The sequence below is a fragment of the Plecotus auritus genome (genome assembly GCF_963455305.1).
Source record: "Plecotus auritus genome assembly, chromosome: 4".
In the NCBI taxonomy this organism is placed as follows: Eukaryota; Metazoa; Chordata; class Mammalia; order Chiroptera; family Vespertilionidae; genus Plecotus; species Plecotus auritus.
Genome location: NC_137775.1, coordinates 101,586,303 through 101,720,468, shown reverse-complemented (window position 1 = coordinate 101,720,468; position 134,166 = coordinate 101,586,303). Strand labels below are relative to the sequence as shown.

The window sequence follows — 134,166 nt, the reverse complement described above, 5'->3', positions numbered from 1 at the left end:
TATTTTTAATTTTTATCAATACATTGCAGTTTAATAGAAACATAGATTACACAGTTCATCCAAAAGTATGTCAATATAAGCATCACTGATGAACAAAACCAAATGATGTTGATATTTTAGTTCTAAAAAATTCATGATTTTTCTAAAACACTAAGATGCCACCTCAATAGTGATCACTTCACATTTTCCAGGCTCTTGATCTGTGCACGTCACATGTAAAGGTCCATCCTCCGCTGCCATTTTTAATCTGTAAAAAAATGTTTTTATTGATTTTAGAGAGAGAGGAAGGGAGAGGAAGAGAGAGAGAAACATCGATGTGTGAGAGACACATCAATTGTTGCCTCCCGCATGCACCCTGACCAGGGCCGGGAGCCTGCAATCAAGGTACATGCCCTTGACTAGAGTCAAACCTGGGACCCTTCAGCCCAAAGGCTGATGCTCTATCCACTGAGCAAAACCAGCTAGGGCAGGCATAACTCTTTTCTGAAGCTCTAAGGATGATTTATATAAACATTTCTCAAGGTCACACTTGGGCAATCAGTTCAAAGTAAGTAGGTCAGTGCATAATAGAATGGGGGATGTGTGGGTACCAAGTGCCTTAGCAGTGGCCTGTTAGGGGAAGTGGGTGGAGTCTGACCCAATGTAAATATTTTTATTAAAAAGGTAGTGGAAAGAATAGAAACCACAGCCACTCTTATTGATGATCTAAAGGCTGCTATTTACTTAAAGTGAGGATAGGACTGGGGAGGGAGTTGGCTTTGAGCTTACTAAAGGAGCTCATTGTTTCAACAAAAACTCCTGGGATCCTTCTTCTGGGGAGGTTGAGATAAGCACACAAATAACGCAGAGGCAGTAAGTCCTATGAGCAAGATCCTGTAGGAATATGGAAGATGGAGAGAGCTGCTTACAAGATGAGGGATTTGAGCCCTAGCTGGTTTGGCTCAGTGAATAGAGCGTCTGCCTGCAGACTGAAGGGTCCCAGGTTCGATTCCAGTAAAGGGCATATGCTCGGGGTTGCAGGCTCAATTCCCAGTAGGTGGCGTGCAGCAGGTAGCTAATCAACGATTCTCATCATTTATGTTTCTATCTCTTTCTCTCCTGTGAAGCCATGGCCTGCATGGCCTAGGGTTCAATGACTTGGAGAAAGAGCTGACACGCTAATTAACCACACAAGACAAGAAATATAAATCTGGAAATTATGGGGGAAGCCAGTTGTGATCTTGGTACAAGGGACCAAGTTCCACTGAGTCTCCGTTCTCATCTGCTTTTATTTACTAGAATACACAATTGCCTTTTAGGAGTGCAAACAGGCATATTAAAGGTGATGTTTGGCAAACAGTAAGATTATCAGGTTGGGGGAATTTGCTTTAAGTCATTGAGTCAGCAGTAGGTAATAAAATGCAGATATTCATCCCTGTGAATATAAAAAAGCCCCATTCAGCCTTCTGACCGGACTTCTCGCACTTATATTAATTACTGTTGATCTTGGTTCCCAGCACTCTCCCTCTCCCTTTCTCTCTGAAATCAATCAATCAATTAAATAAATAAATAAATAAATAAATAAATAAAATATATGAGGGATTTGAGAAGAATGGAGGATAAGGTGTTACAGGAGAGGGGGTGGAAAGAGGCAAGCACCTAGGGGAGAGAAGTCTTGGGAAGGCACAATGCAGAAGGGTGGGATGAAACTGTGACTTGAGGGAAGTTCAGGGAGCTCAGAAGAGCCACTTCAGAGATGGTAGGAAGAGGCACCAAAGCATCCAGGTTATGAGTATAGACCAGGGGTGGGCAAACTTTTTGACTCGAGGGCCACAATGGGTTCTTAAACTGGACCGGAGGGCCGGAACAAAAGCATGGATGGAGTGTTTGTGTGAACTAATATAAATTCAAAGTAAACATCATTACATAAAAGGGTACGGTCTTTTTTTTTTTTATTTCAATAGTTTTATTCATTTCAAACTGTGCTCTGATACTGTGCTCTCCAGGGGCGTGTCTCCCTACATCACCACGATAACGTGTCTACGCATTCCCAGGGTGATGTCGGGAGACACGTCCGCGGGCATTACAAGGAGCCTCTGGAAGATTGAGAGGTTGTTTCTTCTACTCAGAAATAAATAAATCCGCCCACTCAAAAGAAGGAGCTGCGGCCGTGTTTCCCGACGTTGCCATGTTAACACTGCTGCTGGTGAAGGAGCGGAGGGGAGAGCAAGAGAACACTCCGCTCTTTTGGCTCCGTGGGCCGGATAGAACAGCCGAACGGGCCGGATCCGGCCCGCGAGCCGTAGTTTGCCCACGGCTGGTATAGACTCAGGAGCCACGCTGCCGGGTTTGAATCCCAGCTCTGCCACTCGGTACCTGTATGAATCTGGGGCAGGTCATTTAACATTTCTGTGCCTCGGTTTCCTCATCTGTCAAGTGGGGATAATGATAAAAACCTGTGTCATCAGCTTGTCATAAAAATTAAGTGAGCACCTACATATAAAGGGTTTGGGATGGTGTTTGGCACATAGTCGTTCCTGTTAATGTGGGGTCTTCTTCCCCCAGAAGCAGCCCTGAGACAAGGATTCAAGTGCAAATAGTGCATCTGGGACGTGGTCCTGGGAAGGTGAGATAGGAAAGGTGCCATCAGGTGAAGTTGCTGTGATGGGTGAGTGGAGATTGTCCCAGTGAGGATCCCTGGAGTGGTGCAGGACACGCACATCAGAATGACCCCAGGAGGAGAGCTAGGAGCCGGGGTAGCTATACCCCCATTCCACGCAGCCACAGGGTGAGGGCTGACTTCAGGGGCCGTAGTTCTCTGGCATTTCCAGCTTTCTGGGCACAGGTGGAGGACGCAAGAGGAACCCTCAAGCAGACAGAGAGAGGGGCTCCTATTGGAAGTCAGTGACATAGATTGATGAGGCCCAACGGACGTCGGTGGGGAAAGGCAGATCCACTATGAACAGAAAGAGCCTCGCTCAGGGCCGCTAAAGCCTCAGCTCACATCACACTGTAGGCTGGGGACCAGGCCTGGTTTCCAAAACTGGGGGTTGACCTGGAAATGGAGTCAGCTCCACAGCTGCTTTGGGAGGTTGAGGGAGGCAGATCCTAGTTGAGTCCATGTCTAAGTGTCCAGACTGGAAAAGGAGACCATGGCCAAATGGAGACCACATCCCCATGGCCCTGCCTGTCTTCTCTGCCAGCCCCTTCTATGACATTTTCAGCAGCGAGGCGATGCGCTCCCTGTGGGAGTAGTAAGGCATCCCGAGAAGCCATCACACCATCCTTTCCTTCTTATTTTTTATTTTGTTTACTAGAGGCTTGATGCACGAAGATTTGTGCAAGAATGGACCTTCCTTCCCCTGGCTGCCGGCACTGCCTTCGCTCTGGCCGTAGCTGCCTTTTCGCTCTGCCCAGAGCCACCTTTCTGCTTGGGCCCAGAGCTGCCTTTCTGCCTTCCCACGTTGCCCAGAGGCCTGGAGCAGCTGGGGTGGTGTGGAACGCCTGTGTCATTGCCATGGCGACAGCGCAAGCATCCAGCCCTGCCCCTGGCCGCTCAGCCCCTGTGTATGCAAATTAACCCCCCATCTTTGTTGGGTTAATTTGCATATGCACTCCTGATTGGCTGGTGGGCATTGTGAAGGTACAGTCAATTAGCATGTTACTCTTTTATTATTGTGGATTTTTAAAAATATGTTTTTACTGATTTTTTAGAGAGAGAGGAAGGGAGAGGGATAGAGTGATAGAAACATCAATGAGAGAGAAACATTGATCTGCTGCCTCCTGCACGCACCCCCACTGGGGACTGAGGCCACAACCAACCCAGGCATGTGCCCTGACCAGGAATTGGACCAACGACCTCTTAGTTCCTGGGTCGACTCTCAACCGCTGAGCCACACTGGCCAGGCCATCTTTTCCTTTTCGAAGCCAGTGACTAGGGGGGATGAGTTGCAGATGGTGGGGTGTTGATTTCTTCTCTTTGGAATTAGTCCTTGAAAGTAAATATTAGAAACCTCGAACTGATGAGAAGAAATTTGGACAAGAGGGAAGAAGCTAGCAGGAGCGGAGGTCTGTCATTTTAGGCATCATTTACCTCTTCCTTTCTGTGGGAGGAAAACAAAAGTTGCATTTGCCAGGCTTTTTAGTGATGCAAAAACTGGACAAGCCAAGGTCACCTTCACCAAATGGGTCCACTGAACGTCTGCGTGGGACCATGGGCAGGGTAGTAAGGACCTGGTGACTGCAGGCCCAGGGTGCTCACTCGGTCCTTCCGCACTGGGCAGGTCCCCAGGGAGAGCTGGAACCCGGACCAACGCTGGCGACTGCTGGTTTTCTGTCCAGCTTGCTCTGCCACCATGCAATGCGGTGCTCCCCTGGGTAGCTTCCCAGCAGAGTGGCCCTCCGCTTGCACATTGCTCCTCGTCTCCCCGAATCCATTCTCTTCCTACGTGGTATTGGAGTTCTAGCTTTGCACATGGTAGGCAAACCAGAGACCACATTCCCCAGCCTCTCATATAGTCAAGTTTTTGCCAACGAGTATGAGTGAATTTCCACGTCATTACTTGTCCCCTGTTTCTTCTTTCATTCCATGTCCTGGGGACTGGGATGCAGCCCCGATGGGGACCTGATTCAACCAAGCAGGCAAGAAACAGGATCTGTTTCAGCCAAGGGTGTGGCGAGCCAGATGGGAAGACCCTGCCTCCCCACGGGTGCAATGAGCAGCTCCGCCCGCCAGCCACGGCCTTGCCCATCCGCTGCCTGCTTACGTCCAGGCCTTTGTTCGAGAGCAATGTCAAGGGCTCCCTTATTTCAGTGCCTGTGTTTGGGTTCTCTTGATCATGGCGTTTAGGTAAAACCTGGTGAACACGTGTCCCGGCCTTGGTTTCTGGTAAGCATCTTGGTTAGATGCAGGTTTGGCTACTAAGACCAGGCTAGAGTAACAGTTTCTGGAATGGTAGGGCAGTTGTGATCTCCTAAGGCTTGGGGAGCAGGGCTGCTGAAGTTAGCTGCTATGTCGGTGTGGACATGTGACTTCCCCCATGTGGTCTAGGTTGCATGCCAGCCAGGGGAAGGGGAGAAGAAAGGGTAGGAGCTCACCCCTTTCCGAGGAGCACAGGCTGTGGGCGCAGCGAACAATGGGGCTTTATTGCTTAAGGAAGAGGGTGGAATGGGTTCGGACACACTCTGCCAGTTTATTTAACTCAACAAATATTGGGAGAAACTCATGAAAGAAAGGTCCTTCCTTTTAAAGACTTTATTAGACATGAATTGGCAGGTGTATTAGTCGGCTTGAGTCCCAAAAACATAATAGCTCCGACAAGGCAGCCTAGACAGCAGACATTTATTTCTCCCGTTCTGGAGGCTGGAAGTCCGAGATCAGGGCATCGGCGCAGGCAGTTTCTGGTGAGAGGCCTGTCCTCGCGGGGCCTTCCTCTGTGACACAGGGTGGGAGGGAGGTGAGGGGAGAGGGTGGGGCGAGCAGGACCCACCCTTATGACCTTGTTTAACCTTAATTACCTCTTTTTTATTATTTTTAATTTAATAAAACTTTATTGTTCAGATTATTACAATTGTTCGTCTTTTTTCCCCCCATAGCTCCCCTCCACCCGGTTCCCACCCCACCTTCTGCCCTTACCTCCCCCTCACTGTCCTCATTCATAGGTGTACACTTTTTGTCCAGTCTCTTCCCGCACCTCCCACACCCCTTTCCCCCTGAGAATTGTCAGTCCACTCCCTTCTATGCCCCTGATTCTATTATATTCACCAGTTTATTCTGTTCATCAGATTTTTAATTCACTTGATTTTTAGATTCACTTGTTGATAGACATGTATTAGTTGTTCATAATTTTTATCTTTACCTTTTTCTTCTTCTTCCTCTTCTTAAAGAATACCTTTCAGCATTTCGTATAATACTGGTTTGGTGTTGATGAACTCCTTTAGCTTTTTCTTATCTGTGAAGCTCTTTATCTGCCCTTCAATTCTGAATGATAGCTTTGCTGGGTAGAGTAATCTTGGTTGTAGGTTCTTGCTATTCATCACTTTGAATATTTCTTGCCACTCCCTTCTGGCCTGCATAGTTTCTGTTGAGAAATCAACTGACAGTCGTATGGGTGCTCCCTTGTAGGTAATTAACTGTTTTTCTCTTGCTGCTTTTAATATTCTCTCTTTGTCTTTTGCTCTTGGCATTTTAATTATGATATGTCTTGGTGTGGTCCTCTTTGGATTCCTTTTGTTTGGGGTTCTGTGTGCTTCCTGGACTTGTAAGTCTATTTCTTTCACCAGGTGGGGGAAGTTTTTGGTCATTATTTCTTCAAATAGGTTTTCAGTATCTTGCTCTCTCTCTTCTTCTGGCACCCCCATTAATTCGAATGTTGGTACGCTTGAGGTTGTCCCAGAGGCTCCTTACACTATCTTCAGATTTTTGGATTCTTTTTTCTTTTTGCTTTTCCTGCTGAGTGTTTTTTGCTTCTTTGTATTTCAACTCTTTGACTTGATTCTTACGGTGCTCTAGTCTGCTGTTAGGTCTTTGTATGATATTTTTTTATTTCAGTCAGTGTATGTTTAATTTCTAGTTGGTCCTTTTTCATATCCTTGAGGGTCTCGCTAAATTTATCAGCCTTTTCTAGGAAATTCTTGAAAAACCTTATAACCGTGGTTTTGAACTCTATATCCAGTTGTTTGTTTTCCTCCATTTCTTTCATTTGTGATCTGTTTCTTTGTCTCCGCATTTTGGCTCCTTCCTTGAGTTGGTAGAGTAGCTTTGTGTGCTAGGTGTCCTATAGGGCACAGTGGCTCGGCCTCCCAGTTACCTGAGGTGGACACTCTTGGTGCACCCCTTTGTGGACTGTGTGTACAGCCTTGTTGTAGTTAAGTCTGGATTGTTGTTGGTATCACTGGGAGGAATTGACCTCTAGGCCAATTGGCTGTGAGGATCAGCTGTGTCTATGCTGGGAGAACTTCTGTGCTGGAGACACTCTTATGGGACAAGACTTGCAAAATTGCAAAAGCCTCTGTGCTCAGCTTGAATGGGGCAGAGTTTCAGGGAGGAGCAGACAGCCTTGGTTTCCCATCAGCCCTGCCCTATGAGGCCCCTGGGTCTCAGTGTTCCTCGGTAATCAGTAATCGCTGTAAGCACCTCTGAGAGAAAGCCGCCCTCGAGTTTTGCCCGCTGCCAGACAGTGCAGTTTCTCCCCAAATGAGTCGGGCTTCCCAGAAACTTGCCTGGAACTGGAGTTCAGCACAGTCAGGAGCTTCTGTCTCCCTCCCACTTTAGAAAGCCAGCTGTGCACTCAGTCTCCCGTGCATTCAGCAGTCAGTCCTCTCTGCACGTGCGTGCGCCTCCAGACCTCTGCCTTCCACAGCTCCCGAGTCTCAGTGTGCTTTCTCTTTTCCTGATAGTCCAGATTCACCCCGAATGAGTCTGGTTTCCCAGTGTCTCGCCCGGGACTGGAGTTCAGTGCAGTCGGGAGCTTCCTTCTCCCTCCTGCTTTAGAGAGCCAGCCACGCACTCAGCCGCTGTGCACACAGCTGCTGGTCCTCTCCACGTGAGAGTCTCTGTACCTCAGCTTTTTGCAGCCCCTCTGAGTCTCAATGTGCTTTCCTCTTTTCTTCTAGTTGTAGAATTTCCACTCAGCCAGCTTTCCTGTGGTTCTGGATGGTGTCTGTTTTGCCTTTTAGTTGTAGTTTTGATATTGTTGTGCGAAGCAGCAGTTTAGGTGTTTACCTATGCTGCCATCTTGGTTTCTCCTCCTTAATTACCTCTTTATAGGCTCAATGTTTTCCAAATATAGTCACATTGTGGGTTAGGGCTTCACGCATGAATTCTGGGGGATGCAATTGTCTGTAGCAGTCAGAGAGGCATCAAAAGCCAGTAGCTGAAGGACTCAGTGCGCTGAGGACTCGTGCCCGGAGCAGACAAGCTTCAGGTCTGGTTAAGGGAGAAGGAGAGAGAGATAGAAACATCAATGATGATGAAAGAGAATCATCGATTGGCTGCCTCCTGCAAGCCCCCTACTGAGGATGGAGCCTGCAACCTGGGCATGTGCCCTGACCGGGAATTGAACCCTGACATCCTGGTTCATAGGTCGATGCTCAACCACTGAGCCACGGTGGCCAGGCTAAACATCTCTTCATGCAGAAGAGGGGAACAGATGCTGGGTTTGGGGGAGGAACCAGCAGCTCTGCCACAAAAGCAGCTTTGGGACTCCCACAACCAGGGGTGTCCCACCTTCCCACCTCCAGTCAGTGGGTCCCTGGGGCCCCCCTTTGTACATGTGGGTTTCTGAGGAGTTATTTGTTTTGTTTGCTTTTTAAATTTCTTTATTGATTAAGATATTACATATGTGTCCTTATCCCTCCCACTCCCCCACTCATGCCCTCACCCTCCTGGTGTCTGTGTCCATTGGTTAGGCTTATATGCATGAATACAAGTCCTTTGGTTGATCTCTCCCACTTATCCCCACCCTCCCCTACCTTCCCTCTGAGGTTTGATGGTCTGATCGATGCTTCTCTGTCTCTGGATCTGTTTTTGTTGTTCATTATATTCCATAAACGAGTGAAATCATGTGATATTTATCTTTCTCTGATGGGCTTATTTCACTTAGCATAATGCTCTCCAGTTCCATCCATGCTGTTGCAAATGGTAAGAATTCCTTCTTTTTTACAGCAGCGTAGTATTCCATTGTGTAGATGTGCCACAGTTTTTTAATCCACTCATCTGCTGATGGGCACTTAGGCTGTTTCCAAATCTTAGCTATTGTAAATTGTGCTGCTATGAACATAGGGGTGCATATATCCTTTCTAATTGGTGTTTCTAGTTTCGTGGGATATATTCCTAGAAGTGGGATCACTGGGTCAAATGGAAGTTTCATTTTTAGTTTTTTGAGGAAACTCCATACTGTTCTCCACAGTGGCTGCACCAGTCTGCATTCCCACCAGCAGTGCACGAGGGTTCCTTTTTCTCCGCACCCTCACCAACACTTGTCCTTTGTTGATTTGTTGATGATAGCCATTCTGACAGGTGTGAGATGGTACCGCATTGTCATTTTGATTTGCATCTCTCAGATGATTAGTGACTTTGAGCATGTTTTCATATGTCTCTTGGTCTTCCTTCTGTCTTCTTTTGAAAAGTGTCTATTTAGGTCCATTACCCATTTTTTGATTGGGTGATTTATCTTCCTTGTTAAGTTGTATGAGTTCCCTGTAAATGTTGGAGATTAAACCCTTATCAGTGATAACATTGGCAAGTATGTTCTCCCATGCACTGGGCTTTCTTTTTGTTTTATTGATGGTCTCCTTTGCTGTGCAAAAGCTTTTTATTTTGATGTCCCATTTGTTTATTTCTCTTTAGTTTCCATTGCCCTAGGAGTGGTATCAGTGAAGAAATTGCTTTGGCATATGTCTGAGATTTTGCTGCCTGTGGCTTCCTCTAGTATTTTTATGGTTTCCCGTCTTATGTTTAAGTCCTTTATCCACTTTGAGTTTATTTTTGTGTATGGTGTAAGTTGGTGGTCTAGTTTCATTTTTTTGCATGTATCTGTCCAATTTTCCCAACACCATTTATTTATTTATTTATTTATTTATTTATTTTTATTGTTTAAAATATTACATATATTAGTACATATATCTCCTTTTTTCCCCCCATTGACCTTCCCCCAGCCTCCCCTATCCCCTGTCGCATGCCATCATCCCACCCTCCCCAACACCATTTATTGAAGAGACTGTCTTGATTCCATTGTATGCTCTTGCCTCCTTTGTCAAATATTAATTGAACATAGTGGTTTGGGTCGATTTCTGGGTTCTCTATTCTATTCCATTGATCTATATGTCTGTTCTTGTGCCAGTACCAGGCTATTTTGAGAACAGTGGCTTTGTAATACAACTTGATATCTGGTATTGAAATCCCACCTACTTTATTCTTCTTTCTCAGGATAGCTGCAGCTATTCGTGGTCTTTTTTTATTCCAGATGAATTTTTGTAAAGTTAATTTCTAGGTCTGTGAAATATGCCGTTGCTTTTTTTTTATTTTTTAAATATATTTTATTAATTTTTTACAGAGAGGAAGGGAGAAGGAAAGAGAGTTAGAAACATTGATGAGAGAGAAACATCAATCAGCTGCCTCCTGCACACCTCCCACTGGGGATGTGCCCGCAACCAAGGTACATGCCCCTGACCGGAATCGAACCTGGGACCTTTCAGTCCGCAGGCCGACGCTCTAGCCACTGAGCCAAACTGGTTAGGGCTGCCGTTGCTTTTTTAATGGGGAGTGCATTGAATCTATAGATTGCTTTGGGTAGTATGGACATTTTAATGATGTTGATTCTACCAATCCATGACATTGGTATGTTTTCCCATTTATTTATGTCTTCCTCTATCTCTTTTTTCAGTGTCCTGTAGTTTTCCGTGTATAGGTCTTTTACTTCCTTAGTTAAGTTTATTCCTAGGTATCTTAATTTTTTTGGTGAGATGGTAAATGCGATTGCTTTTTTAGTCTCTCTTTCTGTAAGTTCACTATTGGTGTATAGAAATGCCATAGATTTCTTGGCGTTAATTTTGTATCCTGCTACATTGCCGAATTCATTTATTAAGTCTAATAATTTTTTGATGGAGTCTTTAGAGTTTTCTATGTACAGTATCATGTCATCTGCAATAAGGACAGTTTTACTTCCTATTTTCCAATTTGGATGCCTTTTATTTCTTCTTCTTGTCTGATCAGCATGGCTAGAACTTCCAGTACTTTGTCGAACAGGAGTGGTGAAAGTGGACATCCCTGTCTTGTTCCTGTTCTTAGGGGAAATGGGTCTAGTTTTTACTCATTGAGTATGATGTTGGCTGTGGGTTTGTCATATATGGCTTTTATCATGTTGAGGTATGATCCTTCTATTCCCACCTTGCTGAGAGTTTTTATCAAGAAAGGGTGTTGGATTTTGTCAAATGCTTTTTCTGTGTCAATTGATATGACTATGTGATTTTTGTCTCTCAGTTTGTTTATGTGATGTATCACGTTTATTGATTTGCGGATATTGTACCATCCTTGCATCCCCGGGATAAATCCCACTTGGTCATGGTGTATGATCTTTCTGATGTTCTGCTGGATCCAATTTGCTAGAATTTTGTTGAGGATTTTGGCATTTATGTTCATGAGGGATATTGGCCTGTAATTCTCTTTCATTGTATTGTCTTTATCTGGTTTTGGGATTAGGGTAATGCTGGCTTCATAGAATGAGCTTGGAAGTGTTCCTCTTGGATTTTTTGGAATAGTCTGAGGAGGAGAGGTTTTATTTTTTTTTTTTAAAATATATTTTATTGATTTTTTTTACAGAGAGGAAGGGAGAGGGATAGAGAGTTAGAAACATCGATGAGAGAGAAACATCGATCAGCTGCCTCCTGCACACCTCCTACTGGGGATGTGCCCGCAACCAAGGTACATGCCCTTGACCGGAATCGAACCCGGGACCCTTCAGTCCGCAGGCCGACGCTCTATCCACCGAGCCAAACCGGTTTCGGCAAGGAGGAGGAGAGGTTTTAGTTCTTCCTTGAATGTTTGGTAACTGTGAAGCCATCTGGCCCCGGGCTTTTGTTTGCTGGAAGCTTTTTGATGACTGCTTCAATTTCTTCCATAGTTATTGGGCTATTGAGATTTTTAGATTCTTCCTGATTGAGTTTTGTAAGGTTGTATTTTTCTAGGAATATGTCCATTTCCTCCAGGTTCTCTAGTTTGTTGGAATAGAGTCGTTCATCTGAGGAGTTATTTGTAAATCAAAAGAGTTTTCACAAACTTAATTGACCTCTGAGAAATCTTTCCTCTTCCTTTGATTGATGCTCTCCATTTCTGCCTCACACAGCTTGACAGAGCAGAGAGGTTTCTGGGGGATGGAAGCCGCCGCACTGCTCAGGAGCTCCTCGCTTCCTGCATTTCCTACAACGCAGGTTCTGATCCAAACCCCCAGCCCCCAAATACGTTTAGTCCTTAGAGTAACCAACCCAAAATTTATTTTATAAGTTGGGAATTTTATCTACTGAACATTCCGTAAAAACGTTCTAAAAATTTTTCCAGTCTCTAAAACGAAATGTTGGTTTCATTTTTTTGTCCCCAGATTCTCTCTGGGAAAAAGATCGTGACTACCTGTATATATCAAGAAGTTCTGAGATCTCACTCATTTGTGGAATATAATGAACAACATAAACTGCTGAACAAAAATGGATCCAGCCGAAACCGGTTTGGCTCAGTGGATAGAGCGTCGGCCTGCGGACTGAAGGGTCCCGGGTTCGATTCCGGTCAAGAGCATGTACCTTGGTTGCAGGCACATCCCCAGTGGGAGGTGTGCCGGAGGCAGCTGATTGATGTTTCTCTCTCATCGATGTTTCTAGCTCTCTATCCCTCTCCCTTCCTCTCTGTAAAATATCAATAAAATATATTAAAAAAAAAAATGGATCCAGAGACAGAAGCATCGAACAGACCATCCAACCTCAGAGGGAAGGTGGGGGGGTGGGCTTGAGGGGGGTAAGAGAACAACCAAAGAACTTGTATGCATGCATATGAGCATAACCCATGATCACAGACAGTAGGCAGGTGAGGGCATGTGCTGGGGGGTGGGAGCGGCTGGGGAGAGGTCAATGGGGGAAAAAGGAGACATGTAATACTTTAAACAATAATAATTAAAAAAAAGAATAGTAGGGGGAAAAAGTTCTGAGGTCCTGGCTGGTTTGGCTCAGTGGATAGAGTGTTGGCCTGTGGACTGAAGGGTCCTGGGTGTGATTCCGGCCAAGGGCCTGCGTTGTGGGTTTGATCCCCAGTAGGGGGTGTGCAGGAGACAGCTGATCAATGATTCTCTCTCATCATTGATGTTTCTATGTCTCTTTCTCTCCCTTCCTCTCTGAAATCAATTAAAAATATATTTAGAAAAAAACAAAACAAAAGAAGAAGTTCTGAGAAAATGCGTCTCAATCTCTTGGAGGTTTATGTTCAAGAAGATGGCAGTAGCCCAGGCTCTCAAGAAGCCATGTGGCAGGCGAAGCCCAGAAAAAAACGGAAACTGAGTAAGTGGTTTTGCAACATCTTGGATGGTTGCTAGGTTTGTGCACTTCAGACAGTTCATGCCAGAGTGTGTGTGCGTGGCTGTGCCGCGCGGGGCGGTGGCGCGAAGCCAGGACCCTCCAGTCCGTAGGCCGAGGCGAGGCCGGTGGAGGTGCCAAGGCCCGGCTGGGAGGAGGACACAGGCTTCACCCTCAGCTCAGTGCCCAGCCCCTGCCTGTTCTCTCCCAGCAGGAGGCCACCCCCCTTGCCACTCCCTAGTTTTCTTCTCTGGCAGCAACCGAAGCAGCTGCTGAGCCAGCTCCGTTTTCGGGAAGTCAGATGACCTTTCCCCTCTCCCGGCTCACTGCCTCTGCTGCCCGAAGGTGGACACCATGGGCTCACTCAGGGCTCTGCTTTGCCTGCTGTCCCTGTACCCAGGTAGGAGTCAGGGAGCCAAGGAGCGGGGCGGGGCGGGAGGGGTCCTTGGGTGAGGCCACCGTGCCGCCCCCTCCCCACCCCCATGGGTGTCCATGCTGGAAACAGTCCCTTTTGCTTTCCTTTTCTGCCCAGCCTTTGGGATCGTGCCTTCCTCTTTCTCCATTTCTGTGTCTTGTCCCCTTCCTACAGGCTTGGCTGCAGCTGCACCCTCCTGTCCGCAGAACGTGAACATCTCTGGGGGCAATTTCACCCTCAGCCACGGCTGGGCCCCTGGGAGTGTCCTCGTCTACTCCTGCCCTCTGGGCCGGTACCCAGTCCCCACGTCCAGGCTGTGCCTGAGCAGCGGCCGCTGGCAGACACCGCAATCCACCCGGCTGACAAAGGCGGTCTGCAAACGTGAGGCTCCTGAGCTCGCCCAGGGCACCCTGCACTCGGGGAACCTCTACTGAGGATTTGCTCCGCGTGGGTCTTAGCCGGCCTGAGTGGCATGGGAGGGACAAAGCCTTTTCCGTAGGGCTTCACAAATAGCGGGATCACCACTCCCCTAGCAGGGTATTGGAGGCAAGCTTTAAAAAAGATTTTAAAAAAATATTTTTTTTATTGATTTCAGAGAGGAAGGGAGAGGGAGAGAGATAGAAACATCAATGATGAGAGAGAATCATTGATTGGCTGCCTCCTGCACGCCCCCACTGGGGATCGAGCTCACAACCTGGGCATGTGCCCTTGACCGGAATCGAACCCAAGTCCATAGGCCAACACTCTATCCACTGAGTCAAACCAGCTAAGGCGAGGCAGGCTTTGATGGAGATTGTGGGGTGCTACAGGCCAGGACGCTTTCCAAAATACTTAACAGTTGACCGCATTGTACTTCCCACTCCTGGGAGACAGGGACCCTGGGGGAGTGGGGGAGGCAGCTGAGAGAAGTGGCTTTTATCAGTGTTTCGGGTTGAATGGTGTGAGACCACCAGCAGCAGCAGCAATTGCACAGGCACCAACCTAATCTGCAGCCACGGGCTATCCCCATGCATCCGGGGAACGCCACCACTTGGTGCCAGCCCAGGTGCTCCCGGTTCCTCCCCACATCCCCATCCCCCCTCTCTCTGCAGCTGTTCGCTGTCCAGCTCCAGTTTCCTTTGAGAATGGCATGTACACCCCTCGGCTGGGGTCCCACCCCGTGGGCGGCAACCTGAGCTTTGAGTGTGAGGATGGCTTTGTGCTGCGGGGCTCACCTGTGAGGCAGTGTCGCCCCAATGGCATGTGGGATGGGGAGACGGCCATGTGTGACAATGGCGGTGAGTGCCTGGCTGATGGCCGCATGGGTCTGGGGCCTTCCAGGGAGCCTCTGTGGGACAGGGCCTGGTGTTCCGAGGGTCAAAGTAATATTCCTGGATTTTGGTCAATTGAGATCGGCAGGCCCCCCCACATCACCGGCCTGGAGGGAGCCTGGGCCAAGGCAGCTGGTTCCAAGCTTCAGCTCTGGCATACAGGCTCCACACTCTGTCCAGCTTTCCCAGACGCCTCAAAGCCTGCTTGGTGTTCAGACCCCATAGGGCTGAGGACGGACGATAGGCGGAGAGTGTCGTGCCGACGTGGCTTGCCTCTGGAACCGGGTTGGGTTCCAAGCTTGCCTTTGACCTTGACAGACTTGGGGCAGGTTATGTATCCTCTCTATGCCTCAGTTTTCCCATCTGTAAAATGGGTTTGTAAGGGTGCTGGCTGTCCTCGTTTCCCAGGTGAAAGCTGAGAGGAGACGGGGTGTCGTGTGGATGGGGTCAGCTGACGTTAGTGTGCGTCTAGAAAGCCTCAGGGTCTGGTAGTGCCTCGTACCCCACGTCACGGTTATTACTGTCCCAGGGCACGCAGAGGCCTCTGCTCGACAGAGTGGCGCTCCCGGGCGTCCTGGAGCCACATTTGCCTGTGGGATTTGGGAGCTTCCTGGGCCATAGTTCTGGGCGCAGAGTTCAGAAGACAATCCATGAGATGGCAGGGCCGTTCCCGCACCCGTGGCCCCGCTGTCAGCTAGGCGCATGCCCTGGACTCTGCCAAGTAGCCATTCATTCAAACACAAGTATAATCTATTTGAAAATCGAGGCAAAATCTACCTGCAGAAAAGTCTACAAATCTTAAGTTGCAGCCTGATGAATTTTTACACACCTGTCACCCATGTAACCACCACCGGAGAGAGGACACGCCTGCATCCCAGGAGGCCCGCCCTCCTGCGCCGGGACCGCTCCCGCTCGCTTTCAGGGTTAGGCGAGCCTGTCCTCAGCCTGGAGGAGGGTGTCACATAGGTGGCCAGGTCGTGACTGCATCCTGGTGCTGGGCCTCGGGTCACTTCCAGTTTGCGGCCATGAGTGGCGCTCCGTGAGCGTTCCTGTGCCTCAGTGCATGCACATGTTCTCTTGAGCGTGTGGTCTGGGAGCAGCATGACCGTCCAGGCGGCAGGGGCAGGAGTTTCACTGACATCCTGTGATGCCGCGGGGTGGGTGGGCCACACCCTGCCTGACACTTGGAATCGCCCACCCCTTTAGTGCTGGCTCAAGCAGCTGAGGCAGAGCGCGTCCCCCCTGAGAGGGGCTTCTCTGCTGGCACTGCCCCGGGTTCTGGGGTGGATGCAGCCCGAGTCCCGGGGGGCCTGGGAGGCTTCGCTGGCACCCAAGGCCACTGAGCTCAAACATCTGGCCCTCCTGAAGGCTCCCATCCACACCCACCGGGAGACCACGGCTGCTGAAGAGGCTCCGGGGAGCGGGGGTGCACGGGAGGGAGAGGGCAGTGAGCGGGGCCAGGCCGCGCAGGAGGGTCTCTGCTTACTCCCTCTCCCTCTGCTCCCTCGCAGCCGGCCACTGCCCCAGCCCAGGCATCCCCGTGGGCTCGGTGCGGACGGGATCCCGATTTGGCCTTGGGGACAAGGTCAGCTACCGCTGCTCCTCGAATCTGGTGCTGACAGGGTCGGCAGAGCGGGAATGCCAGGGCAGTGGGGTCTGGAGCGGGACCGAGCCCATCTGCCGCCGTGAGTAGCTGCCCTGCCCCTCCCGAGACTCTTGGGCACCGGCCCCCATGCTGACCCCAGTGGCTCTTCCCACAGAACCCTACTCTTATGACTTTCCTGAGGACGTGGCCCCTGCGCTGGGCACCTCTTTGTCCCACCTGCTTGGATCCACCAATCCCACCCAGAAGAAGAAGGGTGAGTGCTGGTGGCGGACAGCAGGCGGCTGGGCAGGCTGCTCGGGGCTCGGCCTCCACTGGGCGCAGCAGGGCTAAGCTGACAGCAGGGGAGGCCTGAGCCCCTTGGCAAGAGAGCAGGTCGTGGGTAGAAATGAGCGCCCCCCTCCATATTTCTCCCAGAAAGCGTGGGCCGGAAAATCCAAATCCAGCGATCTGGTCACCTGAACCTCTACCTGCTCCTGGACGCCTCTCAGAGCGTGAAGGAAGAAGACTTCCGCATCTTCAAGGACAGCGCCACCCTCATGGTGGACAGGGTCAGGGGCCAGACGTGTACAGAACTTCCCTGCTCAGACCCCCTCACAGCCCACCTCCTTCAAGGAGTCTTGCCCATGCCATGAGGAATCATGGGTTCAATTTATAGGGTCACATTTTTTGTTCCACAAACACCTACTATGTATCAGGCACCTTGGTGGGTGCTGGGTGCTGTGCTGGGGAACACCAAAGATGAACAACACGAGGTCCCCGTTTCCAGGAGTTCATCTTCTAGAACAGGGGTCTTCCCAGAGAGGTGCACCAGATAACCCACTGGGAGTGGCAGAAAAATACTGGTATACCTGTTGAATAATTTTAATTTAAATCAATAACTTAATATTTAATAATTTGAAAACATTTCAATATTTTGTGTGTTTACAGTGATACACGGTATGAACATGAGTATAGTTTACAAGCACATATACCTCTATTGGGGATGTGCTCCAAGTCCCTGCAATGAGATACACAAACAGAAGCATTTGGAAGCCATGGTTTAGAGTCATTGCCCACACTTTGCTTGGTATTTATGCTTCTCACAGTAGTTTATATAGATATATGTTTTTTCTCCCCGCTACACTTTAGAGAAAGAGTTTCTATGTTCCTTAGAGTCTCTCTTAGGACCTAAACTTAAGTCACTTACTAAGCCACAAGACTGCAAAATATGACCATTGGGTGCCTCAGGGTTGCACCAACAGGTTCCAATCCTCCCTCCACCTCTTACTAGTGGTGTGACCCCAGGAAGGCAACAAGCCTCAGTTTCCTCGTGTGTAAAGTAGGGACCTTCGTGCTCCCTCACCGAGTTTCTGTGAAAATTAAATGAGGCCAGTAGCTCAGCTGGTTGGCACATCATCCCAATACCCAAGGTTGCAGGCTGGGTCTCCAGGCAGGGCGCAGACAGGAGTCAGCCGATGAATGTAGAAATGGGTGGGACACAAGTCAACCTCTCCCCTCCCCTCTGTCTCTAAAATAAAAAAATAAAAAAGATGAAAGAGGAGCGAGCCCATCAAAGAGAGCAGATGGTCAGCAAACACCGGTTTCAGAGCTCTTCCTAGCAGCAGTGTCTTCCCCCGTATGATTTTGATTGATGTCAGAGAGGAAGGGAGAAGGAGAGAGACATCAATGATGAGAGAATCATTGATCAGCTGCCTCCTGCCTCTCACTTCCCTTCACAGATCTTCAGCTTTGAGATCAATGTGAGTGTTGCCATCATCACCTTTGCGTCAGAGCCCAAAATCATCCTGTCTGTCCTGCATGACAATTCCCGGGATGTGACCGAAGTGATCTACAGTCTGGACAACATCAACTATGAAGGTGTGGTGTCACCCAACGAAGGTGGAAGCGGGAGGGGTGGTCTGCAGCAGACCGATCAGGACAAGTTAGAGAGAGGGGTCTCTTGGTGGCAACCAAGTCTCAGGGCTCCAGGGCTCTGCTTCCTCAGACTCAGGTGGGGGTCCCAGCCCCGCCAGCCCCTGCCTTCCTCCAGTGTGCTGCACAGCCAGGGCGGCGCGCAGGCCTGGTCCCCTGATGCCAGAGCCACACGCCTGGTTTTCGCGGCTCAGTGCTCGTCTCCCAGGTCGTGGTAAACTCCCTCAGGGTAGGCCGCAGACGCTAATAACAGCCAAGTGTGCATCTGGAAACCCCATCTTTGCATCTGGGGACTTCAGCGTGGCCGTGGGTTGAGGTTATGCAATGAGCACTTCTAGGGGAATGGCTCTGAATGCCTGGGCAGGCAATGGTGCCAGAGCTCTGCCTGGGATCCAGGGTCTGAATTTATCAACAAGCGGATAATTTATCTTCAGCTGGTGGGGAAATAGGGTGATTTTCTTCTCCCCTTCGCTTTGCATATTGCAGACCATGAAAATGGAACCGGGACCAACATCTACAAGGCACTAGACAGTGTCTACATCATGATGAATAACCAAATGCAGCGCCTGGGCATGAGCACCGCGGCCTGGGAGGAAATCCGACACGCCATCATCCTTCTGACAGATGGTGGGTGCCATTGTCTCTGTGGGGGTCATCGTCTCTGTAGGGGTCACCGTCTCTGTGGGGGTCACTGTCTCTGTGGGGATCGTCGACTCTGTGGGGGTCATCGTCTCTGTGGGTGCCATTGTCTCTGTGGGGGTTACCATCTCCGTGGGGGTCACTGTCTCTGTGGGGGTCACCGTCTCTGTGGGGGTCACCGTCTCCGTGGGGGTCACCGTCTCTGTGGGTGCCATCATCACTGTGGGGGTCACCGTCTCTGTGGGGGTCACCGTCTCCGTGGGGGTCACCGTCTCTGTGGGGGTCACCGTCTCCGTGGGGGTCACCGTCTCTGTGGGGGTCACCGTCTCTGTGGGGGTCACCGTCTTTATGGGGGTCACCGTCTCTGTGGGGGTCACTGTCTCTGTGGGGGTCACCGTCTTTATGGGGGTCACCGTCTCCGTGGGGGTCACTGTCTCTGTGGGGGTCACCGTCTCCGTGGGGGTCACCGTCTCTGTGGGTGCCATCATCACTGTGGGGGTCACCGTCTCTGTGGGGGTCACCGTCTCTGTGGGGGTCACCGTCTCTGTGGGGGTCATCGTCTCTGGCACAGTAGCAGGAGCATCATGGAGGGTCATAGACCTGCATGCTGATTCTCCCTGGGCCACTTGGGCCTGTTTCTTACTTATCAAGTAGAAATAGTGACAACAGTGATGACGAGGACAACAGTGATGAAAACATTAGCTGCCTTCCATTCCTTGCACAATTTTTGTGGAGAGAAACTTAAGTCGTTTGCGTAAAGGTGCTCCGTGATTATAAATGCTAGTTATTATCACTACCTGGAGGTCACCTCGTGTGCGCTGGATGGGGCGGCTCTGGACCGTGAAGGCCAGGCGCCTCGGAAGGCGACTCTGCCGTGGATCTGGGCTCTGCCATCGAGCTCTTGATTTTGCCCACATTTTGCCACCCATCAGGACTGTGCTCTTGTCTATGAAATGAGGGTACCCACACCTCCTGGGGCTTCGTGAGAATTAAAGGAGATTAAAGTAAACGAAGCTCGTGGCCCAGTGCCTGCGACACAGCCTTTCAGTAAAACTCGGTAGAAGTGCAGGTGCTGCGGGTCCCAGGTGAATGCCTCCCCATGCCTCCTGGGCCACCGGGGTCCTGATAGATCCATCCGACGAGCAATTCTTTCCCTCCCTGTTCTAGGAAAGTCCAATATCGGGGGCTCTCCCAAGCCAGCTGTTGACAATATCAAAGAGATCTTGAACATCAACCAGAGGAGGAGCGACTACCTGGGTGAGCCCCCACCCCTGCCCCCAGCTGTACTGCCCCCCAGGGGCACGAGGCCCACAGCCTGGGTCCCAGCATCTTTCTGTGGAGCCCCCCGCCCCCCGTCATTCTGTGTGAAGGTGGCGAGTGTCCACCGTGGTGTCATCTTCCGTTAGCTGTGGCTGGCGGCAGTTTCTTCACTTGTTAGAGGGGGACCTCTAGGCCGACAGGGGCAAATGCTCAGGCACAGAGAAACTGTGTGTTGGGGTCGCCATCTTCCTTCTCCTCCTCCTCCTTTCCCACACTCTATGTTGCATGAGCTTCTCCAGGAGGAAGAGGGGGGGCTGCTGGGGACTGTCCCTGGCGCGTCCCTGGGTGTAGTGCAGATAAGCCAGGGAAGCGTTGGCAGCTGCAGGCGCTAACGGACAACTCCTCAGGTTCAGACGAAATACAAATTGCACTGACCTTTGACCACAAAAGAATTCAGAGAGAAGCGCTCCAGATAAGGGAAGGCCTTGAGCCTCCAACGCCTCCTTCCCCTGTCCCCGGCAGCGTGCCTCGCCTGACCTGGCCCTTAGTGGAGACAGATTCCTCTTTAAAACTCTGGCCAGGGAAGGCAGAGCCCAAACCCCACGCCTCACGCCTTAGCACCGCTGGGCCAGGGTGAAATGCTCAAAGCACTTCACTAAAAAGAAGCAGGAGCTGAAGGGAAAGAGAGAACTCGTGGGGCGTAGGCGGGGCTGAGAGCAGGTGCTGCCAGAGGGGGACCCTCTCCCGGTCTGAGCATCGCCTCCCCCCCCCCCCCCCCCACGCTGCATCGCCCTCTGGGAGCAGAGGGCCAGGAAGGCGCAAAGCGAGAAGCATGGGAGGAGTGGGGGGGGCGGTGGTTCCAGAGGCGGTTCTCGGGAAGGGAGGGCTCCAGGCCGGGCCTCTGTGTGCGGAGGGGAGGAGGCCCGGCCGGTGCTTCGCCTCCAGGCCGGCCCTGGCTCCTGTTTACCTAGTCGCGTGAAGGACTGCGAGGGCCGCCAGGACGAGGCGCTGTTCTAAGGGTGAACGGAACACGTGCCTCTGGCAGGCAGCACTCCGGAGGAGACAGTGCGTTGGTTTGCCAGGACAGGTGCAACCAAGTATACAGACCTGAGGGCTTAAAACAACAGGAACGCGTTTGGAGCCTGGGAGTCCAAACGCAAGGTGTCCGCAGGCCAGGCTCCTCCGGGGCACCAGGAGGGTCCTTCCTTGCCTCCCAGCTTCCAGGGGCCCAGGGCCCTGGGCTGGGGCAGGGTAACCGATCTCTGCTCTGTCTTCACATCCCCTTCGCTCTTCTTACAAGGACCCAGCATCAGATCAGGGCCCACTCTAATCCAGCGCAACCCCATCTTAACTAGATCACATCTCTAAAGACCTTATTTCCTGACGAGGTCACACTCAAGTCCTGGGAGTTAGGACTTAAGCATATCCTTTTGGGGGACACAGTTTTACCCACGGTGGGCATTAAACAAGAGAAATAAGGAAGCCACAGGGCACGGTAGCTGGTGACAGGTGCTAAGGTACAGTGGTGGCAGGGCACGGAGTGCCTGGGGCACTGCGCCTTCAGACAGTAGGCGGGAAGGACGGCTGAGTAGTGATGTTTGAGTCAAGGCTTAAAAAGGTAAGGAAATGAGCCAAGTGGGAAATCCGGGGCGAAGTGGGCCAGGGGGAGGCACGGCCTACGCAGAGGCTGCGGCGGGAGAGCCTGCAGCGTGAGGGCTTCACGGAGGCCCTGTGGCTGGATGGGCTGGCGGGCTAGCCGTGGAAAGAAATGCAGTCAGACAGGGCAGGGGCGGAGGGGGGTCATGTAGGGCTTTGCAGGACAGTGAGCTCTGAATGCAGCCTCCTGCCTCGCAGGTGGCTCCCAGCCACAGATCCTGGTGATTTCTTCCCCCCATCAGACATCTACGCCATCGGGGTGGGCAAGCTGGATGTGGACTGGCGAGAACTGAACGAGCTGGCCTCTAAGAAGGATGGCGAGAGGCACGCCTTCATCCTGCAGGACGCAAAGGCTCTGCGCCAGGTCTTTGAGCACATGCTGGGTGAGTGACTCCTTCACCACCCCGCCCCCCGCAGGAAGGGGGGGCGGGGAGGAGCGGGGGGGGGGGGGGCTGGGGGGAACGGCGTGGGAGGCGGCTGGGAACCTGCTCACAGTGCCCCTCCCCTGTCTCCTGCCCCATCCGCTCCTCACACCCACAGATGTCTCCCAGCTTGTGGACACCATATGTGGGGTGGGGAACATGTCAGCTAATGCCTCTGCCCAGGAGAGGACACCTTGGCATGTCACTATCAAGGTAGGGGAAGGAGGGCTGAGGCTGGGACCGCACAGGTGAAAGCGCCGTGGGCGAGGGTCCCTGAAGACCCCCTGCTCCCCTGTAGCCCAAGAGCCGGGAGACCTGCCGGGGGGCCCTCATCTCGGACCAGTGGGTCCTGACAGCCGCTCACTGCTTCCGCTACGCTGACCAGGACCGTTCCCTGTGGAGGGTCACCGTGGGTACGGAAGGGCCTGCCCCTGTCCCAAGCCCCTGCCCCTTCAGGAGCCCTGGCCCAGCCTAACCTGCCACACTGTTCCCAGGGGATCCCAACTCCCACTTGGGCAAAGAGTTCCAAATAGAGCAGGTGGTGATCTCCAGCGGCTTCAACATCTCTGCCAAGAGGCAGCAGGGCATCCTGGAGTTCTTCGGGGACGACATCGCCCTGCTGAAGCTGGCCCAGAGAGTGAAGGTGTCCACCCATGCCAGGTGCTGGCCTTGGGGCAGAGCTCCGGGAGCCCTGGGGGGGCACCAAGCACGGGCCTGTGTGACCCCTGCTTCTCCCCAGGCCCATCTGCCTTCCCTGCACGGTGGGGGCCAACCTGGCCCTGCGGAGACCCCCGGGCAGCACCTGCCGGGACCACGGTGAGTGCTGGGGCTTCAGGTGTGAGGAGCTGGGGCCAGGGCTTGGGGGTGATGACATGAGCTGTGCTCCAGTCCCCAAGTCAGGAGCCTGGGTCCGAGTGAAGGGGCCAGCACGAGCGCCTCTCTCCTTGCCTGTAGAGAATGAACTTCTGAACAAGCTGAGTGTTCCTGCTCATTTTGTGGCCTTGAATGGGGGCACACTGAACATTAACCTCAAGACAGGGACGGAGGTGAGCAGCTCAGGTGTGGGCTGGGGGGCGGGTCCCCCGGGGTCACCCAGAATGTCTGTCTGCCCCTGCAACTTTGGCTGCTTTCTCCATCTGAGAGAGGCGCCCTGGCTGCTCACCCAGCCTTCTCTCTCGCTCCACTCCTACTGCAGTGGACAAGCTGTATTGAGGTCGTTTCCCAAGACAAAACCGCGTTCCCCAACTTGACAAATGTCAGAGAGGTAGTGACAGACCAGTTCCTATGCAGTGGCACGGAGAATGATGACCATCCCTGCAGGGGTGAGCTCCCCCCCCCCGCCCCCGGCATTCTTGCAGGCAGGCCCCAGGGCCCTGTGGCCAGTATGCGGCCAGGACGGCGCACTGCCCTGCTGATGCGAGCAGAGCAGTGTGAGTCAGCGCCATCGCCTCTGTCCCTTCTTTCTGCAGGAGAATCTGGAGGCGCGGTTTTCCTTGAGCGGAGATTCAGGTTTTTTCAGGTGAGGAGAGAGGGGAGAAGCTCGTGGGACTGGGTTACAGGATCTGGGCCTCGTGGGGGGGACAGGGAGGCCTTTGCAGGAGCCAGGAGGATGGGCTTGGAGCTAGGCCCGTGGCTGCCTCCTGTCCATTCTCTCTTCCAGGTGGGCCTCGTGAGCTGGGGTCTCTACAACCCCTGTGGCAGTTCCAGTGGAAACTCCCGTAAGAAAGCCCCCAGAGGCAAGGTCCCCCCACCCCGCGACTTCCACATCAGCCTCTTCCGCCTGCAGCCCTGGCTGAGGCAGCACCTGGGGGGCGTGCTGCACTTCCTGCCCCTCTAGTCGTGCCCACTGGCCCTTTGTGTCCTCTTCCAAGCCTCCTTTGCGTCTCTGCCTTCAGACCCCGTGACCCTCCTCACTCCTCGCCTAGGCAGTGCCCACCCACCCTCGGCTTTACCCACTCACTCTCCTTTCACTTTCACGTGGAATTTCCCAGTTTTAGACATTAATAAAAATCTGATTTCCACATTGTCTGTGCCTCTGCCTGGGGGCGGGGAAGGCAGGAGTGATTCCAGGAACCGTAGGAGCAGGTCAGAGACCTTGCTGGACAAACAGGGACTCTGCTCCGCACCGGGTCAACAGGGGGGCGGTCTGGGCTCTTTGGGGAGGAACTGTGGCAAGGGGAGCTGTTGAAGGGAGAGTCCTGGATCCTGGGCAGCAAAGGGTGGGGCTTGGAGTTTCTATTTCCTGGACTGGCAGCTCAGTGGGGCTCTCCCTCTTGGACATTCCGGAAAGTGATGTGGGTAGGGTGGGCAGGGCGAGCGGCAGGTGCCAGCACTCCGATTGCATAAAAGGCTGGAGGTGTGGGGGGCAGGGGAAGGGAGTGCGCCCTGGCCCAGGTCTGCAGTCTCAGCCTGGACGCTGAGGCAAATGGCCATGCAGCCCAAGCCCGGGAAGGCCGCGCGGCCTCCAGCGCCAGCCCCGCTCCCGCCTTCCAGGGCCCTGCGGAGCAGCCCCAGCCCCTGGCTCTGCCTCGTAACCCTGGTCCTGGGTCTCTTGCCTGGAGGTAAGCCAGGGTCACTGCCCCGCTCCTGCTGCCCCAGCATCCCTCCTGGGCCTGGCAGGCCAGGCTTTACCAGCCTGTCTCTTTAGGTGTGGGCACCACGCCATTGCCCGTGGCTGAGCCCCAACGCCCCTGCTCTCTGGAGGGCGTAGAGATCAAAGGTGGCTCCTTCCGGCTTCTCAAGGAGGGCCAGGCCCTGGAGTACGTGTGTCCCTCTGGCTTCTACCCATACCCTGTGCAGGCTCGCACCTGCAGATCCACAGGGTCCTGGAGTGCCCTGCAGACCAAAGACCAAAAGATTGTCAAGAAGGCGGAATGCAGAGGTTGGAGGGCAGGGAGGGTGGGCATGGGCCAGCAGAGGGTTGGAGCCGGGCGGCCGAGGTCCCGATGGCCAGGTGGGCTGAAAGTTGGGCTGAGCAGGTGTAGGAGCTGTCTGGGGCTGGAGCGGGGAAGGCGGAAGGAGGGAGGAGGAGGGAACCAGCCTTTCCTCAGCACCTGCCCTGTCCCAGGTGGCCCTGCAGACAGAACGCTCAGGGTGGGAGGGAAGAGCAGTGGCGCTTTCTCTCAGCGACAGGGCCTTGAGACCGGGAGGGAGGCTCCAAAGGGCAGCCCTTCCCTCTCAGTGACTTCTACTTGTCCCTCCCCCAAGCAATTCGTTGTCCACGACCACAGGACTTTGAGAATGGGGAGTACTGGCCTCGGGCTCCCTACTACAATCTGAGCGACGAGATCTCTTTCCACTGCTATGATGGCTACACTCTCCAGGGCTCTGCCAATCGCACCTGCCAAGTGACTGGTCGGTGGGACGGGCAAACAGCCATCTGTGACAATGGAGGTGAGAAGATGGCTCCCCCACGGTGGCCTGTCCCCGCCCGTGCCGCAGCCCGAGGGACCCTCGTCACTCTTGGGCGCTGCTTTGCCCACGGGCCTCGGCCCTCACTCTGTCTCATGTCTCTTCAGCGGGGTACTGCCCCAACCCAGGCATCCCCATTGGCACAAGGAAGGTGGGCGGCCAGTACCGCCTTGAAGACAGTGTCACCTACTACTGCAGCCGGGGACTCACTCTGCGTGGCTCCCAGCGGCGAACCTGCCAGGAAGGTGGCTCTTGGAGTGGAACAGAGCCTTCTTGCCAAGGTGACCCTTGACTCATGCCTGCCCTTGGGTCAGGTCTTACTCTCTCGGCCTCAAGTCCCCGTGCCAGGGCACTGTCTCCTTCCCTGCTAAACATCCCTGTACAACTTACTGCTGAGCCCTTCCCACTCTGGAAACTCACCGCGTTCTGGTCCCTGTGCTGCTGACCCTCCTAGACATCTGACCTGCTTTCTGACCTCTCCCAGACTCCTTCATGTACGACACCCCTGCGGAGGTGGCCGAAGCCTTCCTGTCTTCCCTGACAGAGACTATAGAAAGCGTGGACGCTGAGGATGGGCACAGCCCAGGTGTGAAGGCGGATGGGAGGTGGAGTGGGAGTCGGGAGGGCAGGGCAGGGGAGCCTGAGTGTCTCTGGGGGAACGCAGGGGAACAACAGAAGAGGAAGATTGTCCTGGACCCCTCGGGTTCCATGAACATCTACCTGGTGCTGGATGGATCCGACAGCATCGGGGCGCGCAACTTCACAGGCGCCAAGAACTGCCTCCGAGACTTCATTGAGAAGGTGGAGCCCCTCCTTTAATGCGGGGACCCTGAGTGGGCCACACAGGACGAGCTCCCCAGTTTGCAGCCCCTCTGAGCCCCCGGGTTTCAGAAAATCCTCAGGTCCTATTCCATCCTCCCTTCCCTTCATTTGAAGCAGTTTCTTCACCTTTAACACAGACGCCCCTGAAAACCCAAGTGACCAGTTGGCCCTGGAGTCTCTTACCAGGACCTGCCCCATCTCAGCAAAGTATTCTACTTGCAATGCCATTACCCTTGATTCCCTCAGGTGGCAAGTTACGGGGTGAAGCCAAAATATGGTCTAGTGACATATGCCACAGACACCAACATTTTGATCAGAGTGTCCGATGCAGAGAGCAGCAATGCAGCCTGGGTCACAGAGAAGCTCAACGGAATCAGCTATGAAGGTCAGAAGTCAGGGAGTGGTAGGAGGGGATGGTGGGAAGTTCACTCACTTGGGCGTCAGCGAGGTCAAAGGTTCAGGGGTGTTGTGTGAGACCCCCTGGGGACAGGGAGGACCACTGTGCAGGGCATGGTTGACAGCAGGGTCCACGGGAGCAGGTGAGTGGGAACCTGCTGGGGGCTGAGAGAGTCACTTGCAAAGGGCAGTCAGTGGGATGACAATCAACTAAAAGGTTGGAAAATGTGGGATGTTGACAGGCCTCAGGGTTCAAGGATGGCTTGGAAGACAGGAGGTGACAATCCCTTTCCTGCCCACAGATCACAAACTGAAGACGGGGACCAACACCAAGAAGGCCCTCCTGGCAGTGTACAACATGATGAGCTGGGCGGGGGACACCCCTCCCGAGGGCTGGAACCGCACCCGCCACGTCATCATCCTCATGACTGATGGTCAGAAGGGCTCTCTCCTGCCCGACTCCCCACCCTCACTCGCGTGTGGCCCTTCAGTCCACATATAACATTAGACTCATGGTGGGGCCCTGAGCAGCAACAGGCCTGAACCATGATCTTTTCTGTGACATTTTACGAGGGACTCTGTGATCTGTCACTTCCAAACCTGCCTCCCAGCCACGTGCCACTATCTGTGGGCAATCTGTCTGGGCCCTCCCTTGCCCCCTCACGGTCTGTCTCTTCTGTAGGCTTGCACAACATGGGCGGGGACCCAGTCCCTGTCATCCACGACATCCGGGCTTTGCTGGACATCGGTAGAGATCGCAAAAACCCAAGGGAAGAGTACCTGGGTGAGTCCATTGCCCAGGACCAGCACTCTGCTTTCTCAGCTCCTGCCCCCCAACCCCGGCGTGGACCCTCACCCTCCCCTTTCTCCCTCAGATGTCTACGTGTTTGGGGTTGGGCCTCTGGTGAATCAAGAGAACATCAATGCTTTGGCTTCCAAGAAAGATAAAGAGCAACACGTGTTCAAAGTCAAGGACATGGAAAACCTGGAGGATGTTTTCTTCCAAATGCTTGGTAGGCAGATGTCAGGATGAAGGATGGTCAGGAAGCTCAGTTTTCCCAGGCCCCTCCTTCCCACTCCCCCCGAAGCCCTGGCAGCCGGGAAGGCCTCTCCTTGGCTCCACCGTAGTGTCACAATTGCTTCCTGGCACGTCCATTTAGAATCAGAGCTCCCAGTGACACGAGACCTTTCTCAAGTCCCTGGTTTCACAGAGGCCAAGGGACAGCAAACTAGTGCGCTGGGCCTAAAACCATTCAAGTCTCCGATCTTAGTCTCAAATTCTTTCCACTGTACCAGTGGTTTCAGGTCTTCAGTACAAGTAAACGAATGCCCTTGCCTCTCCCTTTTCCTCACGGGCCTCGGCACCCTCCCCAAAGGTGCTGCCATTGGGATGAAGCGCCCCAGCTCTCAGCGCCCTCTCCTTTCTTGCTAGATGAAACCCGGACTCTGGGTCTTTGCGGCATGGTCTGGGAGCACAAGGACAGTACCGATTACCACAAGCAACCATGGCAGGCCAAGATCTCAGTCATTGTAAGCATGGCGTCTTGGGAGGTGGGGGTGGGAGGAGGACTCTGGCAGGAGGGCAGTGTCCATGCTAGAGTTGGGTGTTTGTGAGCGAGCTCCCCCCCTGCCATTCTTGCTAGCGCCCTCCGAATGCACACGAGAACTGCATGGGGGCTGTGGTATCTGAGTACTTCGTGCTGACAGCGGCGCACTGCTTCACAGTGGACGACCAGCTACACTCAATCAAGGTCCAAGTGGGTAAGGATGATGCATCCCTTTACACCAGGGGTGGGGAACAGCTGGCCCGTGAAAAAATCATTTGGTCTGGCCCTGCCAAGGCATTAGGGATGAGGTAAACATTTGACCAAATATAGCAAACTTTTTTTTCTTGTTAATCCTCACCTGAGGACATCTTTTTAAGACAGAGTGGAAGGGGAGAGACAGAGAAACATTGATGTGAAAGACACATTGGTTTGCTGCCTCCCAGGGGCTGGGGATCAAGCCTGCAACCGAGGTACATGCCCTTGACTAGAATCCAACCTAGGACCCTTCATTTCGCAGGCCGATATTTAATTTGATAATTTTGTATGGTCCATGAACGATGTTATAAGTATCCAAATGGCCCTTGGCAGAAAAAGACCCCGCCCGCTTTATACGCTGGATCAGTAAGGGATGGCATGGGGCCAGAGGCAGGAGGCTGCCACAGAGAAGTGGGTGGCCCAGAGGTCCTCTCCCCTCCGACCTTAGGAGGAAAGAAGCAGGACTTGGACATAGAAGAAGTTCTATTTCACCCCAAGTACAACATCAATGGGAAAAAAGCAGAAGGAATTCCGGAATTTTATGACTATGACGTGGCCCTGATCAAGCTCAAGAAGAAGCTGCAGTATAGCAAGACTCTCAGGTCAGGCGTCTGGCTCCCCGAGGAGAGTGTGAGGTGGGGCTGGAGGCCTGGGGGTGCCGTTTGCCATCTGTTCCCTCTCACTCCTGAACAGGCCCATCTGTCTCCCTTGCACTGAGGGCACAAATCAAGCTTTGAGGCTTCCACTGTCAACCACTTGCCAGCAACAGAGTAAGACATGTTCAGGGAGAAGAGCACTAGGGTGAGAGTCGGAGACAAGTGGGACATGAGGGAAGCTGGAGGTGCCTGCCTGAGCCCCAGCCCTACGGAGGGCGGCAGGAGCTGCAGAGATGGTGGGGAGAGGAGTGCTGAAATGACCCAGTCTGTCCATCTGTCCAGTGGAAGAGCTGCTCCCTGCAAAGGATGTCAAAGCTCTGTTTGTGTCTGAGTTGTCCAAGGACAGGAAGAATATGCTGACTCGGAAGGAGGTCTACATCAAGAATGGGGATAAGGTGAGAAATGTGGGACCCTAAGGAGGTCCTCAGCTCAGATTCTCCCTGAGCGAGCTTGTTCATCCTTCTCCCCACGCTTCCCTCCCCACCTACAGAAAGCCGCATGTGAGAGAGATGCTCAGAAGGCCCCAGGCTATGAAAAAGTCAAGGCCATCTCCGAGGTGGTCACCCCCAGGTTCCTTTGCACTGGAGGGGTGGATCCCTACGCTGACCCCAACACTTGCAGAGGTGAGAAAAGGCTCTCTGGTGGAGCTGCTAGTTCCTGAGGCCCAGGAGTTTCGCTGCAGCTTCTCCTCCCCTGTAGGTGATTCTGGTGGCCCCCTGATTATTCATAAGAGGAGTCGCTTCATTCAAGTAAGTCTCCCCTTTCCCAGCCGGGAGGAGACACCAAGTGGTCAGCACAGGCCCAAAGCAGGAAAGGTCAACAGATGTTGCTAGAAAAGGGAGGGCAGAGCTGCCTCGCCTTAGGAATCCCCCTAAACCGGCTGGTCGGGACCACGGGGTGGCCTGGCTGCTGCAGAGGACAGGACTGAGTGGGTCCCTAGTCTATTTCTCCCAGGTTGTGCAGGTGCCATGGGGGGCAGCTGTGCTTCCTGGGGTGCAGAGGAATTCTACCAAATGGTCCATGGCAACCTCATGCCCGCTGCAGGTTGGTGTGATCAGCTGGGGAGTAGTGGACGTCTGCAAAGACAACAAGCTGCAGGTACCTGCTCACGCCCGAGACTTTCACATCAACCTCTTTCAAGTGCTGCCCTGGCTCAAGGAGAAACTCCATGATGAGGACCTGGGTTTTCTATAGGGGTTTCCTGCTGGAAAGGGGCATGGGATCAAATTAAAACAGCTGTGACAACACCTGTGTTCAACATCCTTGGGGGTAAGGGAGTGGGGAAGGTGCACTGGCCATCTTGCTACAAACGAGGTAAAATCTAACAGCCGTTGTAAAAGGCTCAACCCAATCCCAAGCGCTGAGAAACCAGAGGCTGAGGGAGATGTGTGAGCTTCCACCTCAGTGCTTTACTGAGACCAGTGTCGAGGCAGGCGGGGCACAAGCAGTTCAGCTCCGCCACCTAGAAGCCATCCACCAGGTTTTCCTTGTAGACATCGTCATTGTAGACAATCTGGGTCCTTTTGTCCCGATGGCAACCCTTAGGACTGTTCTGGACAGCTAGGGAGGGAGGAAAAGATTAGTTAAAGCCTGAAGGAGAGCACTGGTGAGACCTCAGACCCAGAGTCTGACCACCTCCCTCCTGGCCTCTGGTTCCTGGAAGCTGTTTCTATGCTGCCCTCTGGTGGCCGGGACGACCTGTTTCCCTTTAGCCCCTTAGGCCAGTGGCTGCCAAACCATCACATCACCCCAGCAAGCAGTGAGTGGTGTCCTGTTATCTTGGCACATGGGGATACCAAGCACCATTCAGATGTGTCAATAATAACATTTGCTGTTTTTCTAAGAAAAACACATCTGAATGGTGCTTACTACTGCTTTGAGTCAATACATCAAAAACTAAAAATTATCCTGGCCCATTGTGCTCAGTGGTTGAGCGTCGACCTATGAACCAGAAGGTCACAGTTCGATTCCTAGTCAGGGCACATGCCTGGGTTGTGGGCTCCACCTCCAGTGCAGGGCGTGTGGGAGGCAGCCAATCAGTGATTCTCTCGCATCATTGATGTTTTTATCTCTCCCTCTCCCTTTCTCTATGAAATTAATATTTTTTAAAAAGTTAAAAATTAGAAAATCTCCATAGTCCTTTGTTGACATGCTGGTCTTTTCTGAATCCTTCCTTTTCTCTGGAAGGCCACTCTTGCTCTGAACCTCCTGTTCTGCCCACTCCTTTGCCAGGAAAATCTACATTGAGTGGCCAGATTATTATGATTTCTGAATGCATAATAACCTGGCCACTCAGTATATATAAACCCAGTGCATGAATTCGTGCATGGGTGGGGTCCAGCCAGCCTGGCCAGGGGGAGGGGACATGGGCGTTTGGGCGGCCTGCCTGCTGGTCCAACTCCTGGTCAAGGGGACAATTTGCATATTAGCCTTTTATTATATAGGAGGATATACATTGAGTGGCCAGATTATTATGTGTTCAGAGATCATAATAATGTGGCCACTCAGTGTATTTCCGCTAAAATGAGAAGTGCTACACTCCCCAACAGAACTCACTCTGGGGGTAGCTGTGGCCGGAGCATTCTCCCTTGAGCCTCGAGCTTTCCTTCCCTTCCCTTCCTCATTCCTCCCTGTTCCCAGTGTGTCCCTCTCCTCCACATCTCCAAGGATTTCATTTCATCCCCGCCACTCTGGGGCTACAGTGAACCCCCAGCAGCAGCTCCCAATCTCTGGGGTCTCTGTACTCTAGCAATGCTGACCACGCTCTTTCTCAAAGCGGGTGGCTCTGGCTTCAAGAGCCCTGACCCCTCCTGCTGTCTCCTTTGCTGCATTCACCCTGGCCTAACATGTCAGGAGAGCTGGGACGAGTGGGGCACGGAGAACAGAGCCCTGCTTCCACCATATTCCCTGAATATTATCCAAGCCCAGTCCTGGGTCTTTTTTCTCTCCAGAAGTCAGCCTCCCCAATGATACCATCATTTTGTAGCCACCCTGAGATACAGGTGACAATCTGTCTGCATTTCTCACCTCATGCCTGAGTTCCAGTTCCTATTCCAAATACTTATTTTATAAAACCAACTACACTTCACCTCAAAATGAATAAGGCCACGAGATGCTCATGTTCCTCACGAACCTGACTCTGCTCCAGTTAGTTATTTTCAACCATTTTCTCTTCTTTCTCCTACTTCCAATTGACAGAGGGCCTGATCACTCTCCTTCCCATTCCCAGAGCCTCCCACAGACCCAGACCTCTAGGGAACCCAGGACATGCAGGGGAACAAGAAGGGGTGAGCGGTGGGGGACAGGATGAGGAAGAATCTCGTTCTTACCGAGGGAGCCCCAGACAGACTTGCCGGTGGCGGCATCCAGCATGGGCTGTTTGCGGGCAATGCTGACTTTGAGCTGCACGGACTCCACCTGGGTCCCGTTGAGCTGGGGCAGAGGAGGGGAGGGGCAGAGGATGGGGGAAACGTTACAAACCAAAGGAGACTTTCCATGAGCTGCCATCCTAGGAGGGGACTGAACAGAGAGCTGAGAACAAGGTTTGCTGGGAGTGGGGAGGGACTCTCAGGAGGAAACGACTGCCTCCGGCTCCCAGGACTTTAGAGAAAACACGAGGACGGCAGGAGGGTCGGAGGAATGGATCTGGGAGGCCCACCTCAGCAACGGCCTGATCTGCTGACTCCATCTTTTCATAGGTGACGAAGGCACAGCTGGGATGAGAGGAGACAGGGTCAGTAGAGGGACGTGGGCTCTTCTCAGCAGAGCCCGATGCTACAGGCTGCTGGGGACGGGCTGGCCGAGGCTGCACACCCGTTCCTCCCGGGACTGACCATTTTGCCCGACGTCCTCCTTACTTTCTGGGTGGGTCCATGGAGAGGTCAATGATGTTTCCAAAGGGGGAGAAGGCCCCTCGGAGAAGGGTGGGCGTCATGTCTTCCCCATACACGTAGAGAGTGTTCCCCTTCCGAGGGGCCCGGCGTTCAGGGAACGAGTCCGACCCTGTGGGGCCGCAGATGTACCATGTGTCACCCTCTACTTTTAAGAGTCCACATTAGCTGGAGCCACCTCAATCCTCGCTGAGGCCACTTTCCCCACTAGCCACGCCCACTCACTGCGGAAAGGGCCCTCTCGGTCTCGGTCCCGATCTCTGTCCCGTTCCCGGTCTCTGTCCCGTTCTCGTTCTCTGTCCCGGTCCCGTTCTCTGTCCCGGTTCCGTTCACGACTGCGGTCCCGGCTGTGGCTTCGGGGAGGGGAGACTGAGGAGCGGGCGTTACCACGTTCTTCGTAGCCCCATTCAAAGCTTCGAGGAGGGCCATCACCAGACCCTGGGCCCTCTGTCTCCTCCCCATCTGGCCCCAGGTCCCGAAGCCGGTCACTGGAAGACACAAAGCTATGGGAGGCAGACAGTGAGGATCAAAGGGGGCCTTTACCTTGTCTTCCGAGACCCTGTAGAGACTCAACAGTTGCTCTGGAGCCCAGCTCCTTCCCCTCCAGCCTCATACCTCCCAAGGACCAGGCAGCCCCCCTCCACCCACCGGGACCCAGTCCAATTTCTAGGTTAACTTGCTAACCTCTCATACAGAGATTTCCTTTGGGGACGTCTGGACGACTGAAAGAGACCAAGTTTCAGTTAGGAGAATCCCTAGTTTTGGGCATGTGGGTCCCTCAGGGACAAAGGAGTGGGAGCTGTTACCTCCTGCAGATCGTCATCAGCAGAGATGCTCCTCTGGAATGGCTGGAAAGTGGGGACCGGTCCCTTCTCAGGGTCCTGGAAGGTGGTAGAGAACTACCTCAGAGTGGGAGCAGGAGGCGGCCAACCATGGACAGAGGGAGGGGATTCCTCTTCCCTCACCCTTTCTCGCCTCCCGCTGGCCTATCTTTTTTTCCTTTTAATTCCTTTGTACTTTTCTTTCTTTAAAAAAAAAAAAAAAATATATATATATCTTATTGATTTTTTACAGAGAGGAAGGAAGAGGGATAGAGTTAGAAACATAGATGAGAGAGAAACATCGATTAGCTGCCTCCTGCACGACCCCTACTGGGAATGTGCCTGCAACCAAGGTACATGCCCTTGACTGGAATCGAACCTGGAATCCTTCAGTCTGCAGGCCAACGCTCTATCCACTGAGCCAAACCGGTCAGGGCTGTACTTTTCTTATTTGATTATGTGGTATTTTAAAATAAGTGACCCTAATATACCCATAAAATACTTAGTGTATCTCAACATTTCTTGAACCTGCTAACAATTCAGCCTGTTCAACTCCTGAGAACAACACAATCCAAGAGCTCTCATACATGGACTGGAGCAAGACTGTGCAAAGTGCAGAACTTAGAAGTCACCCATTGTCTTCACTTTCTGGGTAACAACCCGAAGCTCGGAGTGGCAGACAATTTGCCCAGGATTGAGCAGGCATTCCTTTTCCCCTCAACCTGCCTCCATTCCAACGCGGAGGGATGCCCTTTGAAGTCAAGGGTCCCTGGACTAGCTTTCTGCTTGTGCTTACTTTTAACTTTCCCTCTAGGGTTCGAGAACGCTTGAAGCCCGAGTTCTTGGTCTCAGCCTTGATGGCACTGATGGCTCCTGACTTCACCAGCTGCTTCGCCTGCTCCGTTGCGGTGGCTGTGTCCACCACAGGCTGCTCTGACAGCGCTGGAGTGGGGAGGGAAAGAGGTGTTAGGTTGGCCAGGTGGGAGAAAGGCCAGCCCTGTGTTCCCGTTTCCCGTCACTCACAGCGTTTCACACCGCCTTGGCTGGCTATGCTGCTGCTACTTTGCTTCTTCAGAGCCAGCAATGCCTTTTTCTGGAAACAAGAATAAGAGAGGGGTTGGTGAGGGCCACCCTGACCAGATCGTTTCCCAAGGCCCTTGGCCACCTCACTCCAGGGGCTCCCTTTCTCAAAGAAAACAACACAAATGGTGCTCCTGGAGGGGCTCGCTGAGGCAGCCCTAGACCATCTGCAGTGCCAGTGACACCTAAGCTACCCAAACCACGGTATCCAGTGACTTCCCAAAGTATCAAGTTTCTGAAGGTGAAGATGAGGAATTCAATCATGGGCCAGAGTTCCCGGTTATAAGCTGCAAGCAAGCATAGGCCTACATCCCTTTCTTGGGGGCTTCACCCACCCATCTCCTGCGCACTTAACAAGAACACGCATTCACTACTTCATAGCAGGGACATGCAAAAGCACGAGACACAGTTCCTCCTGTGCAAGAAGCTCACAATCTGAAGAATAGAATGTCTAAACTAAATTGTCAAGAACGTTTATAAGAGATACAAACTGCTTGAGAGCAAGTAAAATTTCCTGATGTCAAATGGCTATTAAACTGAACCCTGGGTAAAATCTGTACAACAGAGACTGAGAAAAAGAGCATTTTCCACAAAGAAAACAGTGTGAAAAAAATGCAGATATAAGAATGCTTTGGGAATGCATGTTTTGGGACTAGTGAATAGTTCTATTTTACTGAAAAGCGATACCAACTTAAGATTTTGTTCCACAATGTGAAACTACTTAAGGATTCTGAGAAAAAGGACAGTTGTGTTTCCAATGGATCATTTTAATAAGAGTGAAGAAATCTGTTAAAAAGACACACTAAGAAACATGTTTAGAGACCATTACAACAGTCTAAGTGAACATCAGCAAAGACCTGATTTATGGAATACGCAAGAAAAAAGAAATGGGAGAAATTATTTTCAACAAAGAATCAAAGAGCCTGGCTGGTGTGGCTCATTGGTTGAGCATTGACCTATGAACCTGGAGGTCATGATTCCATTCCCCGTCAGGGCACATGCCCAGGTTGCTGGCTCAATCCCCAATAGGGGGTTATGCAGGAGGTAATAGATCAATGATTCCCTCTCATCATTGATGTCCCCACTTCTCTCATTCTCTCTTCCTCTCTGAAATTAAAAATACATAATATGTACTAGAGGCCCAGCGCATGAATTCATGCACCAGAGGGGTCCCTCAGCCAGGCCTGTGGGATCGGGCTGAAACTGGCTCTCCGACATCCCCCAAAGGGTCTCAGATTGGGATAGGGTGCAGGCCAGGCCAAGGAACCCCACCGGTGCATGACTGGGGCCGGGGAGGGACATGGGAGGTTGGCCAGGTGGGGAGGGACCGTGGGAGGGCTCCAGGGCGTGTCCGGCCCATCTCGCTCTGTCCAGATCAGCTGGACCCCAGCAGCAAACTAACCTACCAGTCGGAGCATCTGCCCCATGGTGGTCAGTGCATATCATAGTGACTGGTCGACTGTCTGCCTCCTGGTGGTCAGTGCATGTCATAGTGAGTGGTTGAGTGGACTTAGCACATCCTAATAAAAGAGTAATATGCAAATTGACCACCACTCCAACACACAAGATTGCTGCCCCCATGTGGACAAAAGATGGCCGCCACAAGATGGCCAGCAGGGGAGGGCAGTTGGGAGGGACCAGGCCTGCAAGGGAGGGCAGTTGTGGGTGATCAGGCCAACAGGGGAGGGCAGTTAGGGGTGACCAGGCCTGCAGGGGAGGGCAGTTAGGGGTGACCAGGCCTGCAGGGGGAGGGCAGTTTGGGGCAATCAGGCTGGCAGGGGAGTGGTTAGGGGGTGATCAGGTTGGCAGGCAGAAGCGGTTAGGGGCAATCAGGAAGGCAGGCAGGTGAGCAGTTGGGAGCCAGCAGTCCTAGATTGTGAGAGGGATGTCTGACTGCCCGTTTAGGCCCGATCCTACCGGAATCGGACCTAAACGGGCAGTGGGACATCCCTTGAGGGGTCCCAGATTGGAAAGGGTGCAGACAGGGCTGAGGGACACCCCACCCCGTGCACGAATTTCGTGCACTGGGCCTCTAGTCATTAGCATATTACACTTTGATTGGCTGAATGGCTGACAGCACACTTAGCATATTAGGCTTTTATTATATAGGGTATTTTTTAAAAGAAGACAGCATCTGTTTGTCTATGCAAATGGCGAAGTCAGAGATGAGATTTGAAAAAACTGATTTGAGAGAAAGAGAAACACTGATGTATTGCTCCACTTACTGATTTGATTCTTGTCTGTGCCCTGAGTGGGGATTGAACCTGCAACCTTCGTGTATCAGGACGATGTTCTAACCGGCCAGGGGCAGAGCTGAAATTTTTGATTACAAACACATGGAAGAACTGAATGTGGTCGGTCCATATTTGGAAGATGAAGAAAAGGAACAAGATTAGAATAGGAGGAAGATTTTACTTTGGATAGGTGAAGGGTATCAGTAAGACACCAGACGGAACTGGAAAAACTACACTTGGGGATCACCAGCTTCAGGAGGTGATCAAAGCCTTGGGGAAGGGAGACAACTCCATGGCAAGCTGATAGGAAAGAGACATGCCCGCCTCTGAGCTACACCTCAGGCTGAGCCAGAGCCCTCCATCCCGCACACTACGCAGGCGGCCTGGGTGAGCCTGTGAAAGTCGGGCCCTGCCCACACACACTCCCTCACCTTTTTCTTCAGTTTGTTGAATTTCTTCTGCAGAGCCTCCTCCTCCTCGCTCAGTCCGGGGGGTATCACCAACATGGTGGCTCCTGGTTCAGGGGCGGGGCCCAAGACATCTTTCTCCACCGTCACCGCCCAGGCCTGCTTACTCCTGGGGGTCGCCTCTCCCTAGCCCTGGCTTAGGCTCGGCTGCCGTCCAAGCCCCGCTCGTCGGGGTCCCCCAGCATCCCTCCTCGCTAGGAATCACGGACACCAGCGCCTAGCGGCACCACGTGGACCAGGGAGAAACACCCCTCCGTCGCCAAGACGATGGCACCAGAGCCCTCCTCCCCCCCTCCAACGGGTTAGTATGGCAACCGCGGGGTCCCAACTGCAGAGGAGGCGGTGGAACCTGCGCAGCACTCTCAGAACATCGGAAAAGGGAAGAAGGAAGAAGGAAGAAGGAGCTCGGAAAAAAAGGGGCGAAGGGTGAGGAGAGCTCCTTACCTGAGAGGGCGTCAGCCCGGCCGCGGTCTCGGGCGACGGCCCGGGGGCACGGGCGACGGCTCGGAACGATGACGTAGCGAGGGGCGGAAGCGCGGTACCCAAGGCAGCCGCCGCGCAGGCACTTCCGCCCGGCCTTCCCCGGCGCCGAAGCGGGCGGCCCCTCGCAGGCACTCGTCTCCGCCCCCGGCGGGTGGGTGGTGGAAGTCGCCTTCACTTCCGCCCTTTCGGGGGCGGGGCTTACATCGCTGCTCCTGCTGCACTTCCGGCTGCGGGGCGGCTGCTGAGGCTCCCAGATGATGGAGAAGGAGAGACTGGGTGAGGGGGAGGGGGTGGAACGAAGGAGTAGACAGGAATCTACCCTTGACCCCTGACCTCTGATCTTTCTCCCGTAGTGCTACCTCCCCTAGACCCCCTGGACCTGCCTCTTCGGGCTGTGGAGGTGGGATGCACTGGGCGCTGGGAGCTGCGGAATGTGCCTGGGGCTCCAGAGAGCACAGTGAGTGACTTTTGACCCTAACCTTTGACCCGCAGTGAGCGTAAAACCTTTTCCTTACTGTAGGAATAGCATGACCCGCTTTTCTGTCGACACCTGTCATCCGGGCGTGGCCTGGTGCAGGACAGACTCCAGCCTAACACTGCTCTGGGTTGGAGCCCCTTGAGGACCAGCAGGGAGCTCAGGGGATGTCTTAGCTCCCGGAACTGCTCTTTTCAATGTGTCTTTTCTCACTGCAGTCCCTTCTGTCTCTAAGCACTGTTGGTGGCTGAGATGCCAGCCCACTCTTCAACTTTTGAAATTCTCAAACTTCAGTGTGCCTCATAATCAGTGGGGGAGCTTTTAAAAAATACAGATTCCTAGGTCCAGCCCCAGCTTCTGAAATCCGTACTATTAACCAGCAGATCCTTTGTCCTGTAAAGTATTACAGCCTTTGGAAAACATCGCTTCACTTTGATTGTCCTAGTCTGTCTGGGTCATCTGCCATTTCTAACACCAGTCCCATCACGTTCTCTCATCTCGCCCTTATTCCAGCTTCCCCACGGCCTTCCTCCCTGTGCCCCAAATCTGCAGCAAGAAGCAGAGCAGTGGTTCCTGTCGTCTCCAGCCTGGCTGCCTCTGCATGGCCTGGAGCACTCAGCTCGGTGAGGGGTCGGAGGGGCCTGGACTAGGGAGATGGGCCCATGAAGGAAGCTGAGACAGAGGAGAAAGAAGACTTGAAAATTACTTTCTTCTCTCTAGAAAATGGCAGAGGAAGATGGATCCTTGGTCTCTCCTCACTGTACTGGGGGCCCCACTCCCCTCCGACCTGCAAGCCCAAAGACAACCAACCACGGGGCAGATATTGGGCTTCAAGGAGGTAAGCACTCAGGGGCCACGAGCAGCAGAGTTGGGGAAGGAGGGTCGGAGGCAAGCTCAGCCTTGGGCTCTCATCTCTCACCTCAGGTCCTGCTGGAGAATACAGACCTGTTGGCCACGACCTCCTTATCTCTTTGCCGGCCACCAGGGCCCATCGCCCAGTCCTTGTGGGGGAATCCAACACAGTACCCTTTCTGGCCAGGTAATAGTTGTGGAAATGAGATTGTAGGGGAGGGAGCCCTCAGTCTCCAGGGAAGGGTTCCCGTATCCCCCCTCATGAATCCTCGTGTCCAACCTCTCCCCAGGTGGAATGGATGAGCCCACCATAACAGAGCTGAGCACTCGGGAGGAAGCTGAGGAGGAGATAGACTTTGAGAAAGGTGAGGTGGTGCCAGGATGGACCCTTGGGAGGCAGGGCTCCAAGTCTGGGCCCTGAGGACGAGGGGCCAGGTCTGGCACTGAGCTGCTGCTAGCCCTTCTGTGCCTTTGATCAAGTTAGGAAAAGGTCCCCCTTCCATAACCAATGTTACTGTCACGTGTTGGAAAACTATTACAACTGTCCCTAGCTACAACGCCTGTGCTGTGCATGGCATTCTTCAGTCTGTGTGACAGATGACTTGTTCAGTAGTGTGCAGTGGTCCTGACTCTCTCTGTCCCTGTCCTCCAGATCTCCTTACTATTCCACCGGGCTTCGAGAAAGGCATGGACTTCGCAGCAAAGGGTGAGTTCTGAATGGGAGTGTAGGAGAAGTGGTGCCCTTCTCCTGTAGAACAGAGATGGATGGACTGGGTCTCCCTTTTTGCCTTGCTCCTCAGCTCACCCAGCTCCAGCTCCTGGGTTGCTCAGCCTCAGCCGTCTGCTAGAGCCCCTGGATTTGAGTGGGGGCGACGAAGACGAGAAGGAGGCATTGGGACAGCCGGGAGGTACCAGAGAAGACACTGTTTCAGCCTCTCCCTGCAGTGCTACCTTGGCCCGAGCAAGCAGCTTAGAGGACCTAGTGTTGAAGGTGGGTGCTTCTGGGCAGTTGAAACAGGAAAGAACGGGGCCTTGGCCCCAGCCGGGTGGGTGGGCTGGCTGGCTTGGATCTAAGGGAGAGACTGGACATCTTTTGGGAGGAGTGGGAATGGGGAGCTTTCTGGTTGTATCTTTATCACTCCTACCCCTTGCTTTTCCAGGAAGCGTCCACAGTTGTGTCCCCTTCAGAGACCCCCAAACCCCTTCCTCAGGAGCAGTGGGCCATTCCTGTGGATGTCACCTCCCCTGTTGGTGACTTCTACCGCCTCATTCCCCAGCCAGCCTTCCAGGTAGTGTGGCGCAGTCCTCACATCTCCCCACCTCCTCCCAGCCCGCTGCCTTGTCTGCTCTCTTCCCCAGAGGCCAGATGCCTTCCAGGCCGGACTTGGACCTCAGTCCCAGCCTAGCTCACACTGGCCTTCTCCTGCCCTGCATGCCTCAGGAGCCAGAGGTAGGAAGGCCCCTCTCCCTTCCTTAGCCCTCATCTAGTTCTCTCTCCCACAGTGGCCATTTGAGCCTGATGTGTTCCAGAAACAGGCCATCCTGCACTTGGAACGGCACGACTCGGTCTTCGTGGCGGCTCACACGTCTGCAGGGAAGACAGTTGTGGCTGAATACGCCATTGCCCTTGCCCAGAAGCACATGACACGGTACAACCTTCCCTTCCTCAGCCATCCCTGCTTTCTCCTGCGTCCTTTCTAAGTCTCCTCTCTTCCCATGTCTGTACTTCATCTTTTACTTGTTATTTAAAAATACATTTTTATTGATTTCAGAGAGGAAGGGAGAGGGAGAGAGAGAGATAGGAACATCAGTGATGAGAGAGAATCATTGATCGGCTGCCTTCTGCATGCTCCACCCTGGGGTTGAGCCCGCAACCCGGGCATGTGCCCTGACTGGGAATCAAACCATGACCTCCTGGTTCATAGGTCAGTGCTCAACCTTTGAACCGCACCAGCCTGGCTTTACTTCATCTTTTCGATGGGAGATTTGGGGGAGGAATTGAGACGGGCCCGGGAGGAAATGAGAAGGTGTGGGGAGAGAGTTTAGAAGTGTGACCTGCATGCATTTAGTTCAGGAAGGGGTCGTGGGACAGAATTTTTCTGAGATCACATCATGAAGGAGAATGAGGGCAGTTTGGGTGAAGAAAGGGGGCCACCTGAGCTCTGCGGTATGCTGCTGGGAGGGCTCAGGGTAGGAGAGGAGGTGCCGACCGCAGTCTGTGTGGAGTGACTGGCTAACCTCACACCCTCTTCCAGCACCATCTACACTTCCCCTATCAAGGCTCTGAGTAACCAGAAGTTCCGAGACTTCCGAAACACATTCGGGGACGTGGGGCTGCTCACGGGGGACGTGCAGCTGCACCCAGAGGCCTCCTGCCTCATCATGACGACAGAGATCCTTCGGTGAGAGATGGGCACTCAACACCGGTGGGTTCTGGGTCAGGAAGGTGAGGCTGCTCTGGAGCTGTTGGCTGGGTTGGTGGACACAGGAGCCACTGGGGAGTCAGCCTGCGGTCTCCCCCCAGCTCCATGCTGTACAGCGGCTCGGACATCATCCGGGACCTGGAGTGGGTCATCTTTGATGAGGTTCACTACATCAACGATGCTGAGGTAAGGAGCAGGAGGCCCGTGGGGCCCCAGACCAGCAGTTCTTTCCTGTGGGGCTAGCTCAGCAGCTCCCTCCACACACCCTGAACCTCCCTGCCTTTGCCCTCCAGTGGAAGCCTAGGAGCAGGGCAGCCCTCTGAGCTGCCCATGACTTGTCTTCCCTCTCTGCCCAGCGTGGGGTCGTGTGGGAGGAGGTGCTCATCATGCTCCCTGACCATGTCTCCATCATCCTTCTGAGCGCCACTGTCCCCAATGCCCTTGAATTTGCTGACTGGATTGGGTGAGATGTGTGTCCCGGGGTGCTGGGGCGAAGGGGCTGTGGTCCTCCCTTGGTTGGGGTTGGGGGCAAGGACTGCCACAGCAGGGAGAGTGGCCAGACCGTGGGGGGAGAGGGGTCGGAGTGGGGCTGGGGAACATGGCCCACTTGGGCCCAGACCACTTTGAATGTTGAGAGATATGACAGGAACAGCCTTCCAGTCCGGCTCCCAGCAAAGACTGGGGGAGGCCAGAAGGCAGAGGTGGGTGGGGATGTGGGCTTCTCCTTCCCATACCCCACCCCTGACCTGTTTCCTTCCTGCTCAGACGACTGAAGCGCCGCCAGATCTACGTGGTCAGCACTGCTGCCCGCCCCGTGCCCCTGGAGCATTTTCTCTTCACGGGGAACAGCCCCAAGACCCAGGGGGAGCTCTTCCTGTTGCTGGACTCCCGAGGCGCCTTCCACACAAAGGGGTAAGCTGTGAGGGGGGCGGGTGTCAGCGCTGGGCCCAGCAGGCGGGACTGATGGCCACCCTCTGTACACTCAGGTACTATGCAGCTGTGGAGGCCAAGAAGGAGAGGATGAGCAAACACGCCCAGACCTTTGGGGCCAAGCAGCCCACGCATCAGGGGGGGCCTGCACAGGTGAGGACCAGCAGGCTCCAGACCTTTCACCACCTGCTTCTTCCCTCATCCCCCGGGATCGGACTTGCGCTGTGAGGACTGCCCCAGTGACACTTCCTTCTTCCCCCACCGGTGACTCCCCAGGACCGTGGTGTGTACCTGTCCCTCCTGGCCTCCCTCCGCACCCGTGCGCAGCTGCCCGTGGTGGTGTTCACATTCTCCCGGGGCCGCTGTGACGAGCAGGCTTCGGGCCTCACCTCCCTGGATCTCACCACGAGTTCAGAAAAGAGCGAGATTCACCTCTTCCTGCAGCGCTGCCTTGCTCGCCTCCGCGGCTCTGACCGGCAGCTGCCCCAGGTGTGGAGGGCCCTGGGCTCGGATGCTGGTGGGGTGGGTGCTCGACGCACCCCCCTGACCACGGCCTCGGTCCCCGCAGGTGCTGCACATGTCGGAGCTCCTGCACCGAGGCCTGGGTGTGCACCACAGCGGCATCCTGCCCATCCTCAAGGAAATTGTGGAGATGCTCTTCAGCCGCGGCCTGGTCAAGGTGCATGCCGCCGCCTCCTCCCTGCGGCCCTTCTGTAGCTTCTTAATCTCCCAAACTTTAGGTTCCTCATCTTAAACGGGGATGCATTCAGAGGAGAAACCCAAAAGGCTAGCAAGCATAGAAGTCATCAGAAAAATGCAAATTGAAGACTTCAGTGCTTAAGATGGTGAAACTTAGGAAACTGGCTGATCCAAAAGTTGTCATAGCCGCAGGCAGACCTCGGGCACATGGTGGCTGGGTCCCGGACCACCGCAGTGAGTGTCTCATTATGGCGAGGCATACGGAGTTTTTGGCTTCTCAGTGCATGTAAAAGTTATGCTTATACCATACTGTACTCTGTTAAGTCTACAAGAGGGTTATGTCTGAAAACAATGCACGGACTTTAAAGAATATGAATGCTCACCATCTTCCGAGCCTTCAGTGAATTGTAATCTTTTCGCTGGTGGAGGGTCTTGCCCCCATGTTGATGGACGTGCAGTATCTGCAATTGCAGTCAAGCGAGGTCTGCCTGCATAGGACTATAGGAACCTTCGTACAGGGTGGCCAGTCTGGCGTGTACCCTGGCAATCTTTAGGCCAGAGTAGGTATAACATACTTGACCCTCAATTCCATTCCTCAATATAAACCACAAAGAAGTCCTCACTCCAGTCCAGGGGGAAACAAGTCTGCTCTCTCTTTGTTGGCCAGTCTGGCAGGGATTGGTCCCTGCCCCTCAGGGGAGAGCAGGTGGGTAGCTGTAGGGATGCTCCCCAGTGTCCTGCCGCAGTTGGAAGCGAGAGGTTAGGTGTAACCACAGGAACATGGGTGGGTGCTGAAAACACCATGTGGAGGAAAAGAAGTAAGGAAACAGGATACACACAACTGCTTTCCATGTGAATTGCAAATTATACGCACACAAGACAACATGCAAGAACATATTCACACAAAATGATACCCATTAAAGACATCGGACAACTGACAGTGGGGGATGGGGATGGGACATGGGGGCACAAAGAAATGAATAGGTAGCTAAGTAAGTAAATGCGGGAAGTGGTCGTCCCCATTAGATCCATTTGCCCGGAGTGGAATGGGCTCCTGTGAGGTAACCACCTGGACCACGCAGCTGCCTACGTGCCTCGCTGGAGTGAGGCGTGGGGTGGCTGCGGGGCCTGTGCTGATCCTCTTCCCGTGTCCCAGGTCTTATTTGCCACAGAGACCTTTGCCATGGGTGTCAACATGCCGGCCCGGACGGTGGTGTTTGACTCCATGCGAAAGCACGATGGCAACGCCTTCCGGGACCTGCTCCCTGGGGAGTACGTGCAGATGGCAGGCCGGGCGGGCCGCAGGGGCCTGGACCCCACGGGCACCGTCATCCTGCTCTGCAAGGGCCGCGTGCCCGAGATGGTGGACCTGCACCGCATGATGACGGTGAGACAGCCTGGCCCGGCTCCGCCCACCGGGCTCCCTCTCCCGGCCCTTCCCCTCTCCTTCCTTTCTGTTATTTCCTTTTGCCTGGGAGAAGCCCAGGTGGGAGTGAGCAGATCCAAGGGCTAGACCAGTCTCATTTCTAGTCCCACACTGAGTGCGGAGCTAGCAGGACCTTTGTGAATCTGTCAGTTTTGCTCCCTTATTTGGCAGAAGAGGTGAGCGGGCAGTGTGTCTAGGGTCCCACATGGCAGGGTGGTCTGCAGAGGGCTGGCTGGGGAGCAGCGGGCCCAGCCTGGTCTCCCCGCTCTCCACAGGGTAAGCCATCGCAGCTGCAGTCTCAGTTCCGCCTCACGTACACCATGATCCTCAACCTGCTGCGGGTGGACGCCCTTAGGGTGGAGGACATGATGAAGAGGAGCTTCTCCGAGTTTCCATCCCGCAAGGACAGCAAGGTGAGGGGTCGGTGACCAGTACCCTGGCCTGGACGGACGAGGGAAGCCAGGCTGGGAAGAGGTGGCATGCGGAGGCCAGTGGGTGTAGGTGGGGATGTAGCGACTTGAGCCTGGAGACTCATTTCACACCTGCCCTTGCTCCTACCCAGGCCCACGAACAGGCTCTGGCTGAATTAACCAAGAAGCTGGGGGCCTTGGAGGAGCCTGACCTGACTGGCCAACTGGTGGACCTGCCTGCGTATTACAGCTGGGGAGAGGAACTGACAGAAACCCGCAGCCTGATCCAGGTCAGCAAGGGTGTGCTGGGGGAGATGGAGGAGGGGAGGAAGACAAATGGCACTCTGGGTGCTCCTGAACTGGTCCCTGCATCCCTGACACTTCCTCCTTCATCCCGTGTGCACATCCCCGCTCTTCAGCGACGTGTCATGGAGTCTGTCAACGGGCTGAAGTCTCTCTCGGCTGGAAGGGTGGTGGTTGTGAAGAGTCAGGAGCATCACAACGCACTGGGTGTGGTCCTGCAGGTGATGCAGGGGGCCTGGGCCCCAGAGGGAGGAGCAGGTTACACTTAGCAGTGCCCTCATCTTCCCTCTTGCCTTCCTTTCCCTCCCATCACCACCACTTGGTGCCCTCTGCCCTCCCCTGCACCCCCAACCCGCCTGCTGCTTGCTTGACTTGGTCTGTATTGGTGGGCTCTGCGTGGCTACTCCATGATCCCTGCCTGAAGGTGGGACCTGCTCTCGACCTTGTTGTCCACTCCTCACATTGCCTTGTCCTGGCCTCCCCTCCCCTAGGTCTCCTCGAACTCCACCAGCAGAGTATTCACCACTCTGGTCTTGTGTGATAAACCCGTGTCTGAGGACCCACAGGAGAGGCGCTCGGCCTCCCCAGGTGTGCCCTACCCAGAGGACCTGGTGGGATTCAAACTGTTCCTGCCTGAAGGTGAGAGGGGCAGATGCCCAGGTCCCTAGGGCAGTGAAGGCAGGGTTCAGGGCGAGGTCTGACCCTGCTTGTCCCTTTTCACAGGGCCCTGTGAGCACACTGTGGCCAAACTCCAGCCCGGAGACGTGGCTGCCATCACCACCAAAGTGCTCCGGGTGAATGGGGAGAAGATCTTGGAGGACTTCATCAAGAGGCAGCAGCTGAAATTCAAGTCCGATGCTGGGGAGGCCCTTTCCCGGGGAGGGACCACGTGGTGGGGAATGGGAGGTGTGGTGGGGAGGCCTGCAGCCTGAGGGGCGCTCTTACAGAAGAGACGTCTCAGAACCTGCTCCTTCCTCAGGAAGGACCCTCCCCTCGCTGCTGTGACCGCTGCTGCCCAGGAATTGCTGCGTCTGGCTCAGGCCCACCCGGCAGGACCCCCTACCCTTGACCCTGTCAATGACTTGCAGCTTAAGGATGTGTCAGTGGTTGAGGGGGGACTCCGGGCCCGGAAGCTAGAGGAGCTGATCCGGGGGGCTCAGTGCGTGCACAGCCCCCGTTTCCCTGCTCAGGTAGGGCCCTGGATGCCAGCTTCTAAGCTTTTTCTCTCTGGTCCCCTGTAGACTACCTACCCCCATGTCAGCCCTAGTCCTCAAGCCCTGTGGAAGGTGAGGGAGACGCTGACCCGCCCCTGCCTGTGGCTCTCCACAGTACCTGAAGCTGCAGGAGCGAAGGCAGGTACAGAAGGAGATAGAGCGGCTGCGCTTCCTGCTGTCAGACCAGTCGCTACTGCTGCTCCCTGAGTACCACCAGCGAGTAGAGGTGAGAGCAGTGTGTGGAGGGGGCTAGTGAGGGAGAACAGCAGGCTTCCAACACCTGCCATCTTCTGTCCAGGTGCTCCGAACTCTGGGCTATGTAGACGAGGTGGGCACGGTGAAGCTGGCGGGGCGCGTAGCTTGTGCCATGAGCAGCCACGAGCTGCTCCTCACCGAGCTCATGTTCGACAACGCTCTGAGTGCCCTGCGGCCGGAGGAAATAGCAGCCCTGCTCTCCGGCCTGGTCTGCCAGAGCCCCGGGGACACTGGGGAGCAGCTCCCAAGTACCCTCAAACAGGTATTGGTCCCCCCTCCCCCCGGCTGCAGCATTCCCAGGCCCCACCCCCAGGATCCCCCAGTGACCTCTCCAACCCTGTAAATGCCCCTAAGAGCTGGAATGGCTTCTTCCTTGACCTGAGCCTCCCTAGTCCTGGAGCAGGAAGGGGGGTCTTAACCTGTCCCTCCCACCTGCAGGGAGTGGAACGTGTCCGCACTGTGGCCAAGCGGATTGGTGAGGTCCAGGTGGCCTGCGGCCTGAACCAGACAGTGGAAGAATTTGTAGGGGAGCTGAATTTTGGACTGGTTGGGGTTGTGTACGAGTGGGCCCGGGGCATGGTGAGTAACTGGATTTGGGGTTTTGCAGGCGGTTGGGAAGAGCCTGCCCAGGTCTATCAAATTTAGTCCCCACCCTGCTTCCCCCACAGCCTTTCTCTGAGTTGGCAGGGCTCTCGGGGACACCCGAGGGCCTGGTGGTCCGCTGCATCCAGCGCCTGGCCGAGATGTGTCGTTCACTGCGAGGGGCGGCCCGCCTGGTAGGCGAGCCTGTGCTGGGTGCTAAGATGGAGACGGCAGCTACCCTGCTGCGGAGGGACATCGTCTTTGCAGCTAGTCTCTATACTCAGTGAATGAGCCGCAGGGAAAAATAATAAAACAGCAAACCACCTGTGTGTACTTGAGGTGCTGGGCAGGGTGACAGCTCAAAGACACAGCAGGGAGAACCACCTGGAAGTCTGCCTTTAACTGCACAGAGACAGGACCAGCCCCCCGAGGTATAAGTCCTTAGGGGACGGTGTCTTGGGGCGATGGGAGCTCCTGAGTCATGGCTTCCACGTACCATGTGGGCAGGAAGACATGGGGTGCATCCCGATGTACAGACACGGTGACTGGGCCTCCAGGCTCCCAGGAGAAGAGGTGGACAAGCCTAAGGAGAGACGGAGTCACCAGCTGAGGGCTGGAGGCCTGGCTCCCAGGGCCCAGAGGGGAGGGCAGAGCCGAATGCCTCACCTGGGGTCATCCTGGACGACTGTGTTCTGGGCAAAGCTGAGGAAGGCGGCACAGAAGTTCATGCACACGGAAGGGTTCCAGCCATCACGGTCATTCTGGAGAGGGCCGAGGAGGAGGCAGAGACAAGTGAGGGCAGGAGTGGGAGAGGGGACACACTACAGGCCTGGACATGGGACCTGGGGTCTTAGCGTGGGGGTCCAGGTACCACTGCCTTACCCTGACGTGTTCAAACATCTGCATGGTGGGAAAGGTCTTGAGGGAACAGACAAACCCCTCCGGGTTGCGGAAGCCAGCAACAACATTTGGGACGCCCAGGAGGAATGACTGAGCCCACCATTTCAGGAGCTTGTGTCTGTAAGGAAAGACAGGCGTCAGGGGGGCGCCTCCTCCTCTTCCCCCAAATCCCTTTCCCAGCTGTCAGTTCTCAGCCCTGGCCCGCCCAGCCCACCCGCTCCTGAACCTGTAGAAGCTCCTCCATTGGCCCGGGCTGTGCATCTCCTTGGAGGTCTTGAGCTCCACATAGCAGGTGGGGGGCTGCAGAGATGGGGCCTGGGGGTCTGTGCAGTCCACCTCCCCCGAGAAGAGCAGAGGGTGGCTTCCCAGGCGGCTGCGTAGCACAGAGCAGAAGGCCACGTTGGTGTTAACCTCCCCAGAGGGGTCGGGGGAGGCTCCAGGTTTGTCTGTACAGAGAGAAGCAGCAATAGGGTGGGGGCTCTCAGACTCTGGGGGAGCGGGGGGCGGGGACTGCAGAACAGGGTTAACTCTCACCTGCACACATGTACTGCTCGAACTTGTACCCCATGTACATCAGCTCCCGGAGGAGGGGCGGCCGGGCGAGCCTCTGCGCCCGGGCAGCCTGGGTCTCCACCTCACTCAGGTACAGTGTCCCCTGGAACCTGGAGGCCGCCAGTTGCCAGCCCTCCTGCCGCTCGTAGGGCGTCGTCAGCAGTTTTGTCAGGTGCCCCCGCCACGTCACGATGGCTCCTGCCAGCCAGCCGGGACCCCTGGGAGGAGGGAGAGGCTGAAGGCCACCCAGCACTGGCTCAGAACTCCCCCAGAGTTCCCGCCAAGGACCGGTGCCCTCCCGCGCTGGCTTCCTAATCGTAGGGGCAGGCAGGCCCCTCCATCTCTTCGCGCGCTCACCCCTCCAGCCCGCCTCTGTGCTCCAGGAGCCAGCGCAGCAGATGGTCCAGGCCCTCTCGCACTTCCTCGTCCCGCGGCTGGTATCGGTCGGGGTACCCCTCTCTGAGGTCAAAGTTGGGGCCCTGACCATTGGTGGGTGGGCTGTAGTAGCGCAAGGCTTGGGCATCTCCGTGGTACTGGCGCTGGGCGTCCAGGGAAAAGCAGCCCATTTGGGAAGGGCGTCGGTAGAACGGGAAGGGCCCGGAGTAGAGGGCGGGGTCTGTGGGCAGCGAGGGCGCGGGGCGCGGGAGTTTGCTCCGCGGTTCAGCTACTTCTATCTTCCCAGCTCCCCGCTTGGTCCCTCGGGGCTCCATTAGGCGCTGGGGGGTGGGGGCGTCCCTTCTACAGAGGAGGCGGAGAAGGCGCGGGCCTCCCGACGGCCGGCTCCGGCCTGGAACCACGGGAGTGGGGGAGGCGCCCGTCAGCAGATCCCGCCCGGTGCACCCGCGGTCCGCCCGCGGAGAGGGCAGGAGGTGTGACGGCTGAGTCCAGGCCGGTCACCGCCGAGCCGGACGCCGCGCAGGACCGCGGAGACCGAGCGGGTTTCCGGCTCGATGACGCGATCATTTTGCGCCAGCGGAGGGCCCAGCCTGTGCTCCCCGGGTGGCCGCTCGTCCGCGGCGTCGCCCACGCGCGCGCGGGTCGCTGGCGTCACCGCGGCGCCGGAGCCTCCGTTCGCGGCCACGGCTCCAGGTCCGCGACATGAGCCGGAAGAGGCCGCGCCTGGGCGCGGAGCCGCTGGGTCTGAGGCGGCGGCGCGGAGGCGGGCCCGCCGAGGCCGACCCCCCGAGGGGCGCGGCCGGTGCCCGGGTGTTGGGGGGCGGCGCCCCGCCGGGCAGCCCTCCCCGCCCGGGGTCGACGCGCGCGGCAGTCGTGGAGCTGGGGCGGCTGTTCCCGCGAGGCCTGTTCGAAGACGCGCTGCCGCCCATCGCGCTGCGGAGCCAGGTGTACAGCCTTGTGCGGGACCGGACGGTAGCGGACCGGCAGCTGGTGAGGGCGCGGCGGCGGCTCGCGGGCTTCCGATCCGCCGGCCTCCGATCGGCACGCTGAGGGACCGGGGGTGCTCCTGCCCTGGAAAGCACCCGCAGCGGGGAGCGAGCGAGGTCCCCGAAGGGGGAGCGCGAAGCTCTGGGAACCCACTGGCATGACGTTTGTGGAATCTGGAACATGGCCTTTTCTTACACTTTATTGGCTGTCTGCTTTTCTAGGTTTCTCCTCTCCTTTCCTTGGTCAGTCTCACCAGTGGCTTATCAATGTTAATGTCTTTCAAAGAACTCACATTTAGCTTTCTGCTTCATTAATCTGTTTCCCCTCTACTGTTGGGCTTATTTTACTTCCCCCCCCACCACTAACTTTTATCCTCTCTTTTCTAATAAATGCATGGCAGGCTGTAGTTTTCCGCTAAGTATGGAGATTCATCTATCCTCCCAAGTTTTGGTATATGTTTTTATTATCATTTATTTCCAAATGCCTTCTAATTTGCCCTGTGTTTCTCCCTTTTGATTTATTGGGTTGATTAGTAATGTATGCCTTAATTTCTAAGCGTTTTCTTATTACCTTACTAGAGGCCTGGTGCATGATCTGGCGGGGAGAGACTCCGGAGGTTGGCCGGCCAGGGAGGGATGAGGAGGGCTCCAGGGCCTGTGGGGCCCATCTCGCTCCATCCCTCTCCCCCGACCCCAGCAGCAAGCTAACCTACAAATAGTAGAATCTGCCCCCTGGTGGTCAGTGCATGGCATAGGGAGTGGTTGAGTGACCTTAGCATATCATTAGCATATTAAGCTTTGATTGGTTGAACAGCTGACGGTTTACTGGACACTTAGCATATTAGGCTTTTATTATATAGGATAGGATTGTTACTTATTTCTGGCATAAGTGATATAGTGGCCAGAGAGCGTACAATATGATTTTTGTCATTTGAAACTTGTACAGACTTGCTTCATGCTATGTGGTCAGTTTTGCTAAATATTGTATGTGTAGTTGAAAAGAATATGCATTATTCAGTTATTAATTTCTCAGTAACTAGAGTTACTATTGAAGTCTTCTAGTTCCTCACTGGTTATTTTGTCTCTTTGTGCTATGAGTTAAAGTTGGATTAATATACTTTTGTGATTGTGGATATGTTATTGTCTTTTCAAATATTTCCCCTACCTTATCTCTTTTCATTTCTCCTCAGACTTCAATTACACATACATTGGACCTTCTCTTTGTATCCTTTACATCTTTTAGCTTCTTGTCCGCATTTTCAATCTTTTTGACTGTATTATATCCTGGTTAGTTTTTTAAAATCTGTTTTACAGGCTAGTAGCTTATTATTTAGCTGTGCCTTAATACATTAAACCCATCCACTGAGTCCTTAATTGCACTTGCCAGATCTAGAATTTCTGTTTGGTTATTTTTCAACATATTATGTCAGTTTATATATCTTGCTAAAAAATTCTATCTTGACTTATTATTTAAGCATTATAAACATAGGGGTTTTTTAGTAGTCTGTTTTTGATAATTTCCTGATAACATGTCTTTTGGGGTCTGTTTCTATTGTCTGTTTCTTTTGAGTTTTGTTTCCTTGTGTGTCCATTTATTTATTTATTTATGCCCAGTTATTATTATTTTTAAAAATATATTGTTATTGATTTCAGAGAGGAAGGGAGAGGGAGAGATAGAAACATTAACAATGAGAATCATTGATCGGCTGCCTCCTGCATGCCCCCTGCTGGTGATTGAGCCGCAACCCGAACATGTGCCCTTGACCATAATCGAACCTGGGACCCTTCAGTCCGCAGGCCGCTGCTCTATCCACTGAGCCAAACCGGCTAGGGTGTGCCCAGTTATTTTTGACTGTGCTGGACAGATTTGCCTAAATCATCAAAAGCCCTCCATCTTCCAAGTACATCTTTGTTGTTGTTAATCCTCACCCAGGGATATTTTTTTTTCCATTGATTTTTAAAGAGAGTGGAAGGGAGGGAGGGAGAAACATCGATGTGAGAGACACATCGATTAGTTGCCTCCGCCGGGGATCGATCCTGCAACCCAGGTATGTACTCTTGACCAGGAATGGAACCTGCGACCCTTCAATGCTCAGGCCAATGCTCTAACCACCTAGCCACGCCGGCCACAGAGCCCAATTATTTCGATGAATTCTTTTGTTGACCTATTACCTTGTGAGCTCTTTGATGCTTAACAATTTAAAAAATAATATTTTATTCAGCATTTTAATTAATTTTTAGCAGGTGAGTTGGTTCTTGCTGTATTCTTAGAAACACTAGTCTTGGTGGATTTTTATTTATTTTAAAAATTTTATCCCATATTCTTCACTACTTTCCTCTGCCCACAGTCTACTGTTAATTGCTTGAGGGCAGGGTCTGTGTCTTTTTTTTTTTTTTTTTTTTTAAGATTTTGTTCACTTTTTTTTTTAAATATATTTTATTGATACTCCACAGAGAGGAAGGGAGAGGGATAGAGAGCTAGAAACATCGATGAGAGAGAAACATCGATCAGCTGCCTCCTGCACACCTCCTGCTGGGGATGTGCCCGCAACCAATGTACGTGCCCTTGACCGGAATCGAACCCGGGACCCTTCAGTCCCCAGGCCGACGCTCTATCCACTGAGCCAAACCGGCTTCGGCGGGTCTGTGTCTTTTTAAAGACATATATTTTTATTGATTTGGGAGAAGCAGAGAGAGATAGAAGCATCAATGATTGGCTGCCTCCTGCATGCCCCCCGCCTACTGGGGATTGAGCCCGCAACCTGAGCATGTGCCCTGACTGGGAATCAACCCGTGACTTCCTGGTTCATAGTTTGATGCTCAACCACTGAGCCATACCAGCCGGGCAGGGTTTGTGTCTTAATCACTATTTTATCTTACTTAGTATCTGGCGTATGATTAGTCTTAGGAAATGTGTACTGGTAGTTTCACGTAAGAGATGAGGTAGGTGGATGGGAGGGTGGGTAACCAATTGGGAAATACCATTTGGTGATTCACCTGATTCTCTCCCCACAGTTTTTCCTTTACTTGGAGAAAAACTTCCCGGCATGGGCAGCATACCCAGGGTATGGTAGAGCATCTTACCCTGACACCCTTCTTTTCACCCCCATCTTTCTGGAAACAGAAAGAACTTCAGGAACAGGGGGAGATCAGAGTCATCCAGCTGGGCTTCGACCTGGATGCCCATGGGATTATTCTCACCGAGGACTACAGGACCAGAGTGCGTGTGACTCGGGGCGCGGCGGGGCAGGCGGCTCTCCCACTCCACACCTCCACCTCTCCCAGGGCACAGGGCTCTGGTTGGTAGTGATAGGAGGGACGGGAAGGAGGGAGAGGAAGGGTGTGAGAGGTGGAAAGAACTGAGCAGAAGAGGATCTGCCTCCCACGTGCCGAGAAAGGTCCCCCAGCCTCTCCTCCCTGGTTCCAGGTCCTCAAGGCCTGCGACGGCCGGTCCTACGCTGGGGCCGTGCAGAAGTTTCTGGCTTTGGTGCTTCCAGCCTGCGGGGACCTTAGCTTCCAGCAGGACCAAATGACGCAGACCTTTGGCTTCAGGGACACAGAGATCACGTGAGACTTGGGGGGGCCAATCACATCTGGCATCTGGCACTTCCCTGCCTCCCTCCTTCCAGCCTGGCCCTTTCCCTTTTGCTGAACCTGCCCAAAAGGTTGACTTTTTTTTTTTAGTAAAATCCAAATTTGTATCCTTCCCCCAAGAGAGAGGCCATCTCACTGGAGCCTTGGACTTAAATTCAGGCTGTCTGGGTGGCTAGTGAGATGCCTGTAGAGGCCTGGCAGGGACCACATGCCTGATGTGACTCACGCTGAGACAGAACCCGAGTGGCAGGCACTAAGGCACTCATATTCCAAAGCAGCAACCAGGCGCAGCGAGAGGAAAATGTCCGGCCGGGCTGTGCCTGACTCCGGTCCCTGCTGTGCACCATGATATATGTGAAGGCATTTTATGAGCTTCTCAGTAGATGTGGGAGGAGCTGTGGTGAGGCAGGCCTAGGCAGTGGCAGGGACACAGGAAAAAGACCCTTATTTCTCCCCTGCGGGTAGGACTGAGCGTGTGTCAGGGCTTGTGGTCAGGGAGGTATCAAGACTGGTTTTAGGAAACAAGTAGCAGGAAGAGTGAGTGCGGGAGGGCAGCTGGGTAGGCGAATGGGACCAGAGACCTGCAGGGCGGGGCGGGGAGGAGGATATCTGTTATCCGGTCCCTTTGCCTGGTTGCCCATGTTTCCAACATTAGCAGCAAGGAGAGAGGGTTCTCAGAGCCAAGGCCTCATCTCTCCTGGCTTCCCATCCGCTTAGGCAGCTGGTCAACGCTGGAGTCCTCACTGTCCGAGATGCCGGGAGTTGGTGGCTGGCTGTGCCTGGAGCTGGGAGATTCGTTAAGTATTTTGTTAAAGGTATTCTGTCTGCAGCTTAGCCCTCAGGCCTCCAGAACGCCTTTCCGTGGCTCCTTGGCCGCAGGCCTTACTCCCCGCTCCTGTCCACCTCTCCAGGGCGCCAGGCTGTCCTTGGCATGGTCCGGAAGGCCAAGTACCAGGAGCTACTCCTGTCTGAGCTCCTGGGCCGGCGGGCGCCTGCCTCGGTGAGACTCGGCCTTGCCTACCATGTCCACGACCTTATCGGGGCCCAGCTGGTGGACTGGTGAGTCTTGCCCCCACCCCAGCCTCTGGCAGTTAGAGCAACGACCCAAAGCAGAGGTGGGTTTCCTCCCCACTCTGGCTTCCTTCACCAGGGAAGCCCAGCTCCCCTCTCCTCCAGCACCTGGGAATGTTCCTGGCCAAGTTCTGAGCTGTCCCCAGACCTTGGGCCCACGCGCCTGGATCCAACCCTGTCTCTCCCTTGCAGTGTCTCTACCACTTCTGGAACCCTTCTGCGCCTGCCAGAGACGTGAGGGTCTGCTCACTGCGGCAAGCCTGCCCGGAGCCGGGCCTGGGGGCCAGGCGTGCTGCCCAGTGGTGGCTGAGCCAGGGTCACCTTGGGAAAGCTTGGCCAGGAGGATGCGCGATGGACCCGAGGGCATGCAGTGCCAGGCGTCACTGCTGCTGTTGACCTGGGCTCCGGGCCGGGGCGGGGTTTGGGCAGTGCTTCGGGGGCCTGTGGACGTGGAGCCAGACCCCATGCCAGGGCCATGGCCGCTGCTTTTTGGGCAGCATGGTGCTGCTGTTACTGTCTTGGGGTAGGAAGGCGGGGTGTTCGAGGGGCAGGTTGGGGGGCGGGGTTCTCTGCCCTACATGTTGGATTGAAACGGCCAAATAAAGGACTTCTGCTGGTGCTCCTTCCTGGTGTCTTATTTAATGTGGTGGGTGGCTCCTCGCTCGGGGGTAGAGGTAAAGCCACAATTGGGCCTAAACTTGGCCTCATTGTTCAGAGAGGAAAAGGGTGTTAAGGTCAGTTTTCCTTGTGGGTGGTGAGGGTGCCTGTCTAAACCACAGGGTTTCTGTCAGGGCCTGTGAAAAGCAAAGGCCTAACGAAGTCCCACTTTTGTGGGAGGCCAGCATCTTACCGCCTTGTTTTGTCAGGGCCTTGGTGAAGGAGCCTTGTTTCTCTGCTCGGTGCTCCACCCAGGTTGCCGAGCGGGTACACAGATACCACATGCCCAGTAGGGGAGGTGCCCAGGCACTGGCATGAGGGGTTAATGGGGGGGGGGGGGCGGGGCGGGGGTGGAGGGAGGGAAGGGGGAGAACAGGACCTCTGGGCCATGATTTCCTCAGTGACCCAGGTGTCTGGGGAGCCCCCCTGCCCCCAACACTGGGCCTGGGGCCAGTTGCATTTCTTGGTTGTCACGTGGTTTCCCGGCTTTAGCTGGCTCAGGGGAGGAGCAAGGTCCAGAGTCTACTCTGCTCCAAGCCCGAGGCCGACCAGAGAGGAGCAGACAGACAGACGGGTCTGATCGCTCCTGGTCTTGCAGCCATGCGGCTCCTCTGGGGGCTGATCTGGGCGTCCAGCTTCGCCTTGTCTCTGCAGGAGCCCAGGTCCTGGCGCGGCGGTGGCTGCAGAGCGGGCGGAGTGGGGGTCAGTGGGGCCGCTGCTGACCTGCCTGTTCTCCCCAGGTTGCTCCTGTTTTCTCCTTCCGTGGTTCACCTGGGGGCCCCCCTGTCGGTGGGGCTCCAGCTCCAGGATGCTCCTCGGGGACTGGAAGTGAGAGGGTCCGTGTTCCTGAGAAACCCGTCCCATCACAATGCCCCCTGCTCCCCGAAGGTGGACTTCCTCCTCACCTCGGAGGAGGACTTCGTTCTCCGCAGCCTCCAGGTAGCTGGCTGCACCCGTCCTGCTGTGCTTAGCGCCCCGCTCCGTCCCCTCCACCTCTGGGGTCGGTCTGCTGGCGGCCTCCTTCCCTGGCTGTCTCAGCCTCTGGCTTTCTCCTTCTGCTCTGTCTCTGACCCCGCTCCCTTTCCCTCCCCCTTGCCTGACAGATACTCCCCAACGGTGCCAACAGCTGTGGCCTCAAAAGCCTCCTCGGAGGCCCCAAGATCCAGCTGGTGGCCCAGTCACCATGGCTGAAGAGCTCTCTGTCCAAAGAGGTGGACACTCAGGGCATCAACCTGCTCTTTTCCTCTCGCCGGGGGCACCTTTTCGTGCAAACAGACCAGCCCATTTATAACCCTGGCCAGCGGGGTGAGTCTCAGCCCCAGGGCCTCTCCCTCGACCTCCCCCCCATCCCCTTATGTGCAATAGCCTGAAAGTGCCGCATGGAAGGCTGCCTGGCAAATGTTTGTTCTCCCCTCACTCCCTGCCCACGTCACTGCTGCTCACCTCACCCTCTGCTCCAGTTCGGTACCGGGTCTTCGCTCTGGATCAAAAGATGCGCCCGTCCACAGACAGCCTCACGGTCACCGTGGAGGTGAGTCCCTGACCTTTGACCTTCCTGATCATTTAGGGCTACTGATCTGACCTCCCACCCACGACTACTTTTCCTCCCGTCGCAGAACTCTCATGGCCTCCGCGTGAGGAAGCGGCAGGTGTACGCTCCCTCATCCATCTTCCAGGATGACTTTGTGATCCCGGACATCTCAGAGTGAGCTCTTGTCCCCAGTTCCCGGTTCCCCTGCTCCCCATGCCAACACAGTGTCAGACCCGAGCTCCCTGAGCCTGTGGGTTACCCCACATCCTTCCCCAGGGAGTGTGGCTGGCTTTCCCAGGCCCTCTGGCACACGCGGGCTGAGCCCCTCCCTGTCTGTCCTCAGGCCAGGGACCTGGAAGATCTCGGCCAGATTCTCAGACAGCCCGGACTCCAACTGCAGCACCCAGTTCGAGGTGAAGAAGTACGGTGAGAGCCCGGCCGATGTGGTTCAGTGGATACAGTGTTGGCCTGCAGACCAAAGGGTCCTGGGTTCGATTCTGGTCAAGGGCAGGTACCTCAGTTGCAGGCTCCTCCCCCGCCCGGGCCCTGGTCAGGGTGGTGCAGGAGGCAACCAATCGATGTGTTTTTCTCACATTGATGTTTCTCGCTGTCTTTCCCTCTGCTACTCTCTCTAAAAATCAATGGAAAAATGTCCTCGGGTGAGGATAAACAACACAACACAAAACAAAACAACACAAAACAAAACAAAACAAAACAAAAAGAAGTACAGTGAGAGCTGGAGACACTGGAGGCAGAGGGCCAGGCAGCTCCTTTCCTAGAGGGAGAAGGGCAGGAGAGGAGGTGGGAGCAGGCAGGGGTGGGGCGACCTGGGTGCGGCCACCCTGCGGGGAGGGAGTCCTCAAAGGCCCTTCCCCTGGAGTCTGACCAGCCTACCCCTTTGCTTGGGTCAGTCCTTCCCAACTTTGAGGTGAAGATCATCCCTGGGGAGCCCTACATCCTGACAGCACCTGGCGTTCTTGGTGACATCCAGTTAGACATCCAGGCCAGGTAACTGCTGCCAGGGCTCCCCCTTCAGTGTAAACATCACTTCCCTCCCTCCCTCCCCTCTGCCCAGGCCACGCCCTCATCCCCTTCCCTGTTGCTCTGTGGCCCCAGGTACATCTACGGGAAGCCAGTGCAGGGGGTGGCATACGTGCGCTTTGGGCTCCTGGATGAGCATGGTGACAAGACTTTCCTTCGGGGACTGGAGAGTCAGACCAAGGTAGGAAGGAGGGTGAGGTGGCGGAGGTGACCATGACGGAGGAGGGGTGAGTGGGAGACAGGTGTCACCTGGCCGTTTTCTTCTCTGCCCAGCTGGCGGAGGGCCAGTGCCACATCTCCCTCGCGAAGTCTGAGGTCCAGGGCGCCCTGGAGAAGCTTGGCGTTCAGCCGGCTGACCTCCCAGGGCTGCGCCTCTACGTGGCGGCGGCCGTCATTGAGTCTCCAGGTGAGTGCTTTGCCTGGTTGTGACTCCAGACCTAGCCTCTGACCTCTGAGCTGACCCTCTGTCCTCCAGCACCGGCACCGCCCCCTTCTAACCCTCACGTGGGACCCAAAGCCTGGAAAGAGCTGGAAGCCTCTCTCCAACTGGGCTGCCGGGAAGCCCCTGTTTATTGTTTTCGCTCATCCGTCCATCCGTATGTCCTCCCACCCATCCCCCTCGCAGGCATGTTATGCAGCATCTGTGTGCTGGCCTTTGGTCGCTCAGCAAACTAATGAGGGAGCTCGCCGCCTGGTGGGCGGGAAACACTTGCTCTCCTGCCCCTCTTCTGGTCTGCCTCCTCCCCCTGTCTGCCATGTCTTGCAGGGGGAGAGCTGGAGGAGGCCGAGCTCACATCCTGGCGTTTTGTGTCATCTCCCTTCTCCTTGGATCTTAGCCACACCAAGCGACACCTCGTGCCTGGGGCCCCCTTTCTGCTGCAGGTTTCCTCTGCAGGGCAGGGGCGTGGCGGGGGGGGCCTGGAGGGTGCTCACAGCCCCTCTTCTCTCTGTGACCTGCCCCTCCACCCACCTAGGCACTGGTCCGAGACATGTCAGGCTCCCCCGCCTCTGACATTCCTGTCAAAGTTGCTGCCACGTTCTCTCCGGGATCTGCTTCTGAAATACGTGATCAGCGAAACACAGATGAGCGCGGCCAAGTCCTTGTCTCCATCAACGTCCCTCCGACCACCTCGGAAGTGCAGCTCTCGGTAGGACTCCGACCACCAGGAAGGGCAGGAAGGGCAGGGGGAGGAGTTGGGTGCCTGGGTCCTGGCCACTGACCCTGCTGCTCCTGCCCCACACCTTTCTCCAGGTATCTGCAGGCTCCCCCCATCCAGCCACAGCCAAGCTCACAGTGAGAGCCCCACCCTCCAGAAGCTCCGGGTTCCTGTCCCTTGAACGGCTGGATTCTCAACCCCCTCGAGTTGGGGACACTTTCCGCCTGAACCTGCGAGCCGTGGGCGTCCGTGGGGCCAGCTTCTCCCACTATTACTACATGGTGTGCAGGAGGGCGGGTGCAGGGAGGGCTCGGCGGGAGGGAGCCCTGGGGGGCTGTGGTTTCAGGCTGGGCACATGCAGTAAAGAGGGAACCACTCTTGCCCCAGGTCCTGTCCCGGGGACAGATCCTGTCTGTGGGCCGAGAGCCCAGGGGGGCCCTGACCTCGGTCTCCGTGTTTGTGGACCACCGCCTGGCACCCTCCTTCTACTTTGTGGCCTTCTACTATCACGGAGGCCTCCCAGTGGCCAACTCCCTGCGGGTAGACGTCCAGGCTGGGGCCTGTGAGGGCAAGGTAACACATGGGGGGTGGGGGAAGGGCAGGAAAGGACGAGAAGAAGCTCTCCCATCTGACCTCTCCCTCCCACCTGCCCGCCGTGCAGCTGGAGCTGAGTGTGGACAGTCGCAAGGACTATCACCCTGGGGAGGTGCTGAAGCTCCAGCTGCACACGGACTCTGCGGCCCTGGTGGCCCTGGGGGCTGTGGACATGGCTCTGTACGCCGCGGGCGGCAGGGCCCACAAGCCCCTGGACATGGGCAAGGTTTGTGAAGACCTCCCAGCCTCCCTCATCCCAGCTGCCCGCCAACTCCGCCCAGCCTCCCTCAAGCTGTGGGGCTTGGGCCTTATTTCCCCACTGTCTGTGTCTCACATCTGTCCATCCCGCCCTCGCCCACAGCCAGCCTGCCCCTCAGCCATCTTGTCTCTGCAATAGCCCTGCCTTTTCTTGCCAGGTCTTCGAAGTCATGAACAGCTACGACCTTGGGTGTGGTCCTGGGGGTGGGGACAGCGCCCTGCAGGTGTTCGAGGCGGCTGGTCTGGCCTTTTCTGATGGACACCGATTGACTTCGACCAGAAATAGTGAGACCAGAGGAGGAAGTGGGATGGGTGGTGGGAGGCAAAGTGAGGAGGAGGGCCCTGAGGGGTAAGATGGGAGAAGGGGAGCAGGCAAGGGAGGCCACCCACCAGGGCTTGGCTGCAGCCCTGCTCTCTCCCAGGCCTGAGCTGTCCCAAGGAGGAGAAAACCCGGAAAAAGAGAAACGTGAACTTCCAGAAAGCAATTAGCGAGAAGTGTGAGTTGTGGGTGCCGATGAAGCTGCTTGCGCCCTGGGGTCAGGGGGAGGGGTCTCTCGGCTCCTCTGCTCCCCTGTGGGATTCGGGGCCAGAGGGCCAAGTCCTGGGTTGGCGGTGGGTGGGCAGGAGGGTCTGCGGGGACTACTGAGCTCCTTGTTCCCAGTGGGCCCTCAGTACCTGGAGGTCCGAGTGGGGCGGAGGTGCGTCCCGTGCTCACCCTCGGCCCTGCAGTGGGCCAGTACACTTCCCCAGTGGCCAGGCGCTGCTGCCAGGATGGGCTGACACGTCTGCCAATGACCCGCTCCTGCGAGCAGCGGGCGGCCCGGGTGCCACAGCTGGCCTGCCGAGAGCCCTTCCTGTCCTGCTGCCACTTTGCCGAGGGCCTGCGCAAGAAGACCCGGGCCAGGGGCCGAGTGGGCCTTGCCCGAGGTGAGCCAGGGGGCGGGGCTCGGCACGGGCAGGGAGCCTGGGCGGGCGGAGCCCTCCTCACCGCTCTGTGTGGCCCCCAGCCTTGGAGGTCCTGCAGGAGGAGGACCTGATGGAGGAAGACGACGTTCTTGTGCGCAGCTTCTTCCCGGAGAACTGGCTCTGGAGGGTGGAGTCTGTGGACCGCTTCCTCCAGTGAGGGCGCCTGGGGGGCCGGCCTTGGGTCTGGGCAGGGTTGAGCCAGCCCAGCCTGTGACGGCTGCTCACCTTTCCCACCACAGGTCACTGCTGCCACTCCCTGACTCTCTGACCACCTGGGAGATCCACGGTGTGAGCCTGTCCAAAACAACAGGTGGGGCTGCCCGCCGGCTCCGCCCTCCCTGCTGCCACCCCTCAACCCAGCTCCCTCTTCCTTTACTGCAAGGAAGGGGGTGCAGACAGCGGGGCAGAGATGGTCACCCTCCCCGCCCCCCCCCCCCCCACAGTGCCTGAGATGCTCCCAGGCCTCTGATGTCTCCTCCTTCCCTACACCTCACTCCACAGGCCTGTGTGTGGCCACACCAGTCCAGCTCCGAGTGTTCCGCGAGTTTCACCTGCACCTCCGCCTGCCCATCTCCGTTCGCCGCTTTGAGCAGCTTGAGCTGCGGCCTGTTCTGTACAACTACCTGGACAAAGATCTGACTGTGAGGCCTGCGGGGGCCTGGGTGCACAGCGGGGTGGGAGCTGGGGCGGGGGAGGGATGCAGAGCCTAATGAACTGACTCTGGCCCTCCCCTCTTCCTCCCCAGGTGAGCGTCCACATGGCCCCGGTGGACGGGCTGTGCCTGGCTGGGGGCGGAGGGCTGGCCCAGCAGGTGCTGGTGCCTGCACACTCTGCCCGGCCCGTTGGCTTCTCTGTGGTGCCCACGGCGGCCGCCGCTGTGTCCCTGAAGGTGGTGGCTCGAGGGTCCTTGGAGTTCCCTGTAGGGGACGCAGTGTCTAAGATTCTAAAAATCGAGGTGAATGGAGCACCCCTGAAGCCAGATCCCCAGGCTCCCAGATTTACCCCCTAACCCCCAGCACCCTCTCTGCTGGCCAGGCCAGAGGCCCACCACCCAAACCCAACTCCTTGGTCAGTTTGCCTTCTACAAGTCTGAACCCACTCTGCCTCCCAAGTTCTAATCCAAGTCCGGGGAGACTGCACTGGATGGTGGTGGTGGGGGCAGCTGCAGCCAGGCGGTGGGTGACCTCTCAGAGCTGTTTCCCCCGAGACAGAAGGAAGGCGCCGTCCACATGGAGGAGCTGGTCTATGAGCTCAACCCCCTGGGTGAGTGGCCCTGGCCGCCGCAGTGTCCTACGAGGGTTGTAGGTGGAGGAGATGGACACCAGCAGACTGACAACTTCCTCATCTCCCCAGACCACCGAGGCCGGACCCTGGAAATTCCTGGCAGCTCTGATCCCAATATTATCCCCGATGGAGACCACAGCAGCTTTGTCAGGGTCACAGGTGGGCGTGTCCTCCAGTCCCTTCCCAGCGGCCACCCTCAGATGCATGTGAAACCTGTTTGGTGCCATGACCCTCTGACCCTGGGTCCCAGAGCTGCTCTCTGTCCTTAACCCCCTCTTTCCCCTGCAGCCTCAAGTCCACTGGATACCCTGGGCTCCGGGGGGGCCTTGTCAGCAGGAGGCCTGACCTCCCTCCTGAGGCTGCCATGGGGCTGCGGGGAGCAAACCATGATCCTCTTGGCTCCGACCCTGGCTGCTTCCCGCTACCTGGACAAGACGGAGCAGTGGAGCAGGCTGCCCCCAGAGACCAAGGACCATGCGGTGGACCTGATCCAGAAAGGTTTTGGCGCAGGGCGAGCAGGAGTGGGCAGGCCATTAAGGGCGATGGGCACCCCAGGCGGCTGGTGGGGGGAAGGGGGTACCCAATGGGAATGGGGAGCATTGCCTTGGGCACAAATATAGCAGCTGCCGCTCCTCTCCAAGGGTACATGCGGATCCAGCAGTTCCGGAAAGCGGACGGCTCCTATGGGGCGTGGCTAAGTCGGGACAGCAGCACCTGGTGAGCCTGGGAGAGTGCTTCTGGGTCTGAGAGCTGGCGGGGTGGCTGGGGGCAGACCAGGTACAGCGGGAGGGTGACTAACCAGGTGTCGGGGGAGTGGCCCGTGTTTCCTCTAGGGACCAGCCCCATCCCCAGTTGTCACTCCCTCCTCTAGGCTCACAGCCTTTGTGTTGAAGGTACTGAGTTTGGCCCAGGAACAGGTGGGCGACTCACCTGAAAAGCTGCAGGAGACTGCCAAGTGGCTGCTGTCCCAGCAGCAGGCCGACGGTTCATTCCGGGACCCCTGTCCCGTTATCCACAGGGCCATGCAGGTGCGGCCAGGGGCGGGGCCCAGGGCTGCTGGTGGGCGCTCTCCTGGCCCCTCCCCTCCTGGCTGACGCTTCTCTCCCTGCACTGACCAGGGAGGCTTGGTAGGAAATGATGAGACGGTGGCCCTGACAGCCTTCGTGGTCATCGCCCTTCATCACGGGCTGGCCGTCTTCCAGGACAGGAGTGCAGAGCCACTGAAGCAGAGAGTGGTAAGGGCGCCGCGCCTGCCCTGCGCCGGGCTGGCTCTCCCTGCTGCTCCTCAGGACCCGGGTGTCTGCCCACAGACCTTCCTCCATGTTCTTCTAGGAAACGTCCATCTCAAATGCAAACTCATTTTTGGGGGCGAAAGCGAGTGCTGGGCTCCTGGGTGCCCACGCAGCCGCCATCACAGCCTACGCACTAACGCTGAGCAAGGCCCCTGAGGACTTGCAGGACGTGGCCCACAACAACCTCATGGCCATGGCCCAGGAGACAGGCGGTGAGTCCAGGGGGCCTCGGACCTCTGAGTGTGCCCCAGCCGAGAAGGGATGAAAGCACCTGCAGGGGCGCGGGGCAGGCAGGAGAGCTGGCGGGAGCAGGGCCAGGCGGCAGGCCTCCTGCTCACAGCTGGCGCCCTCCCTTCCAGATAAGCTGTACTGGGGCTCCGTCATCAGTTCTCAGAGCAATGTGGTGTCGCCCACGCCGGCTCCTCGCAGCCCAGCAGACCCTGTGCCCCAGGCCCCGGCCCTGTGGATTGAAACCACAGCCTACGGCCTGCTGCACCTGCTGCTCCGGGAGGGCCGGGCAGAGATGGCAGACCAGGTTGCAGCCTGGCTCACCCACCAGGGCAGCTTCCAAGGGGGATTCCGCAGCACCCAGGTAGGGGCTGCCTTGGGGCTCCGGGGTGGGCGGCCCTGGAACCAAGCGCCTGAGCCCAGTCCAACCTCCCCAGGACACAGTGATCGCCCTGGATGCGCTGTCTGCATACTGGATCGCTTCCCACACCCCCGAGGACAGGGCGCTCAATGTGACCCTCAGCTCCCAGGGCCGCAATGGGTTCAAATCCCACGTGCTGCAGCTGAACAACCACCAAGCTCAGGGGCTGGAGGAGGAGCTGCAGGTGAACCACACCCTCACCTGGGCTGCAGGACACCTGGGCCTAGTGTGTGGGGCCAGGGCTTCCTGGCCCCTGCCCATCCCTCGCTCCTCTGGTGCCCTGTGGGAAGGCTTCTGGCTGAGTGGCTGGAGAGCCACCTAACCTCAGCTGCAGATTCCTCCCGGCAGTAATGTGCGAGGGCCTCCGGCAGTAATGTGGGGGGCCCTCCGGCAGTAATGCGTGGGGAGGGTGGGGGAAGGGGAGCCTCCCGGTAATGCTTGCGGTGGGCCTCCTGGCAGCGGGGGAGGCTGAGTGGAGTAGTGTGCATGAAGGTGTCAGCTCGGGAAGTGAGGGGAGAGGAGGAGGAGCAGGGCTGTTTTTAGGGAGGAGGGAAGTTGGAAAAAACAGCGTGCCCTCCTGTGCCCTTCTGACATCACGTTCCCTTTTCTGTCCCCGGAAGTTTTCCTTGGGCAGCAAGATTAACGTGAAGGTGGGAGGGAACAGCAAAGGAACCCTGAAGGTGAGAGCCCACAGCACAGCCAGGCCAGCAGGGGGCGCTGGGGTCTGGAGGGGGAGCAGGAAGACACGCAGGGCCGTGTGTGTGCTCCCCTGGGTGCACTTCGCTCACTTTGGTCTGCACCTCCCTGGGCCCCTGCGGCCCCTCCCCCATCAAGCCACAGGCCCTGCTTCCTCCGTCTCCCCCTTGTCTGCGTGATACAACCCCTTCGCCAGCTGTCCAGCTGCCACTCCCCCCTGAGCCCCTCTGTCCCCTAATGCCCAGGCCCTTGTCACTTGGTCACTGACTCGGGGCTAAGACAGCCCTGGAGCTCCTCCCGTGCCCAAGCCCCACGCTTTGAGCCGTCAGACGAGCCTTCGGACTTTTCCCTGCCACACACGGTTGGGTCCCTGTACCTCCCTGGCCAGGCAGGGGTACCCGCCATACAGGTCTCCTGGCCTTGAATGTCCTCCCCCTGCTTCTCTTCCCATGAGGCAAACTCCTCCTCCTCACGCCTCGGCCCGAAGCCTTTCCCCAGCTTCCCTGCGGCCTCTGCAGGTGCAGAGCACTGGTCCCGGGGGCGGGCCCTGCCTCCCGCCTCACGGTCCACCAACCCGGCCCGGCCGTTCATGTTCTCCACTGGTCGGGGGGAGATGGGAAGGAGCCCAGGCCTCAAAGCCCTCCGCCAGGGCGGTGCCCTGAGCTGTGCTCTGGAGAGAGGCCTGGGGCCCAGGTGCCATGTTCCCTCCACGCCCCTTGCTGAGCCAGGTCCTTCGTACCTACAACGTCCTGGACATGCAGAACACCACCTGCCAGGATCTTCAGATCGAGGTGACGGTCCTGGGCCACGTGGAGTACACAAGTGAGTGCTGGGGACAGGGCCACGGGGCTTCCAGGGGCTGGTGCAGGGGCGGAGTCTCAGCCCCCCCTCCCCGCCCCCCCGCAGTGGAAGCCGAGGAGGACTACGAGGACTATGAGAACTATGGGAACCAGGACTCCGAGAGTCTGGGCTTCGCAGGAGACGACCCAGGGGTCCTTTCCCGGCCTGTGACGCCCCTGCAGCTGTTTGAGGGGCGGAGGAGCCGCCGCAGAAGGGAGGCACCCAAGGTGGCCGAGGAGCAGGAGGCCCGAGTGCAGTACACCGTGTGCATCTGGTGAGCCTGCGGGCGGGTGGGCTGGGCGGTTCTGCCCACCGGGCAGGGCACTCAGATCACAGGCCCCTCTCTGCAGGCGGAATGGCAAGGTGGGGCTGTTGGGCATGGCTATCGCGGATATCACCCTCCTGAGCGGATTCCACGCGCTGCGGGCTGACCTGGAGAAGGTGGGTCGTGCCCTCAGGAGCCCGGCTCCGTCCCTGCAGCCCCTGCAGGTGACTCTCTGTGGCCACCTCCCTGTGACCCTCTCCTTCTTTGCAGCTGACTTCCCTCTCTGACCGCTACGTGAGTCACTTTGAGACCGAGGGGCCCCACGTCCTGCTGTACTTTGACTCGGTGAGCAGGGGGCGACAGGTGTGGGGCACTGCTTACCGAGTACATCTCTGCGGCTGGGGGTGCGGGGGGGGGGGTGCGGGCGCGCACTGCGGGTGGCCAGTGCTCCCAGGGAGGCAGGACAAGAGGGAGGCCATGCCAGCCGGGGCAGGGGCAGGGGCAGGGGCCGAGCCCCTAATGTGGTTTGGGGCCATCAGCAGGGGGAGCGGAAAGTGAGTCTGTCATAAAGCCGAATGTATTCAGCCTGAGGTGGTCCTTTTTATTGACTGTCCTAGAAAAGTGTACTTTCTTTTAGGAAGTGATGTTGGTCATAGATGAGTTGTCTCTGTGGCCTCGTTGGCTAAAACAAAGTTTTCAACCCTCTGATGTCCCTCAACATTTTTTTGGATGTTTACTGAGGGAGCTGTGGGAGGGGGAGGCGGGCAGGCGGGCAGGTGCTAGCTTCGCCGCTCACTCGCGTGGGCCTGCGGGTCCGAGGGGTGGGCATAGTGGCGGCAGCTGCCCTAGTGGCAGAGGAAGGAGGCCCTGGTTGTATCAGTGGTGAAGTGAGGGTGCCAGGAGGGGGTGGTTTGGGGGGCAGACAGAGTGGCTTTGGAGAATTTCTACATCCTGCCAAAGTCCTGATGGAGGAGCAAGGCTGACCATTTTGTTTGGCAATCAGCCGGGAAGGGGTTGGTGAAAGTGGGCGTGGGGGAGGCCGTCGTAGGGGAGCGCGAGGCAGGCAGGCGAGGGGAGGTCAGAAACAACCAGTCAGCAGCAGAGATGGCTAGAAGCTAACCCTGAGCTTAAGGGGAGCTTTGCGTGGTGTGTTCGCGAGGCAACACCGCACAGGCTCTTGAGGGCCGGGCGGGGCAGGGAGGTCACCATCTGGGCAGTGAGGTCAGCAGGGACCTTGGGAGCAGTTTTGAGTGTCTGGCGGCTGGAAGGTAATAGAATGTGAAGGACACTGAAGATGAGACAGATGAGACAGCGGACACCAGAGACAGGCCAAGAAAGTGGCACACAGGCCTGTGGGGCCCAGGGAGTGGGTCTCTGACCTCCCCCCCGCCCCCGCAGGTCCCCACCTCCCGGGAGTGCGTGGGCTTTGGAGCTGTGCAGGAGGTGGCCGTGGGGCTGGTGCAGCCGGCCAGCGCCACCCTGTACGACTACTACAACCCTGGCGAGTACCCAGGGCACTGGGAGGTTGGGACGCCAGGACTGGGGCCGAGGGGGCCAGGGAGGTCCCGGGGCTCCAGAGGACTGGCTGGCAGGAGGGCAGGTGCCCTAACACCCTCTCTGCTCTCCTCCAGAGCACAAGTGTGCTGTGTTTTACGGGGCACCAACTAAGAGCAAACTCGTGTCCACGCTGTGCTCCGCTGACGTCTGCCAGTGTGCAGAGGGTGAGGCCTGGGCCAGGGGTTGGGGAAGGGGCCAGGAGCCAGGGGTGGGGAAGGGGCCGGGGGCTGGCCTTGCCTCACCTGGGCTCTGGCTTCAGGGAAGTGCCCTCGACAGCGGCGTGCCCTGGAGCGGGGGCTGGTGGAGGAGGACGGCTATAGGATGAAGTTCGCCTGCTACTACCCCCGCGTGGACTATGGTCAGTTCCCCGCCCTCAGGGCCTGGGGGGGCACCCCAGGCGGCCCGGAGCTCACCTTCCTCCCCTCCCTGAACTCCCTCACAGGCTTCCAGGTTAAGGTTCTCCGAGAAGATGCCAGAGCTGCCTTCCGCCTCTTCGAGACGAGTGTCATCCAAGTGCTGCACTTCTGTACGAGGGGCGGCGGCTGGGGTGGAGGGAGCCTGGCGCCTGGAACAGTAAACATTCAGAGGCGGCTGAGCTTACCCCCCTCGGCCTCTTAGGAGCTTGGGCTTGTCACTGGAAGGCAGCGCCCGCGGGGAGTGGCGGGTTCAGTGGGGGGTATACAAGGCCTGGCCATGCCCCGTCCCCTCTGACAGCTCTTGTCCCGTCCCCCTCAGCCAAGGATGCCCAGGCCGCTGCTGGTCAGACCCGGAACTTTCTGGTTCGAGCCTCTTGCCGCCTTCACTTGGAACCCGGGAAAGAATATCTGATCATGGGTCTGGACGGGACCACCCATGACCTCAAGGGACAGTGAGTTTGCTGGGCCCTGGGTCTCTTGCTGCCCTCACCCCTCCTGAGGGCGAGGATCCCCAGTACCAGGCCCTGCCCCTCAGGTGCCAGGCGCCAGGTGCCGCGGGCTCGCTCCCGTCTGCCCGTCCTGACCCCGGCTGATGGCCCTTTGCCCCCGCAGACCCCAGTACCTGCTGGACGCGAACAGCTGGATCGAGGAGATGCCCTCTGAGCGCTTGTGCCGGAGCACCCGCCAGCGCGCCGCCTGCGCCCAGCTCCGTGGCTTCCTGCAGGAGTACGGCACGCAGGGCTGCCAGGTGTAGGGCTGCCCTCCCCGGGAGGAGCCCCAGGGCTGGGCCCGAGGCTCAATAAAGACTTTACACAGCCAAGCGTCAGTGTGTGTCTCAGCCCGTGCCTCTGGGTCCTGGCCAGGCCAGGGTTTGCACAATCTCCGGCTCTCAGAGCCTGGACGGCCCTAGGGTGCCTGACCCTCCCAGCTGACTCACCAGGAGCTCAGTCCCTCATCGGACCACCGAGCTGACTTGTGACCGGCAGCCTTCACCCCGAGGCCCCGGCCTTTATACCAAGGCCTGCCTTCGCAGTGCCTGCAGGCCCTCCACTGCCGTGTGTCGCCAGTCTTCCCTTCTGTCTTGGCACAGTTGGCAGGTTGGGCTGTTGTTTTCACTGAGACCTGGTCTGTGGAAAGCCTTGTGGTCGTGGCATTGGGAGCATCCGAGGGTTGCACAGTCCCCAGGTCTGGGTCTCTTCCAGGGACTGACCTCAGCCAAGCCAAAAGGCTGCCTTTGGTGTTTGCTAATACTCCAAGAGACTCTTCTACTGGGGTCAACCCTCCCCACCTGCCCGCCTCGCTCCCCTGCAGTTGGGGACGTCCTTGGGTCTGAAGGGCTGACCTAGAAATCCATCGAGAGATTTGCTGACATTCCGCAGCCTGCCATTCAGCCAACGGTTGGGCCTCTGTCCAGGTCCTGCATGCCAGTCCTCATCCTCTGAGGAGTGCTACTGGGGCATGTGGTCCTGTGGGGACTGGGTGGGGCACCTGACCTCACCTGGGAGAGAGGGTGGGAGGGCTGCCGGAGGCTCTGAAGGCTGAGGACCCTGGAAGAGAGCGAGGCTCAATGAGGGGTTGAGGCAGGAGAGGGTATGAAAGGCCAGGCAGGACAGCAGGCAGGGCCCGGCGTGTGACGCATCAGGCCAGAGTTTGGATTTGGTGGGCGGTGGAAGAGATGGGGCTGGAGTCGACTTATGAAGGCTGTTTACAAGCATGCCCGCTCTCTGGGTCACCCCCCCCCCCCGCCCCGATTCCGTGCGACTTAAAGTCCTGGCCTTCCCAGCACTCCAGAGGCCACCTAGGCTGTGGTGTGTGCCCCGGGCTTGCCCATCAGGCCTCGCTTCCCACAGCCGTCACCATGCTGATGGCATAAGCCCATGGGTGAGAGCCCGGGGTTCAGCTACAGCTGTGGTCCCGTTTGCTGCCCATCCCAGCAGCCCCGGCCCATGTCTCCCACCAGCTCTGCCACCGGGACCCGCAGTTAATTCTCCAGGCCAGTGGGTGGGACAGCTGGGACCTCAACCCAGGCTCTCCAGCCGCACAGCCTGTGCTTGGCACAGCTCTGAGGGGAGGACCCTCCACCCCGGGTGTGGGGGTCAGTTTGGAGCCAGGGCTGAGGAGTTAGGGGATGACGTGGGCCTCGGGTCACCTCTAACCTTTAACCCCAGGAGGCCTAACCTCTCCCTGAGCCATGCCCTCCTCTTTGGCAGGGCCTCTCCTCTGAGCCCCCCAACCGACACCTCATCCCTAAAATTGGTCCCTGATAGTCCTACTTGGTCCAGTGGGACCCTCTTATGGCCCCTGCTCCCAGGATGGGGCTGGCCCCTGACCCCAGCTGTGGCTATTGAGCTCCTTCCTGGGGACTTTGCGGGCACGGGGGGGGGGGGGGGGGGGGGAGGGGGCGCGTTGAGTTGTGCTGGGAAGCCCAGGCCCTTGGCTGGACCTTAACCTGTGGACTCTGACCCCAAAGGCAGTCCTGTTCGGCCGGCCTGGGAGCAGGTGCCGCGGGCCGCAGAGCAGGAGGACGAGGGGGGCCGTCCCCAGGGCCTCCCTCTCCCTGCCCCTGGCTCCTGCCCTCAGGGCCTGAGATACCCCTGGTATTTATAAAGCAGTTCCTATTTTTGGCTTAAGTTCCTCAAGTTGGTCTCTTTCTTGCAACCAAAAAGCATCAGGCACATGGTAAGAGCTCCAAATTGGGGACCATACAGTTCTTCATCTTCAACTTTTGGAGTGAAATGGGGCAATGATAATAATCACATGGGACTGCAGGTCTAACTCGAGAAACCCGGCAAACTGGTCTCCCGCCTGTGCACTGGGAGAACAGCACTCAGACTGCTCAGCTCATCTTGTTTCCAGAGGGTCCTGGGGCACATGAGGCCGGGACGCCATTTTCCCGAGAGACGATAGACTTTGCAGCTTCCGCAGAGGGAGAGGGCGGGGCCAGAGCAGGCCGGTGTGGGCCGGAGGCTGATGCTGCCTGTGCAAGATCAGGGTCGCGCTCTCCTTCCGTTCTTCTTGATGGATCACAGGAGAAAGGCCGGTTCTTTGAAATATGGACTCCCCAAGGCCAACGGGCCTGCTGCCCTCCCAAGAATGTGCCATCCTGTGGGCGGGCCAGTGGCCGGGGCAAGGCAAGGAGTCAAGGGCCCCCAGAGCAGCCCCGGCAGCAAGATGTATGGGGGGCCCCAGAGCTATAAGTGCCGGCCGGGCTCGGCCGGGCCTCCAGCCATGCTGCTCCTCGGGTTGCTGCTGCTGACCGTGCTGGCCGGCGCCCGCCTGCTCTGGGGCCAGTGGCAGCGCAGGAGCCTCCACCTCCCACCTCTTGCCCCTGGCTTCCTGCACCTGCTGCAGCCCAACCTTCCCACCCACCTGCTGGGCCTGGCTCAGACCCTGGGGCCGGTGTACAGGCTCCGCCTCGGGCTGCAAGGTGGCGTCCCCCTCCCCACTCCGGCCTGCCTGCCCACTGCAGAGGGGCAGGGGACTCCCTGCTGACATCGCGTTGCGCTCCCCAGATGTGGTGGTGCTAAACTCTAAGAAGACCATTGAGGAGGCCATGGTCAAGAAGTGGGTGGACTTTGCTGGCAGACCCCAGATACCATCCTGTAAGGAGTGGGCAGAAGTGGGCTGGGGCCGGCGGGGAAGGCAGGCCGTGCTTCCTGGCCCCCCTGACCCCACCCCTACTCACAGACGAACTGGTGTCCCGGCACAACCAGGACCTCTCCCTGGGGGACTACTCCCCGCTCTGGAAGGCACACAAGAAGCTCACGCGCTCCGCCCTGCTGCTGGGCATGCGCGGCTCCGTGGAGCCCCTGGTGGAGCAGCTGACCCAGGGGTTCTGTGAGGTAGGCCGCCCCCCCCTCCGCCGTCCCGCCCCCGCTCCCCCCACCCTCCCCCTGCCCCCCCCCGCCCCCCGCAGCCACCCTGCAGCCCGGGCTTCCTCCACAGCGCCTGCAGGCCCGGGCCGGCGCCCCAGTGGCCATCCAGGAGGAGTTCTCTCTCCTCACCTGCAGCATCATCTGTCACCTCACCTTTGGAGACCAGGTAAAGACCCTCAGGCTCACGCGTGCTCCACGCCAGCCTCCCACCCTCCGCGCCCTCACCTGGCTACACGGACCACCCCCCCTGCCCCCGCCCCCGCAGGAGGACTCCGTGGTGCATGCCTTTCACGACTGTGTCCAGGACTTGATGAAGACCTGGGACCACTGGTCCATCCATATTTTGGACATCGTTCCCTTTCTCAGGGTGAGGCGGGGGGCCAAGCACCCGGCCCGGGCGGGTGGGCCAGGCACCCTTCCCGCAGCCACTCTCTCTTGCTCCTTGCCCAGTTCTTCCCCAACCCCGGCCTCCGGAGGCTGAAGCAGGCTGTGGAGAACAGGGACCACATTGTGGAGGGGCAGCTGAGGCGGCACAAGGTGGGCACCGTGCGCAGGCCTGCCCTGAGCCCCGCAGCCCTGGGGCTGCCCAGAGCGAGGCAGCTCTCGGCAGCCAGGCACTCAGGGGCCTCCCTCCCCAGGAGAGCATGGTGGCGGGCCGCTGGCGGGACGCCATGGACTACATGCTGCAGGGGGTGGGGAAGCCGCCGGCCGAGCAGGGCTCCGGGCAGCTCCTCGAAGGGCACGTGCATATGTCCGTGGTGGACCTTTTCATCGGCGGCACTGAGACCACCTCGACCACCCTCTCCTGGGCTGTGGCATTTTTGCTTCACCACCCTGAGGTGCGCCCCTCCACCTGGTGCAGGCTGTGCTGGCCGGGCTGGGCTGCCTCCTAATTGGCACAAAGGCGCCTGCGGGTGCTCCAGGGCAGGCTGGCCCGCACTAGGCTTGCCCCATTTCCCAGGTCCAGAGGCGACTGCAGGAGGAGTTGGACCGTGAGCTGGGCCCCGGGGCCCGGCGCTCCCAAGTCCCCTACAAGGACCGCGCGCGGCTGCCCCTGCTCAACGCCACCATCGCGGAGGTGCTGCGCCTGCGGCCCGTGGTGCCCCTGGCCCTGCCACACCGCACCACGCGGCCCAGCAGGTGACTCCCGAGAGGTGGGGTGAGTGGATGGCAGGCGGGTCCTGGCGGGCCTCTGACTCCACCCTGCCCTCAGCATCTCTGGCTATGACATCCCCGAGGGCACGGTTGTCATCCCCAACCTCCAAGGTGCCCACCTGGACGAGACGGTCTGGGAGCGACCACATGAGTTCTGGCCTGGTGCGTGTGGTGTGGGGCCGGGTGCCCGTGGGTGGGAGTGTGCGGGCCGGTGCCCGCTGCTGACCGGGTCTGTCCTCCCTCTCCCCCCACCTCCCCGCGCCACAGACCGCTTTCTGGCTCCGGGCGGGAGCCCCAGCGCGCTGGCCTTTGGCTGTGGGGCACGGGTGTGCCTGGGTGAGCCGCTGGCGCGCCTGGAGCTGTTCGTGGTGCTGAGGCGCCTGCTGCAGGCCTTCACGCTGCTGCCGCCCGCGGGCGCCCTGCCCTCCCTGCAGCCCCAGCCCCACGGCGGCGTCAACCTCACGGTGCAGCCTTTCCAGGTGTGGCTGCAGCCCCGGGGAGCGGACGCCCAGGGCCCGGGCCTGGGCCAGTGACAGGCAGGATGCATGCCAAGCTCGTGCCTCAGTTTCTCCTTTTATTGCTTCTGTACACTCCCCACCCCCCTGTAAACAAAGTGCTGTGAGATCGCGGTGGAGGAAGCCTCCTCTGGGATGGGCGGTGGCGGGCCCCGGCTCTCCTCGCGGCCCCTCAGTGCTCGGCGGGCACGCCTGGCTGTGGAGAGGTGAGCTGCTCAGCCTCCCCCAGTGGGCGCCCGGTAGCCTCTGGGTCTCAGCTTCATCTCCGTGAAGGGCACAGAGAACTCGAAGCCCTTCCAGTGGTACCAGCTCACTCCCTGGAAAGGAGGTGGAGTCAGAGCAGACCCCCATCCGCTGCTCCCCTCTCCTCCCTGCCCCCTGGTGCCCAGAAACCGATCAACCGCCTGCCCTCCCCGCTGCCTTCCCAACCCCAACAGCAGAGGATGGAGGCTCTATCCTGAGCTGGCCCTTCCCACCCAATAAACCACATCCTCCCCAAAGCGCGGCGAGGGTGCTGTTCCATCCACGGATGAGGCGGGGACGGAGGGGGGGGGAGCGGAGGAGGGTGCTCAGTAACTCGCCCTCACCTGGTGGTCCACTGTGCTCCCGTAGAGCCCATTGAGGTTGGCATAGTGGCAGTTCCTGTACCACCAGGCCCCTCTGTAGGAGACGGCGCAGGAGATGAGCAAGTTGTTGGGGTCGCGGTCTCGGGCAGAGAAGACACTGCCACTGTGGTAGCTCATAGAGTCCCCTGCGGGTGAGCAAGGTGCCCAGTGAGGGACGCCCCCGCGCCGCCACGCGCCCAGGCCCAGCCCTCACCTGCCCCGCGCCCAGGCCCAGCCCTCACCTGCCGTGCCGTGGTAGCCCTCCAGGTGGAGGCGGTAGTAGTCAGCAGCCGAGTCTACCCGGAAGGAGTCGTACTGGGCGAACGCCACCTCGCCCCCGGCCCGCAGGTCCACACGCATGGAGTAGTCCCCAGCGCTCGTCAGGCTGTGCAGGGCCTCATTGCCTGGGGGCGGGACCCTGCTATCACCGGGGCTCTGCTGTGCACGGGGCGCCGTCCCTTCCCTGTCCCCACAATCCCTGTGTGGCACTGACCCAGCCAGAACTCCCCGGAGATGTTCCCAAAACCATGGGCATAGTCCTCCCAGTCCCTCCAGAAGTCCGTGCGTCCATCCATGCGGCGCTGGAACACCTGAGAAGCAGGTGGGCACTGTCAGCCTGTGACTCCTCGCACGGCAGCCCGCCCGCCCCGTGCCGGCCCCAGCTCCCGGCTGCACCCACCAGCCAGCCGCCCCCGTCAGTCTCCATGTCACAAAACACGTCCAGTGGCCGCGTGCGGTCCCCGTTGAGGAAGATGGTGGTGGTTCTGGAGGTGCCCGCCCCATTCTGCATCTCCTCCCCACAGTCCCGGGGGAAGGGAACCGGCAGTCCACCTAGGGGGGCGCAAGGAGAGTCAGTCCTTCTTCCAAACCCTAGACCACTGCTGCCCACGCAGCCCTGGCCCCAGGCCCCGCCCCAGGCACCAGTGGTGAAGGAGGTGGACATGGGCGGCGTGAGGCCCTCGCCCCACAAGGCCCGGAGCCAGGCTCTGTAGGTGGTGGAGGGAAAGAGGCCCAGGAGCTGGTGAGAGGTGGCACTTCCTGGGAGCAGGATCTCCTGTGGGACAGAGAAGGACAGGTCGGGGACATGCAGGCGGAGCCCCACTGGGGGAGGCAGAGGCAGAGGCAGCCCCTGGAATGGAACCAGGGAGGGGCATGGCCAGTGGGAGGGGTGGGGCACCTGGGTCTGTCCATCAGGGGTGTCGTAGGTGAGCAGGTAGCCAGTGGGCAGGACTTGGGGCTCAGTCCAAGTGAGCAGGGCCGTGCGGGGGGTCACTTCTTTGGCCTCCAAGTCCCGGGGGCCCTCCAGACCTGGCAGGGGAATGGGGAAGAGAAGATGGAGAGGAGGCCCTTTTTTGCGCCTGCCCTCCCCGCCCCGCCCCTCCCCTCACAAGAGGTACCTGTGGTGAAGGTGATGCTGGCTGGAGAGGTGAGGTTGGGGCCCCGAAGGCCATGCACGGTGGCTGTGTAGTTGGTGTGGAGTTCCAGGCCCTGCAGGGGGTAGTCCACAGCGCTGCCCGGGGCCGAGGCCTGTAGAGGGGGGGCTGGGCATGGCAGGGGGGCATCAGAGGCTGCCCGTGGCCCTGCCGCAGCCCAGGCTGCCTCCGCTCTTCCTCCCTGCCCTCATCCCCTCGGAAGCCCGTGCCCCGCTCACCACCGGGGGCTGTGACCCTGACGGCGTAGGTGTCCACCGGAGCCTGGGGCGGCTTCCAGTGCAGCTGGGCGGTTCCCTCCGTCAAGTTCAGCGCACGCAGCTGGGTGGGGCCGTCTGGAACTGGGGGAAGGGAGGCTCAGAGCGGACCTCCTTCCCAAACCCTGCCAGGCCTCTGGTCCACGACTGGACCCTCCGATACCCCTCCCCGCTCTGGCCACTCAACCAGCTCCTGCCATGGCCTCCCGCACCACCCCGCCGCCCCGCCGCCCCGCCTCTCACCTGTGGTGAGGAAGCCTGTAAGCGGCTCGCTCTCCTCGAAGCCTCGGACGGACACCACGGTCACCTCATAGTGAGCACCTGGGACCAGCCCCCCGAGCTGCTGGGTCCGGGCTCCGCCGCCCACTTTCACACTCCGGGGCTCCCCTGAAAACACAGTGGGCTCGGGAGCTGCGGGGAAGCCAGGAGGGCTGCGGGTGGGCAGAGTGGAGGGCGCAGGGGACACGAGACCAACGAGGACATGGGCAAAGGGGGTCACCTCCGTCCACCAGCTGGTAGGACACTTTGAAGCTGTCGGCTCTGGACGGTGGGGGCGTCCAGCTGACCTTGACTGAGGTTTCCCCAACTTCGCTGAACTGTAGGTCCCGGGGACTCTCCAGAACTGAGGGAGAGGTGTGCCGAGTAATGGGGGTGAGGGCATGGGGCGGGGGCTCCTGTTCGGGATGCCCCCTCCCGCCCTGGGCCCGCTGACGCCAAGCATGGCCACGGCGCGACTCGGTACTCCGCAGCCCTGCACACCAGCTCCCGGCCCCGGGCTCACCTGGGCTGAGGGTTCGGGCAGTGCCCTGCACGCTGTCGGCCTGGTGGGGCCCGCGCAGCCCATACAGCGTCAGGCTGTACAGGGTCCCGGGGCGCAGGTCCCGGAGCACGGCTGAGAGCCGAGTCCCCGGCACGGTCACCTCCCGCTGCAGCAGGGGACGCGGATGCGGCTCCAGAGTGCTGGCTGATGGGACTCCATAGCGGAGCAGGAAGGAGTCGAAGGCCCCAGGGGGGGCCTCCCAGCTGAGCCGCATGGAACTGGTGGTCACGTCAGTCACGGACAGCTGGGACAGCCGGGGCCCTGGCTCCCCAGGTGTCCGCCCGGCAGGAGCTGACCCTGCACAGAGCAGGTGGGAGGAGGGTTGAGGCAGAAGCGTGCCCACTGGGTGACTTGGGGCAGGTCCCTCTGCCACCCCCTGGCCCCAGTCCCTCCTCTGTAGATGGCGCTGAGGAGGGGCTGGGTCCCCAACACATGCAGAGCCAGGGCTGCTTGCCCAGCACTTCCTCCCCACAGCCCCCTCATGTTCTTTCCCTGCTTGCCACTCTGGGCACCGCCCCCCCCCCCCGCCCCCGGGCCCGCCTGGCGCTACCTGTGGTGCCCTCCGTGGAGATGGGCCCCAGGCGCTTCCCTTGGTGGAGGCCGTAGAGGAAGAACTTGTAGGGGGTGCTGGGCTCCAGGCCTGACACACGCACCTCGTCCTGGTCCCCACCCACGAGCAAGGCCTGGGGCTGCCTGTCCACGTCCCAATACTGCACCACGAAGGAGTTGAAGGGGCCTCGGGCCACTGTCCATGCAAGGTGCAAGGAGTCCGGGGTGCTGTCGGTCACGGCCAGCTCCCCCAGGCGGGGCACTCCAGGGGTCTCGGGGGCCTCTGTGGCAGCTTGCCAGGGGGCAGGTGTGTCCTCTTCCGGGGCTGCGGGAGAAGCCCGGGGGAGAAGCTATGTGTGTGAGCATGTCTGTGTGCATGTGAGTGCATTCGAGTGTGTGCATGTCTTGTGCGTGTGTGCATGTGTGTGTGCGCACAGCAGGCCCTCCCAACTCCATTGCATCGGCTCCTGAGTGGCCCAGGGCTGAGGTGGGCACCTGGCCATGGAAGCCAGGTGGGGAGAAGGGAGGGACTGAAGCCCTGCTAGCATCTTTCTTCTCTTGAATCTGCCACATCCCTGCTCTGGCCGAGAGGCCTGCCACCCTGGGTCTCCCTGGGCATCAACACTGTGGCCAACGACTGCTCTGTGGGCTCCTTTGCCAGGTCTGAATTGGAGCTGCCAACCGTCTCCACCCCAGTGTTTCCCCAACCCCCACTCTGTGCTGAGGGCCTGGGGATGGAGGTGGCTGGTGAAGAAGGGGCAAGCCTAGGGGGCTGCTGCTGCTCCAGGGGGGCTATGGGGAGAGGGGCGATTCTTAGAGCTGCCTACACCTCAGCCCGGGCAATTTCCGGGGGCGTGAGGGTCTGGGAAAAGGACTCCAAGGACAGCGGCCGAGGGGACAGACCACGCTACAGGAGGCAGGCCCAGACTCCTGTCCCGCCGCTCGCCGCTGTGAGCAGGTGCAGGAAGTGATGAATGACCACCTTATGAGAGAGGGGTGGTGGGGCTGCGGAGAAGGGCCTTGGTTTCCCCTGCCACGCAGGCCCCCCGGCAGAGTGATGGCCAGAGCTGAGACGAGTCCCAAGCTCACGGCTGCCACCGCCCTGCCTGACCACCCCCTTGCTCTCTATCAGCCTGGGCCTCCTCCCACCCACTTCCCCATCCCTGTAAGAACTCCTGGCCTCACAGCTGGTGAGGAGGGGCGGGAGGAGCCGGGGCAGAGCCGGGAGAGACCTGCCGTGTTGGGTGCGGACGGGGCTCGTGGAGAAATCTGTCTCCAGCCCCTTGTGATGGTCCAGCGAAGAGAATTATGGAGTCCGAGGACCCCTGGCCCCAACTGACCATGCGCCCTACCCTTGTCTGTGGCTTGTGGTCCTGGGAGTGGGTGAGGGTCAGAGACCCCTTCCGCCCCTCCCTGTGACATCAGACACTCCGTACGCCCACCTCTTGCTCCTGGGCTGGGCAGAGGGAGGGGATGCGGGCGTTTACTGAGCTCCAGGAGCGTTGTTCATAACCACTGTGCAGGTGCGGAGACAGGGGCAAGGGAGGATGGCTTGAGGTCTGCCGGCCCCGAAGGCTGGCCTCTTACTGCATCGCCAGCAGGGACTGGAACGATGCGCGCATGTGAAGTGCTCAGAGCAGGTCGGGCAGGGCAGGGGCCCGAGTGTTTGCTTTTGGTGCTGTGACTGCCACGCCTTGGACCAGCTCTGGGGAAGGTGGGAGCAGGGCTGGGCTCACCTGTGGTGCCCTCAGCAGAGATGGGGCCCAGCTGCTTCCCGCCTGCCAGCCCATAGAGCAGGAACCTGTACTTCCTGTGGGGCTCCAGGCTGCCGACAATGGCCTCATGCTGGTCTGCGGCCACAGGCACCACCCGGGGCTGCCCGTGTCTGTCCTTGTACTGGACCTTGAAGGAGTCGAATTTGCCCTGGGGGACCGTCCACGAGAGGCCCACAGAGTCTGGCGTCACACCTGTCACTGTCAGCTCCCCCAGGCGCGGTGGTTTTGTGTCTGGGACTGGAAAGGAGAGAGAGGTGCATGGAGAATGACAGAAAAGGTGACAGAAGTGGAGAGAGCTTCCTCGGGGCCACGTGTCAGGAAGGGGAAGCAGAGGAGGGACAAGAGAGCAGCCGGGAAGCCCAGCTGGCATGCACCAAAAGGTCACCGGTTCGATTCCAGTCAGGGCACATGCCCGGGCTGTGGGCTTGATCCCCAGTGGGGGAAGTGCAGGAGGCAGCCGGTTGATGTTTCTCTCTCATCATTGATGTTTCTATCTCTCTCTCCCTCGCCCTTCCTCTCTTTCTAAAATCAATAAAAACACTGGGGATGGAGCTTGCAACCCAGGCATGTGCCCTGACCAGAATCAAACCCAGGACCATTCAGTCCTCAGACTGACGCTCTAGCCACTGAGCCAAACCAGCTGGGGCAATAAAAATATATTTAAAAAAAGAGGAGCCAGGGAAGAAGCGGGTGTCCCTCAGGATAAGAGGACAGGGAAAAGGACGGGGTGAGGGATAGGGAGAGGGCAGGACTGGATTTCACAGGACCCCGTAAAGACATGGGTCTGGAGGCCCCAAGGTCTGCAGTGTGGAGCACAGAACATGACCTTCCCACTGTTGCCACAAGGGGGCGAAGGATGGCCAAAGGCTCCAGGGCGAAGGTGGCCTTTGGCCCACACTCACGAGTCTTAGCATCCACAGAGAGTGGGCCGTGCCTTTTCCCATCCTGCACTCCGAAGAGTAGGAATTTGTACTTGCGGGCTGGGGCCAGGCCCGAGACGGTGACCTCCCGGCGGTCTCCGCCCACGGGCACTGCCTGGGGCTGCCCCTGCACGTCCCTGTACTGGACCAGGAAGGAGTCGAAAGGGCCCTGGGCCGCCGTCCAGGACAGGTGCACCGAGTCCGAGGTCACGGCGGCCACAGCCAGCTCCTCCAGGCGGGGTGCCACCGGGGGCTCCGTGGGCAGGGCGGCTGGAACAGAGCAGAGGAGGCTCAGGGTTCAGTGGCCTGAGACAGGGGTCCTTTCTGGCTACGAAATAAACATTGGAGCAAACTGCTCTCAGGTGATCACGGGGCCCAGGCCAGGGCAGGTGCCGCTGCCGGGCAGACCCACTGTGGGGACGGCTGCGGAGGGAGCACCTCTGTTCATAAAGGGCCAGTGCATTCAGAGCAGGAGCCAGGCCCAGACGCAGACACAGATGGCCTGGCTCCACCCACCGGAAGCCACCACTCGGCCCAGCCAGGGGCCGGGGAGGCCACACAGCCACACAGCAGCAACCAGAGGCTCCCACCCAGGGGAAGGAACAAAGCTACTGGATGAGGCCGGGGTCCAGGACGCTGACCGACTGACAACAGTCTCCACCATCCTCGCACATTTGAGGACCAGGGGCCGGGGCACCGTGGGGAAAGGAGAGGGCCCGGCCCTGTGTGAGGAGGGGGGCCACCGAGAGGAGCAGAGTGACCGCCGCCCCACCCACTCACCGGTCAGGCCCAGGGTGGACGCAGGGCCCACGCGCCGCCCCCCGTGCAGGCCGTACAGGTGCATCTTGTACTTGCGCCCCGGCTCCAGGCCCCGCACGGTGACGTCGCTCTCCTCACCCCCGACTCGCACCACCTGGGGCCGCCCGTCCCTGTCCTTGTACTGGACGGTGAAGGCGTCGAAGTGGCCCTGGGGGACGGTCCAGGACAGGCTCAGCGAGTCCGGGGAGGATCCCGTCACCGTCAGCTCCCCCAGCAGGGGCTCCTGGGGGGGCTCTGGGGCCTCCGTGCTGGGTTCTGTGGGGCTGGGGGTCTCCTCCACTTCAGTGGGGATGGGGGCCTCGTCCACAGCCACCTGGGGAGCTGAGAAAAGAGACGGGGCGAGGCTTAGCTGGGACTTGCTTTCCTGGTGGTTTCTGCAGGGACAGAGAAGGCCACCCACTGAAATCCTGGCCGGTTGACCAGGGGCACGCCCTGTGGAGAGGTTTCTGTCCCGTGCTTGTTGGCATCACCCTGCAGAAGGGCAATTTGGACAGGTGTCCGGAGCCAAGAGAATGCTCACATCCTTTGACTCAATAATCTCATTACGGGGCCGCCATCCTAAGAAAAGGCATTAAAAAGCAGGAAAGAGCTGTATCATGGGAGTCCTTATGGGGTTGTTCGTGATGGCAAAGTGTGTCGGGGAGCAGCGGCCCCGGGACATTAGGGCCTTTTCCCCAGGAAGCAGCGAGTCCCATTCCAGGCCGACCTATGCGGTATGGATGCGGGACCCGTGCCCACGCGGAACCTGGGAAGGAGCGCAAGTGAGAGCGGGAGGCCGCAGCTCCCGCACAGCCCAGAGCACAGAACGACAGGCCCTGCCCTCCCAGCCAGCAAAGAAGCGCGCCACTATGAATGGTGGTGGGCGGGCCAGAGAGCTCTCCTCGCTTTCAAACTTCCCCTCAGGTGGTATATTCTCCTCAGGGGAACAGTGCAGCCTGGAAGAGAAAGCCTGATTGCCCAAACTAAAGACCCGGCGGGAGGCAGGAGGGACCCGGTCCGGTGACCGCGATGTCTGGGATTGGCTGCGATAGAGGGCAGAGAAGCTGAGCAGCGAATGAGAACTAACAGCGTACCTCCAGGCGTGAATCGGTCCAATGCACATTCTGTAACGAACCCCCAATTCTCTCCCCCCAACAGAGCTGGGACGCCCTCAGACGAGGCCCATGCGCAGGGGTCAGGCGCAGCTCCTCTTTGGGGGCCACACGCTGCTTCCGTGGCGTCCTGAGGCAGTGACCCCCTCACCTCCGGAGGCCCCTCCTGTCCTCCTCCCCACCCCCATGAGAACCTGGCTGAGCACAGCTGGGAGAGCCAGCTGCCTGCACGGCTGGAACTGAACTCACCTTGTGATCTCCCTTATTTCTTAGGGACCAGAAGTCATCTTTCTCATAATTAGGAATGAAATAAGTTGCAAGAGTGACTGGGGTAAAAGACAAGGTGTACAGGAGGGAAGACATTATCTTAAAAATTTCTTAATGTCATTTAAGAAAAATTTGGACTGCATAGAACAGAACAAAAAAGTGCTGGAACATTCTATCCTGTCCCACACATCCCATGGGAAGTGTTTCCTTCCCCCTTTCTCCCATGTGTGTTATTTCCAAGCCGTTGTGGTCAGCACTTCCACAAAAATTGTGAGCTCTCTTTTCCATGTGATACTTTAAAGTAATTGTCTTACGTTAAACATCTCAGTGATGGCGTAACAGCTCACGTGCAGATGTGGTCTCACTATTTAACTGTCCTGACATGGCCACATGTTGGTTTGCACTCCCTTTCCTTTTTTTGTAGTTATAACAAAGAGTGCTGTGACTAAGCTGGGGAAAAGAAACCTCTGGTAGTCAGGCTTGGCCTGTGCCTGACACATTCCCCTTCGGAGGAGGCTGCAGGCTGGCAAAGGCCAAACACCAGGCATGGGCCACAGCCCAGGGCCACAGAGTGGGGGCGTGGGAGGAGAGTCGGGTGTAGACCCTCAGACTCTGTCGAAATAGCAGAACAGTCAACCAGTACCCGTGAGGAAAAGCAGTTCTCTGAGAAGGCCCTAGAACCCCTCCACTCACCGGTCAGGCCCAGGGTGGACGCAGGGCCCACGCGCTGCCCCCCGTGCAGGCCATACAGGTGCATCTTGTACTTGCGCCCTGGCTCCAGGTCCCGCACGGTGACCTCGCTCTCCTCACCCCCGACACGCACCACCTGGGGCCGCCCGTCCCTGTCCTTGTACTGGACGGTGAAGGCGTCGAAGTGGCCCTGGGGGACGGTCCAGGACAGGCTCAGCGAGTCCGGGGAGGATCCCGTCACCGTCAGCTCCCCCAGCAGGGGCTCCTGGGGGGGCTCTGGGGCCTCCGTGCTGGGTTCTGTGGGGCTGGGGGTCTCCTCCTCTGCAGCTGAGAAGGACAGACACAGGGAGGGTGAGGCAGGCTCCATGGAGATGTCCCGGTCTTCTCCCAAGCCCTGGTCATGACCGGGCGCCAGTCACTGCAGGGAGCCCGTCCTGGGCAGCCTCGCTGACATGCCCAGAGCCTCGGGGTCCACTGTGGTCCGGCAGCCCCCACACAGCCCAGGGGCCCTTCTCTGCCCAGGGGCCCCACTGGTCCTCAGGGAGCCCAGGGGAGGCACCAAGCGCACCACGGCTCAGCCTCGAGCAGAGGGGCCCCTGCACCCACTCAGCCATCATGAGTGTGACCTCCTACAGGCTCCCCCCGGGGGCTCCCACCATCCACTCACCTGTCACCCCGGTGGCAGAGGCGGGGCCCTGGCGCTGGCCTTCGTGGAAGCCATACAGGTGCATCTTGTACTTGTGGTCCGGCTCCAGGCCCGAGATGGTGACCCCGGCCTGGTGTCCCGGCACCCGGACCGCCTTGGGCTGCCCGTCCCCGTTCTTGTACTGGACCAGGAAGTGGTCAAACTGGCCCTCGGGGACGGTCCAGGAGAGGCTCAGCGAGTCCGGGGAGGATCCCGTCACCGTCAGCGCCCCCAGACGAGGCTTCATGGGAGGGCCGGCAGGGGGCTCCGCTTCAGGGGCTAGAAGAGAGGCAAACAAGGTCTCCTGCTGCTGGAAGAGCTGCTGAGACCCCCACCCTCCTGGTTCAGACCAGAAGGGGGTGGCTCTGGACTGACAAGACCCCTTTCTGGTTATGATCACCCAAGTCTTTCTTTATGGTCCGTCCGACGGACCAGCCCTGCCTCGCGGCCTGCCTGTTCCCTCTGCGCACATGCTCCTTCCCCAATGCCTTCACGGCTCATGTCAATGCTCCTCTAAGTCCTGTTCAAATGTCACTTTCTCTTCAGGACCTCCCTTGTGTCCCCCACCTATTTAAAGTTTCAATCCTCCCAACTGGAACCACCTTCTTTTTTAAAAAAATTATTATTTTTAAAAATAATTTTTTATTATTGAAAGTATTATGTATGTCCCCTTTCCCCCTCACTGACCCCCTCCAGCCTGCCCTCGCTCCCCACCCCAGGCCCTCACCACCCTACTGTCTGTGCCCATGGGTTATGCATATAATGCATACAAGGTCCTGGTTGATTACCTCCCACCCACCCACCCTCCCCCGCCTTCCCTCTGAGATTCCACACTCTGTTCCATGCTTCCATGACTCTGGATCCACTCTGTTCATCAGTTTATTTTGTTCCTTAGATTCCACATATGAGTGAGGTCATGTGATACTTGTCTTTCTCTGACTGGCTTATTTCACTTAGCATGATACTCTCCAGGTCCCTCCATGCTGTCTCAAAGGGTAAGAGATCCTTCTTTTTTACTGCTGCATAGTATTCCATGGTATAAATGTACCACAGCTTTTTATCCACTCATCTACTGATGGGCACTTGGGCTGTTTCCAGATCTTAACTATTGTAAGTTGTGCTGCTATGAACATAGGGGTACATACATTCTTTCTGATTGGTGTTTCTAGTTTCTTAGGACATATTCCTAGAAGTGGGATCACTGGGTCAAATGGCAGTTCCATATTTAATTTTTTGAGGCAACTCCATAATATTTTCCTCAGTGGCTGCACCAGTCTGCATTCCCACCAGCAGTGCACGAGGGTTCCCTTTTCTCCACATCCTCACCAGCACTTGTCATTTGTGGATTTGTTGATGGTAGTTATTCTGACAGGTGTGAGGTGGTAACTCAGTGTTGTTTTAATTTGCATCTCTCTGATGATCAGTGATTTTGAGCATTTTTTCATATGTTTCTTGACCATCTGTAGATCCACTTTTGAGAAGTGTCTGTTCAATTTGCCAATTTTTTAATTGGATTTTTTGTCTTCCTTTTGTTAAGTTGTATGAGTTACTTATATATTTTGGATATTAACCCTTTATCAGATGTATCATTGCCAAATATATTCTCCCATACAGTGGGCTCCCTTTTCATTTTGTTGATGGTTTTTTTGCTGTGCAGAAGCTTTTTATTTTGATGTAGTCCCATTTGTTTATTTTCTCTTTAGTTTCCTTTGCCCTAGGAGATGTATCTATAAACATATTGCTACAAGCGATGTCTGAGATTTTGCTGCCTAAGGTTTATTCTAGTATTTTTATGGTTTCCTGTCTTATGTTTAAGTCCTTTATCCATTTTGAGTTTATTCTTGTGTATGGTGTAAGTTGGTGATCTAGTTTCATTTTTTGCATGTATCTGTCCAATTTTCCCAGCAGCATTTATTGAAGAGACTGTCTTGACTCCATTGTATGCTCTTGCCTCCTTTGCCAAATATTAATTGAGCATAATGGCTTGCGTTAATTTCTGGGGTCTCTGTTCTGTTCCATTGACCTACATGCCTGTTCTTGTGCCAGTAGCAGGCTGTTTTGATTACGGGGCTTTGTAGTATAACTTGAGATCTGGATAGCGATTCCTCCAATTTTGTTCTTCTTTCTCAAGATTGCTTCAGTGCCCTAACCCCTTTCGCTCAGTGGATAGAGCGTCGGCCTGTGGACTGAAGGGTCCCAGGTTCGATTCCAGTCAAGGGCATGTACCTTGGTTGTGGGCACATCCCCAGTAGGAGGTGTGCAGGAGGCAGCTGATCGATGTTTCTCTCTCATCAATGTTTCTAACTCTCTATCTCTCTCCCTTCCTCTCTGTAAAAAATCAATAAAATATATATTTTTTAAAATTGCTGCGGCTATTTGGGGTCTTTTTAGGTTCCATATAAATTTTTGGAGTATTTTTTCTAGATCTGTGTAATATGCTATTGGTCTTTCAATATGGATTGCATTGAATCTGTAGATTGCCTTGGGTAGCATGGACATTTTAATGATGTTACTTCTACCAATCCATGAACACGGTATATTCTTTCACTTGTTTATATATTCTTCTATCTTTTTTTTCAAATCCCTATCATTTTCTGAGTATAAGTCTTTTACCTCCTTGGTTCAGTTTATTCCTAAGTATCTTAATTTTTTTGTTGCAATGGTAAATGGGATAGTTTGTTTAGTTTCTCTTTCTGGGAATTCATTATTGGTGTATAAAACAGCCATTGATTTTTGGGTGTTGATTTTGTATCCTGCTACATTGCCAAATTCACATATTAAATCTAGTAGTTTTTTGGTGGAGGCTTTAGAGTTTTCTATGTACAATATCATGCCATCTGCAAATAATGAGAGTTTTACTTCCTCTTTTCCATTTGGATGCCTTTTATTTCTTCTTCTTGTCTGATCACTGTGGCTAGGACTTCCAGTACTATGTTGAATAAGAGTGGTTAAAACAGACATCCCTGTCTTGTCCCTGTTCTTAGGGGAAGTGGTTTTAGTTTTTGTCCATTGAGTATGATGTTCGCTGCAGGTTTGTCATATATGGCCTTTATCATTCCCACTTTGTTGAGAGTTTTATCAAAATGGGTGTTGGATTTTGTCCAATGCTCTTTCTGCGTCTATTGATATGATCATGTGATTTTTGCCTTTCAATTTTTTATGTAATATATCATGTTTATTGATTTGCAAATATTGTACCAGCCTTGCATCCCTGGAAGAATTCCCACTTGGTCATGGTGTATAATCTTTTTAATATATTGGTGGACCCAATTTGCTAATATTTTGTTGAGGATTTTAGCATCTGTGTTCATCAGGGATATTGGCCCGTAATTCTCTTTCTTTGTAGTGTCTTTATCTGGTTTTGGAATTAGGATAATGCTGGCCTCATAAAAAGATTTTGGAAGTATTCCTTCCTCTTGGATTTTTTTGAATAGTTTGAGGAATATAGTGTTAGTTGTTCTTTGAAGGTTTGGTAAAACTCCCCTGTGAAGCCATCCAGACCTGGGCTTTTGTTTGCTGGGAGTTTTTAAATTACTGCTTCTATTTCCTTAGTTGTTATTTGCCTATTCAGGTTTTCTGATTCTTTCTGATTCAATGTTGGAAGACTGTATTTTTCTAGGAATCTGTCCATTTCATCCATATTGTCCAGCTTGTTGGCATATAGTTGTTCATAGTATTTTCTTACAATCCTTTGTATTTATGTGGTGTCAGTGGTCATTTCGCCACTTTCATTTCTGATTTTATTTGGGTCCTCTCTCTTTGTTTCTTTTTTTTTAAATATTTTTTATTGATTTCAGAGAGGAAGAGAGAGGTAGAAACATCAATGATGAAAAAGAGTCATTGATCGGCTGCCTCCTGCACACTCCTCCCCCCCACCCCCCCCCAGTGGGGGATCAAGCCCAGGCATGTGCCCTTGACTGGAATCGAACCTGGGACCCTTCAGTCCACAGGCCAATGCTCTATCCACTGAGCAAAACCACCTAGGGCTCTCTTTGTTTCTTGATGAGTCTGGCTAATGATTCATCAAAGTTGTTTATCCTTTCAAAGAACCAGCTCTTGGTGTCATTGATTTTTTTTTGGTATTTTTTTTATTTTTTATTTTTTTGGTCTCGATGTCATTTATTTCTGCTCTAATCTTTATTATTTCCTTCCTTCTACTTACTCTGGGCTTTTCTTGTTCTCTTTCTAGTTCTTTAAGTTGTAGGGTTAAATAGTTTATTGTTAAAATTTTTTGAGGCAATCCTGTAGTGCTATGAATTTCCCTCTCAGAACCGCTTTTGGTGTGTCCCAGAGATCTCAAGTTGTTGTGTGTTCATTTTCATTTATTTCCAGGAATTTTTTGATTTTTCTTGAACTTGTTGGTAGCCCATTCATTGCTTAATAACATGCTATTTAGCCTCCATGTGTTTGAGTGTTTTTGATTTTTACTGTAGTTAATGTCTAATTTCATTCCACTGTGATCTGAGAAGATGCTTGATATGCTTTCAGTCATCTTGAACTTGTAGAGACTTGCTTTGTATCATAACATGTGATCTATCTTTGTGAATGACCCATGTGCACTTGTATATGAAAAATGTACAGAAAAATGTATATTCTGCAGCTTTGGGGCGAATCCTATATAATAAAGAGGTAATATGCAAATTGACCCTCATGCCCTCACAAGATGGCTGTCTACAACCAGGCCGGCAGCAGGGTTAGTGAGGGATGACCAAATGACTGAACAGCAGGCTGTGTGGGGCAACCAGGCCAGCAGGGGGTTAGTGAGGAACGACCAAATGACTGAACAGCAGGCTGCATGGGGTGACCAGGCTGGCAGGGGGCTGTGAGGGGCAACCAGGCTGGCAGGGGTGGGGGGCAGTTGGAGGCGACCAGGCCTGCGGGGGCAGTGCAGTTGGGGGCAACCAGGCCAGCAGGGGGGGCAGTTGGGGGCAATTAGGCTGGCAGGGGGGGGCAGTGAGGGGTACTAGGCTGGTGGGGGGACAGTTGTGGGTGACCTGGCCAGCAGCAGGGGGCAGTTAGGGGCAACCAGGCTGGCAGGGGGGGCAGTTAGGGGTGATCAGGCAGGCAGGCAGGCGAGTTATTAGGAGCCAGTGGTCCAGGATTGTGAGAAGGATGTCCAACTGCCGGTTTAGGCCCAATCCCGATCGGGCCTAAACTGGCAGTCGGACATCCCCCAAGGGGTCCTGGATTGGAGAGGGTGAAGGCTGGGCTGAGAGGAACCCCCTCCCCCCCGGTGCATGAATTTTGTGCACCGGGCCTCTGGTTGATCTATAAATGTCTATTAAATCCATCAGATCCATTGTGTCCTTTAGAGTCACTGTTTCCTTCTTGATTTTTTGTCTGAAAGATCTATCCAGTGAAGTCAGTGGGGTGTTAAAGTTCCCCTACTATTTTTGAATTGTTATCCATCTCTCCCTTAAAGTCCTCTAGAAGTTCTTTTTTTGTATATTTCAGTGCTCCTATATTTGGTGCATATATGTTTACCAGGATTATATCCTTTTGTTGTATCAATCCCTTTAGTATTATGTAGTGACCTTTGTTGTCCCTTGTGATGGTCTTCATTTTGAAGTCTATTTTTGTCAGATATGAGTATTGCTACCCCAACTTTTTTCATTTCCATTTGCATGGAAAAATTTTTCCATCCCTTCATTCTCATCCTGTGTGTGTCTTTTGTTCTGAGGTGAGTCTCTTGTAGACAGCATATAGTTGGGTCATGTTTTGATGGGCACATTTAAACCATTTACATTTAAGATTATTATTGATAGGTGCTTATTTATGCCATTCTACTTTTGTATGCCTAGCATTCTCTATTTCTTCTTCTCATTACAGTAGTCCTTTTAGCATTTCTTGTAATGCTGGCTTGGTGGTGATGAACACCTTTAGCCATTTTTTGTCTGAGAAGCTCTGTATTTGTCTGTCTATTTTGAATGATAGCCTTGCTGGATAGAGTAATCTTGGTCTCAGATCCTTGCTTTCTATTACCTTGAGTACTCCATGCCATTCCCTTCTGGCCTGTAGAGTTTCTGATGAGAAATCAGGTATCAGCCTTATGGAAACTCCTTTGTAGGTAACAGTTTACTTTTCTCTTGCTGCCTTTAAGATTCTCTCTTTGTCTTTAATTTTTGGCATTTTAATTATGATGTGTCTGGGCGTGGACCTTTTTGAGTTCTTCTTACTTGGGACTCTCTGTGCCTCCTGAACTTGTGTGACTTTTTCCTTTACCAGGTTAGGAAAGTTTTCTGTCATTATTTCTTCAGACATGTTCTCCCTTTCTGCCTCTTCTGGCATACCCACTCTTCAAATATTGTTATGTTTCATGTTGCCCCACAGTTCCCTTAAGCTGTCCTCCTGTTTTTTGATTGTTTCTTCTTTTTGGTTCTCTGATTTAGTGATTTTTTAACAACCCTATCTTCTAATTCTCTGATTCGATTCTCAGCTTCCCCTAACCTGCTGTGTATTCCTTCCAATGTGTTCTTTATTTGTGCTATGTCATTCTTTGTGTTTTCATAGTTACTATATCTTTCCTCATGCTTTTGAGCATCTTTACCATCATTATTCTGAACTTTATATCAGATACATTTCTTATCTCCATTGCATGTCTCTCTTCTCTGGAGACTTCTCTTGTTCTTTCATTTGGGGGTTCTTTGTCTCTTCATTTTGGCTACATGTTTGGATTTGTGACTATGTATTAGGTAGATGTGTACATCTCTCAATCTCTAGTGCAGGATGGTGTCAAGATGTTTCTGACTAATTATCTTAGGCAAAGACTCAAAGCCTCCAGAGACGGCCTCTGTCTACAGACTGATAGGATTTGGTCTTGAATTGCCCTCAGGCAATTGTCCACAGGTGTGGCAAGAGTTTTTTTCAAGAGGATGGCGCAATTGCTTCTGCCTGGAGGCTAATTGTTATTCTCAGTCTCTTAATGGGTTTTCCAATAGGGTGGGTCAACTGTCTTCCCCACAGATAAGGCTGCCTGTATAGCAAATGTCTGCATGAGAAAGATTACCTCCGCATAGTGAGGGAATGATTCAGCACAGGAAACCAGGGTGTCTGCCTTCTGAACTCTAAGCCCTGAGCCCCAACCCTGGCTTCTGCTCACACAGTTCCAGTTCACTCTGCCCTCCCTCTGCCGGAGCACAAGGTGAGTGGCTCCACAGGGAATTTTGTGCATTGGCCCTTTAAGAGGGTGCTTGAATTTCCAGCCATCTCTCCCTGGCAGACAGCAGCCCTGGTGGTTTTCCCAGCCAGATATTATATGGGTACCCTTCTCAGTTCTGGTGCTCTTTGCTGGGGGGCCCAGCTTGGGGATTTGACCCCAGAGTTCTCAGTGGCAGCCCCACAGCTGAGATATCTCTCCAGGACTTCAGTTGCTGTCGGTGGGAGCCCAGCCAGCCCTTTCGTGCCTATGCCCCTCCTACCAGTCTCCATGCGGTCTCCACTTTCTGTCCTCTATTATCAGGGTTCTCTCCAGGGAATCTTCCATGAATTATTCTGGAGGTTTTTCTGTATTTCAGTTGTAATTCCAGTTTGGTCCTGGGAGCATGTCTATGCAACATCCACTTACTCCACCGCCATTTAAAAACCGCCTACCTACCTTCTTTATTTAGAACAAATTTCAGCAACAAATTTGGAAAACAACAAATATGATACAACCAGGCAACTGTAGCAGTGACTGATACTTGAGGACACTAAGGAATGACTGTTCATTTTTAAGGTACAATCCTTATCATATGGTCATTATTAAACAGCCTTCTTAAAGAGAGGACTGTAAATATGGAGAGGAAGTGCAGTGTCTGGGATGAGTGTAAAAATACAGCAGTGGTCTATCCTATAAGGAATACTACTTGGCTGTACAAAGGAATAAAGTACTGCTTGATGCTACAACATGGGTGGACCTCAAACATGTGCTCAGTGAAGAAGCCAGCATGGAACATGTACTGCATGCTTCCACTGGTGTGGTGTTCAGCCAGTTCAGACACAGAACACAGACTAGGCGGCCTGGCCTGGCATCGAAGCGGTGGAGAGGAGGCTTTTTCTTGGGGTGGTGGAAAGTTATACAATAAGACAGCAGTGAAGCATGCACACAGGAAACACACTACAGATCCACAAGTTGTGTACTGAAACATATGACTTTTCTGGTACGTGAATTATGTCAATAAAGTGGTTAATAAAGAGGCATTCTATGACGAGCCTTCTGGCAGGAGCTGATATATGGTGGAAGCAGGTGATGACCCTGGGCCTTCATTATCCGACTCTTCCTGCTTGTTTGAAATTGTATATATAAATGCTTGTTGATTGCATTCATATTTCAAGACCTATATCCCAGCCGCCCCCAAAGAGCTGTTTCCAGAGCTCCAGGCCCAGCGGAGAGCCACACAGCCATGGCGGTGTTCACTTGAAGCCTCAGTACTCAAGGGCCTCTCAGGTGGCTGGGCCCTGCCCTGAGACCTGCTTCCTGCCCCTGGACCACACCTGTCCTGAGCTGCCCAGTGGACGGGGTGTAGGTCAGAGGTCGAGAGGTTATGGTCGGAACTGGAAGAGACTCTGACCCCACTACTGAGACCTTTTTTAAGCCCAACCCTGGGGCCCTTCAGTCGCCACTCACCGGTCAGGCCCAGGGTGGACGCAGGGCCCACGCGCTGCCCCCCGTGCAGGCCATACAGGTGCATCTTGTACTTGCGCCCCGGTTCCAGGCCCTGCACGGTGACCTCGCTCTCCTCACCCCCGACACGCACCACCTGGGGCCGCCCGTCCCTGTCCTTGTACTGGACGGTGAAGGCGTCGAAGTGGCCCTGGGGGACGGTCCAGGACAGGCTCAGCGAGTCCGGGGAGGATCCCGTCACCGTCAGCTCCCCCAGCAGGGGCTCCTGGGGGGGCTCTGGGGCCTCCGTGCTGGGTTCTGTGGGGCTGGGGGTCTCCTCCTCTGCAGCTGAGAAGGACAGACACAGGGAGGGTGAGGCAGGCTCCATGGAGATGTCCCGGTCTTCTCCCAAGCCCTGGTCATGACCAGGCGCCAGTCACTGCAGGGAGCCCGTCCTGGGCAGCCTCGCTGACATGCCCAGAGCCTCGGGGTCCGCTGTGGTCCGGCAGCCCCCACACAGCCCAGGGGCCCTTCTCTGCCCAGGGGCCCCGCTGGTCCTCAGGGAGCCCAGGGGAGGCACCAAGCGCACCACGGCTCAGCCTCGAGCAGAGGGGCCCCTGCACCCACTCAGCCATCATGAGTGTGACCTCCTACAGGCTCCCCCCGGGGGCTCCCACCATCCACTCACCTGTCACCCCGGTGGCAGAGGCGGGGCCCTGGCGCTGGCCTTCGTGGAAGCCATACAGGTGCATCTTGTACTTGTGGTCCGGCTCCAGGCCCGAGATGGTGACCCCGTCCTCGTGTCCCGGCACCCGGACCGCCTTGGGCTGCCCGTCCCCGTTCTTGTACTGGACCAGGAAGTGGTCAAACTGGCCCTCGGGGACGGTCCAGGAGAGGCTCAGTGAGTCCGGGGAGGACCCTGTCACCGTCAGCGCCCCCAGGCGAGGCTTGACGGGAGGCTCAGGGGTCGTGGTGGTCGGGACTTCGGTGGTCACAGCTTCGTAGACGGGAGCTAGACGAGCTGGACGGAGACATGGGGGACAGGTGAGGTCTCCTCAGCCCTCAGCGGAGGGCCCATTGCAAAAATAAGATAGTAAGGAACAGAATCTGCTGTCCTCAGTGGCTCTAATTCCAATTCTTTCTGGTCCCTTTAATGTCTCCTTCAACCCCTCACAGTCAGCCTTCCTCTCTCAACTCCCCGACCCCACCAGCACCCCTGTGACCCCCTCCTCCAGCACCCGCCTCCCCCACCCCACCAGCACCCCTGTGGCCCCTCCTCCAGCACCCGCCTCCCCCCCGCCATCACCCCTGTGATCCCCTCCTCCAGCACCCGACTCCCCTACCACCCACCATCATCCCTGCGATCTCCCCCTCCAGCACCCGCTTCTCCCACCCCACCAGCACACCTGGGAGCCCCCCACCTCCAGCACCAGCCTCCCCCACCCCAGCAGCACCCCTGGGACCCTCCTCCAGCACCCGCCTCCCCCACCCGATCAGCACCCCTGGAGCCCCCCCTCCAGCACCTGCCTCCCCCACACCCAGCAGCACCCCTAAGACTCCCCTCAGCACAGGCTCTGCTCTCCTCTGAACACAGGCCCTGTGGTCCCTGTGCCCTGGGCTCCCTCCACTGGGTCTGGGTGGCATCTCACTCCCTTTGGCTCAGGACTTTGCTCTCAAACAGCTCAGACCCGACCAGAAACCTGTAGTCTCCCTGGCCCTGCTCCCTCCTCAGACCTCAGCTGCCCCTGGACCTCACTCTCTCTGAACTTCTCTCCCATCTCCCCACCCCACACACCTGCAGCCCCAACTTCCTGGCCTGGGCCACCCCCACCTCTCACCTGTGCTCCCCCTTCCCTCCCTCTGTCCCCGCCTCCCTCCCATCCCTCTGCGCAGGGTCCAGAATGGGACCGGAAACACAGTGATGGAGTTGGTCTTACTTAAAGCTGCACAACCCTCTGTGTGCCTGGAGGAGCCTGGCTGCCTGAGCTGCCTACCTCTGCACCCCTTCTCAGGACTGTCCCCCACTCAGAGCATTTCACCCAAACCCTCTCGGTGCCCCCGTGCTCCCAGTTCCCAGCCTTTGCACCAGCTGTGCCACCGTGGATGTGACACACTCTTTGTCCTATCGTACTGTCACCGTGCAAACGCCCGCCAGACCGCAGCCTCAGCTGTCCTAGGGGTGCGTGGACAGGCTGCCTAGGCCTCGCAGCCCGGGCCTGGCCTGCCCCAGGGCTTCCTGTCATCCTCCCCCCGCCCCCCCCCCCGGCCTTTGCCTGTTCTGTCGGTTCACAGCCTGTCTTCCCACGACCGGGAGCCCCATTAGGATAAGACCTTGTCTCTCTGCCAACTTCAAGGTCAACCCGTGAACTACCGTGGCTAGGCTCAGGGCTCCCCATGTTGGCTGACCCACTGCAGTGCTAAGTCTGGTGATGTCTGAACCATGAGGTTGGGGCACTGTGGCAAGAGGCTGCTCTCTGAGCACCTCCAAGCCTGTCAGGGCCTCCAGTCGCCAGCGAGGCTGAGCGGGCAGGAAGGACCAGGGATATGGGTAGGACTTCCTCCCACAAGTTCTCAGAAAGTGTCCGATCCCTTGGCTGTGAGGTGCGGCCAGAGCGGGTGGAGACCAGCAGCATCAGCAGCCAGGCCCCTGTTGGGGAAGCTACTCTCCAGCCCCAGCCCACCTGCCGCAAGCACCGCCCTCCACCAAGACCCCAGGCCAGCGGTGGAGCCTTGGTGGGGGGGCCTGCGGGCACTGGTATTTCCACAAAGATGGTAACAAAGGGAGGGCCCTCCTCCCCGCCCTGCCCCCATCTCACTCACCGGTCAGGCCCATGGTGGATGCGGGGCCCACGCGCTGCCCCCCATGCAGGCCGTACAGGTGCATCTTGTACTTGCGCCCCGGTTCCAGGCCCTGCACGGTGACCTCGCTCTCCTCACCCCCGACACGCACCACCTGGGGCCGCCCGTCCCTGTCCCTGTACTGGACGGTGAAGGCGTCGAAGTGGCCCTGGGGGACGGTCCAGGACAGGCTCAGCGAGTCCGGGGAGGATCCCGTCACCGTCAGCTCCCCCAGCAGGGGCTCCTGGGGGGGCTCTGGGGCCTCCGTGCTGGGTTCTGTGGGGCTGGGGGTCTCCTCCTCTGCAGCTGAGAAGGACAGACACAGGGAGGGTGAGGCAGGCTCCATGGAGATGTCCCGGTCTTCTCCCAAGCCCTGGTCATGACCGGGCGCCAGTCACTGCAGGGAGCCCGTCCTGGGCAGCCTCGCTGACATGCCCAGAGCCTTGGGGTCCGCTGTGGTCCGGCAGCCCCCACACAGCCCAGGGGCCCTTCTCTACCCAGGGGCCCCGCTGGTCCTCAGGGAGCCCAGGGGAGGCACCAAGCGCACCACGGCTCAGCCTCGAGCAGAGGGGCCCCTGCACCCACTCAGCCATCATGAGTGTGACCTCCTACAGGCTCCCCCCGGGGGCTCCCACCATCCACTCACCTGTCACCCCGGTGGCAGAGGCGGGGCCCTGGCGCTGGCCTTCGTGGAAGCCATACAGGTGCATCTTGTACTTGTGGTCCGGCTCCAGGCCCGAGATGGTGACCCCGTCCTCGTGTCCCGGCACCCGGACCGCCTTGGGCTGCCCGTCCCCGTTCTTGTACTGGACCAGGAAGTGGTCAAACTGGCCCTGGGGGACGGTCCAGGAGAGGCTCAGCGAGTCCGGGGAGGACCCCGTCACCGTCAGCGCCCCCAGACGAGGCTTCATGGGAGGCTCGGGGGTTGTGGTGGGCGGTTCTGAAGGTTCCTCCTCCTCTTCCCTTGGGGCTGAACAGAGACCAGGAGGTAGAAGCCCCTGAGAGAGGCGTCCCGGGCCCCTGCTCTCCTCGGGGCTCTGTTGTGTGCAGGACGCAGGGTGGCAGCTCCTCTCGCTTACCTGTCAGGGCCTCGACCTGGATGGGCCCCAGGCGCTGTGGGCCACGGAAAGCGTACACATTCACCCGGTATCTGTGGTTGGCTTCCAGGCCCGAGAGGGTGATGTCCTTCTGGTCACCCCCTAAACTGACAACTTGGAGTTGCTCATCCTGGTCCGTGTACTGGACCTCGAAAGAGTCCAGTTGCCCCTCTGTGACCGTCCAGGACAGGTGCAGGGTGTGCGGGGTGGCCTCTGCCACGGTCAGCTCTCCAAGCTGGGGCTCTGCCTCTGGAGGGCTTGGGGCTGTGGCCTCAGCTCCGATGTCCTCCCTGGGGGCTGGTTCAGAGAGACAGGTAGAGGCGGGTGATGGGTCTGTCGCCACCCCAGGTCTCCAAGGGGAGGGCAGGGGGGAAGGTAAGCGGTGTCCAGGAGGGCCAACTATTGCTACGCGGCGAGGCACTTCCAACGCATGATGCTAAATGCAAGACGCGACACACAAAAGCCTGTGTGGGGGTTCTGCAGATTAAATCTCCAAAAGGCATCTGCAGCAGCAGCCGTGGCCTGCGGCTGGGCTGGCGGCGCTGCCTGCCAGGGGCGCAGCAGACTTTGGGTTCAGAGACATGTTACAGCTCAGTTGTGGTAATGCTTTCATGACTCATACATTTGCCCAAACATATTGATTCATTCCCTTTAAGTGGGAGAACTTTACTGTATGTAAATTTATCTCCATATAGCAGATCTCTTTCCCCAAAAAAGGGATCTAGAAAGTTCACAAATGGCGAGGCGGGGAGAGGCGGGAGAAACTGGAGGAAGGCGGGATGGTCTGTGCCTCAGCCACCGCACTCACCTGTCACTGCGAGGGCCGAGAGGGGCCCCACGCGCCTGCCCTGGTGCAGCCCGTAGAGCAGCAGCTTGTACCTGCGGGCGGCGTCCAGGCCCCAGACCCTGGCCTCCCTAAGGCCACCCTCCACAGGCAGCACCTGGGGCCGCCCCTCCCTGTCCTTGTACTGGACCACGAAGGAATCAAACTGGCCCTCGGGGACGGTCCATGCGAGGCCCACGGAGTCCGGTGTCACGCTGGTCACCTGCAGCTCCGCCCCCAGACGGGGTTTGGGGGGACGCTTTGTTCCGGCACCGTTCTCAGTGCTCTGTGCCTCTGAGAGGGAGATACAGAGGGAAGACTGGGCGACCTCCAAGGGCAGGATCTAGAGGCAGGGAGACCAGCTCTGCCAGGGCTGAGTCGCAAAGGGCGGGTGCCATGGGCTGAGGCCAGGAGAAGGCGGGACTGGATCCAGCCCCAGCGGCTGAGACCAGGTCACAGGGGGATGGCAGCGGCCTGCAGGGAGCCAGACACCTTCCCACCGCCAGGGCAGACGCAGTGGTCTCACCTGTGGTGCCATCAGCGCTGAGGGGGCCATGGCGTCTCTTGCCCAGGAGGCCATAGAGGAGAAACCTGTATGTGCTGCCGCTGTCCAGGGGGGTGATGGTGACCGAGCGCTCGCGGCCCCCCACAGGCACCATCCGGGGCCCGTCCCTGTCCTTGAACTGGACCACGAAGGAGTCAAAGTGGCCCTCGGGGACCGTCCAGGAGAGGCGCAGTGAGTCCGGGCTGGGCTCTGTCACCCACAGCTCCCCGAGGCGGGGCGGGGCCTGCGGGCTGGCGTCCCCGTGGGCAGCTGGCAGAGAGGAACGGTTCTGTGTTTATTTTCCAGAGTGACTCCTTCACGGCCTCTCACTGGAGTTGGAAAACCCAGAACCGCCCAGATGAGCAGTGCTCCCCTCATCTTCCCACCGCCCTCCCCACACCACCCCGCTGCCGGCGCCTCTGTGCACTTGTGCCAGGAGGGGCCTCTGTCCTGAGGCAGCTCGGGGCGAGGTCCCGGGCTGCTGCCCATCTCACTCCTGTGCTGCCGGCTCTTCCTGCCAAATCAGACTGGCTCCCGCCTGCAGGGGGCAGCCGGCAGGCGTGCGTTTCTCTCATGTTACCAAGGGGCCTGCTCTTGCTGATTTGACTGGCCTCTGGGGACACCAAAGGGGCCCAGCATCCCTGACAGCGGGGCAGGGGGCGTGAGGGTGGAGGTGATCCGCCAGGCCCTGGTGGAGGGGCTGCCTTGAGTGAGGGTCGGGAGGAAGAGGGGGAGCTCAGACAGGGGAACGATCTGGTGTGGGAGCAGGAAGCCACCCTGAGGCCTGGGAGGAGCTGGCGTGCTGCCTGCCAGACAGCCAGGACGTGGGCGCATTGCTGCTGCTGGAGTTTTCTGGCAACAGAGAGCCCCTGGGGCAAAGAGGCAGCCAGGCCGCCAGCCCTGGGCTCGGGGGTTCCGTCTCCAAGGCTCCGAGCGGATGGGAAGAAAGAGGTCCCTGGGGGCAGATAGGGGACCCGATGGGCCTGAGCCAGCAGGGTGAGAACTCGGGTGAGAGTCGGAGGGGAGATGGCAAGACCACAGGACTGAGGACCCCGGGCCAGGGAGGCGGGGGGCTCTGCTCCTTTCTCCCCCTCCCAGCACCTGCCCCAGGCCCCACATCCTGGAGGGGGTTAGGGGCCTCCCCCTTCACAGGAGTAGGGTTGTGAGAAGACGGGAAGTCCGGCCTGGCTCTCAGGGGCCTGGGCAGGTGGGGGGCTTGTTCAGTGAAACAGGAGCACAAAGGGGGGCCTGGTGGCAGGACAGGAGACCAGGCGGCATGGAGAGGGGCCTCCGGCTAGTTTCAGGGGGTCCCTCTCACCCGTCTTTGCCTCCACAGAAACGGGGCTGCGTCGTTTCCCTTCCTGGATCCCAAAGAGCAGGAACCTGTACTTCCTGTGGGGCTCCAGGCCGGGGACAGTGACCTCGCGCTGGTCTGCAGCCACAGGCACCACCCGGGGCTGCCCGTTCCTGTCCTTGTACTGGACCACGAAGGAGTCGAATTCACCCTCAGGAACCGTCCATGAGAGGCCCACGGAGTTCGGGGTCACGTCTATCACTGTCAGCTCCCCCAGGCGCGGCTCTTGGGGGGACTCTGTGGCTGGAGCTGGCGGGAGGGGAGCTGGGTGGGGGAGGACAGAGAACAGGGCTGAGCGCTCTGAGGGACAACTGCCCCCCAGGGCTCTGGGCTCCCAGGGCCAGGGGCCTGGCCTGAGGCGGGAAGCAGCCCCGCTGCATTGTGACCGGTCTCTATCTGAACCGGGCGTTTCCTTCCCATGGACACAGGAAGCAGCCATCTGGGGACAAATGGGGCCGCGTGCTGACCTGCGAGCGCATGGTGGGCAGGCACGTCCTAGGTCAGCGTCTCCCCTGACAAGACCATCTGCCCCTTAACTGAGCCGCCTATTGTCCGTTCGCATCTGGAATAACACAGCTGACAAGCACGCCTTTGCGGTCACAAAGCAACTTCCCTGCTTCCCTTGGACCCCTCAGAGCACAGCCCCACACCAGGCGGACGCCGCACTGCCGTGGTCCCGTGTTCGTTGCTGACTGCTGCCTGCCCTGCACCACCTAAGTAAAGGCAGTGTGCCCATCACTTCACACCTTATCCAGCCCAGCCCCCCATTCGCTCTCCCCCGCCTCCTGTCCCTAGCTCCAGTGGGTTTCGTGTAGCCCACTTATCGCTTCTCCTTTGATCCTAATGTATAAAGCAGGGTGCAGAGGTGCCATTTTCCAGGGCATTTTCTCAATTTGTTGAGATTCTGCTTCCCAGCAATTGTCATCTGTTTGGTTCAAATAAACTCACAAAAATTCTCAACAGGTTTGAACATCTCTTACGTGGACAACGGTGTTCTAGCAGCACCTGAGACTGCAGCTGTCTTCCCATCACCTTGGAATTGCTGCAGAAGCCCAGCCACCTCTAAAGGTGCCACTAAGCCTTCTTACTAATGGGCGGGTAAAGAAGTCCCTGTGTTCCTAACCTTACATTTGCATTTAAGAACATTGGCATTATTGTTTTCCTTTGTAATCCCATGCATTTTATGTTAGTTTTTACTTTTATTTATTTCTTAATCCTCACCCGAGGATATGTTTTCCATTTATTCAAGAGAGAGAGGAAGGGAGAGGGAGAGAGAAACATTGATGTGAGAGAGAAACATCAATTGGCTGCCTCCTGCTTGCACCCGACGAGGGCTCGAACCCACAGCCTGGGCATGTGCCCTGACTAGGAATCGAACCCACGACCCTGCAGTGCACAGGACGCTGCCAACCAGCGGAGCCACACAGGCCAGGGCTTATTTTACAATGTTTTAAAAATAAATTCTTATTGCTTTCAGAGAGGAAGGGAGAGGGAGAGAGAGTTAGAAAGATCAATGATGAGAGAGAATCATTGATCGGCTGCCTCCTGCACACCCCCTACTGGGGATTGAGCTGGCAACCCAGGCATGTGCCCTGACCTGAATTGAACCCAGGACCCTTCAGTCTGCAGGCCGACGCTCTATCCACTGAGCCAAACTGGCCAGGGCTATTTTATGGTTTTTAAAACACTGCATACACATTGCAGACACCCTGGCACACACATGGTAGAAACCAGTCTAGGAAGCCACGAGGGCAGGAGGGCCTGGGAGCCAAGCACGAGGGCCACTTCCAGAGGGGCTGAGCGCCTGCGACAGGATTCAAGGGGTGACTGCCACTTAACGCCAACAAAGTGGGTAGCAGGGGAGGTGGCAGCCATGTCCAAACCACAGTGGGTGTGTGAAGAGAGTGGAGGAAACAGCTAGACAGTGAGAGGGAGCGAGGGAGAGAGCATCTGCACTGGAAGTGGGGCAGGTGGGAGGGAGACAGTGGGGTGGGAGGGGCGTGCCAAGGTCCAGCCTGTGGAGGGAGGCAGGGGCAGGACTTGAGAGAGATGGTGTGGGGGCTCTGGAAAGCCATGGCTGGGGCCTGCCTGGCCCTCACTCACCTGTCACAGCTCCCACGGAGAGCGGGCCCAGGCGCTGCCCGCCGTGGAGCCCATAGACGAGCATCCTGTATCCACGAGCAGGCTCCAGGCCGGAGACGGTGACCTCATGCTGGTCTGCGGCCACAGGCACCACCTGGAGCTGCCCGTCCCTGTCCTCGTACTGGACCACGAAGGAGTCAAACTGGCCCTCGGGGACTGTCCAGGCAAGGCCCACAGAGCGGGGGGTCACGCCGGTCACAGTCAGCTCCCCCAGGCGCAGCCCCAGGGGCAGCTCGGTGGCTGCAGGAGCGGCTCCCGGTGGTGGAGCTGAGGGAGGGGAGGCGGCTGTTAGGAAAGCCCTCCTCCCCTGGGTGGTGAGCACGTCCATTGTCCTCGTGGTGCCCGCGAGGGGGTCGGACAACAAACTCTGATGGTCCCCGAGCCCTTCCCTCATTCTTCCAGGCCCTGGGGCTTTGGGGGGACTGCCAGCCATCACTGAGACCTGGGGGAGCGGCCTCAGTGGCTCCCGCTGCCCTGGACTGTTTGCTCAGCACATTCGGCTGTCCACACCGAGCCCAGCCCCCCAGCTGCTGCCCCTCGGCCTGCCCACCTCCACACCTCCAACCCTGCCAGGCCCAGGAGCAAGTCCTGCGGACACTACCTGGGGAGGCTGCCACTGCTCACCCACTCCGCCGCCTTCGCCAGGCAGCGCCAGCTCTCATGGACCACCGGACCATCCCCCAAATCGCCTGCCTGACCCTCACCCTCCACTGCTCCCCACTGTTAGCAGGTGGTCAGAGGCGTCCATCTCATCCAGAGCAAAGCCACGCCCTGACGGTGACCCCGAGGCCTGGACGTCCATCTTGCACACCCCCAATTCCGGAACATTCCTCACCAGTCCACAGATGTTGGGGCACCTTCCCTCTGCCCCAAGTGCTGTCTCCAAGGGCCTGGGTGGCATGTGTTCATCCTCCTTCCTCAGCGGGCCCTTCCCACCACCTTCCCATCACTTGCCTACCGGGCTTGATTGTGTCCCCGTGCCATGTCACATGGCACCGCTGACAGGCCTGTGCCCGGGTGCGGTCTCCCCCGCTAGCATGGGAGCTCAGCAGCAGGAGCCCTGGCTGTGCCCCCACACCAGTGGGTCACCACACGTTGGCTAAGGTAATACGTGGTTGAGTGTCAACCAATGAACCAGGAGGTCAGGGTTCGATCCCCAGTAGAGACGTGTAGGGGACAGCCAATCAATGATTCTCTCTCATCATTGATGTTCTATCTCTCCCTCCCTCTCTGAAATCAATAAAATATATTAAAAGTAAAATAAAAACAGGCTGCTGACGAGGCCTCAGGAAGAGAGGTGAGTCTGAGTGGGGAGGGCAGGGACACGCTTCATTTCACGGGCCTTGGCTCTGCTCGCTGCACTCTGTACTTCCTTCCACGAGAAAGGGACTGGCCCTCGCCTCAAGCCTCATTGTTGGTGGTTTGGCTTAACTGGGAAGGTGGGATTATACCCACCGCTAGGTATGGCAGGCCCTAGGCTGCACTTGGCATAACATGTTTCCAGTTTAGAAATGTTTCTAACTCGCTACACGCCTTTCTCCTGGCTGGCACGGCCTCCACCTTGCTATGTGCAGGACAGTAACTCAGGCTGGCTTTCCCCTCCCTACTCTCAGTGCCGAGTAAAGAAAAGAAACCGGAGTGGAAGGTTCTGGAAACTAAGCCAACCACGTCATGGTGAGGGTGGGCTCTGTGGACATCAGCCTCGCTCAAACCTCTCAGTTCCTCTGCTGTCAACTCTGTGCTCGTTCCGATAGTAAAAGTGGTTTTTCAAAACTGTGTATCGTTCCTTCAGCGAACGAGAGGCCAGAGGACACTCCTCGCTGGGCCCACGCTAGGCAGGTCAGCAGGAGGGTCCCAGAGGCCACCTGGGGCCCGGCCTCTGTGCTGCGGCTCGGAGAGCAGGTGCCCAGGCTGGTCCTGCGCGGTGGCCGGGCAGCCAGGCAGGAGGCTTCTCCTGGCTGCAAAGGCACTCACAGGGGTGAGAGCCTCCGCCCCACCGGTTGGGCCCAGGCCTCACGCACCCTGACCAACGACGCAGCCAGGGGCAGAGGATGTTGCAGAAGCCCAGAGGCAGCCGCGGACAGCATGCCCTCCATGTGCCAGGCCTCCTGCAGGCTTTCTGCTGCCAGTGCCCTGGACCCTGTGAGGTGGGCACGGTCCTCATTTTACAGGCGAGGAAACAGGCACCGATGTTTAAAACTGGTCCAAGGCTGTGCAGCTGGTGCAGTCAGTCCCTATGAACTGCTCCTCCTTGTCTACCCCAAGATGGTGGGGCCACGGGGCACACAGCAAGGACAGCCACCACCACAGAAAGGCTGGGCACCGGTGGGAGGAAATCGAACCCCGCCCCACTCACCGGTCAGGCCCAGGGTGGACACGGGGCCCACGCGCCGCCCCCCGTGCAGGCCGTACAGGTGCATCTTGTACTTGCGTCCCGGCTCCAGGCCCCGCACGGTGACCTCGCTCTCCTCACCCCCGACACGCACGACCTGGGGCCGCCCGTCCCTGTCCTTGTACTGGACGGTGAAGGCGTCGAAGTGGCCCTGGGGGACGGTCCAGGACAGGCTCAGCGAGTCCGGGGAGGATCCCGTCACCGTCAGCTCCCCCAGCAGGGGCTCCTGGGGGGGCTCTGGGGCCTCCGTGCTGGGTTCTGTGGGGCTGGGAGTCTCCTCCTCTGGAGCTGAGAAGGACAGACACAGGGAGGGTGAGGCAGGCTCCATGGAGATGTCCCGGTCTTCTCCCAAGCCCTGGTCATGACCGGGCCCCAGTCACTGCAGGGAGCCCAGGGGAGGCACCAAGGCTCAGCCTCGAGCAGAGGGGTCCCTGAACCCACTCAGCCATCACGAGTGTGACCTCCTACAGGCTCCCCCCGGGGGCTCCCACCATCCACTCACCTGTCACCCCGGTGGCAGAGGCGGGGCCCTGGCGCTGGCCTTCGTGGAAGCCATACAGGTGCATCTTGTACTTGTGGTCCGGCTCCAGGCCCGAGATGGTGACCCCGGCCTCGTGTCCCGGCACCCGGACCGCCTTGGGCTGCCCGTCCCCGTTCTTGTACTGGACCAGAAAGTGGTCAAACTGGCCCTCGGGGACGGTCCAGGAGAGGCTCAGCGAGTCCGGGGAGGATCCCGTCACCGTCAGCTCCCCCAGCAGGGGCTCCTCCGGTGGCTGTGGGGCCTCTGTGTTGGGTTCTGTGGGGCTCAGGGTCTCCTCCACTACCTCCCGGGCGGCTGAGAAAACAGATGGGGTACAGGTTTAAAGGCAACTTGCTTTGCTGGTGACATTAAACGTGGTGATCAGGCACATCTGGCAAACACCCTCTGGAGCTGTAGGCTAGTGGTTTGTGTAGCCTTGTGTGAGCCACCCAGTGGCTGAGTCTGAGACAGGCTGAGGTCCCCCAGCTCCCACCGCAGTGCGGACAACTGGGCTGGTGGGGCAGTGTGCTGGGTCCCTCGTGTCTGAGAAAGGAGCTGGTGGGAAGATGCCCTCGGAGGTCTGTCCCCGAGGTCACCGCCAGTGGTGCCCTCATGCACTAAGGGGCAGTGAGCCTCTCCCACCTGCCATCTCCTGTTCACCCCCTGCGGCCCCAGCGCTGCCCAGGCCCACCCAGGAGCAGGGCAAGAGATGGAACGTGCCCTGGCTGAGGGCTCCCAGGGGCCCTGCCCTCCCTCCCCTTTGACCCTCAGGAATGAGCTGCTAGGCAGGACTTCAGGCAAAAGTGGGAGAGAGATTTGGGGCTGGGGGTGGGGTTGGGGAACCCCCTGCTCTTCCCTGGTTGTCTAGAATCTCAGCCCCAGGGCACCTACCCATGTCAGCTGCCCTTCGGTCTTTGCTGGGGCTCCATGGACTGGGGAGACTGGACAAGGGCAGCCAGCCCTCCGTGACCCCCTCCCAGTCCAGGGGAGCCACTTAGGGGAAGCAGATGGAGGAGGGAGGAGGCAAGAATGGTAACCCAGGTGAGGACGGGGAAGGTAGGGACGGGGAGTGGAAAGGGATACTGGCAAGCCAGAGTGTCAGGGAGACAGAGCAGCTGCCCTGAGACTCCGTCTCAGTTGCCCAGCACTGTTCTGACCACTGTGTGAGCAGTTACCGTTAGTATCCCCATTTGACAGATGAAAAAGCTGAGGCACAGACAGGCTCAGTAACCTGCACATGGTCCCATAGGTCATATGGGAGACCTGGGATCAAAAGCCATGCCCCAACCATGGGGCTCCCAACCACAGAAATGCGCTGGCTGGGGAGGCTGGGCACACGGGACCTGCTGGGGGCTGGCGTGACCCTCCCCCGCTCCACGCTGGCCAGGGTCAGGGAGTGGGGCAGGGCGGGAGGCGTCCTCCCCTTGCTGGCAGGCAGGGCAGGCAGGGCGGTGCTCTCATCCCTTGGATCTGCCCGCTCTGAACAGAGCATCAGGAGCATCAGGGGCATCAGGGTGTGGGCAGAAGTGAAAGCTCAGAGACAGGGCCCAAGCAGGTTCCGGAAAGGGAAGACCCAGCACAAACCCTGAGGCAAGAACATAGTGGCTGAGGACCACATGGGGGCTGTTCTTGCAGGTGGAGAAGCAGGGCCATGCCAGGGGGCAGGGCTGGTGGCGGGGGGGGGGGGGGGGGGGGCGGCGGGGGGGAGGGGGAGCCCTAGGACATGGGAGAGAAGAGGCAGAGGCGTTGGCAGAACTGGAGCGGAGAAAAAGAAGGTGGAGGGAGGTGTGGAGGGGCCCTGGGACAGATCCCTGGTTCCGCTCAGAGGACAGGGGCTAGGGGTGGGGCGGGCTGGGGGCTGCAGGCCTGACTCACCTGTGGTGGCCACCACTGACACAGGCCCCACACGCTGCCGGCCGTGAAGGCCGTAGAGGGTCATTTTATACTTCCGGCCGGGTTCCAGGCCGGGGATGGTGACCGCGCTCTCCTCTCCCTTGATAGGCACTGCCTGGGGCTGCCCCTGGGCATCCTTGTACTGGATCACGAAGGAGGTGAAGCGGCCCCGGGCCACGGTCCAGGACAGGCGCAGGGAGTCTGAGGTGGCGCCAGTCACTGTCAGCATCCCCAGCAGCGGCTGCTCGGGGGGTTCGGGGGGGCGCTCCTCTCTCCTCTCTGGGGCTGTAAATTAGAGACCCAGCCAGGGCTGAAGGGGCAGCCTGGGGTGTGGACGACCGTCACCCCTGGAGGGTCAGACTGGGTTAGTGGGAGTGCTGACCTCCTGGTGCGTCTGGTAAGCCAGGGTCTGACACACCTCCTGGGTCTGGGGAGCAGCGGAGGGTTGGACGGGCCCAGCAGGGTGGGGGAGGCTGGCGCCCTCGGCTGGGGAGGGGCCAGGGCCTGGAGCCAGCCTTCTTGGGGAGGCCCAGCCGGTGCCTGGCTGAGGGCAAGTGTGTGGAAGGGGGGCTGGGAGGGGTCGCCTGGGCGTAGGTGCTGCCACTCACCAGTGGTGCCCTCAGCTGAGAGGGGGCCGTGCCGCTTCTTGTTGGCAATGCCAAACAGAGTGAATCTGTACTTGTGGTTGGCGTCCAGGGCGGAGACAATGACCGAGCGCTCCGGCCCTTCCACGGGCACCACCTGGGGCCGTCCATCCCTGTCCCTGTACTGAACCACGAAGGAGTCGAAGTGGCCCTCGGGGACCATCCAGGAGAGGCGCAGCGAGTGTGGGGTGGGCTCTGTCACCCACAGTGTTCCCAGGTGGGGCGGGGCCTCTGGGCTGGGATCACTCCGAGGCACTGGGAGAGGGAGTACAGAGAATGGGGGACACAGAGGAGAGGCTGTATGAGGCTGTGCAGGAGGCTCACTGCGCAGGGGGCCTGCTGAGGCTCACTGCCGGGCAGGCCCAGCCACACTCCACTTGCCCAGCTGTGTGCCCACCACGGGCTATGCCCACCTGGAGGAAGGGCACCTTCTTCTGAACTCGGGACTGGTGTGGCCCCAGCTGGGGAGGGGCCTCAAAGGCGAGGGGGCCCAGGAGCCCTTTGCTGGTCTCCATGGCCAGGGGGTGCTGCAGGGCTGCCCCCTGCTTCCAGCTTCACTACTATTCACTAGCTGGTTTCTCCGGGGACGGAGGGGGGCGGGGTCAGGTCCCCAGGGCAGTGCTGAGCACCCCCCCCCCCCGCACCAGCTCTCCCCAGGGCAGTGCTGAGCCCCCCACCCCCGCCAGCTCTCCCCAGGGCAGTGCTGAGCCCCCCACCCCGCCAGCTCTCCCCAGGGCAGTGCTGAGCTCGAACGGCTAAGTCCTGTGGACACTGTAGCTCTGAATCTGACATGTCTGGCCACACCCTCATTTGGACGTCCAGGACGCCACTCTCTGGGGCTCTGCCCCTCTTCCAAGTCACCCCTCAGGCTACCCTGTGGGCTCTTCTTTCTCTGTGGGTGCCCGGAGAGTTGGCCCTTCCCAGGGTTCTCACGGGCTCACCCTTGCTCCTGTGCGCTGGCACTGATGACCCCCACACCCCCTCTTCAGGTCTCCCCTCCACTGCCCACAACCATGAGGGCAGCAGTACAACCGCAGGGCTCTCACTTTCTGCTTGAGTGACCTCTCTGTGCCTCCACTCGGCGTCTATAGCATGGGCTCGCCTCCCAGGGCTGCTTGAGGATGGGTGCGAGACACCCAGAGCCTCTGGAGCACATGTGACCTTGGCAAATGCTCAGGAGACGCTAAGCGCCTGCTGCGCTGTTCCTCGCCTCTGCTGCTCCTTGCCTCGGGGAACGGGACTGTCTGATCCAGAAAAGTTGGGCGCCTGAGCCCCTCGCTCTCCTTCACCTCCCACATCCAGACTCACTGCCCGCCCCACCAGGCCACTGCCATTTCTTGCCGGCTCCCATGTAACTCACTTCTCCAGGTACCCTCCCCAGAGCCTCCGTGTACCTTGTAAGATAAATAGAATCGTGTCTCTCCCCACTGAAAACCCCTCAGAGGCCCCCCCAGGGCCCTCAAGTAAGGTCCAAGCTCCTGTCAGACATGAGACCAGTGCCCTCAGCTGCCCAGGTGCCCTGCTGCCCAGCGAGGAAAACAGACGGGCCCTCCTACAGAATCTCTCACCCTGCCTTGCTCTCCACGGCTCCCTGTCTGCACTGCCCTCCTCAGCCTCTCTGCCTGACTGTTTTCCCTTCAGGATTCCCCTCAGGGACCCCTGCCTCCAGGAAGCCCTCCTGGAGTTTCCAGAGCTCTGAGAACCCTGGAGGACATGCAAAGGGGAGGGCAGGAGGGTGAGGTGCGCGACCGCTCTCACTTACAGATCTTGGCTTCAGCCACCAGGGGGCCGTGCCTCTTCTTGCCCACAAACCCATACAGGACAAATTTGTACTTGCGGCCCACATCCAAGTTGGTGATGAGGGCCGAGCGCTGGGGCCCCTCCACAGGCACCACCCGGGGCTGGTCCCTGTCTTTGTACTGGATCACGAAGGAGTCGAACTCGCCCTCCGGAACTGTCCAGTGCAGGCGCAGGGAGCTGGAGGTCACATCCGTCGCTGTCAGCTCACCCAGGTGCGGTGGGGCCAAGGGCTTCCTGGGCTTTTCCCCGTCGCTGTCTAGAGGGGGAGGGAAGTAAGAGCAAAGTGGGCAGATTCAACCACGGCTTCATCCTCGTCTCCTTCCCTCCCATCTGCCCACTGACTCACTCCAGGTTGGACGGCTCCCGCCCTACCTCGAAGACTCCGCTTCCCCACCCGAGCCCGCTGTGACCAGCCTTCCTGAGAAGGGGCATGTCCCCCTCAAGCTCCCCACCCCCCACAGAGGTCCCAGTTTCTCTCCACACCGAGGTTCATGGGGAAGTTTCAGGCCCCCATGCTTCTTCCTGAGAGTTTGGAAACGCCCCTCAGTCCACCTGCATGGCTCTCTCCCTGTCTCCCTCTCTGGTGAGCTTGACCTGGAGCTTCAGGGAGAATCAGCTTTCCTGGTCCCATAAGCAGGGAATGTGAGAGCCGGGGACCCCGGCGCTGGCCTTCCCTGGCTCTGCAGACCTCACCCAACTCACCTCCCTGCCCCAAGGAACCTCCACCCCCAGGAGAACCTGGCCGGTGGGACCACAGGGACAGTGCCACCATCCTAGCCTGCCCAGTGAGGGGGCGGCAGGGGCTGTGGGGAAGAGCAGGGGAGGAGGGGGTTGAGGGTCATATCATCAGAGGCCTCCCTACTCCCACCAGAGAGATCTATGGGAGCAGGACTCAGGGCAAAGAAAGCTGCAGGGAGAACCTGCCCCACCCTATGACTTTCCCCTCCCATTTTCTCTTCCCGGAGAACTCCCCTCCAGGCCATGCTGCCATTGTTCTCAGACCTTACCCATCCCTCTTGCCTCAGATCCCTCAACTCCTTTTCTCTGCTCGTTTTCTCCCACCATGACACAGCCCTGCCCTTCCACCCCACCCACCAGGAGTCCCACGGCCCAGCCCTCCCCCATCCTCAGGACCCAGGACTGAGCAGAAGCCAGAATGTACCCATAATGCCTTGGTAGATGAGAGGGGCAGAGGGCTCGCCCTCAGGGGGGACCCCACGAAGTGACAGCTCATAGGGGGCTCCAGGAGGGGGTGAGGGCAGCAGTGCCTGGCGGACATCCCCGGGCAGTAGTTGGTCATGCAACCCTGGCCCATTGGGCACCCGGAGGCGCAGCTGGAAGTGGGCAAAGGTGTCAGGCTGGGCCATCCAGGCCACGCGGAGGCGCCCTGTCTTGTCTCTGCCCAGCACTCTCAACTCCCCCAGCTCCTGGGGGCGCTGCTGCAGGCCGGGTGCCTGGGCTCCTTGAGTTGTTGAAGGGCCTGAGGGAGGAGGCTCATCAGTGGCCCGCAAGAGGCCAGAGGGGGAGGACCCTGGGAAGGGCAGGGCGAGAAAAACAGGAGAGTCCAGTATGAGAGCCAGAAAGGAAGCCTCGCCTGCAGGTCTGCCCTCTGGCCTCTAAAAGCCTACACACCTTCCCAGGCCGCCTCATCCTCCCAGAGGTCGGCCAGTCCCCAGACACTCCTGTCCCCCTCACCTGAGCAGACAGGCCTGCAGGTAATAACTGAATGGAGCAAAGCGTCCCTCCCTCAAGACTCCTGTGACCTCCAGCCCCACATGCCCAAGCCCCTCCCATGGCAGCCCCCCACGGGGTGAGGCTGTGGCTTCCATTAGTGCTGCAGCAGAAGCCTGGAAGAAAGGAGGAAGGTGGTGTGAGGAGGGAGGGTGCCCGAGGAGCACAGGCTGAGTGAGGCTTCAGCTCAGCGGCATCTGGGCCCTAAGGGGAGAAAAGGTCCGCCATCCTCCCCCACAGCCATGGGCGCCAGCGACATCGCTCCTGTGGAGAGACCAGCAGAGAGGAGCCAGGGGCGCTGATGGGTTCCCTCCCCATACACAGCTGCGATGGCTTAAGGCACCCTAGCAGGTCTGATGTGTCCCTTTGAGGTCAAGGTCAAATTGAGGAAAAAAAGCAACCACTGACCACAGTCTTCAGACACCCTTACCACATGAGTCAGAGCTGGGAGCCTCTGGCTCACTCCTGCCCTGCCCACCCTCCGTGAGCCTGCAGTCCCTGGCCCACCAACTGCCCCTTCTGTCGCCTGGAACAGCAGTCCTGGCAGCCGGGCCTTGAGGACATCGAAGACTGGGTCTCCTTGGCCTTGGGTGTCTACCAGGACCCTGGGAGTGAAGGTGGTTTCAGGGACACAGGAGGGCTGTGCTTTGCTGTGGGGGACAACTAGACCTGGGCAGAAGGGTGTGGGGGGTGGCAGCCTGAGCAGTGAGCAGGAGGAACTGAGGGAAGCGGACTCCAAAGGCAGGCGAGCCTGGGCAGGGGCCCCGCCAGCCCACACTACCTGTGGTGGTGATGAAGGCGTAGGACTTGGAGGTCTGCCCTGCCCGCACCCCGTGGACCTCCACGTGGTAGGTGGTGCCGGGCAGGAGGCGGGGCAGGCTGACGGTGCGCGCGGTGCCGGGCACACTCAGCTCCCCGCGGGGGCCTTCTGCCGGCGGCTGCGGCTGCCAGCGCAGCACCACGCGCTCGAAGTGGCCGCGGAGCCCATCGAGGGACACGAGCAGGGAGCCGTCGGCGGAACTGCCCAGCACCTCGGGCTTGGGGTGGCGCGGCCCAGCCACCCCATCGACGCCTTCAGGCGAGAGGCCGTAGATGCCCAGGTGGGAGTCTCGCTTCCAGAGGCCGGCGTCGGGGCTGGCGGTGGGATGGGGGCGACTGGCCGGCGGTGCGGGGGGGCCGGCGGGCGCCGCGGCCGCCCTACGCCGCTGCAGGTAGTCGTGGATGTGGCGCGCGGCGGACGCGTAGGTCTGGTTGGCCCGCAGCGGGTAGCCGCGCGCCCGCAGGTGGCGCTCCAGGTCCTGCGCGGAGCCGCGGAAGCGGCTCAGCTCGGACGTCAGGTTGCCCCACGGCCGCCGGGAGGGCTGGGGCGGGCCGGGCTCTGGCCGAGGCTCCTTCTGCCCCTCCTCCGTGGGCCGAGGCGGCCGAGTGGGCCGCGGGGGGCGCGGGGGAGAGGCGGGCCGGGGCCGCACCTCCGGGTAACTGTAGTGGCCAGGTGCTGCGGGGGCGGGGGTGGGGGCAAAAAGGGGAAGCGGGAGAGCGGTCAGTGGCAGCCCCCTCCCACCCCTGCACTCCTCCCGCGGCTGCCTCCTTCTGTCCCTCCCACCGGAGCCGGAGGCCGGATCCTGGACCCCAGCCCCACCTGGAAAGAGCACCGAGAGAAAGGAGTTAGTGTCCCAGGGCCCTCACCCCTCGCCCTCCAGCGGCCACTGCGGCGCCCTAGAAAGAAGAGAAGCCCCCAGGCGGGCGGGCCGTGTCTGAAGGAGAGACAGGAGCGGGAGGAGAGTGGGAGCCACAGCAAGGTGGTGTCCCTCTGTCACAGGGAAAGAAAGATCCAGGCATCTGTTAGGAGACCTTTCGGTTAGTGGGAAATTGACACGGTCTGGCCACTACAGGGGGCTCCCCCATCTCGGAGGGTGGCGGCAGCTCCTGCTCACTGCTGTCTCCAGGGCGGCGCCTCCCCCTGGGTTGCAGCCTGCCTCTAGGACCTGGCGCTCCGCCGGGCCTTGGTACCGGGCGGGCCCAGCAGATGCTGCAGGGCTGCCAGCACCCTGCCAGGTGCATTCAGAGGAGCTGCGAGCCTTACGGGGGCGGGGGGGGGGGGGGCTTCAAGGAAGGGGCTCCACACTCAGAAACCAGGCCTGCCCCGAAGCCTGGGTGAGCCATACCTGTGTTGGCCCTGACAGAAGCCGGGTAGCTCACGGCCCGGCCCCGCTCCGCGGTGACAGTCACCACATATTCCACGCCTGGCATCAGGTCAGTCAGCAGTGTCCCGTCTGCTCCAGCGGGCACTTCCAGCCGCACCCTCTGGTTGCCGGCACTGACATAGGACACCACAAATCGGTCCACCTCGGCCTGGGGGCGTAGCCAGCTGAGCTCCAGCGTGGTTGGAGTGACGGCCACTACCCGGAGGTCCTGGGGGCCATCGATCACTAGCCAGGTTAGAGAGAGGAGCGGTCAGGCGGGGTCTGGTTCCTCAGTCACCAGCTTTCCAGCTGAGAGCGTTGTCCCACCCGAGCCTTCCCCTAACCCGTGCAAACCCTCCTGGAGGCAGAGTCCTGGCTGCCCCTCTCATTGCAGCTCTCCACTAAGAACCCGCCCACAGCCCCTGCTCTCACTGGTGGTGATGGTCTTGGAAGCAGGAGGGCCCCAGTTGGTCCCTCGAAGAGCGCGGACAGTGACCTGGTACTCCTGACCGGGGGCCAGTCCTCTCTGGTCATAGGCCGAGGCAGAGCTGGGCACCCGCGCAGTGAACGGCAGGCTCGCACCCTCTGGCTGCAGGAGAGAAAGCACCGGGTGGGTCGGGGCTGGCGCTCTGCCCTACTACTCAATCCCCCTTCTCCTGACTCCAGCTCTAAGCGGTGTCAGCTGGGACTGTGCAGAACTGGGCCCTGACAGCAGGGAGCCTGGCCGGTGACAGCAACACGCCCAGGACACCTTCTCCAGGCATCTCCTATCCAAGGCCCTGGATGTGCATGAGCTCACTGGACCCTGGGCAGTGGCCTCAGAGGCCCCTCTCCTGGCACCACCTTTCAGCCTGTCCATCAGTTGTCTGCCAGAATGCCACCCACACAACCCTGCAGCCCTGACTTCCTGGCGGACGGGCTTCTAAGCTCACTCTGGTCGGGACAGATGAAGGAGACAGGGATGCCCCTTCAGGCCTCACTTCTCCTTAACCATCTGCCCAGCCTAAGCCTCCCGCAGACACCTGCCCCGCTGTGTAATGTGGGCGTGACCCGTCCTGACGTTTCCCTTCATGCACTTTCCTCGTCTCCTCACAAATAAGGCCCATCTGCTGAGAGTTCCACAAATGTCCCCCAGTTTCACACCTGCACCATGCTGGGCACAGAGACACAAAAACAAAAGATGCGGCCCCTATCCTCAGACAGCTCATACTCTAGAGGTGAAATGCGTGGCCATGTGCTAAGTTTGATTGGAGTCTAAATCAAATCTCTCCGTGTGGTACATGCCTGTGAGGAACAGCCCTCCTCCAAGTGTACACCTGAGGTCTTTTATGATCCATGGGGACCCCACAGGAAAGCTGCCGGCCTCTGCTCCAGACAGGGTGTCCTGGAGTGCCAGCCACAGGGGGACAGAAGGAACTGGATGTCTGTGAGCAGCCCAACCGCCCCACACCTCGCGGGCCGCTCAGCTTGGACCGCTGAGGAGGATGCTCTGTTCCACTGAGCTGTGTGGGCTGTAATGGGGTGCCGCCAGTCAGCCATGTAGGATTGGAAGTTTCTAAGGGTGCTCTCCTAACCAACAGAGCTGGCGGGGAACCAGCACAGAAAACAGTAAAGCATCAAACCAGGCGAGAGGCCACTAGAGACTTCTAAGTTGAGGGTGAATAAAGCTTTGTCAGAGTTCTCTTGGCTGGAAAGGTGTCCTGGGCACATAGGACCCCCGACCCTCTGCTGCGCACGCCGCCCTAGGATACCCCAGCCTAGGGGCCCTGGGGTTAACCTCAACTAAAGGCCTATGAAATCCTCATCCTTCCCATGACTTAACTCTGTCACCCTTTATTCCCCCACCACACACACACACATGCTCACACTTACATACTCACACCCTCACACTCACACACCCTCACACACTCACATATTCTCACACATTCACACTCATACACACAAATTCACACTCATATACACACTCACACTTACACACCCTCACATACTCTCACACACACATTCACACTCATATACACAAATTCACACTCATACACACACACACTCACACCCTCACACTTACACACCCTCACACATACTCACATACTCTCACACACACATTCACACTCATGTACACACACTCACATGCACTCACACTCATACACACACTCACACACACACCTTGGGTGCTCCCTAATGATGTCTATGATGGCTTGTCCTTTCAGCGAGACAGGCCCATCCCAACATCTCCTTCTCCATTCAAATCATCTACACGAACCTTTTTACACCTCTCAGTCCCTCCTGAGACCCACTTTGGAGCAGTTCCCTGACAGTCCCACCATCAGCACCTCGGGCCGGTCTGAGGCAGGCTCTCTAGCCAGATGCTGGCAGGTGGTTCTGCCCCTTAGTAAAAGCGTGGCTGCTTCACTGATTGTCCTTGGCTAGTTTCTAACCCTATTCTTGAAATCAACCTTGTAGCCCCAGGCAGGGGACTCCACCTTGGCTGGTCTTGGAGCTTACATCCCCCTCCTCCCCCTCTTCAGACCAAACTCAAATACAAACTTTTCTGAGGCTGCAAGTCTGTGTCCCAGTGACAGCTGGCGTAGCCCTGGTCCCCAGGCAGCAGAATACACCCAGACAAGGGGGACGTGGACCTCTTCCTGTTCTGGGTCACCGCCCTCAGTTTCCTCATGCTTTCTCTCACATTCACAGAGGAGCCAGCATTTTTCAAAATAGCAACATTCCTTAAGTTAGTGGTCCTCAGGTTTGGGGTGCGTCAGAACCACCTGGAGGGCTTGTTGCAACACAGGTTGTGGGACTCCACCTGCAGAGCTTCTGAGTCAGTAGATCTGGCATCACTGTCAGATCCAACACTTGGCACGTCTAACCAGCTCCCAGGTGGTGCGAATGCTGCAGATCCAGGGAGCACACTTTGAGAACCACTAAGTCACCAGAACAATGCCACTACACAGAGAGAAGGACTGCTCCTCTCTGGTGTTCTGAAAAGCATCCCAATAGCGAGGCGTGTCCTTGGCCAGGATTAGCAGAGTCTGAGCTCCGAGAGAGAAGTGTTTCTGAGAAGGTAGAGACAGGCAGGCCTCTAGGAAGATGGCAGTGGCCAGGATATATCCTGTGCCAACAGCAATGGACAGAGAGCACTGGCCAAGGCAGGAGGCACGATTCCAGGGGCCAGCCTCAGAGAGTGCAGAAAGTATGGTGTGAGGGCCAGCAGCACAGGCTCTGGGGAGTCCAATAGGAGCACTTGGGGACCAAATTTACAGGCGCGTTCTCTCTGAGCCCGGGATGTGACAGAGGACCATACCCAGAGCTGAGCAATGAGCTGGCAGCGTGGCCACGCTGGGCACAGCCACTCAGCGCCACCCAGCCCCGTGGTGAGGGAGGAAGCCAAGGGCTTTGCTGGGAAGCCCCACCTCTCGAGAACACCCAGGAGTGGGCTGTATCTACTGAGATCGGGGGACTGTGCTGCCCTGCACACTCCTTCCATCTCAAGTGCTTATTTTAATTCCACTTTCCCTCAAGTCTCTTTGGAAAGTTCCTTTTAAAAGTCCCACCCTCTCAAGATGAGAGCTATGTAAATAATATACACAGAGAAGAGAGGGGGAGAAACACTTAAAAATGTTAACAGTGTTATTTTAGTGTGAAGCAGTCAGGAATTATTTGTGTTTTTTTTCTAGTTGCCAAATTCTTGTCTTGTGATTAAATTATTTTTATACCAAGTAAAAAATTGCCTAAAACAGAAGGAAAAAAATCCAAGCTATCCTGGTTATACAGCAAAGGGTTTCTCAGGGCGTGAGGAGAGACAGAACACGGCGGGGGCTGGCTCGGGGGTAAGAAGAACCAGGCCAGTTGGGGTGGGATGACAGCGGCACCTCGGAGCTGCCCCTTCTGTCCCCGAGCCTTCCTCGGGTTTCGGCCCTGGGAGTTATTTATGCTTCTAGAGTCCTGGCTGGGCAGGGATGAGGGTGACATGGCCTACCCACCACGACATTTGTGGGATGGTGCAGGAAAACATGAGTTGGACAGTAGAAATGTCAGATGATTTGGGCTGGGAGACCAAACACATCATAAAAGGGCATGAAGGCATGGAGGGAGGTGCCTAATAGAAGAGGCCAAAAGGTGTTGTCCTTAGGGTGCCCCCCAAATACTTTAAGGGCAAGTTGGAAGGAGACAGAGAAAGGATGCTTTGCAAGGCACTCAGGCGGGAACCACTTCATAGACTCAAAGTCATGCAACAGCCTGGGCAGCTTGGCCCAAACAGAAAAAGATAGCATTGAACAGAGCCAACTGCCAAGCTCTATATTTAGGCTAAAAAAGTGTATATAGTTCAATGCTGTTTTTTTTCCCTTTCTTCTTTTCTTCTTTCTTTTCCCCTTATTTATCTACTAGAGGCCCAGTGCATGAGATTCATCCACTGGGTAGGGGGGTCCTTCAGCCCCAGCCTGCGCCCTCTTGTAGTCTGGGAGCCCCGGGAGGGGGGGGGGGGGCGCGCAGGAGGGATGGCCGACTGATGGCCGACAGTCAGACATCCTTAACGCTGCTGCGAAGCTGCTACCACCACCACCACCACCACCACCACCACCACCACCACCACCACCACCACCGCTGTGCAATGACCACCAGGGGGCAGCTCCTGTGTTGAACATCTGCCCCCTGGTGGTCAGTGCATGTCATAGCGACCGGTCATTTCAGGTTCAGTCAATTTGCATATTAGCCTTTTATTATATAGGATGTTTCCTAAAGTTCCTACACTAAGTCTATATAACAAGAAGTTATTTAAAAAATAATTTTTATAACAAAAAGTTATTTAAAAAAACAAATATGATCAAAACAGATGACAATTTGTGTGACCACAGTTAACACGTCAACTCTGAGAAAAATACCTGGGTCTCCAGAGTTAGCCAGTGAGCGACTGGGCTCTTCTCTGCACTCAAGTTTCGGAAACAAATGCACAGAGCAAGAGGCACTAGAAGAGGGAACTCTGGGAGTGAAGAATTCAAGACCAGAGTCCTGGGAACCAGTGGGATTTGCCCGTGAGAACAAAGGGCGACGTGATGCCCAAGTCTCCAGATCCCTGAAAGCCTGTGGCGCAGGGTGCAGGGCAAGTGGAACAGGTCCCTGCCTGCTGGTGAAGGCCACTCGTGGACGTGGACGTGGGCCGATTTGGACTCGGCAACAGCAGGGAGACTGCCTAACAGTGATGACCCACGAAGCACTGGACAGCCTCAGAGAACTGAGCTCACGTTGCCAGAGGTGTCCCAGCAGCAGTGGGCCAGCGCTGGCAGAGGTGCTGGAAGGCCTCTGCGCCCCATGTGGGGCAGGACCAGACTTCACAGCAGCTTCAGGGACCCAGCCATCTGCACTCAACCACTGATGATCTGAAGGCCCTGCACGGGTGAGCCCCCTCCCCGGGCCTCCCCTCAGCCCCTCCTGGCGTGGCTCTCACCGTAGGGATGAACTGAATCTCATAGGCATCCACCGGGCCCGGAGCCCGGGTCCACTCTGTCCGAACCGTCGTCTCCTCCAGGAGATGCATCCTCATGCCCTCAATGGCTGGCACCTCTGCCCAGGAGAATGGGATATAGAAGCTGGTTAGCCCAACGCAGCCCACCTGACACCCACCATCACAGGCCACCCTACTCAGGGCTGCACTAAGAGATCAGTCCTAGTTCACACTCCCCCCTGGGGGAGGGGCAGTTAGCAGAGGTCAGAACAGGCCCTGGTCTAACTTCAGCTTCCCCCAGCGCCAGGAACACAGAATCTCCCTACTAGTAAAAGCAACCCAAGAGGCCCCGGCCGGCCTGCTCATCAGGTATCTGAACGCAGGTCCTGCTGCAGGCATGCACCCTGGCTCCCTGACCTCTGGCTGCCGGCTCCCCGCACATATGACCTTCCTCCATTCTTCCTCTAGCCCCTTGGGCTCCTAGGCCCCGGGTCCCCCTACTCCCTGGCTCAGGACCCCATCCCTGAGGAGCAAACTGGAAAGGCCTGCTCACCTTCCCCGCAGTCCTCCCCTGCATAGCCCTCCAGGCAGACGCAGCTGCCCTCACGACACTCTCCACGCCCCCGGCAGTCCCCGGGGCACGTCTGGATGGCGCAGTCGGGACCTCGGAAGCCCTCCACGCATACACACTGGCCAGCCCGGCACAGCTCCCGGGGCCCACAGCCCCCGGGGCAGGCACCGGCAGGAGGCTCTTCCTGCCCACAGTCCTCGCCGCTGTAGCCCGCGTGGCACACGCATGCTCCCTGCACACAGCGCCCATGGCCCCGGCAGTCATTCGGGCAGATGCGGGTGGAGCAGGAGGGGCCGGTGTAACCGGAGTCGCACACACAGCGCCCATCCTCACAGCGGCCACGCCGGTGGCAGTTGGATGGGCAGGTCCGGAGGCTGCAGTCTTCTCCCGCGAAGCCCTCCCAGCAGGTGCACACACCATCCTGGCACACGCCGCGCTGGCTACAGTCGTGCGGGCACCTCCGAGAGCCGCAGTCGTCGCCCGTGTAGCCGTCGTCGCACACACAGAGTCCGTCTAGGCACTGCCCGCGGCCTCGGCACCCTCCGGGGCAGCTCAGTGCGCCGCAGTCCTCTCCCTCGTAGCCCACATCGCACGCGCACACGCCATCCTCGCAGCGGCCGCGACCGCGGCAGTCCCCGGGGCACCGACGGCTCCCGCAGTCCTCGCCCGTGAAGCCCGGGTTGCACACGCAGCGGCCGTCCACGCAGCGCCCTCGCCCACGACAGTCGCCTGGGCAGGCGCGTATGCTGCAGTCACGGCCCGTGTACCCGGGCCAACAGACACAGCGGCCACTCTCGCAACGACCCCGGCCGCGACAGTCCCCAGGACAGCTGCGCACGCCGCAGTCCTCGCCACTGTAGCCCGCATTGCACACGCACACGCCGTTCTCGCAGCGCCCGCGGCCCCGGCAGTCGTGCGGGCAGGCGCGCGCGCCGCAGTCGGGACCCGTGTACCCGGGCCAGCACACGCAGCGGCCGTCCTCACAGCGGCCCCTTTGGTTGCAGTCGCCTGGGCAACTGCGCACGCCGCAGTCGTCCCCGCTATAGCCCGCGTCGCAGAGGCATTCGCCATCCTCGCAGCGCCCGCGGCCCCGGCAGTCGCGCGGGCACGTCCGCGTGCCGCAGTCCTCGCCCGCGTACCCGGGCCAGCACACGCAGCGGCCGTCCACGCAGCGCCCACCTTCACCACAGTCCCAAGGGCAGGTCCGCGAGCCGCAGTCTTCGCCGGCATAGCCAGGGTCACAGACGCAGCGCCCATTTTCGCAGCGCCCCCTCTGGCTGCAGCCTCGAGGGCAGGAGCGCTGGCTGCAGTCGGCGCCAGAGAAGCCCGGCCGGCACACGCACACGCCCTGCACGCAGCGCCCGTGGCCCTGGCAGTCCCCGGGGCAGGAGGGCCAGCCGCAGCTGGGGCCCGTGTAGCCAGAGAAGCACACGCAGCGCCCACGGACACAGCGCCCCTGATCGTTGCAGTCATCTGGGCAGGACCCGGAAGCAGAGGGTGGGGAGGAAGGGGACACTTGGGAGTCCGTAGGGTCGGAGCAGGTGGGCCCGCCCCAGCCAAGCTCGCAGGAGCAGGCGCAGCGGTTCAAGTCAAATACGCCGTGGCGGCTGCAGAGGCTACGAACGTCTGTCTGGCCTGGAGTAAGAGAGAGAGGAGGGCCTCAGTCTCTCTGGGCAAGAGGCTCAGCCCATACAGTGCCCCCCTGAGCCTTCCCCTCCAGCAGTGCCAGCCTCAATTCACAAGGCCATCTTAGCTTCCAGCTGCTCCTTATCAATATGTGGGGGGAGGGGAGCTGACATCTAGCCAGATGGCTCCCCTCTCCAAGCTGTGCCCTGGGCTGCACTCCCCACCCCAAGTGGTGAGGAAGAGCTGCCTTTTTCTAATTCATACCCATGTCTTTTATAGGCTGGCGATACCCACCCAACTTCTCCACCTTCCTCTTTTTCTGTGCCCCCACCTGTGGTCACCTGCTCACCTGTGCCAGCCTGGGCAGCAGCAGGGCAACATCCCCCAGTGCACTGTTCCTTGAGCCCCTTCACCAACTCCTCCAGGATCTCTAGCCGGACCCTCAAGGCCTGCACCTCTGAAGCAGGGACTGGGGGCTCAGTGCCTGGGGGACAGCCACAGACAGCTGAAGGGGGCAGGTTAATGCGATGGGTGAACACCACCTGCTTTTCCCCTCCTTCTACTGTGTGCTCATAAAGCTGAGAAGAGGGGTTTCCCCCTCTTGGCTCCGCTGTGTGGCCCCCTGGCTGAGGAGGGGGCCGTGGGGCTGGGAGTGTCATATTGGAGGGAGAAGAGAAAGGGCCTGCTTGGACTGTGCCCAACAGCAGCAGGAGGGCCAGGCTGGAGGCGAGGGAACATTGGGCTGGCATCATCCAGGAGGCTGCAGGGAGAGAGGGCAAGTGTGAGAGCAGTTTCACAGAGACAAGATGCCCCCCAACACATACATTAACAACAGTCCCTCCACCCACAACAAATCCACCCAACTCACATGTACTAACAACCCACATCTAATCAACCCTAAGGAATACCCTCCTTGCAGATTTGTTTGGTCTCTAACTCGTTTTCTGATGTCATTTGGTTACCCTGCTCCCCATCTCTTTTCACTGTTACACCCAACTAGTCCTTTGTTTGTTCCACAGACACCACAAGCTTGCATTAGCCTAAGGGACTTTGCACAGTCTGTTCCCTCTGTGTAGGATGCTCTTCACTCAGCTCTTAAAGGTGGGCTCTTGCTTGTTCAGATCATAACTCCTGTGTCATTGACACCCAGAGGTCTTCCTTGCTGCCCATTTGGAGCAGTCTTCCATTACTGTCCACCACAATATCCCACTTGTGTTATTCGTGGCATTCACTGCTGCCTGAACCATCTGTTGGAGCTCCAGTGTGGGAGCTCCATGAGAAGTGCACGGCTGTATGCCTGTGCCTGGCACACAGGAGCTGTCCAAACCATTTATGTTGAATGGATTAGTAGATGAGCGTCTAAGGCCAATCCTCCCACTAGCACCTGGATCCCAGTTCCTCCTATCTTCTCAGGAAATTTCAGGTGTAGACTGTCCTCTCTCTTTTTTATTCAACTTCTCACTCTCAACTAGATCCTTCCATTGGATTTTACATGAGCTCAAATATATCCCATATTTTAAAAAGCCCTTTTCCTCAGGACTTATATTATCAAGTATCAAAAACTCTTACAAAGATGCAAGGATAGACAGAACAGAATAGGGTCCAGAAACAGACCCATAACATATATGGTCACCTGATTAATGGCAAAGGTGTTACTAAAATTAAGAGGGGACAAATGGTCTTTTTGATAAGTTGTGCTTGGCCAACTGAAATTCCATATGGAAAACACACCTATCTCTACCTTTTGCCCAATATAAAAGAGAGAATATTAAAAGCAGCAAGAGAAAAACAGTTAATTACCTACAAGGGAGCACCCATACGACTGTCAGCTGACTTCTCAATAGAAACTATGCAGGCCAGACGGGAGTGGCAAGAAATTTTCAATGTGATGAATAGCAAGAACCTACAACCAAGATTACTCTACCCAGCAAAGCTATCATTCAGAATTGAAGGGCAGATAAAGAGCTTCACAGATAAGAAAAAGCTGAAGGAGTTCATCACCACCAAACCAGTATTATATGAAATGCTGAAAGGTATTCTTAAAGAGGAAGAAGAAAAAAGTAAAGAGAAAAATTATGAACAACAAGTACATATCTATCAACAAGCGAACCTAAAAATCAAGTGAATTAAAAGCCTGAGGAACAGAATAATCTGGTGAATATAATAGAATCAGGGGCATAGAAAGGGAGTGGACTGATAATTCTCAGGGGGAAAGGGGTATGGGGGGTTCATGAAGAGAATGGACAAAAATCATACACCTATGGATGAGGACAGTGGGGGGGAGGTAAGGGCAGAAGGTGGGGTGGGAAATGGGTGGAGGGGAGCTATGGGGGGAAAAAGGAGAAATAATTGTAATAATCTGAATAAAGATTTATTTAAAAAAAATAAAATAAAGGAGAACTAACACCTATACTCCTAACTACTCCAAAAAATCCAAGAGGAAGGAACACTTCCTAGCCCTTTTTATGAGGCCATCATTATCCTAATTCCAAAACCAGATAAAGACACTACAAAGACAGAGAATTACAGGCCAATATCCCTGAAGAACATAGATACTAAAATGCTCAACAAAATATTAGCAACTCACATCCAGCAATATATTAAAAAGGTCATACACCATGATCAAGTAGGACTTATTCCAGGGACTCAAGGCTGGTACAATATTTGCAAATCAATAAACATGGATACATCACATAAACAAATTGAAAGACAAAAGTCACATGATCATATCAATAGATGCAGAAAGAGCAGTGGACAAAATCCAACACCCATTTTGATAAAAATCCTCAACAAAGTGGGAATAGAGGAAGCATATCTCAAAATTATAAAGGCCATTTATGACAAACCTACAATGAACATCATACTCAATGGACAAAAACTAAAACCATTTCCCCTAGAAACAGGAACAAGACAGGGATGTCTGTTTTCACCACTCTTATTCAACATGGTACTAGAAGTCCTAGCCACAGCGATCAGACAAGAAGAAATAAAAGGCATCCAAATTGGAAAGGAAGAAGTAAAACTGTCACTATTTGCAGATGACATGATATTATACATAGAAAACCCTAAAGACTCCACCAAAAATCTACTAGATTTAATCAATGAATTTGGCAATGTAGCAGGATACAAAATCAACATCCAAAAATCAATGGCTTTTTTATACACCAATAATGAATTCCCAGAAAGAAAAACTAAACAAACAATCCCATTTACCAATGCAACAAAAAAAATTAATATACTTAGGAATACACTTAACCAAGGTGGCAAAAGACCTGTACTCGGAAAACTACAGGACGCTGAAAAAAAGAGATAGAAGAAGATATAAACAAGTGAAAGAATATACCATGTTCATGGATTGGTAGAATCAACATCATTAAAACGTCCAAGGCAATCGACAGATTCAATGCAATCCCTATTAAAATACCAACAGCATAATTCACAGGTCTAGAAGAAATACTCCAAAAATTTATATGGAATCAAAAAAGACCCCGAATAGCTGCAACAATCTTGAGAAAGAAAAATAAAGTTGGAGGAATCATAATACCAGATTTCAAGTTATACTACAAAGCCACTGTAATTAAAACAGCCTTTACTGGCACAAAAACGGGCATATAGACCAATGGAACAGAACAGAGACCCTAGAAATTGACCCAAGCCATTATGCTCAATTAATATTTGACAAAGGAGGCAAGAGCATATTTATTTTGATGTAGTCCCATTTGTTTAATTTCTCATTAATATCCTTTGCCCTAGGAGATGTATCTAAAAACATATTACTATGAGAGTTGTCTGAGATTTTGCTGCCTGTGGTTTCTTCTAGGATTTCTACGATTTCACGATGTACATTTCAGCACAGCAAAAGAAACTATCAACAAAATGAAAAGGGAGCCCACTATATGGGAGAACATATTTGGCAATGATACATCTGAGAAAGGGTTAATATCCAAAACATATAAGGAACTCACACAACTTAATAAAAGGAAGACAAATAAACAATCCGATTAAAAAATGGGCAAAGGACCTAAATAGACACTTTTCCCAAGTGGACATACAGATGGCCAAGAGATATATGACAAAATGCTCAAAGTCACTGGTCATCAGAGAGATGCAAATTAAAATGACAATGAAGTATCACCTCACACCTCTCAGAATAGCTACCATTAGCAAATGACAAGTGCTGGTGAGGATGTGGAGAAAGGGAACCCTAGTACACAGCCTGTGGAATGCAAACTGGTGCAGCTATTATAGAAAACAATATGGAGTTTCCTCAAAAAACTTAAAATGGAACTCCCATTTGACCCAGTGATCCCACTTCTAGGAATATATCCCAAGAAACCCAAAACACCAATCAGAAAGAATGTATGCACCCCTATGTTCATAGCAGCACAACTTACAATATCTAAGATCTGGAAACAGCCCACGTGCCCATCAGTAGATGAGGGGATAAAAAGCTGTGGTACATTTATACCATGGAATACTATGCAGCAGTAAAAAAGAAGAATCTCTTACCCTTTGAGACAGCATGGAGGGACCTGGAGAGTGTCATGCTAAGTGAAATAAGTCAGTCAGAGAAAGACAAGTGTCACATGATCTCACTTATATGTGGAATCTAAGGAACAAAATAAACTGATGAACGGAGTGGATCCAGAGACATGGAAGCATGGAACAGAGCGTGGAATCTCAGAGGGAAGGCGGGTGAGGGTGGGTGGGTAGGAGATAATTAACCAGGGGCCCTGTATGCATGCATATATGCATGACCCACAGACAATGGGCAGTGAGAGCCTGGGGCGGGGGGAAGGGGGTGGGTGCGGCTGGAAGGGGCAATGGTGAAAAAAAGGGGACATATGTAATACTTTCAACAATAAAGAATTATTAAAACAAAACAAAGCAAAAAAATACTTAACCATAAAAAATGAGATTGATACATTGGGCCTCATTGAAATTGGTAACTTCTGGACCTCAAAAGACACCGTTAACAGAATAAGAAGGTGAGCTGCACACTGGGCGGAGATACCATTGAGCCCTGGATGAAGTGGGTTCACTTATAAGCAGATTTTTTCAGTTGGCCCATGCTGCTCAACCCCACATCGTTCAAGGCTCAGCTGGTGTTTGGAAATGTGAGTATACAGAGGGACGATGATGGTTATACTAAGATTTTCAACTAAGCAGGCCGTCGGCACCACTAACCCCCATTGTATGTGATATGTCAGAAAAAAATAGAGGAGGGGTTAAAGTCTAAACTAAAACACTTCCACACTAAGACAACAAATAAAGGGCCAGCAACCCAGTTTTTTTTTTAATTGGCAAGAGACTTAAACAGTTACTCCAGATAGGAATATAGCATATCCAAATGACTAACGAACATGAGAAGGTGTATAACATCACTAGTATCCAGGGAAATGCACATTAAAACCACAACGAGACGCCATCAAGTATCCACCAGAATGGCTACCACGAAAGGAGCTGCCATTGCTCAACATTGGCAAGCATGTGAAGCAACTGGAACTCTCATCTGTTGAAAAAAAGGAGCATGAATTAGAGCAACCACTTTAGAAAAACTGGCAGTATGAGCACACGGCCTGTAACCTAGCAATTCTACTTCTTGGTAAATATCCAAAAGAAATGACTGCTGCACATCTCCTCCAAAATCATGTACAAGAATGCTCATGAGCCCTAGCCGGTTTGGCTCAGTAGATGGAGCATCGGCCTGTGGATGGAGGGGTCCCTGGTTCGATTCTGGTCAAGGGCACATGCCTGAGTTGCGGGCTCGATTCCCAGTAGGGGGCATGCAGGAGGCAGCCGATCATTCTCTTCCCTCTCCCTTCCTCTCTGAAATCAATAATAAAAAAAAGAATGCTCATGAGATTTATTCCTATTAGCCCAAACTGGAAACAACTCGAGTGTCCATTAATAGTAGAATGGAGAAATAAGTGGGGGCACTGTAATACAATGAAATATTATACAGCAATGAAAAACACCCTCGTGTTACATGGGTCCACATGAACAAATTTCACACACATACTAGTAATGCTGAGCAAAATAAACCACACACACACACACACACACACACACACACACACACACACCATTTTAAATGATGCTATTTATATGAGGTTCTTAGAACACCAGCCCCTGGACTGAAGGGTCCCAGGTTTGATTCCAGTCAGGGGCACATACTTAGGTTGCATGCTCAATCCTGGCCCTGGTCGAGGGGTGTGCGGGAGGCAATCAAACATCTCTTTCACTTCGATGTTTCTCTCTCTCTGTCTGTCCCCCTCCCCTCCACTCTCTCTGAAAATCAATGGAAAATACCTCTAGTGAGGATTAGAAAAGAGGATAGGATTACTTTCAGGGATAGTATGGACTGGGAGGAGTCACAAGGGGGGAGTTCTGAAAAAGCTTTGCACCTTGATCTGGATGGTGGTTAAACAGATGTATGCATATCCAAAAATTAATTGAGCTACATGCTTACAATGTGTGCATGTCACTGTGTGAAAGTTGTACCTTGAACTAAAAACACCTTCCCCAATCTCAGCCTCCCTCTCTAACCCCTACTTCCTGGCCACAGTTGTCAGATTTAACTGCACTGCTTCTGTTTCCCTGTGTCCTGTGCATGCCTCCCTCCACTCTCACCTGGCTGCTCCAGCACACAGCCTTCCCACCGCCTCCCAATGATCTCAGTGTCACAAAATCTAGGAGACATTCATCTTCATCTTACTTGATCTCTCTCAAAATCACTAAACACTATTGATCACATCTTCTACTTTAAAGCCTTCTAGATCTGTGCTGTCCATATGGTAGCCAGGAGGAATGTGTGGCTTGAACACCTGAAATACGGCAAGAATGATGGAGGCACTGAGTTTTACTCAGTAATGGTTTTTTTCTAAATATATTTCATTGATTTTTCACAGAGAGGAAGGGAGAGGGATAGAGTTAGAAACATCAATGAGAGAGAAACATCCATCAGCTGCCTCCTGCACACCCCCTACTGGGGATATGCCCGCAACCAAGGTACATGCCCTTGACTGGAATCGAACCTGGGACCCTCCAGTCCACAGGCCTATGCTCTATCCACTGAGCCAAATCGGTTAGGGCTACTCAGTAGTTTTTAAAAGCTCCCCACGTGGTTGCTGAGACCTACTGCTCTCGTCACCGCCCCGGGTGCCTTCACCCAGACCCACGGTTTTAATAGCTAACACATATGCCAATTTATAACACCAGCCTAGTCATCCCTCATCTCCGAGCCATATATATCCAACTGCCTACTTGGCATCTCCTCGTGGGCACCCCGAAGTCAGGACGTCTGGAACGGAACTCACGATTGTCCCTCCGGTACTCATCCCCCTTCCACTTCTGTAGCTCAGGACCCGCCATTCATCCAGCTTCACAAGCCAGAACCTAGCTGCCCATCAACACCAGGACATCTCATCGCATTTGCCCATGTTTTCTCGTAAACGTCGCTTCAGTTTGCTTATTTCTCTCCCTCTCACCAACATGGTAGTCCAACCTCCCATCTCCCTTTGGCTTGACAACTGCAGTGGCCTCCTAGCTGGTCCCTCTGCTCCCCATCTTGCCCCTCACAATCTTGAAAAGGCAACTAGGATGTCCCTCTCCCCCTGAAGACTCTCTCGGTGTCTCCCTCCTGAATTTTCTTCGAACACTGACAGACCTCTCCTGCCTCGTCTCCCACAGCACTAGCCTCCCTCTCTCCACTTGAGGCCCACTGGCCTAGGTAAGTCCCTCATACTCTTGCTGATGTCAGACTTTTGTATATGCGGTTCCCTCTATGTGGCCCACTCTTCCCTTTTCTCTTGGCCTCGTCACCCTTCAGGGCTCAGCCCACATCACTTCCTCAGGAAGCTTTCCTGCCCAGGTCAGGCCCCCTATCACGTGACATCACAGCACCAGGCAACTGTGATTTGTAGCACTTATAACATTTTTTCATCACATATTTGTGAGATTGATTGATTACTTCTCACTCACATTAGATCTTGCCTGCTAGCCTGAAGGGCCCGTGGTGGCAGCATGCACCATGTTTATTTCTTGGCTGCTGTATTTTGCATCTGTGCTCAATAAATATTTATTGACTGTATGATTGAATGAAAAGTTCAATTTAACCCCAGGGCTAGCTTCAAAGCTGAAACCAAGGACAGGACCAAGGTCAGGGCTAGGACCACAGACAGTATCTGGGACTGGAAATTGATTAGAAACAGCAACTGGGGCAGAGAGCGGGCCAGGTGTGGAGCCTGGAAGGGCCAGATGGCACGGTGTGGCAGAATCTGCCACCTCTATATGCAACCTCTATGACCCCTAGGAACATACCACCAGAGCAGTGCTGCTCGTAATGGCTGCAAACCGGGAACCCTGATGTCTCACGTCAGTAGACTGGGTTAAATCAAGTGGCTTATTCACTTGATTTAAAAAGCGATGAGAGCATATGCAATAACATGGATGGGTCTCCCTATATGGGGTTGAGCAAATGTAGCCAGACATGAAAGAGGACATGCTGAAAAATCCTGTTTGTATGAAGTTTGAGGCGCAGCAAGGCTACACTGTAGAGTTTCAAGTCAGAAGGGTGGCACTCTTTGGGGCATGGTGGGAAATCTGGGGTGCTAAGACTGTCCTGTTTCTGGACCCAGGTGCCAGGTGTCTGTGGAATTCACTGAGGCCAGGACTGGGGAGCACAGGAAAAGGAGGTTTAGAGACGAGCCGGTGGAGTGGGGCGCCTGCGCTGAGCCGGGAGGGGCCCTGGTGAACACAGGGGTGTGCAGGGCAGGGGCGGCCCACGTTCTGTTCCGGACAAGGGTCAGGAGAGGCGAGGGCTATGGCTCCTGCAGAGCAGAGGGGCGGCAGAGAAGGGCCGGGAGGGGAAATGCTGCCCAGGGAGGAGAAGGGGCAGTGACTGCGCCTCCCCCCCATACACATTTCCTGGCTTCCCACCTTCCACTTCTCCTCTGGGCCTGAGGAAAAGGGGTTTTCAGCCCTCGCACACGGCCACCAGCCCACAAAAGATGAGAGGGAGCTGGACAACAGGGACCGAGCTTGCACAGACAGGCCCTGTCCAAGAAAGCCAGGCAGACAGCTGCCCTTCCGGGGCCCTGCAGCCGGCCTCTCGGCTTGGGGTGTAGCCTCGGGTATAAGGGGGGGGTACCTACCCTCAAATCTGTCACCCTGTATCTAAGGCTGTGCAAATCACAGGGTGCATGCACACATAAATACAGGTACATATACACTTGTGTGTGTTCATCCACAAATACCGATAAAGCATGCTTGTACACATGCACACATCCATCCGAATAAGCCTGCTTCTTTGCGTACACACACACACACACACACACACACATACACACACACGCCTCCCCTCGTGCTCCTCCACGCAGGCGTCAGTGCTGCCCGAGCGCTGGTGTCTCCTGGGCTCAGAGGGCAGCACTATGACACAAAGGACTTTCCCAAGAAGGAGGGGCCCAAATGGGAGGCCTTCTCCTGGGGGAACAGTCTCCCAGGGCCCCCTCCCCTGGAGGCCTTTGGGAGTTGGACCCCACAGATCCCCCCTCCGTGGTGGGGAGGGGAGTCTGCAGCAGGAAGAGGCTGGTGGGACCCAGAGGAGGGGCCCCCACAGGCCACTCCCCAACTCCTTCCCAGTCTCCTCTCCTGTCGCCACCACTCTTAGAAGAAGCCTATTCTCTCTGCAGGAGGGAAGCTAGCAACATGGTCCCCCCTTCGAGCCTCCACTGCACGTCTGGACGCCGCTCTGCAGTGGGGAGGGGGACGCAGCTTTACCCTCTTGGCACCCTCCCCTGGCTGGAGGGCTGGCAGGGGTGGGGCCTCCCCAAGCTGTGACTCAGCGTGCTGGGTATTCTATTTGCGCTGTGGCCAACTCTGACACTTTGCTCATCAGGGACTGTGGGTCCCAAGAGGTGGGGAGAGGGGTGATGCTCCCGGAGAGCTGCCCCCTGCCTCCCTCTGCCACTCGTGCCCCACCAGGGGCGAAGGTAGAGGGTTGCAGGCTGTGAGAGGAAGGTGAGGGGGGGCAGATATTGGGTTGGACCCAGATGGCAAAGAGTGGCAGGCAGGGATGCGTTGGGGAACCAGCTGTCCCACATTCTGGGGAGCTAATGGGCAGCGGGATGGAAACATTAAGAGACAGGATTTCCGAACCCCCAGGTGGGGGTCAGTGAGAGACAGGAAGGCAGGTGTTGGTTCTGCACTGAATGAACAGGACTCAAGGGCAAGAAAGTTTGAGGAGCTGAGCTGCCGGATCCCCAGGAATTTGGAGGCTGAACTGGGAAAAGGGGGCGGAGACTGAACCCCGACAGGCGGCAGCTGCGGGGTTTCCTACTTGCTTCCCAGTAGTTCCTCTCCGTTCACTTCCAGTTGTTTCCAAGCCATGAAATTCTTTCCAGGCAAGATAAGGGGCCCGCCCGCCCCACCCGGGGTGTGTCACGTGTATGGGGGGGGGTGTTCAGACGGACAGAAGCAGGGGGAGCCTGGAAGGGGTGGGTGGGAGACGGAGCCCCTGGAGGCATCTCTGTCATTCCAGCCCTCTGAACCGTGAGTCACGGGTGCAGAGCTCTTGGCCAAGAACAAGTTTTAGGATCCTCTCTGCAGGCCTGGGAGTTCTGGATGCTCTCCAGCGTTTCCTACAGGCTCCCTCCCGGGCCCGCCACCCCGATGCTGTCACCTGGCAGTGCCCATCTGGATGCCCAGAGAAGCGTTTTCTGGCCGCTTCCCGAGCGCGGCCCCGCCCGCTGCTCCGGCCAGAGCACGTGGGCTCCACCAGCCCCGTTTCCCCAGGGCCTCCAGGGCCCGGAGCCTCACCTCAGCGGTGCCACCTGGTGCCACCACCTGGTGCCACCACCTGGTCCATCCACCCCTTACCCACTGCGCTGGCCACAGGAGTCCAGCCCCCGGCCCACGGTCCTGTTTCCTCCCACCCACAGAAAGGCCCTATGAGCTGACAAGGCATTTGAGGAAGTCTAGGGGCGTGGGGGGGGTTCCCGAGAGAGCGGCCCTGCCAACCTTCGCCGGGGCGTAGGGACACTCCCCGCGGCCCCCAGCGCGCTGCCCCTTACCCGGCTGTGAGCGGCGGCAGTCTCCGCACCTGTGCTGCCCCACCTCCGGCGCTCGGCGCAGGGCAGTAGGAGCTCCGTGCGCCCGGCACCCTGCAGCAGGGGCTAGCTGCGCCCTGTCTCGGCAGCCAGAACAGTGAGGCGGAGGGAGGCTGCGGGGCAGGGGAGGAGAGGGGAGGACCGCGTGAGGGTAGGGAGGGAGCGGAGATAGGGCAGGCCCGCCGCCCCTCCCACCCCGCCCGGCCCTCCCCTCACCACATGCCCCTCCTCTCCCCACTCTCCCCAGACCCCTCTCTGGCTGGGATGACTGGGTCCCACAATAACCTCATCTTGCCTTCCACCCCTGGTACCACCTCCCGCGTCCTTTCTCCATCCCATTCCTAGCCTCTCCCCCAGCCTAACTTTGCCCAGCCTGACATCTTCGAGCCGTGTGCTATTCGCGCCCCCACTATTTCTCCACCTGTTGCTCCTGCTCTTAGACATGTTTTCTCCGCTACCCACACCCTTCTCCACCGCCACCCTCTCTCCTCTACGCCTCCCTTCCCAGCTGCCACTGCTCCGCCTGGGGTTCCAGCTCCAAGGTCCCCCACCAATTCTCGCCTGGGGTGTGGGGCAGGACACCTCCTTCTAAGCCCAGATCCTTCCCAACGTGAGGCCTCCTTGGGACTGCTCTTTCAGCTCCAGTCACTGCCCCTTCCACCCTCCCACCCCAGCAAATTCCTCCAGAAAAGGCAGCTGAGGCTTGGGCACTGGCTGAACACCAGGACATAAAAGCCTTGGGAAGGCAGTTGGGGTGTGGGGAGACAGGGAGGGAAGCCTGAAAGTTAGGTGGACATTCAGCTGCAGAGAGCCAGAGACAGGAGGTCTGGGTCAAGCTGCGGGGGGCAGTGCAGGGTGGGAGTGGGGGCTGGAGGTGGAGATGCGAAGACCAGCACTGGAGGGTGGGCATCACACACCCGCCTAGGCTGCTGGCTGCTTCTCTGGCCTCGGTTCCCATGTGCGGCTGCCCTGGTGAGGGGCTGAGCGAGGCCCCACCCGTTTCACACTTTCACACTGAGGACAGTTCTTGCTGCCCCACTACACCTCACCGAGCTGGCCGGCCAGCCGCGTGTGAAAGGGAGTGCAGGAGCCTGTCTGTACCTGACTGCTGCTTGGGCTGGGGCACAGATGTCCTGGGTCAGGGCATGCTGGGCAGCATGAAGCTGGGCCAGGTGCCCAGTGCACTCCCTGGGGCCGGGGACAGGCTCGTATGGGCTCTCGCGTGGGTGTCCCCGTGTCTGGGTGTGTGTGTGTGTTTGTTTTTTTCCTGGCTTTGATGGGGAAGATGAAATCATAATCTTGGATGAAGCCGGGTGCAGCTTCCTTCCGCTTCCTTGGCCCGAAGCCCCCACAGCTTCCCAAGATCTCTGGGTGGGGGTCTGAGACACACGACGTGGGGAGGGCTGACACCCCAGGTTTCAGCACTGGTGTCCCATGGTCATATCCATTTTGAAAGTCCCCTGCCTTATGATTTTATATGTAGGCAGTATGGCCACCATACGTAGAGCTGGCCTGGGAGGAGCCGGAGTTGGAGCGTGGCGGTGGCTGAAGTCCAGGCCAGGGGCTCTGCACACCTCGGGGCTTAGAAGGCTGACGGAGACCTCTCCAGGTTGAGACAATTGCTGTCTGATGCCCCAGGTTGAAGCCCACGGGAGCCTTGTGACAGCCCTGCGTCAGGCCGCTGGCATCTCATCAGAAAAGCACCAGGCCTCGCCAGAGCAGGTGCCTGATAGTGCTTGTCAACGGGACTGTGAAGGGAATGGCAGGGAAGAGGGGTGTGGTAGGGAACCCCAGGCCGCCTTCACCAAGGTGCTGGATGGCAGGCAGAAAGGGGTGCTGTCGAGAACTGCCCGCACGCTCTGCTGCGCTCTGAACCCTCAGTCTTCAGCTCCGGGCCCCCACCCTCGAATGAACCTCTCAGTCCTTGTTCTGGCCTCGAGGATAAGGGATAAAAGACAGAAAGGGAGGCCAGGGAAAGAGAGAAGGGCAGGGAGGCCAGGAAGAGTCGGGGCAATTAAGGGCAAGGACCTGAAGGGGAAGGAAGGAAGCAGGGCTGTGGTCTAAGCAGGTCCCGAGAGGGAGAGGCATTTGGACTGAGCTTCCCAGCACAAAGCGCTTTCCCACAGCCGGGCCTCTGTGAACGGAGGCTAGGAGCCAGCAGTGACTTGGCCAAGGGTCTCCCCGGGTGGGAGTGAGGTGGCCTCAGTGCAGGCTCTCTGGTCCCAAATGTGCCCTCCCTCCCCAGAGAGGAGCCCTGGGAAGATGAAGACTTAGGCAGACACAAGGGAAGGGCCTGGAAGGACTCGTCTGAGGAGGAGGATGTGGATCTGGGTTTCTGAACCTTCTTTCTGCATCAGTGTTTCGTAGACTCAGAAGAAATTTCCAAGTTAAGATGGGGGTCAACATTTCATCAGTGAGAAATGGGGCTGGGAGGTGGAGAGGAAGGGGAACATGGAGAGATGAAGAGACCAAGTCTGAGATGAAGATGGGAGAGAACTAAGAGGCTGGAGGGTAGGGGAGCCACAGGAAGAGAGTTTGGACCCTCAGAACTTCCTTTGCCTGGAGACATGGGTGTGGGGAGAAGGGAGGAGGGAGGACATTTCTATCTCGTGACAAAAGGAAGTCACACAGTTGTTTTGTTCTCTGCTCTGGGGCGGGTGGGCGCCTGTATTTACCAGAGGGACTGAGGTCGCTGTGGCAACCACACATCTGGGCCTCGGAATCCAGATGTGCTGTATCCAGGGCCATAGCAGAACGATGAGGCAAACATTAGGCTCTCCAGTCCTGGCCCCCACAGCTGGGGAGAACACAGCAGCTGGAGTGGGACATGAAGGAGAGGAGG

General features: G+C 56.9%; 9 protein-coding genes and 1 long non-coding RNA gene across 24 annotated transcripts; 6 read left to right on the top strand and 4 right to left on the bottom strand.

The window, feature by feature from the left end:
- Positions 1-13,079: 13,079 nt before the first annotated feature.
- On the top strand, positions 13,080-24,277 carry C2 (complement C2). 4 transcript variants are annotated; one of them, XM_080663521.1, is made up of 18 exons: positions 13,080-13,432; positions 13,622-13,828; positions 14,539-14,724; positions 16,269-16,442; positions 16,518-16,616; positions 16,778-16,911; positions 18,082-18,220; positions 18,761-18,901; positions 20,081-20,170; positions 22,072-22,212; positions 22,370-22,464; positions 22,550-22,664; positions 22,746-22,911; positions 22,991-23,067; positions 23,206-23,297; positions 23,447-23,573; positions 23,721-23,770; positions 23,912-24,277. In XM_080663521.1, the coding sequence occupies exons 1-18, from the start codon at positions 13,387-13,389 to the stop codon at positions 24,086-24,088; spliced, it is 2,256 nt and encodes a 751-aa protein (XP_080519647.1). In that variant the 5' UTR covers positions 13,080-13,386; the 3' UTR covers positions 24,089-24,277. The 4 variants fall into 4 exon arrangements, with proteins under 4 accessions (XP_080519647.1, XP_080519649.1, XP_080519648.1 ...); XM_080663522.1 differs by having other exon boundaries at positions 13,285-13,432; positions 16,778-16,902; XM_080663523.1 differs by lacking the exon at positions 14,539-14,724 and having other exon boundaries at positions 13,166-13,432.
- Positions 24,278-24,472: 195 nt separating this feature from the next.
- CFB (complement factor B) lies at positions 24,473-30,585 on the top strand. 2 transcript variants are annotated; one of them, XM_080663427.1, is made up of 18 exons: positions 24,473-24,812; positions 24,899-25,132; positions 25,459-25,644; positions 25,770-25,943; positions 26,147-26,248; positions 26,327-26,463; positions 26,731-26,869; positions 27,183-27,314; positions 27,563-27,664; positions 27,756-27,893; positions 28,313-28,410; positions 28,524-28,641; positions 29,131-29,284; positions 29,376-29,452; positions 29,621-29,733; positions 29,829-29,961; positions 30,038-30,087; positions 30,383-30,585. In XM_080663427.1, exons 1-18 carry the CDS (start codon positions 24,677-24,679, stop codon positions 30,530-30,532), a joined length of 2,373 nt encoding a protein of 790 aa, XP_080519553.1. In that variant the 5' UTR covers positions 24,473-24,676; the 3' UTR covers positions 30,533-30,585. The 2 variants fall into 2 exon arrangements, 1 of the variants encoding a protein (XP_080519553.1); XR_013960315.1 differs by having other exon boundaries at positions 24,518-24,812; positions 30,021-30,087.
- Positions 30,586-30,727: 142 nt separating this feature from the next.
- Positions 30,728-38,788, bottom strand: NELFE (negative elongation factor complex member E). Of its 4 annotated transcripts, none has more exons than XM_080663429.1 (11): positions 38,275-38,788; positions 37,795-37,877; positions 35,073-35,142; positions 34,846-34,991; positions 34,035-34,109; positions 33,913-33,950; positions 33,454-33,731; positions 33,196-33,340; positions 32,997-33,051; positions 32,668-32,770; positions 30,728-30,898 (listed from the first exon to the last, which is right to left on the bottom strand). In XM_080663429.1, the coding sequence occupies exons 2-11, from the start codon at positions 37,867-37,869 to the stop codon at positions 30,801-30,803; spliced, it is 1,083 nt and encodes a 360-aa protein (XP_080519555.1). In that variant the 5' UTR covers positions 37,870-37,877; positions 38,275-38,788; the 3' UTR covers positions 30,728-30,800. The 4 variants fall into 4 exon arrangements, with proteins under 4 accessions (XP_080519555.1, XP_080519556.1, XP_080519558.1 ...); XM_080663430.1 differs by having other exon boundaries at positions 37,795-38,024; positions 38,275-38,410; XM_080663432.1 differs by having other exon boundaries at positions 33,454-33,716; positions 38,275-38,384.
- SKIC2 (SKI2 subunit of superkiller complex) lies at positions 38,501-48,241 on the top strand. The gene is made up of 28 exons (XM_080663426.1): positions 38,501-38,589; positions 38,667-38,770; positions 39,302-39,411; positions 39,509-39,626; positions 39,713-39,827; positions 39,931-40,005; positions 40,293-40,346; positions 40,441-40,631; positions 40,801-40,929; positions 41,144-41,289; positions 41,896-42,042; positions 42,165-42,249; positions 42,420-42,526; positions 42,829-42,975; positions 43,050-43,146; positions 43,270-43,482; positions 43,562-43,672; positions 44,849-45,079; positions 45,394-45,531; positions 45,681-45,818; positions 45,948-46,052; positions 46,323-46,470; positions 46,555-46,681; positions 46,811-47,021; positions 47,161-47,271; positions 47,344-47,562; positions 47,739-47,879; positions 47,969-48,241. The coding sequence occupies exons 1-28, from the start codon at positions 38,568-38,570 to the stop codon at positions 48,167-48,169; spliced, it is 3,741 nt and encodes a 1,246-aa protein (XP_080519552.1). The 5' UTR covers positions 38,501-38,567; the 3' UTR covers positions 48,170-48,241.
- On the bottom strand, positions 48,193-50,481 carry DXO (decapping exoribonuclease). Its single transcript, XM_080663428.1, has 6 exons — positions 49,692-50,481; positions 49,317-49,552; positions 49,009-49,228; positions 48,765-48,900; positions 48,549-48,643; positions 48,193-48,465 (listed from the first exon to the last, which is right to left on the bottom strand). The coding sequence occupies exons 1-6, from the start codon at positions 50,042-50,044 to the stop codon at positions 48,324-48,326; spliced, it is 1,182 nt and encodes a 393-aa protein (XP_080519554.1). The 5' UTR covers positions 50,045-50,481; the 3' UTR covers positions 48,193-48,323.
- On the top strand, positions 50,433-56,007 carry WHR1 (winged helix repair factor 1; the record flags this gene model as incomplete). Of its 3 annotated transcripts, none has more annotated exons than XM_080663435.1 (6): positions 50,433-50,720; positions 53,841-53,936; positions 54,144-54,283; positions 55,028-55,107; positions 55,222-55,369; positions 55,574-56,007. In XM_080663435.1, 6 exons carry the CDS (start codon positions 50,433-50,435, stop codon positions 55,617-55,619), a joined length of 798 nt encoding a protein of 265 aa, XP_080519561.1. In that variant the 3' UTR covers positions 55,620-56,007. The 3 variants fall into 3 exon arrangements, with proteins under 3 accessions (XP_080519561.1, XP_080519560.1, XP_080519562.1); XM_080663434.1 differs by having other exon boundaries at positions 55,028-55,125; XM_080663436.1 differs by lacking the exon at positions 55,574-56,007 and having other exon boundaries at positions 55,028-55,106; positions 55,222-55,446.
- LOC308245732 lies at positions 53,147-57,394 on the bottom strand. Its single transcript, XR_013960316.1, has 4 exons — positions 56,944-57,394; positions 56,232-56,860; positions 54,892-55,095; positions 53,147-54,721 (listed from the first exon to the last, which is right to left on the bottom strand). It is a non-coding gene; the product is annotated as an uncharacterized lncRNA (long non-coding RNA).
- LOC308245725 (complement C4-A-like) lies at positions 56,581-69,404 on the top strand. Of its 2 annotated transcripts, XM_080663424.1 has the most exons (41): positions 56,581-56,700; positions 56,779-56,977; positions 57,142-57,343; positions 57,499-57,569; positions 57,655-57,743; positions 57,913-57,995; positions 58,481-58,577; positions 58,686-58,791; positions 58,884-59,016; positions 59,377-59,492; positions 59,585-59,758; positions 59,863-60,048; positions 60,155-60,340; positions 60,429-60,587; positions 60,778-60,904; positions 61,042-61,116; positions 61,349-61,546; positions 61,627-61,738; positions 61,825-61,895; positions 62,087-62,226; positions 62,331-62,540; positions 62,797-62,848; positions 62,939-63,028; positions 63,158-63,367; positions 63,511-63,586; positions 63,741-63,897; positions 63,988-64,104; positions 64,202-64,373; positions 64,521-64,753; positions 64,827-64,994; positions 65,431-65,490; positions 66,235-66,328; positions 66,413-66,620; positions 66,697-66,787; positions 66,882-66,956; positions 68,010-68,112; positions 68,243-68,332; positions 68,428-68,526; positions 68,611-68,694; positions 68,904-69,036; positions 69,197-69,404. In XM_080663424.1, the coding sequence occupies exons 1-41, from the start codon at positions 56,639-56,641 to the stop codon at positions 69,336-69,338; spliced, it is 5,250 nt and encodes a 1,749-aa protein (XP_080519550.1). In that variant the 5' UTR covers positions 56,581-56,638; the 3' UTR covers positions 69,339-69,404. The 2 variants fall into 2 exon arrangements, with proteins under 2 accessions (XP_080519550.1, XP_080519551.1); XM_080663425.1 differs by lacking the exon at positions 65,431-65,490.
- Positions 69,405-71,809: 2,405 nt separating this feature from the next.
- On the top strand, positions 71,810-74,626 carry CYP21A2 (cytochrome P450 family 21 subfamily A member 2; the record flags this gene model as incomplete). Of its 2 annotated transcripts, XM_080665793.1 has the most annotated exons (11): positions 71,812-72,011; positions 72,097-72,186; positions 72,272-72,426; positions 72,530-72,625; positions 72,725-72,826; positions 72,910-72,996; positions 73,098-73,298; positions 73,421-73,599; positions 73,673-73,776; positions 73,882-74,093; positions 74,229-74,626. In XM_080665793.1, exons 1-11 carry the CDS (start codon positions 71,813-71,815, stop codon positions 74,337-74,339), a joined length of 1,536 nt encoding a protein of 511 aa, XP_080521919.1. In that variant the 5' UTR covers position 71,812. The 2 variants fall into 2 exon arrangements, with proteins under 2 accessions (XP_080521920.1, XP_080521919.1); XM_080665794.1 differs by lacking the exon at positions 74,229-74,626 and having other exon boundaries at positions 71,810-72,011; positions 73,882-74,147.
- Positions 74,170-131,792, bottom strand: TNXB (tenascin XB). Of its 4 annotated transcripts, XM_080665792.1 has the most exons (41): positions 131,746-131,792; positions 131,289-131,437; positions 120,566-120,976; positions 118,573-120,225; positions 118,023-118,138; positions 113,012-113,168; positions 112,562-112,825; positions 111,178-111,891; positions 109,828-110,196; positions 108,628-108,921; positions 106,830-107,120; positions 106,204-106,506; positions 104,311-104,643; positions 103,773-104,096; positions 101,378-101,683; positions 99,239-99,538; positions 97,903-98,190; positions 97,362-97,670; positions 96,536-96,850; positions 96,103-96,426; positions 95,439-95,762; positions 93,307-93,639; positions 92,643-92,966; positions 84,020-84,316; positions 83,356-83,679; positions 81,266-81,625; positions 80,468-80,755; positions 79,527-79,802; positions 77,792-78,115; positions 77,203-77,538; positions 76,921-77,043; positions 76,665-76,808; positions 76,386-76,505; positions 76,132-76,275; positions 75,912-76,042; positions 75,656-75,788; positions 75,414-75,565; positions 75,228-75,324; positions 74,977-75,138; positions 74,717-74,880; positions 74,170-74,446 (listed from the first exon to the last, which is right to left on the bottom strand). In XM_080665792.1, the coding sequence occupies exons 1-41, from the start codon at positions 131,766-131,768 to the stop codon at positions 74,345-74,347; spliced, it is 11,901 nt and encodes a 3,966-aa protein (XP_080521918.1). In that variant the 5' UTR covers positions 131,769-131,792; the 3' UTR covers positions 74,170-74,344. The 4 variants fall into 4 exon arrangements, with proteins under 4 accessions (XP_080521918.1, XP_080521917.1, XP_080521915.1 ...); XM_080665791.1 differs by lacking the exon at positions 111,178-111,891; XM_080665789.1 differs by lacking the exon at positions 111,178-111,891 and having other exon boundaries at positions 75,656-76,042.
- Between the last annotated feature and the right edge of the window lie 2,374 nt (positions 131,793-134,166).

Bases quoted from the DNA above. Each gene is read 5' to 3' on its own strand.
- NELFE (XM_080663429.1), bottom strand. From the start codon at position 37,869: ATGTTGGTGATACCCCCCGGACTGAGCGAGGAGGAGGAGGCTCTGCAG. The intron at 35,143-37,794 runs GTGAGGGAGTGT...TCTTGTTTCCAG, and splicing joins TCAACAAACTGAAGAAAAAG to AAAAAGGCATTGCTGGCTCT. The intron at 34,110-34,845 runs GTAAGCACAAGC...ACCACCTTCCAG, and splicing joins CCCTAGAGGGAAAGTTAAAA to GACCCTGAGAAGGGACCGGT.
- DXO (XM_080663428.1), bottom strand. From the start codon at position 50,044: ATGGAGCCCCGAGGGACCAAGCGGGGAGCTGGGAAGATAGAAGTAGCT. The intron at 49,229-49,316 runs GTGAGAGTTAAC...CTCTCTGTACAG, and splicing joins CGAGCAGTACATGTGTGCAG to ACAAACCTGGAGCCTCCCCC. The intron at 48,644-48,764 runs GTAAGGCAGTGG...GGCCCTCTCCAG, and splicing joins AGATGTTTGAACACGTCAGG to AATGACCGTGATGGCTGGAA.
- LOC308245725 (XM_080663424.1), top strand. From the start codon at position 56,639: ATGCGGCTCCTCTGGGGGCTGATCTGGGCGTCCAGCTTCGCCTTGTCT. The intron at 56,978-57,141 runs GTAGCTGGCTGC...CTTGCCTGACAG, and splicing joins TCGTTCTCCGCAGCCTCCAG to ATACTCCCCAACGGTGCCAA. The intron at 64,374-64,520 runs GTGAGTCCAGGG...CCTCCCTTCCAG, and splicing joins CATGGCCCAGGAGACAGGCG to ATAAGCTGTACTGGGGCTCC.
- TNXB (XM_080665792.1), bottom strand. From the start codon at position 131,768: ATGTCTAAGAGCAGGAGCAACAG. The intron at 99,539-101,377 runs GTGAGTGAGGGC...TCCCCCACCCAG, and splicing joins CTCCGTGGGAGCTGTGACAG to CTCCCCTCCCGCCAGCTCCA. The intron at 96,427-96,535 runs GTAAGCGAGAGG...GTCTCTGTTCAG, and splicing joins CCAGGTCGAGGCCCTGACAG to CCCCAAGGGAAGAGGAGGAG.
- C2 (XM_080663521.1), top strand. From the start codon at position 13,387: ATGGGCTCACTCAGGGCTCTGCTTTGCCTGCTGTCCCTGTACCCAG. The intron at 14,725-16,268 runs GTGAGTGCCTGG...GCTCCCTCGCAG, and splicing joins GGCCATGTGTGACAATGGCG to CCGGCCACTGCCCCAGCCCA. The intron at 16,443-16,517 runs GTGAGTAGCTGC...CTCTTCCCACAG, and splicing joins GACCGAGCCCATCTGCCGCC to AACCCTACTCTTATGACTTT.
- CFB (XM_080663427.1), top strand. From the start codon at position 24,677: ATGGCCATGCAGCCCAAGCCCGGGAAGGCCGCGCGGCCTCCAGCGCCA. The intron at 24,813-24,898 runs GTAAGCCAGGGT...CTGTCTCTTTAG, and splicing joins CCTGGGTCTCTTGCCTGGAG to GTGTGGGCACCACGCCATTG. The intron at 30,088-30,382 runs GTAAGTCTCCCC...TGCCCGCTGCAG, and splicing joins AGAGGAGTCGCTTCATTCAA to GTTGGTGTGATCAGCTGGGG.
- SKIC2 (XM_080663426.1), top strand. From the start codon at position 38,568: ATGATGGAGAAGGAGAGACTGG. The intron at 39,627-39,712 runs GTAAGCACTCAG...CTCTCACCTCAG, and splicing joins AGATATTGGGCTTCAAGGAG to GTCCTGCTGGAGAATACAGA. The intron at 40,347-40,440 runs GTGAGTTCTGAA...CTTGCTCCTCAG, and splicing joins CATGGACTTCGCAGCAAAGG to CTCACCCAGCTCCAGCTCCT.